We start from the raw sequence: 144179 nt of genomic DNA, 5'->3' as shown, positions 1-144179 counted from the left end.
CTCGGCGTTTGAGTCCATAGGACACTCAAAGCTGCTACGCAGGTTGAATCTGTGGTTAAGAAAGAATATGGTGCATTGGCCTTCATCAATTGTGGGATTGAATTTAGAAGCCGAGAGGTAATGTTGCAGCTTTATAGGATCTTGGTCAGATCCCACTTGGAGTACTGTGCTCAGTTCTGGTTGCCGCACTACAGGAAGGATGTGGAAACCATAGGAAGGATGCAGAGGAGACTTACAAGGATGTTGCCTGGAATGGGGAGCATGCCTTATGAGAATAGGTTGAGTGAACTCAGCCTTTTCTCCTTGAAAGTGACGGAGGATGAGAGGTGACCTGATAGAGGTGCATAAGATGATGAGAGGCATTTATCGTGTGGATAGTCAGGGGGTTTTTCCCAGTGCTGAAATGACTAGCACAAGAGGGCACAGTTTTAACGTGCTTGGAAGCAGGTACAGAGGAGATGTCAGGAGTATGTTTTTTTCACGCAGACAATGATGAGTGTGTGGAATGGGCTGCCGGTGACAGTGGTGGAGGAGGATACAATAGGATCTTTTAAGGGTCTCCTGGATAGGTACATGGAGCTTAGAAAAATAGAGGGCTATGGATAACCCTAAGTAATTTCTGAGGTAAGGATGTGTTTCGCACAGCATCGTGGGCCATAGGGCCTGTATTGTGCTGTAGGTTTTCTATGTTTCCATGTTTCTACATCTACCTTCCTTAGCATTCACTTCCTTCGTCGTACGGGCATTGTTAGTGCGCTGTGCATGTGTGTAAGAGTTAAATTAAATAAGTAGTGAGGTAGTGTTTAGGAGTTCAATGCCCGTTCAGAAATCTGATGGGAGAGGGGAAGAAGCTGTTCCTTAAATGATGCATGCTCCCTTTTTGAGGCATCACTTCTTGAAGATGTCTTGGATGGATGAATTCTAAATGACGAGAAGCTGGCACCTAAAAACACAGCAATCTAGAGAAGCCTCTCCAAATTGCTCACCGCCTTGACTACGAAATAAAACATCAGCATGAGTGAGAAGTTAACTCTGCAAAGGTTCTTCAGTGTCTAGACTCTGATGTAGCTAAATCAAGGTCTAAAATTTACCAAAATTACAACAACAGAAAAAAAAGATACCATTTTGAACAGATCAGGTACTGGAGACGTTAAGGGAAATGGTCTGTTCCAGATTACTTTATCATTAGGTGGGCATGAAGTACGTGATAACAGATCATCGCCATCGATGGCTGTGGAGGCCAAGTCAATGGGTATAAGGTGATAGGTTCTTGATTAGTAAGGTTGTCAAAGGTTCCGGGGAGAATGCAGGAGAATGTGGCTGAGAGGGATAATAATCAGCCATGATAGAACAGTAGAGCAGACTCGAGGACTCGATGGACCGAATGGCCTAATTCTGCTCCTATGTCTTACGGTCATATCACCCAGGACTGCAGATATTCAAGAAAGTAACTCACCACTTTCTCAGGGCCAATTAGGGGTGGGGAATTAAACAGCCTGAGAAGCCCCCATCGCTTGAATGAATAAGGAAAATAACAGGCACCAGGACCTGCGTTAGCAACAGACGATGCCATTCCTGAGCTGATGTATTAGATTATTCGTCAGACCTTTAAATAATTACAGTTATGCTCTGCTGCCTGATTCACTGTAAACTTCTAATCTTTGGATGATTAATGACTGTCAGGTGTCATTCTTTTCCACTCCGTCTTCATGTTCTTCTTTTGTCTAGTTCTTCTCCTGAGGCATTTCAGTCATGCAACATTAGCAATCATTCTCATGCCCGCACAGGACACCCACCTAAGCCATTCAGAAATAAGCACATAGAAAAAGACTGCATGTGACTGCTGTTAGAAAATAATACGGGAACAGGTGAAAACTCTGGATAGAAGTCACTTTTCATTCAGCGGACTCACACACACACATTCAGTTGTGGGAGTGCGTCTTCTCCGTCATCAGACTTCATGAACCCATAAGCACTACTTTATCATCTTTTTTTGCACTATTCATCCATCTTGAAATTTATAGTAATGTTATGTCTTTGCACAGTACTGTTGCCAGAAAACAAGAAACTTCTCCTCATATAGGACAGTTATAATAAAGCTGATTCTGATCCATTTCCAGTTGCACAAGTTAGTTATTTTTCAGAGGTAAACTGAGATTGTCAATGCTAAACCAAGCAAATTCTGATGGCTCAATATGCTTACAACTGGAAATAATTTACCGGACTCTCATTAACTACTGCTGATTAAACCACAAGGCCGTGTACAGTTTCCACTCCATTTTTGTGGGTTCTGAGGTGACTAATGAAGCCAATTATTATCTAAGCCACGTGCATGGAATGGTGTGGGATGAAACGAGTTACTCTTTGTGGTGCTCCGGCACTGTTCTGGGGAAAGAGGTAGCTGTTCCGAGTGGATGACGATCACACCAGACATTGTGTGCGGTTCAGGTTCAGGAAGGGCATGGAGGCTTTAAAAAGGGTACAGAGTCAAAGTCAAGTTTACTGTCATATGCACAAGCACGTGTATGCCGTACAATGGAAAACCTACCTGCAGCAAAATTACAGGCACATAGCATCATTTAAGCAGAATTCGTAAGACAAAATTCATAAATTGAGAATAAATTATACATGTTTTACAAGAACAAACATAATTTCAACAAAAAAAGTCAATTTTAGTGTAAATGATCAAGGTAATCACAGCATTGCTAAACTGTGGAGTTTTGCCTGGTGATTCAAGAACCAAATGGTTGGAGGGAAGCAACTGTTCTTGAACTTGGTGGTATGGGACTTCAGGTTTCTATATGTACTGGCCAACTCGATGGTGATTGTGAAAAGATAGCATATTCCAGATGTTCGGGATCAATGTTGGTGGTTGTTGTCTTCTCAATGTAGCGGCTCCTGTTAATACTATCATTGATGGAGAGGGATATTCCACCTGATCTATTGGGCCAAGTCCATTACTCTCTGCAGCTTCTTACATTCCTGTGCATTTAAAATGCCATACCAGACCATGATGCAACCAGTCAGGATACTTTCAACAGATTTCAACAGTAGGGTGTTAGTTAGAGTGCTCGAGGTCAGGCTAAGCACTCTTAACCTCCTCACTGGTGTGCTTTCCTTACGATTGCATCTATGTTACAGAAAGAAGCAGATGAGTAGTGTCAATCAAGTTGTGTATATAACAGAGCAATACAATAAATGTTGGCAATATTAGTTTACATATAGATCATGGAAAACATAAATGGTAATTAGTATGGGGAGGATGAATTCATAGAGGTTTAAGAAATGGTTTTCCAGATCAGTATGTTGAATAACTAATGAGGGAATGGTTTATCCTCAATATAGCTTTGTGTAATAAGAGTGAGTTAATGCGTGGTAGGGAATCTTTCAGAGGGTAGGCCTCAAAATCCCCGGCCTGGCCTGCATTTGGCGACCAAGAAGGAGGTCGAATCGTTCGGACAAAGATGGCGCTCAGTACTTGGTGTCGGAGAGCTGATCAGAGCTCGAAGTTTTCGGATGACTCAGAGTTGGATTGTGGTCGGCATGGCAGGGAAAGTTTTTCTTGCTTCTCCCATCTGCATGAGATGTGGGACATTTGAGAAACTTTGAACTTTACTGTGCTCACGGACTTCTTCATCAAGTTATGGTATCATTACACTGTTTGTAACTATGTTATAATTATGTGGTTTTGTCAGTTTTTTTAGTCTTGGTTTGTCCTGTGTTTTGTGATATCACACCAGAGGAAATAATGTATCATTTCTTAATGCATGCATTACTAAATGACAATAAAAGAGGACTACGTGTCTTCATAATCATAATTGTTTATCCAATTATTAATGAGCACTTAGGAATCAGTGATTATCATACGGTAGGATTTTAAATTAAGGTTGAAACCAACTTAATTAAATAGTATGACAGTAAAAATGCACTAATTATGGTTATTCGAGTTACTGTCACCTTCCTGTCAGCTTGAACCAGTCTGGCCATTCTCCTCTGACCTCTCTCATTAACAAGGCATTTTTGCCCACAGATCTGCCACTCACTGGATGGTGTTTTGTTTTTCTCATCATCCTCTGTAGACTGTTGTGCATGAAAACCCTAGGAGATCAGCATTTTTTGAGATATTCAAATCACGTTGGCTGGCACCAACAATCATTCCACAACCAAAGTCACTTAGATCACATTTCCGCCCCATTCTGATATATTTACTGAGGTAGCCTCCAGTGCTTCATTGAGCAGAGGTAAAATGAAACTAGTTACCACTAAGGTTAATATTGTTAGGGAACTTAGTTTAGTATCTCCAGCATTAACTTACAAGAGTAGGTAAACAAAAGTCATAAGACTGAAGGAGCTACAGGTATGTAAAAAAGAATTGACTGACCAAAATTAATGTGGGTTCCTTACAGACTGACTATAGAAATTGTATTGGGGAATAGGTTAATGCTGGAGAAATTAACCCTCTTGTTTGTTGAGTATCTATTTATCTATGCCTTAAAATATTAAATGACTCTGCGTTCAGCACTCTTTGATGGAGAGAAGGGCAAAAATTCACATCCTTCTGTGAAAAGAATATCATCACATCTCCATGTAAATTTCTATAGGTGTGTAGTGCAGAGTATATTGACTGGCTGCATCACAGCCTGGTATGGAAACACCAATGCCCTTGAATGGAAAATCCTACAAATAGTAACAGATGTAGCCCAGTCCATCACAGGTAAAGCCCTCCCCAGCATTGAGCACATCTCCACAAAGCATTGTCGCAGGAAAGCACATCCATCATCAAGGACCCCCACCACCCAAGGCATACTGTCCTCTTGCTGCTGCCATCAGGAAAGAGGTACCTTGGGATTCACACCAGCAGGTTCAGGGCTAGTTATTATCCCTCAGCTCTCAGGGTCTTGAACCCAAGGGGATACCTTCACTCAACTTCACTTGCCCCATCATTGAAAAGTTGCCACAACCTCTGGGCTCACTTTCAACGACTTTTCATCTCATGCTCTTGATACTTATTGCTTATTTGTTGATTTATTATTGATTATTTCTTTCTTTTTGTATTTGCACAGTTTGTTATCTTTTGCACACTGGTTGAACACTGAAGTTCTGCGGTCTTTCATTGATTCTGTCGTGGTTATCATACCATTATGCATTTATTGTGCATACCCGCAAGAAAGTGAATCTGTGAGTTGTATATGGTGACATATATGTACTTTGATAATAAATTTACTTTGAATTTTGAACTTTGAATAGAATAATCTCTTACTTTTAAACAGTGATCCTGATTCTAGTTCCCCCACAAAGGAAACTCATTCCTTAGTATCACCTTCAATTGTACAATGTACAAACACTTGAAATGAAGAAAACTGTAGGAGAACAGGTAAACAGTAAAAAAGTGGGGTTAATTCTTTGCTCTCTAAAGACCTGATACTACATTGTGTGACACCCTGTCCTATGAGGTTATAAGAATAACAGGCAATGACATCTCACTTATACTCCTTTGTGAGTTGACTGGGGTAAAGTCCAAACCCCATAAATGCAAAACATCATAGAGATTGAAAGCAATGTTAGAAAAGTAATAAAACAGGAAATAACTATGCTTGATGCTAGTCTTGGCAGTTACAACATTACAGATCTGGATTAACAAATAACAATGGGAAAAGTCTACGTCATAAAATCCACCCACAAAGTCCTTGAACTTTTGATTCATGACTTACTGCTGTTCTTGATCATTCTCTGCTGATTTTGCTTGGTAATCTAATGCTGCCACAGCAGTGAGAAAATACAATGGGCAACAGAGCTGGGACTGAGAGTGGGAGAAGTTTAAATCCATAATCTCCAGCATGAGAGTGTGTGTTAATGATGGGAAAGTAGATATCCATTTCTGAAAAAAAAATCAAAAACCGCGCAGCTTCTTTTTGTCAAATTGGCATGGTCCAAAACAAAAACACCCAGATCCCACTAAATTTTAAACGGTCAATTTTAAAAGTCAAGGGCAAAAAGGAAGTCAATTCCAGACACGAAACATGTCTGGTGACATTACTAGTGCTACCATTCAATTTCTTTGTAAACATGGCTCCAACCTGGCTGTCAGAGTAAGATAGAATTTATCAGTTCCCCAAGGAATTGGCCCTTTAACACTTGTCCCAAACCTTTAGCTCAAAGCACCAACTTGCCTTCTTAATTGTTCCAGTCTGGAATTTATGTTTCCTTCCCTACATCAGAATTGGCTTTCAATGCTTGTCAGCTGCAGGGTCCTGGAGCTTCTTGTTCTTCACACTATCAACTATCTTAGACCATAACACCATACGATATAGAAGCAGAATAAGCCATTCGGCCCATCGAGTCTGCTGTGCCATTCCTTCATGGCTGATTTATTATCCCTCTCAACCCCATTCTCCTGCCTTCTCCCTGTAACCTTTGACACCCTGATTATTCAAGAACCTATCAACCTCGGCTTTAAATATATCCAATGAATTCCACGGATTCACCATCCCTCAGCTAAAGAAATTCCTTCTCATCTCTGTCCTAAAGGGACATCCTTGTATCTGAGGCTGTGTCCTCTAGTCCTAGACTCTCCCACTATAGGAAACATTGTTTCATGTCCACTCTATCAAGGCCTTTCAATATTCGATAGGTTTCAATGAGATCCCCCCCTCATTCCTCTAAACTCTAGCAAGTACAGGCCCAGAGCCTTTCCTGTCTACAATTAGAACCGGCAACGCTCCACATCCCTGACCTTATTGAATTTTTTATTCTCCATTACCACATTCCCCTCACATCCTTCCTGCTTCCCTATAAATAGCACAATCATTACTTCAATGGATTTGCAGTTGGCATTCTCACTCCTTATAAAATGCTGTTGTTGGCAGCTGCTACGCTTGAATTTATTGGAGCCTATTCCCAAACCTACTGGATCTCCCGTTATATTAAACATTATTTCTATGCAATTAAGCCGATAAGAGGAAAAACAATGGTGCGCTTATTTGTCAACAGATAGATTTATAGTTGCTGTCTTAATATATAGCATTCTTAAACCCCAGAAGTATTTGGAGGTTCCCATGTTTAGCTGAAATGGAAAATATGTACAGTAATATTTCATTTTATTACAATATTCGTGCAACTGTAGCACGATAACTTAAAATAATCTACCCTGAATATGAGTGTGCTCCATTATTAATTGAATGGTTAAACAATCATTCTGCCCTATGGGAATTATCTTTCTGGTATCAGATTCCTCTGTGTAGTCAGCGCCGAGAACAAGCTAAGCTGAACTGAGCAGCATTTTAATAATCAGACATTACCCCTGCATAAGCTCAAGACATTTTTCATTTGCATTTAAAGCCTAATTAGGAAAGCCGACCTGCTGATAAGTAAAGTTAGTTCCATTTAACTGAATCCTTTATACAGTTTAATCATGAGTAATGCATAATTAGTTTGTCCCAAAGTGCTCCGCTTGAAGGGAACTTCACTGAATTACATGGTTAGACCAGGAGTGTACTCCATCAGACCATTAATTTACAAAATGTTATGTCTAATAAATAGACAAGCATGTTCTAGCTTATTATTTATTTATTCTTAATCACTTATTTAAAAATGTATGATTGATAGCAATCATTGCCGCCTATAATAAACATCAATGCTTTGATGGTGGCATCAGAGATATTAGAATACCTTTCCCTGGGTGTCACATAAATCCACTAATGAGGCACAAAATGCACTCTGCACAGTCCTGACAGCTTGCTGATGATCAGCTGATGGCAACACAGAGCCTATTCTTCATTCAAGGCATACAATGCAGTCAGCTTCTGAATATTGTATCCCTGAATCAGTCATTTTCGATGCAAGGATGGCACTCACAATTAAAATAATTGAACACAAAATCCTAACTTAAGTTTGAAAAGTCCCACGCCTTTTCCATTTCTAATGCTCTGCGTGGATTGTGTTTTCAACAATGGCACCTTTGCCAGGCATTTTACAAATCAAAGGAAATATAGGGGATAGTTTTGACTTAAGGGTTTAATAGAGGGGATAGTTTTAACTTGAGGGTTTTTGTATAGGGGATAGTTTTAACTTGAACCAGCAAGTGAGGAAAACATGATTTCAAAAGAAGTTAAACTTGGATGAGGTTGAAGATCTGCACAGAATCCAACCCAGTCAGATTGCAGAAAGGAAAGTTGGATTAAATCTGGTCGTGAAATTAATTCATTTAAAAAAAAATCACTGGTTGATACACCTTTCCCCAGGTGTACAGTGGGTCAAAAACGTGGGTAGATCCATAACATGAGTTGCCGATCCTTCTATGTTGCCACTGGATTTTGTGGGGACTTTGTGCCTGGAGTATCTAGATAACTGAAGCAGCTGAGCAACAAAAGGGTATGCTGCCTGTCTATCAGTAAGTGGTTTTCTTCTGTCCTTCAGAATTGAGGATGCTTTGGTTTTGTGGGTTCTGAGTCCAATCTGGAAACGCTTATGCAGATGGGGTAGAAGATGTCTGACAGAATGAGTGTGAGGTCATTTATGAGGTGGGGCACTGCTTCCACTGCTTGCCCGGGACTTCTGTGCCTTCACAATGCATGTTCTCAAGGTTCTCAACACCATCAAAAATGCTTCTTCACCACTTAGAGAGATCATTGACCATAAATTCCTGGGAATTTCTTCAGAGAGGCTTAGATTACATCCTTGAGCCTTTGCCTCTGTCTGCCTGTTAGTCTTGCAGCAAAGTTTGGAACAGAGTGCCTGTCTTGGGAGTCTAGTGTCAGCCTGGTAAGTAACATAGCTGCTCATTGGAGCTCATTGAGAGTCACCAGTTTCTGACAGTTTCTCAACGGTGCGATTGTTAACCCAGGAAAGAACACTGATGATAGATCACGTGTTCTTCCACCCAGTGGATTTAGAGAATTTTACATGATCAGTTTGAGTCGTATTCTTCTGTGTCCTGAGATGTCTCCTGTGGGTAGTCCTGATCTTATAAGCATATAGAGGGCAAGGATCACTGTTGCCTGACAGATCATGAGTGCTGAGGCAGTATGATTCCTCGATCTTCAAATTTCCTTTTCCTCAATGGGTAAAAGTCAGTGTCAGTGCACTGAACACAGAGAATTTCATCATTAACCTCTACCTTCACAGAGATGGCTATTGAGATATGGGAGGTAGTCTGTCCATTCCAGGAAGTCATATGGCCCTTTATTGTTGGAGACTAACAGGGGCAGGTTGGCAGAGGACTGTTGTCTAGTAGATGCTGAGCTTCTTATATACGTAGTGAACACGTCAGCAATAACTATCTTCCCTCTCCACAAAGTGATCACCTATGTCTTTGGCTCCACAGATCCTGCCTTGACCCGTTCAGATCCTCCAGCCATTTTTTTTTTAGCCACAAGTATTCTAGGTGCAGTCTGACAAATATCTTGTATAGTTGTATCATAACATCCAACTCTTGAACTCAATGCCAAAGACATGTGTGCTGTATGACTTCCTCACTGTTTTGTATACCTTTCAGAGAGTTATAGACTTCTGTACCTAGATTTGTCCACTCTAAAATACTCCCTACCATTCACAATATACTGTATGTCCTGCCCTGTTTTAACTTCCCAGGATTTATCATGGCTTGCATGCCTTCATGGAGAGATCGTGTGACGGAGGCAAATTTTTGTGGACAGAGATACTTGAGAAGAGTGTTCCACAGTTCTTCCCGATTCATGAAGTCAGAAATTTTGCTGGAGTTGAAAAAGGGCCATGCACTGTGGCGCGTGATGCTCCCTGCATCTTCCCTGAACTTATCTCATGGACAAAGTCATGTCTATCCTACTTCTGGATGGACTAAATCACTTCGAAATTCCACCACTTTGCATTTCATTGAGAAAGCAAAAACAAAAGGAGTAAATCTTGAGGCAGCCTCCTCTGGTCAGATATTCAGAAATGCCATAAATGCAGCAAAGTCATGAAGATAATATTCTCTATTTTATCTAACTTTCCCTGAGACTCTTCCATGAGAACTGTTGAATGTATCCAGAATCAGAATCACAGTCAGGTTTATTAACGCTGGCATGAGTCATGAAGTATGTTAACTTAGCAGCAGCAGTTCAATGCAGTGCATAATACAGAAGAAGAAGAAAATAATAATAATAATAAATAGGAAATCAATTTCAGTATATGCATATTGAATAGATTAAAAATCGTGCAAAAAGCAGAAATAATATATATTAAAAAAGTGAGGTAGTGTTCACGGGTTCAATGTCCATAGAACCATAGAACACTAGAACATAGAAAACAGGCCATTCGGCCCTTCTAGTCTGTGCCAAAACTTTATTCCGCTAATCCCATTGACCTGCATCCAGTCCATAACCCTCCAGACCTCAGAGATCTTGACACCTAGGAACTTGAAACTGCTCACTCTCTCCATTTCCGATCCCTCTGTGAGGATTGGTATGTGTTCCTTCGTCTTACCTTTCCTGAAGTCCACAATCAGCTCTTTCATCTTACTGACATTGAGTGCCAGGTTGTTGCTGCGACACCACTCCACTAATTGGTATATCTCACTCCCATATGCCCTCTTATCTCCATTTGAGATTCTACCAACAATGGTGACATCATCAGCAAATTTATAGATGGTATTTGAGCTATGCCTAGCCATACAGTCATGTGTATATACAGAGTAGAGCAGTGGGCTAAGCACACACCCCTGACGTGCGCCAGTGTTGATCATCAGTGAGGAGAAGATGTTATCACCAGTCTGCACAGATTGTGATCTTCTGGTTGGGAAGTCGAGGATCCAATCGCAGAGGGAGATACAGAGGCCCAGGTTCTGTAACTTCTCAATCAGGATTGTGGGAATGGTGGGAATGATGGTAATAAATGCTGAGCTATTGTCGATGAACAGCACCCTGACATAGGTGTTTGTATTGTCCAGATGGTCTAAGGTCCTGTGAAGAGCCATTAAGATTGCCTCTGCTATTGACCTGCTGCTGCTGTTGATAGGCAAATTACAGTGGGTCTAAATCCTTGCTGAGGCAGGAGTTCAGTCTAGTCATGACCAACCACCCAAAGCATTTCATCACTGTAGATGTAAATGCTACTGGACAATAGTCATTAAGGCAGCTCACGTTACTCTTCTTAAGCATTGGTATAATTGTTGCCTTTTTGAAGCAAGTGAGAACTTACACCCATAGCAGTGAGAGTTGAAAATGTCCTTGAATACTCCCGCCAGTTGGTTGGCACAAGTTTTCAGAGCCTTACCAAGTACTCCATCAGGACCTTCCACCTTGTGAGGGTTCACTCTCTTTAAAGACAGCCTAACATCGGCCTCTGAGACAGAGATCACAGGGTCACCGGGTGCAGTAGGGATCTTCACAGCTGTAGTTATATTCTCCCTTTCAAAGCAGGCCTAGAAGACGTTGAGCTCATCTGGCAGTGAAGCATCGCTGTCATTCATGCTTTTGGGTTTCACTTTGTAGGAAGTAATGTCTTGCAAACCCTACCAGAGCTGTCGTACATCCAGTGTTGCCTCCAACCTCATTTGAAATTGTGTCTTCGCCCTTGAAGTAGCTCTCCACAAACCATACCTCGTTCTGATACAGACTTGTGTCACGAGACTTGAATGCCACAGATCTAGCCTTCAGCAGACAATGTCACTCCTAGTTCATCCACAGCTTTAAGAATTAATGAACTGAATCTGTTAAGAAATTTCATAGCAACTTTGCCTGATACTCAGAACACCAAGCTGTTGTCTGCTCTGGTCTTCATTCATCATAGATCAAGGATCAGGGATCAATTTTATTTGCCATTTACATTTACATGAATTAGGAATTTGCTGTGGTATGTTGGGCATGATGTGCAGCAAAAACCAACAACATCCAACAATTATAAAGAATTATATAAAAATAAGTTAGAGGTTAAAACGTGGATATGGAGTAAAATACATAAATACCAGCATATATTTACAATTATGAGAAAATCAGCAAAGCAACACACACAAAATGCATGAGGAATTCTGCAGGTCAGACAGCATCTATGGAAAAGAGTAAACAGCCGATATTTTGGGCCGAGTCCCTTCTGCAGGACTGAGAGGGTAATGGGGGGGGGGGGGGTAGGGGAGATGCCTCAATTCAAAATGGTGGAGGGAAGGGAAAGAGGCTTGCTGGAAGGTGAGAGGAGAAGCCAGATGTGTGGGAAAGGTCAAGGGCTGGAGAAGAAAGAATTTGATAGGACAGGAGAGTGGACAATAAGAGAAAGGGAAGGATGAGTGGACCCAATGGATCTCATAGGCAGGTGAGAAGTAAAAATTCAGAGTGGGAAATAGAGGAAAGGGGGAATTTTTTTACTGGAAGGAGAAATCAATATTCATACTATCAAGTTGGAGGTACCCAGATGGAATATAAGGTGTTGCTCCACCACCCCGAGGGTGGCCTCATCTTGGCACAAAAGGAGGTCATGGACTGTCACATCAGAACGGGAATGGGATTCGGAATTATAACGTTTGGCCACAGGAAGTCCTGCTTGTGGCGGATGGTGTGGCGCCACTCAATAAGTCGGCCCCAAAATTCACAACAGGTCTCACCAATGTGGAGGAGGCCACATCGGGAGCACTGGACACAATAGACGACCCCAGCAGATCCGCAGGTGAAGTGTTGCCTCCCCATCTGGGTACCCTCCAACCTGATGGTGCGTGGGTGTGTGTGTGTGTGTGTGTCCCCTCCATTGGTCGTGGTCAACCATGGGTACTGTGCCTCTGGTAGTCACTGGGAGTGGCCTCTCCAGGGTGCAAGCCAGGGCAGAGTTGATATGGAGATCCGTCTGTTGCCCATACAGTGGAACACCCTCTCCATGCTGACGACAGGTCCAAAGGAACAACGAAAGTTGATACAGTTTGGTGCCAGCAGCATCACAGGAGCTGCCATGCCAGTGCTGGGTCCAGCAGTCATCCGCCTTCGGGACTCCGACTCCGGATTTTTCCTCGGGGTTTACTCCCAAAGCCTTTCCCGTGAGCAGGTATAGCCGCAAGGCAGCAGAGGTTTGAAATCGGAGTTTTCCCTCTCCTTGATGAGCTACCATCTGTGGTTAACGAGCTCCATCTGCCCAGAGCAACTGGCTTTAAGGCGCCAGTTGCCCGCCTTTGCCTCTTCTCCTGTCAGTGAGAACAGCTCCGCCGGGCATAAGAACTATGCCACGCGTGAAGGCCAGGAGTTGGACTTGGTTGTCAGAGGCTGCTTGAGACGCACGCCATGAAGAGCATTTGTTTAACAGTAGGAGCTCGTCCCCACTACCACCCTTCGGCTATGACTCCAATCTAATGGTATGCATATGAATTTTCCCTTCCAGTGAACAAAATATTCCTCCCACCCCCCCATTCTTCTATTCTCTACTCTGAACTTTTACTTCTTCTCCCCCTCCTATTACTTCCCCCTTGGTCCTCTCTTCCTTCCCTTTCTCCTATTGTCCAGTCTCCTCACCTATTAGATTCCCTCTTCTCCAGCCCTCAACCTTTCCTAATAACCGATCACCTTCTAGCTAGCCTTTTTTCTCTCTCCTCACCTTTTAATTCAGGCATCTCCCTCCTTTCCAGCTCAGTCCTGAAGGGCCTTGGCCCAAATCATCCACATTTTACTCTTTTCCGTAGATGCTGCCTGACCTGCTGAGTTCCTTCAGCGTTTTGTGCATGTTGCTCTGTGTTTACAATGTCATCATGATCTTCATTACGTGCCATATCAGATGACGTGGGCGATCATGGTCTTTAATCTGCGAGGGATTGTTGCCTGTGAGGAAGACCCCCTTCACGATGTTGTTTTTATTCTTATCTCTATCCATGACCATTGGATTGACAATTTTTCTACAGAAGTGGTTTGCCATTGCCTTCTTCTGGGAAGTGTCTTTACAAGATGAGTGACCCAGCTGAAATTAATACTCTTCCGAGATTGCCTGCCTGGCATCAGAGGGCACATAACCAGGACTTGTAATATGCACCAGCTGCTCGTATCACCATCCACCTCCAGCACCCATGGCTTCATGTGACCGTGATCGGGGGGCTAAGCAGGTGCTACACCTTGCCCAAGGGTGACCCACAGGCTGGTGGAGAGAAGGCATGCCTTACACCTCCTTTGGTAGACACGTATCTCCACTCCTCCAACCAAATGGTAATTTACAATGTAAACAGTATTATAAAAAGTGGTTTAAAGTGTTTCCTTTTTTGTGTTTGTGATCGTGTTTCTTTGCACGTGCATGTCACAGATAAAGGTATTTAATAGAGAATCAAACCTGAGCATATATTAATTATGTATATGTTTCATGTTTTTATTTACATATTAATTTATAAGCACTTAGTATTTTTTATTAGACAATCACTAAGTGCCTTCCTCGCAAGACTTGGATACAAGTCTAGTGCATTCCAATGGGATAAAAGTCTCAATTGCTTGATTTCTGTCAATGTGCACTGCTTTTAATAAGTTTCTATTTAATTCATAATTGGTGTAAGAAGGATGGTCAAAAATTCCAGAGACTCACAATGTCCAAATCCTGGGTGTCGGCCCGAAATGTTGACTATTTACTCTTTTCCGTAGATGCTGCCTGGCCTGCTGAGTTCCTCCAGCATTTTGTGTGTGTTGCTTTGATTTCCAACATCTGCAGATTTTCTCTTGTTGGTGATTCTCCTGCATTATACAGAGATCTATTGAGACAATGTCTGGAATATTATGTACTGTACTTGCAATGGAAAGGGTGCAACAAAGATGATCAGTTCATTCCTTGATTTTGGAGACCACTCCCATAAAGTGAGATTAAACAGATTGATTTTACATTGAGTTTAGAAGAATGAGAAATGGAAAATTTGAACTGGCCTTAACAAAATAGATACAAGGTTGATTTTCTTCCCCAGCGAACAGGTAGTGACATTTAAAAACTTTGTTTGGGGTGAGGCTTTTCTAGCTACCAGCACATGTATTGGTGTTTTGAGGGAAGAATTTTTTAAACTCACATTTCGAGACCTTGCCAGTACAGAGGCCACACTGCTAACAATATCCAAGCTAGGTAAACATAAGTGACTGAGGGGAGTGTTTGTGGGGACTATGTGAGGTTTTTACTGACTTCATTTTTGACATTTCTATGTTTTATTTAATACATTCCTGGTCCTAGACTCCGAGCTATGAGATATAATTTCTCTCTATCTTGGTGATTCCAGCGGTTGTCCAGATAAATTTTATGGGAGTAGCTGCCTCCACCATTGATCCAAACTCCAACCAATCAATTCCCCCTAACATCTTAAAACTTACATTAAAATAATTACTTAAACTGTTGAATTTCAATAGCTCTCGTTTAGCTTGTGTAATTCCTCTTATCCTGTAAAGCTGAACATCACTCTGACCAAGGCAAATATATTCTTTGGAAAAGGTGCTGTCTAGGCTGCTGACAGAAATCCTGGCACATTAAACATGAGATACTGTGTATCTGTTGCCTACTGTACACCCACTTCTGCTGTTTGATATAAAGGCCAACATCCCATCAGTTACTAAAAATAATTTAAAATTGCAGATGCTGGAAATCTGAAATGAAAACAGAAAATGTTGGAAACAGCACAACAGGTCAAATTTCCCAACAATTCTATACAATAGCACAAGAAAATATGAGCTACAGATAGATTTTTATCTGCAACTTCAACTCTATGACAGGCAAGAATGCAGAACAGCTTTAGTATCAGTCAGGAAGGCTCCCGGACATTTTCCTAACTTTACCTAACGAGAATCAAAAGGTGTTAATTTCTCTGGTTCTGTAAGATTAGAAAGGACAGCAATACCAAGCAGCTTCTCCGTGATATAGGCACAGGCCTCTTTCAAAATATCAGTTTTATGGAGACCTTCAAGAACAGATTGGTCCTCCAAACCATATAACTAGAAAGAACATCCATTTTAATTAAATTCTGTTCTTTAACAATCATTGTGCATAGCAGCTATGCTAGAACATTAACTCTGGTTAAATATACAGCAAAGATTTCAACAGGTGGTATCTTGCCGCTATCTATGCTGCCCTCATTTCCTCGGAACAAGTCACTCAGCATATCCATCTTTACAATGCACCAGCTTCCCATGCTAAGTACATAGCAAACATTTCTGTCTCATTTGCAATATTGCTTTAACTGCACAATGTAAATATTCGACAAAAATCAAATAGAGCACTTATTTTTTTTCAATACTCCTGTGAGTAACTTGGAACAGTGCCCAGGTGACAATTAATTCCTTTATGTCTGAAGGCTCTGGAATGAGCCCAGAACATTAGCAAACTGCTACTTCTCATGAGAAGTGAATTTTGAATGCATGCATCTGGCAAGTGATTGCACTAGATTATTGTCTATTTGTATCACAAATGAATTGCACTAGGTAACGTGAATTGTTGAAGTTATTGTCATATCATGATGATCACCAATGAGATGGGTTATTCTACAATGTCTTGCTTCCAACAATGATGGATTAACTCTGGTGATAAAAACTGGTGCAACAATTCTTCAGCTAATTCCAAAGGGTAAAGTATCCTGCTGGAAGTTCAGAATACAGTGATTTTTTTCTTAAGCATGCCATAAGGGATGTGGATGAAATATGGATAAATGAAGATGGAGAGAAGAATGATTTTCATATCCTAAAACCATGCCTTATGTTCAAGCAACTGTTGCAACATTAGAATTTATTGCAGAAAAGAACTTGTTTATGCTTCTCATTTCATAGTAAGAATGACACAAATCCTGCATTATATCTCTGGGCTGATGTAGATGGTAGCCTGATTGCCAATCTGATTTGTTAAGTACCTTTTTATTGCACTTTAAAAACAGAGCAGATCTATTGAAATTGAATTTTTCCATTGGAATATATTGAAATTTAAATATAACCTAGCACATTCAATGCATTTAAAAGGCATTTAACCTTATAAAGCATGTTCAAATACATAAGCTTCAATGGTTAAGAATTCTATGATTGTGATTTTGATTTCCAGATGTGAGTGAAATGTGTTTGACTTGTTTCTTGTGTTTTTGCCTGATTTAATATTATTGTGTTCTGTATTGCTTACGTCCAACTGAATCTAGAATAACAACTCCCTGTAAATGTAGATGTTGTTTTCAGAGTCAAGTTTTGTGGCTTATCTTTTGAACAAGTACATTGGGCCAAGACTTGAAGTAGCTGGGCCAAGATCTGAACTGAGAAGACAGATAATCACATCAGTGGAGGTCACATCAGATAAAGTATTGCGGTCTCAGACCGTGAGTAGGAGAAACTCAATAATGACAAGTTGTGATAGATTGTGTTTAGTCCTGGCAAAGCCAACCCATTAAGGGAGCCTTTTACTTCCATTAATTCCAGCATTTGATTTGATTTATACAATAGCACTGGAAAATGTTGGATCCTTCCAGCAAATTCAAATGGTAGATTTTCCATACAAGTAGAGATATTATAAAGACAAGATAGAAACTAATCTTATTTTTTAAATACTTTAATTAAATCAGGAGTGTAAAGACGGATTGAAGGGGCAAGAGTAAAGAAATATCTCGAAGGAGAGAAAGGCAAAGAAGATGAAGTAGGAATTCTTGAGCTGCAGGACTACTTTACAGCTGAAGACACCACTGCTGATGGCTATGAGTAAGTTCAGGGATGCCCAATATGGCAAAAATGCAAGTAACTCATAAATTGCCTGATTGGAAGAGATTACTGGGGGTAGTGAGAGGGTAAAGCCAGGGGTAAAACAAGGAAAAAGTTTAGAAATCATGACATTGTTAAAAATTGAGACAATACAAGTGAAGAAAGACAGGGATGATAGGTAAATGAGACAGAACTACTTATACATGGGTAACAAAGTTTTGGATATTTACAAATTGAGAGGAAACTAGCCAGGAGAACACAAGAATAAATGAGATTGGACATAACATAGACATAAAATAAGGCTTCAGCAGAAGTTGGCTGAGATCAAAAGTGGAAATTGATAATCTTAGTGACTGTGCAAATATAGAGTGAGAAGCTAAAATTGATAATAGAACACAACTGTATAGAAACAGTTCCTTCAGCCCATCTAGTCCATGCCAAACTATTCATCTTCTGAAACCCAACAACCTCCACTTGGACCATAGTCATCCATATAATAATAATAAGCACTTTATTGATCCCGTGGGAAATTATTTCCTTACAGCAGCAACATTTACAAACACACTTAGCAATAATAATAAATATAATAATAAATAATAATAAAGTACAGAATAATAATATACACAATAATAATTTACCAAATTATTTGATTTGATAATAATATACCGCCCATCCATGTACCTATCTAAATTTCTCTTAAATGTTGAAATCAAACGTGCACCCTCCACTTGCACTGGCAGCTTGTTCAACACTCTCACCACCCTCTGAGCGAAGAAGATCCCCCTCATATTCCCCTTAAACACTTCAACTTTCACTTTTAACCTATGACGTCTAGTTCGAATCTCACCAACTTCAGTGGAAGAAGCCTATTTGCATTTACCCTATCTATACCCCTCATAACTTTACATACTTCTATCAACTCTCCCCTCAGTCGTCTACACTCTAGGGAATGAAGTCCAAACCCAATCAGCTTTCGCTATAACTCAGGTCTCAAGCCCAAGCAACATTCTTGTGAATTTTCTATGTACTTTTTCAAACTTATTAATATCTTACTTGTAGGTGGGTGACTGAAATTGTACACAATACTCCAAATTAGGCCATACTCATGTCTTACCCAACTTCAACATAACATCCTAGCTCCCGTTCTCAATACTTTGATTTATGAAGGGCAATGTGCCCAAATCTCTCTTTACAACCCTATCTACCTGTGACACTACTTTCAGGGAATTATGGATCTGTATTCCCAGATCCCTCTGTTCTACCACACTACCCACTCCTTACCACTCACCGTGTCAGCCCTGCCCTTGTTTGTTTTCACAATGTCTAATCTAATTTACCCTCTCGTCTTGAATGCCAGGTGATTGAACCTTCTTGACCAACTTCCCATGTGGAATCTTGACAAGGGCCTTGCTAAAGTCCTTCTAGACAACATCCACTGCCTTGCCTTCATCAACTTTTCTGGTAACTTCCTTGGCCTGAAACGTCGACTGTACCTCTTCCAATAGATGTTGCCTGGCCTGCTGCGTTCCACCAGCATTTTGGGTGTGTTGTTTAAATATGATTCTAATTCTGATTCTTTGTAATCTGTAAACACGAAGAAACCTGCAGAGTCCTGACAAAGGGTCTCAGCCCGAAACGTCGACTGTGCTTCTTCCTATGGATGCTGCCTGGCCTGCTGTGTTCCGCCAGCATTTTGTGTGTGTTGCTCTGTAATCCGTATATGGTCCATAACCTCATTGCTACTTCGCCTAACTTCTAGGACTCTGTGTCCATCTCCCAAGTAAATACAGATGCAAAGACATTTATTTAAGATCTCCTCCATCTCTTTTAGCTCTACACATGGATTACCACTCTGATATCCCAGAGAACTGGTTCGGTCCCTTACTATCATTTTCCTCTTAATAAATCTGTAGAAGCCCTTGGGATTCTCTCTCTCCTTGTCTACTAGAGCAACCTCATGTCTTCTTTTAGTCCTCCTGATTTCCTTCTTAAGTGTTGTCTTGCATTTTTATTCTCGTCAGGTACCTCATTTGCTCTTGTCTGCCTGTATCTGCTACATACCTCCTGCTTTCCCTTAACAAATGCCTCAGTATCTCTCAAAAGCCAAGCATTTCTAAACCTGTTATCCTTGCCTTTTATTCTGCAGGAATAAACAGACTATGTCCTCTCAAAATTTCTCTTTTGAAGGCCTCCCATTTACCAAGTACAACTTGGCCAGAAAGCAAATTGTCCCAATCCACACTTGCCAGATTCTTTCTGATTCCATCAAAATTGGACTTTCTCCAAATTAGAATCTCAGCAGATTACCAGGCCTATCCTTCTTCATAATCATCTTGAAACTAAAGGCATTATGATCACTAGATGCAACGTGCTTCCCCACACAAATTTCTGTCACCTGCCCCGTCTCATTCCCCAAAAGGAGATATGGTCTCACATTCTCTCTAGTCAGGACCTCCGTGTGCTGATTAAAGAAACTTTCCTGAACACTTTTGACAAAATCTTTCCGATCCAGCCCTTTTACAGCGTGGGAGTTCCAGTCATAAAGTAGAAAGTTTAAATCACCTAGTATCACAATCTTGTTTCTTGCAGCAGTCTGCAAGCTCTCTACAAATTTGCTCCTCTAAACCCTGTAGTTAAGCAGTCTATAATATAATCCTATTAACATGCTCATGCCTTTCTTATTACTCTCTTCTACCTATATAACCTCAATAGACAAGGGCTTTCTAGTCTGTCCTGTCCAAGCACCTCTGTGACATTTTCCTGACTAGTAATGTCACCCCCTCCTTTTAATCCTCCCACTCTATCACATCTAAAACAATGGAACCCTGGAACATTGAGCTGCCAGTCTTGTCCCTCCTGCAACCAAGTCTCACTAGTGGCTACAATGTCATAATTCCACATGCAGATCCATGCCTAAGTTCATTCACCTTTTCTACATTTCTCCTTGCATTAAAATACACTTAACTCTGAATATTAGTCCCACCATGCTCAAACTTTCTATTCCCGATTCTGTGTCTAAGTTTAATAACATCTTTCCCCACAAGCACTCCGCCATCTGCTCTGGTGTTCTGGTTCCTATTCCCTTGCAACTCTAGTTTAACCAACCCTGTGAAGCACTGACAAACATTTCTGCAAAGATACTAGTCCCCCTCCAACTTAAGTATGAGTCAGAATCAGAATCAGGTTTATTTTCACCGGCATGTGAAGTGAAATTTGTTAACTTAGCAGCAGCAGTTCAATGCAATACATAATCTAGCAGAGAGAAAAAATAATAATAATAGAAACATAGAAAACCTACAGCACAATACAGGCCCTTCGGCCCACAAAGTTGTGCCGAACATGTCCCTACCTTAGAAATTACTAAGCTTACACATAGCCCTCTATTTTTCTAAGCTCCATGTACCTATCCAAAAGTCCCTTAAAAGATCCTATTGTATCCGCCTCCACCACCATTGCCGGCAGCCCATTCCATGCAGTCACCACTCTCTGCGTGAAAAACTTAACCTGACATCTCCTCTGTACCTACTCCCCAGCACCTTAAAACTGTGTCCTCTTGTAGCAACCGTTTCAGCCCTGGGAAAAAGCCTCTGACTATCCACACAATCAATGCCTCTCATCATCTTATACACCTCTATCAGGTAACCTCTCATCCTCCGTTGCTCCAAGGAGACAAGGCCGAGTTCGCTCAACCTGTTTTCATAAGGCATGCTCCCCAATCCAGACAATATCCTTGTAAATCTCCTCTGCACTCTTTCTATGGCTTCCACATCCTTCCTGTAGTGAGGCGACCAGAACTGGGCACAGTACTCCAAGTGGGGTCTGACCAGGGTCCTATATAGGTGCAACAATACCTCTCGGCTCCTAAATTCAATTCCACGATTGATGAAGGCCAATACACCGTATGCCTTCTTAACCACAGAGTCAATCCACGCAGCCACTTTGAGCGTCCTATGGACTCAGGCCCCAAGATCCTTCTGATCCTCCACACTGCCAAGCATCTTACCATTAATACTATATTCTGCCATCATATTTCACCTACCAAAATGAATCACTTCACACTTATCTGGGTTGAGCTCCATCTGCCACTTCTCAGCCCAGTTTCGCATCCTATCAATGTCCCGCTGTAACCTTTGACAGCCCTCCACACTATCCACGACACCTCCAACTTTTGAGTCATCAGCAAACTTACTAACCCATCCCTCCACTTCCTCATCCTCTGATTTATAAAAATCATGAAGAGTAAGGGTCCCAGAACAGATCCCTGAGGCACACCACTGGTCACCGACCTTCATGCAGAATATGACCCATTTACAACCACTCTTTGCTTTCTGTGGGCAAGCCAGTTCTGGATCCACAAAGCAAAGTCCCCTTGGACCCTGTGCCTCCTTACTTTCTCAATAAGCCTTGCATGGGGTACCTTATCAAATGATTTGCTGAAATCCATATACACTACATCTACTGCTCTCTGTTCATCAATGTGTTTAGTCACATCCTCAAAAAATTCAGTCAGGCTCGTAAGGCATGACCTGCCCCTGACAAAGCCATGCTGACTATTCCTAATCATATTATACCTCTCCAAATGTTCATAAATCCTGCCTCTCAGGATCTTCGCCATCAAATTATCAACCACTGAAGTAAGACTCACTGGTCTATAATTTCCTGGGCTATCTCTATTCCCTTTCTTGAATAAAGGAACAACATCCGCAACCCTCCAATCCTCCGGAACCTCACCCATCCCCATTGATGATTCAAAAATCATTGCCAGAGGCTCAGCAATCTCCTCCCACGCCTCCCACAGTAGCCTGGGGTACATCTCATCCGGTCCCGGCGACTTATCCAACTTGATGCTTTCCAAAAGCTCCAGCACATACTCTTTCTTAATATGCTCAAGCTTTTCAGTCTGCTGCAAGTCAGCACTACAATCACCAAGATCCTTTTCCATTGTGAATACTGAAGTAAAGTATTCATTAAGTACCTCTGCTATTTCCTGCAGTTCCATACACACTTTCCCACTGTCACACTTGATAGGTCCTATTCTTTCCTGTCTTATCCTCTTGCTCTTCACATACTTATAGAATGTCTTGGGGTTTTTCTTAATCCTGCCCACCAAGGCCTTCTCATGGCCCCTTCTGGCTCTCCTAATTTCCTTTATAAGCTCGCTCCTTCCTGTTAACGTTATAAACTTCTGGATCTCTAATATTACCTAACTCTCTGAACCTTTTGTAAGCTTTTCTTTTCTTCTTGACTAGATTTATTACAGCCTTTTTACACCACGGTTCCTGTACCCTACCATAACTTCCCTGTCTCATTGGAACGTACCTATGCAGAAATCCACGCAAATATCCCCTGAACATTTGCCACATTTCTTCAGTACTTTTCCCTGAGAACATCTGTTCCCAATTTAAGCTTCCAATTTCCTGCCTGATAGCTTCATAATTCCCTTTACTCCAATTAAACACTTTTCTAACTTGTCTATTCCTACCTCTTTCCAATGCTATTGTAAAGGAGATAGAATTATGATCACTTTCTCCAAAATGCTCTCCCACTGAGAGATCTGACACCTGACCAGGTTCATTTCCCAATACCAAATCAAGTACAGTCTCTCCTCTTGTAGACTTATCTACATATTGTGTCAAGAAACCTTCCTGAACACACCTAACAAACTCCATCCCATCTAAACTCCTTGCTGTAGGAATATGCCAATCGATATTTGGGAAATTAAAATCTCCCATCAAGACAACTCTGTTACCATTACACCTTTCCAGGATCTGTTTCCCTATCTGCTCCTCGATATCCCTGTTATTATTGGGTGGCCTATAAAAAACACCCAGTAAAGTTACTGACCCCTTCCTGTTCCTAACCTCCACCCACAGAGGCTCCGTAGACAATCCCTCCATGATGTCCACCGTGACACTATGCAGCCGTGACACTATCTCTGATCAACAGTGCCATGCCCCCATCTCTTTTGCCTCCCTCCCTGTCTTTTCTGAAACATCTAAATCCCGGCACTTGAAGTAACCTTTCCTGTCCCTGAGCTATCCAAGTCTCTGTAATGACCACCACATCATAGCTCCAAGTACTGATCTACACCCTAAGCTCATCCGCTTTGTTCATAATACTCCTTACATTTAAATAAACACATCTCAAACCGTCCATCTGAGCACGTCCCTTCTCTATCACCTGCCTATCCTCCCTCACACACTGTCTCCAAGCTTTCTCTATTTGTTAGCCGACCGCCTCTTCCTCCATCTCTTCAGTTTGGTTCCCACCCCTCCAACAATTCTAGTTTAAACTCTCCCCAGTAGCCTTAGCAAACCTCCCCACCAGGATATTTGTCCCCCTGGGATTCAAGTGTAACCCATCCTTTTTGTACAGGTCACACCTGCCCCAAAAGAGGTCCCAATGATCCAGAAATCTGAATCCCTGCCCCATGCTCCAATCCTTCAGCCACGCATTTATCCTCCTCCTCATTCTATTCCTATACTCACTGTCGCGTGGCACAGGCAGTAATCCCGAGATTACTACCTTTGTGGTCCAGCTTCTCAACTTCCTTCCCAACTCCTTGTAGTCTATTTTCAGGACCTCTTCCCTTTTCCTACCTATGTCATTGGTATTAAAATGTACCACGGCCTCTGGCTATTCTCCATCCCACTGCAGGATATCGTGGGTGGGATCTGAAACACCCCGGATACTGGCACCTGGGAGGCAAACTACCATCCAAGTTTCTTTCCTGCGTCCACAGAATCACCTGTCTGACCCCCTAACTATACAGACCCCTATCACTGCTGCCATCCTCTTCCTTTCCCTACTCTTCTGAGCCACAGGGCCAGACTCTGCGCCAGAGGCGTGACCACTGTTGCATCCCCCAAGTAGGCTGTCTCCCCCAACAGTACTCAAACAGGAGTACTTATTGTCAAGGGATACAGCCACAGGGGTGCTCTCTAGTACCTGACTCTTCCCCTTCCCTCACCTGACTGTGACCCACTTGTCTGTCTCTCGTGGCCCCAGTGTGACCACCTGCCTATAGCTCCTCTCTATCACCTCCTCACTCTCCCTGACCAGACGAAGATCATCGAGCTGCATCTCCAGTTCCCTAACGCAGTCCCTTAGGAGTTGCCGCTCGGCACACCAGGTGCAGAAATGGCCATCCAAGAGGCTGGGAGACTCCAGGACATCCCACATCTGACACCGAGCACAGAACACTGGCCTCACTGACATAGTACCTCCTTTCCGCAATTAACACAGATAAACCTACCTCGTTGCGTAACCACCTAAGCCCATTGAGCAAAAGCCCTATCACTCTGCCGCCTCTCACTCCAGTGCCCGCTCGGAACGCTGCCTGCTGGATATGGCAGTCTTCTTTTTAAACTTTTCCCACTCTACTGGCTGACATCACGCGCCTGTGCAGTCTTGCCTCTCTTTACCTTGAGTAGTAAAAATGCCCTCGCTCCCGTAACCCTTAGCCATTCACTCGCAGCTTTCTTGCTCCAATAATAATAATAAGTAAATAAACAAGTAAATCAATTACGTATATTGAACAGATTTAAATAAAAAATCTGCAATAACAGAAATGCCGTATACTAAATATAGTGAGGTAGTGTCCAAAGCTTCAATGTCCATTTAGGAATTAGATGGCAGAGGGGAAGAAACTGTTCCTGAATCGCTGAATGTGTGCCTTCAGGCTTTTGTATCTCCTACCTGATGGTAACAGTGAGAAAAGGGCATGCCCTGGGTGCTGGGGGTCCTTAATAATGGACACTGCCTTTCTGAGACACCGCGCCCTAAAGATGTCCTGGGTACTTTGTAGGCTACTGCCCAAGATGGAGCTGACTAGATTACAACCTTTTGCAGCTTCTTTCAGTTCTGTGCAGTAGTCCCTCCATACCAGACAGTAATGTAGCCTGTCAGAATGCTCTCCACGGTACAACTATAGAAGTTTTTGACTGTATTTGTTGACATGCCAAATCTCTTCAAACTCCTAGTAAAGTATAGCTGCTGTCTTGCCTTCTTTATGACCACATTCATATGCTGGGACCAGGATAGATCCTCATTAGATCCTCAGAGGTCTTGGCGCCAAGGAACTTGAGGCTGCTCGCGCTCTCCACATCTGATCCCTCTATGAGGATTGGTTTGTGTTTCTTCATATCACCCTTCCTGAAGTCCACAGTCAGCTCTTTCGTCTTACTGACTTTAAGTGCCAGGTTGTTGCTGCGGCACCACTCCACTAGTTAGTATATCTCACTCCTGTAGGCCCTCTCATCACCACCTGAGATTCTACCAACAATGGTTGTATCATCAGCAAATTTATAGATGGTATTTGAGCTATGCCTAGACACACAGTCATCTGTATAAAGAGAGTCGAGCAGTAGGCTAAGCACACACCCCTGAGGTGCGCCAGTGTTGATCGTCAGCTAGGAGGATATGTTATGACGAATCCGCACAGACTGTGGCCTTCTGGTTAGGAAGTTGAGGATCCAATCGCAGAGGGAGATACAGAGCCTATGTTCCGCAACTTCTCAATCAGGATTGTGGGAATGATGGTATTAAATGCTGAGCTATAGTCGATGAACAGCATCCTGACATAGATGTTTGTGTTGTCCAGGTGGTCTGAAGCTGTGTGGAGAGCCATTGAGATTGCGTCTGTCATTGACCCATTGTGGCGGTAGGCAAATTGCAATGGGTCCAGGTCCTTGCTGAGGCAGGAGTTCAGTCTAGTCATGACCAACATCTCAAAGCATTTCATCACTGTTGATGTGAGTGCTACTGGGTGATAGTCATTAAGGCAGCTCACATTATTCTTCTTAGGCACTGGTATAATTGTTGCCTTTTTGAAGCAAGTGGGAACTTCCGCCCATAGCAGTGAGAGGTTGAAAATGGCCTTGAATACTCCCGCTAGTTGGTTGTCACAGGTTTTCAGAGCCTTACCAGGTACTCCATTGGGACCTTCTGCCTTATGAGGGTTCACTCTCTTTAAAGACAGTCTACCATCGGCCTCTGAGACAGAGATCACAGGGTCATCAGGTGCAGCAGGGATCTTCACAGCTGTAGTTGTGTTCTCCCTTTCAAAGTGTGCATAGAAGACGTTGAGTTCATCTGGTAGTGAAGCATCACTGCCATTCATGCTATTAGGTTTCACTTTATAGGAAGTAATGCCTTGCAGTCCCTGCCAGAGTTGCCGTGCATCTGATATCGCCTCCAACCTCGTTCGAAATTGTCTCTCCACCTTTGAAGTAGCCCTCCGCAAATCATACCTGGTTCTCTGGTACAGGCCTGGGTTGCCAGACTTGAATGCTACAGATCTAGCCTTCAGCAGACGACGTACCTCCTGGTTCATCCATAGCTTTTGGCTTGGGAATGTACAGTAAGTCTTTGTAGGCACACACTCATCCACACAGGTTGAGCCCTACCTTCCTTGGAAGAGAGCCCAATGATCCAAAAATTTGAAGCTCTCCCTCCTGCGCCATCTCCTTAGTCATGTTTGATCTTCCTTTTCCTGGCTTCACCAGCACATGGCACGGATAGTAATCCTGAAATCACAACCTTGGAGGTCCTGTACTTTAACTTAGCACCTAATTCTTTGAACTCACTTGTAGGACCTTGTCACCCTTCTTACACACGTCATCAGTACTGACGTATGTGGACCACGACTTGCTCCTCACACTCCCACTTATGACGGCTGTGGAGTCAAACTGAGATGTCAGTAACCCTGGTACCTGGGAGACAACATGCCATCCAGGATTTCTAAGATTCAAAGATTCAAAGTAAATTTATAATCAAAGCATGTATGCAGGATACAACCTTGAAATTTGTCTTCCCTGCAGACAGTCATGAAACAAAGAAGAACCATGGAACCAAACCCGTTCAAAGGAAAATATCAAACATCAACCCCCCCTCCCCCATGCGCAAATGACAGCAAAAAAAAAATCAGCCAAAAACACAGAATATAAAACACAAAATCAAAAGGCATATTTCAGCACAGTTCAGCTTAGTGTTCATTATCTGCAGGCTGCCCCGACTCAAAAGACATAACAAAAAAAGAGTGACCAGAAGTAGAACACATCATAAAAACTGAATTGAAGTACAAGTCTACAATTCGCGTCAAATAAAGCTTGCTCCGGCCCCATCCACCGACAGCATTGAGGGAGAGAGAGATCACCCAAATACAAGGACCTTTCCTCAGTAGAAGCAAGCGAGAGAGAGCAAGAGACCGCCACAGGCAGACACTCTCCTACGGCAGCAGCGAGCAAGAGGCTGGTAGATGACACTAAACACTCACTCGCCCTCCACACCCACCTTGATGATTTCAATCTTCCTCGGAATTTTAGCCGCTGAGATCAGCGAGCGATGGAGTCGATCGTGAGTCCATGCCCTGACTCCAGGCTTCCCGACTTCCATGCTTTGGTTGTAGCCTCGTGTAACATTCTTGGAAACAACAAAGTGCCAGATCACTCAATCAGCCCAAAATCACACCACCAAAATGTAGATAACAGACTCTAACAGTAGCAGAACCATATCTGAAATTTTAAAAAGCTGCAAAAGAAATGAAAGGAATTGCTTCGTGAACCACGTTGAGAACGTTGCCTATGGTAGTGTTGTCCTCTGGAGCCATCATCTCATTCTCATTCACAAAACCTTCAGACTGTTCCCCTAACTAATGAATCTCCCATAACTACAGCTCATTTCTTCTCCACCCTTTCCCTTCTGAGCCACAGAGCCAGATTCGGGACCAGAGACCTGACCACTATGGCTTTCCTCTGTTAGGTCCCTCAAAGCAGTATACCTGTTGTTGCGGGGAGCAGCCACAGCGGTACTCTGCACTGGCTGCCAATCTCCTTTCCCCCTCCTGACAGTTACCCAGTTACCTGTGTCCTGCACCTTGAGTGTAACTACCTCCCTGTATGTCCTGTCTATCATCTCCTCAGCCTCCCAAATGATCCGGAGTTCACTCAGATCCAGCTCCAACTCCTTAACACGGTCTGTTAGAAGCTGCAACTGGATGCACTTCTTGCAGCTGTAACCGTCTGGGACACAGGAGGTCTCCCTGTCTTCCCACCTCCTGCAATTCCACTATCCTGCCTGGCATTCCTACTGCTCTAAATGTGCAACAAGAAAGAAAGAACAAATAACAAAAAAAAATAAACCCACAAACTACACTTCTCCTCACTGAAGCCAAATGAGCCAAATCTCTACCTCCCACTCTAATATTGACCCACTCACAAAATGGCCACTCCACTTAAACCTAACTTTATTTTATTGGATCTTGACAAATGCCTAATTATGTGCAATCCAATGTCTCCTTGAGAACTGTAGCAGAGAAAATGAGCTGGCTGCCCCATTCACTTCTTTCAAACTCTCTCTCTCTCTCTCTCTCTCGATGCAATCCGATGTCTCCCTCGGAACTGTGGTGTGCAAAGTGTCATTATAGGAGTGAACCCACAAGTTACATACAGTGACAAGTCAGATTAAAATTAGTCTGTCTAATTGTAAGCTCTAATGGCTAAGGTCAGGGTCAATATAGCTGAGCAGTATTACTCTTAGCTGTAAAGTAGAAGACTGTTGAATCATGAGAACCTATGTCGGCTATTCAGAATCCAAATCAGACACAGAATCAGGTTTATTATCACCCACATGTAACATGAAATTTGTTAAGTTAGCAGCAGCAGTTCAATGCAATACATAATCTAGCAGAGAGAGAAAATAATAATGATAATAATAAATAAAATAAAACATAATAAATAAACAAGTAAATCAATTCCGTATATGGAATAGATTATTTAAAAATGTGCAAAAACACAAATACTGTACATTAAAAAAAGTGAGGTAGTATTCATGGGTTCAATGTCCATTTAGGAATTGGATGGCAGAGGGGAAGAAGCTGTTCCTGAATCGCTGAATGTGTGCCTTCAGGCTTCTGTATCTCCTAACTGATGGTAACAGTGGGAAAAGTGCATGCCCTGGGTGCTGGAGGTCCTTAATAATGGACGCTGCCTTTCTGAGACACTGCTCCCTAAAGATGTCCTGGGTAGTTTGTAGGCTAGTACCCTAGATGGAACTGACTAGATTTACAACCTTCTGCAGCTTCTTTCGGTCCTGTGCAGTAGCCCCTCCATACCAGACAGTGATGCAGCCTGTCAGAATGCTCTCCATGGTACAACTATAGAAGTTTTTGAGTGTATTTGTTGACATGTCAAATTGCTTCAATCTCCTAATAAAGTATAGCTGCTGTCTTGCCTTCTTTATAACTACATGAATATGTCGGGACCAGGTTAGATCCTCAGAGATCTTGACACCCAGGAACTTGAAGCTGCTCACTTTCTCCACTTCTGATCCCTCTAAGCCGAAATGCCTTATTCGAAGTTATGACGCAGAATACGAATTCTCAAAGTAACTGACTTTTTAACAAAGTGATCATCGCACAACCCAGACCGTGTCAGGGTTAACAAAACATGCACGCCACATTCGGACGGTTCCAAATGTCAGTCACACCTGTAATGCGCCGAATGCCGCTGGTTAACCCCAATCCTTTTGGGGTTTGTTCGGAGCTGGGGATTCTTCACTCCCACTCTTTCTTCTTCTCCAATGGGGTAACTACCAACGGTGGACTCCCAACAAAATGAACTACGCAACAACTGCGGTTTCCCCTTATATACCAGTTGGAACATGCCATCACATGACATCACATCACCCCACTATCACAAGACAATTACATTATTCCAAGGGCACAAGACCATTACATCATTTCAATAGCATAAGACAATTACCTCATATTCATGAGATACTCACGGGACAGGTAAAACTACCAACAATGGTTGTATTGTCAGCAAATTTGTAGATGGTGTTTGAGCTATGCCTAGCCACACAGTCATGTGTATACAGAGAGTAGAGCAGTGGGCTAAGCACACACTCCTGAGGTGCGCTCTGAGAGTAGGCGAGGTGTGGTGGCATTAGTGGTGTAACTATGAAGAATATTAGTTATGATTCCGTCTGTGATGCATGTGCTGTCCAAGTTCAGGCTCCTTTGCAGGTCATGAGAACATCACTTAGGCTGGAAGTTCAGGGACAGCTTCATTGCCAGAGATATTGTCATTCAGAGAAGATATTGAACTGTAGTGCCAACTCACTAAACAACAATCTATTAGTACTGCCGTCTAGGTTATGAATTGAAAAGGGTGACATCATCATCCTGTGTTATTATTACCATGTACACAAAAGTCTGGCTGAACAACTTATACCGCCCAAGACACTCTCTGTTAACTACGATGCACGAAAACGTGCGAGACCACCTATTTAAATATGACTGGCTGGTTAAATTCATTCTCCTTAAATGAAATATAGCATGAAATAGTGTTTCTAAAAAGGGTTGTTGATACTTGCAAGATTCCTGCTCACAACAAACCTCCTGTGATTTGTTTTCAGCACATACAGGAATACTTACAATAACATAGACATGTCAGATATTAATGGTTCTAGGAAGAGGAAATTCCTACCGACATAATGACATCCTTATTTTAATCTGCATAAACACTGATAGTGCTTTATATGTCACAGCAAATCTTAAACCTGCCCAAGAATTTAACAGGCCTGTTTTTCATGTCTATAGGAAAAGTGAATTATTGAAGGTTATTCAGCTAATTTTAATTGTGACTGAGTGACGATGAAGCACAATAGAGTTCACGCTGTGGTTAATTTTGGGTTTTCAGGTCACCACAGACTGGGTAAAGAAGCAAGGCAAGAATGAAATACTTCTGAGTTTTGTTTTCATGTACGCTCATATGAATGACCTATATCAACCACAGTCCTTTTGCTTTGACATGACCATCAAAGGGAAACTTGTGAATGCACGTGTGCAGTGACATGGAATGAAGAGAGTTCTATTTTCTCTGTGTGTTATTTCATGCTCTGCCCTGTCAAATTCTCTCAGTACTTTAAAACACCATTTGAAATTGGTTAGGCATCAAACATAAAGGCCACTACATCTAGATATTTGCCTTTATCTGATATTTAAAACAAGTCATTTTATAGCCAAAAATTTTGAAGCATAAAAATAAAATTAACCACTTGTGAATAAATATTCTACATCAACATGCCTCTGCTTCCTCAGGAGGTTAAAGAAATTTGGCATGTCCCCTTTGACCCTCACCAATTTTAATAGGTGCACCAGAGAAAACATCATATCACGACTTGCTATGGTATCTGCTCTGCCTGTGACTACAAGAAACTGCAGCACATCACAAAAACAGCCTCCCCTCCATGGATTCTGTCTACAATTTCCTCTGCCTCAGAATGAAGATTAAAAAAAGCCTGAAAGCACATACCAGCAGCCTCAATGACAGCTTCTGTGCTCCAGTGTTAAGGCTATTAAAAAGGTCTGTTGTACGTTAAAGATGAACTGTTAACCTGACAATTTACTTCACCATTGTCTTATCTCATATTGTCTGCCTACACTTTTTCTGTAACTTATCATTATATTCTGCATTCTGGTATTGCTTTTCCCTTGTAAAGATGTTCTTAATTGATCTGCATGGATCGCATGCAAAATATTTTATCACTGCACCGTGGTACACATGACAGTAATATACCAATTTACCAATATAATTTACCAATCTAACACATGCATCAAATCCAAAAGGGCATTTCACAGGAAGTTATCATGGCATTGCAAAATGCAAAGAACCCTACAATTTGGCATCTGCCTCGAACCTAAAACCAGACATCCTGTGTGTCTAAACTGTACCCAATAAAAGGCCATAGAGTTCTACAGTATGAAACCAGGCCATTCATGTTCGTTTAAGCCTAATTGTTATTCAACCATACACCTGTATACAGCTAAATGAAATATCGTTCCTCTGGGGCCAAAGTGCAAAACACAGTGCACACAGATTCACACAGCACATATAGTTATGATAGCACATACAGTCATAAAATAATATTAGCACGTCCCCGAGTGGATAGCCTGTAGGTTTTTAGTACATGAGATATTCTGTTTAAGCCATGTTTCTCCAAGAACAAGTATGCAGCAATTCCTCAGCCCACCACATCTCCAGAGACCCTGAAGCACACATCTACATCAATCGTATGCAAATCACAATTTACCTTCCAACCAATACCTCCTTGATTCTACCACGAGAAGCAATTTACAATGACCAATTAACCTACCAATCTTTGTGGATGTGGCAGGAAACTAACAACATAAGGGTATGACCTACAAATTACAACGGGAGATAGAAAATGCATGCCAAAAGGGCAAAAGGCCAATGTTACAATAGTTGTTGGGGACTTCAAAATGCAGGTAGATTGGGAAAATCAAGTCGGTGCTGGATCTCGGGGGGGGGGTGCGGGAGTTCTAGAGTGCCTCTGAGATAGCATTTTAGAGCAACTCATGGTTGAGCCCACCATTCTCGATAAGGTGTTGTGCAATAAACTGGAACTGGTTAGAGAGTTTAAGGCAAAAGAACCCTTAGGGGAAAGTGATCATAACATGATTGAATTAATCCTGAAATGTGAGAAGGAGAAGCTAAGGTCAGATATATCAATATTAACGTGGAGTTAAGAGGATTACAGAGGCATCGGAAAGAAGTTGGCCTGAATTGACAGGAAAGAACACTGGCAGGGATGATGGCAGAGCAGCAATGGCTGGAATTTCTGGAAGCAATTTGGAAGACACAGGATATATACATCTCAAAGAGGATGAAATATTCTAAAGGAAAAATGATACAACCGTGTCTAACAAAAGAAGTCAAAGCCAACATAAAACCCAGAGGGCATCTAATAAAGCAAAAATTTCAGGAATGTTAGAGGATTGGGAAGCTTTTAAAAACCAACAGAAGGCAACTAAAAAGTCATTAAGAAGGTAAAGATGGAATATGAAAATAAGCTGGCCAGTAATATTAAAGAGGACACCAAAAGTTTCTTCAGATACATAGAGTATAAAAGAGCGGCAAGACTGGATATCGGACCATTGGAAACAGTGGTGGAGAGGTAGTAATGGGGGAACAGCAAAAATGGTGGATGAACTGAATAAGTATTTTGCGTCAGTCTTCACTGTGGAAGATACTAGGAGAAAGTTCCAAGTGTAATGAATTGTGTGAAGTTACCATCACTAAAGAGAAGGTTCTTGGGGAAACTGAAAGGTCTGAAGGTAGATAAGTCACTTGGATCAGATGATGTACACTCAGAGTTCTGAAAGAGGTGGCTAAGGAAATCATAAAGGCATAAGTAATGATCTTTTAAGAATCTCTAAGTTCTGTAATGGTTCCGGAAGACTAGAAAATTGCAAATGTCACTCCACTCTTCAAGAAGGAATAGAGACAGAAGAAAGGAAACCATAGGCCAGTTAGTCTGACCTCAGTGTTTGGGAAAATGTTAGAGTTGACTATTAAGGATGAGGTTCCAGGGTACTTGGAGGCACATGATAAAATAGGCCATAGTCAGCATGGTTTCCTCAAGGGAAAATACTGCCTGACAAATCTGTAGGAATTCTTTGAAGAAATAACAAGTGGGACAGACAAAGGAGAATCAGTAGATGTTGTGTACTTGGATTTTCAGAAGGCTTTTGACAAGGTGTCACATTTGAGGCTGCTTAACAAGCTACAAGCCCATAGTATTACAAGAAAGATTCTAGCATGGATAAAGCAGTGGCTGATTGGCAGGAGGCAAAGAGTGGGAATAAAGGGAGACGTTTCTGGCTGACTACTTGTGACTAGTGGAGTTCTACAAGAGTCTATGTTGGGACCAAATCTTTTTATGTTATTTGTCAAAGATTTGGAAAGTTGCAAAGTTTGCAGACGGTATGAAGTTAGGTGGAGGGGCAGGTAGTTTTGAAGAAGTATTGAGGCTATAGAAGGACTTAGACAGATTAGGAGAATGTGCAAAGAAATGGCAGATGGAATACAGTGTCAGGAAGTGCATGGTCATGCACTCGATAGAAGAAAGGGCAGACCATTTTCTAAATGGAGAGAAAATACAAAAGATGAGGTGCAAATGGACTTAGGATCCCTTGTCCAGGATTCCCTAAAGGCTAATTTGCAGGTTGAGTCTGTGGTAAGGAAGGCAAATGTGATCTTAGCATTCATTTCAAGAGGACCAGAATATGAATGCAAGGATGTGATGCCGAGACTTTATAAAGCACTGGTGAAGCCTTACTTGGAGTATTGTGAGGAGATTAGAGTCCCTTATCTGAAAAACGATGTGCTGAATCTAGAGAAGGTTCAAAGGAGGTTCACGAAAATGATTCAAGGATTGAATGGCCTGTCAGATGAGGAGTATTTGATGGGCCTGGATTCACTGGGATTCAGAAGAATAAATGGTAATCATTGAAGCCTATTGAATGGTAAAGACCTTGATAGAGTGGATGTGGAGAAGATGTCTCCAGTGGTGGGAGAGTCTAAGACCAAAGAACACAACCTCAGAATAGAGGGGCATCCTTTTAGAATGGAGATGAGGAGGAGCTTCATTAGCCAGAGAGTGGGGAGTCTAAGGAATTCTTTGCAACAGGCAGCTGTAGGGGCCAAGTCTTAATGTATATTTCAGGCAAAGGTTGATAGATTCTTGATTGGTCAGGGCATGGGGAGATGGCAGAAGACAGGGACTGAGGAAAATTCGATCAGCCTTGATGAATTGGCAGAACAGACTCAATGGGACAAATGGCCTCATTTTGCTCCTATAGATTACTGTCTTGAAGATATCTGAGCGCATTTCACTCCAGCCATGAATTCGTGCTGACACCAGGGAACTTATGATAAATAGGACTATGTTTTGTGGCATTAGATAGTATGGAGATTGGGAATATTGGGTGAGGAAAATGTCGGATGCACATATTGGGAGCAGTACTAGTATTACAGAATTAGTGACCTTAAGAAAGCTGACAAAATCTTTTGAAACTTTAACCATTTGATTGCGGATAAGATTTCCCAGCAATCAATTACACTACCTTAGGGCCTAAAAAACTTACATCCCAACTCCATCCTTTTAACTTTTTTAAATAACTGTGAAGTTAACAGATTTTCCAAAAAGAATACTAATTCAGCTGAGCCAGGTTTATATCTTTATTTATTTAACATCTAAGAAGAATAAGACCATAAGACCATAAGATTTTGGAGCAGAAGTAGGCCATTCAGCCCATCGAGTCTGCTCCACCATTCAATTATGGGCTGATCCAATTCTTCCAGTCATCCCCACTCCCCTGCTTTCATCCCGTACCCTTTGGTGCCCTGGCTAATCAAGAACATACCTATCTCTGCCTTAAATACACCCAGTGACTTGGCCTCCACAGCTGCTCATGGCAACAAATTCCACAGATTTTCCACCCTCTGACTAAAGTAACTTCTTCGCACCTCAGTTCCAAAAGGACGTCCTTCAATCCTGAAGTCCTGTCCTCTTGTCTTAGAATAGCGGATAAAGCGTCAGCCTCCAAGTTGTTTAAGGAATATGGCAATATAAAGTTAGCAGCGATTTTGTGTCACAAAGCTAGTCATCCATGTAAACATTACCTTAACATCCATAAAGGCTATATCATCATTCACCAGCTAATTAGATCTATCCTTGAATGGGAATGAGTTGTTCGATATTAGAATTAGAATCAGAAGATAGTTTTGCAGCAGAAGTACAGTGCAATACATAATAAAAAGCTATAAATTACTGTAATAAATATATATATAAATTAAACTAATAGAGCAAAAAAATTGTGAGTGTACATGGATTCATTGCGCATTCAGAAATCAGATGGCGTAGAGGAAGAAGATGTTCCTGAAATGTTCAGTGTGTTTCTTCAGGCTCCGTAGCTCCTCCTTGATGGTCGTAATGAGCAAGTACATGCCGTGGATGATGGGGGTTTTTAATGATGGAAGCTGCCTTGCTGAGGCATCGTCCTTTGAAGGTGTCGTCAGCGCTGGAGAGCTAGTGTCCATGACGGAGCTGGCTGAGTTTGCAATTTTCTGCACGCTTTCCAAACCCGTACAGTGGCCCCCCCATACTAAATGGTGATGCACCCAATTAGAATGTTCTTCGTGGTAAAACTAGAAATTTGCTAGAGAATTTGGTGATATAACTAATCTCCCCAACCTCCCAAAGAAATATAGCTGCTGTCATGCCTTCTTTGTAATGGCATCAATATATTGATCTTCAGAGATGTGACACCCAGGAACCTAAAAATGTTTGCCATTTCTACTGCTAATCCCTTGACAAGGACTGGCGTGTGTTCCCTCAACTTCACATTCCTGCATTCCACAATCAATTATTGGTTTCACTGATGCTGAGTGTAAGGTTGTACCTAGCCCCTTAATCTACTCTCTTTACACTCTCGAATGCAGAGAAAGGTTATTCTGGAACTCCATCTACAAATTTGAAGACGATGCCACCGTAGCAGGCCATGTGTCAAATAACGATGAGTCGAGTACAGGATAAAGATAAAAAGCCTGGTGTCAAGACAACAGCCACATCTGCAATGTCAGCAAACCAAACAGCTGGTCATTGACTTCAGGAAAGGGTTAATACACATGTTCCTGTCTGCATCATCACTGGTGAGGTCCAACAATGTTAACGACACAGCCAGGAAAGCTCACCAGCACCTCTGCTTCCTCAGGAGATTGAAGAAATTTGACCCTCACCAATTTTTATCAATGCACTACAGAAAGCATCCTATCTGGATGCATCATGCTTTGGTGTAGCAACTGCTGTACCCATGACTACAGGAAACTCTACAAGTTGCAGGCTAGGCACAGCTGAGCACCTCACAGAAACCAGCCTTCCCTCCATGGACCCTGTCTATACTTCTCGCTACCTTGGTAATACAACCAACATAATCAAATCTCTACATAGACCAGGCATTCTCTCTTCTCCATCAAGCAGAAGATACAAAAGCTTAAAATAATGTACCACCAGGCTCAAAGACAGCTCTTAACCCATTGACTAAAACTATTGAACAGTTCCCTAGAATGATAAGGTGGAGTCCTAACCTCACAATTTACCTCATTGTGACCTTGTCCCTTATTGTCTACCTGCACTGCACTTTCTTTGTATGTGTGACACTTTATTCTGCACTCTGTTATTGCTTTACCTTCTAATATCCCAATACACTATTGTAATGAATTGATCTGTATGAATGGTATACAAGACAAATTTGTTCCTGTGTCATGGTACATGTACAGTAACAATAATAAATCCATTTACTTATTTTACAATAATCCCATGGTTAGATTGTCAATATTATGAATCCTGGTCTTTACTTAATTAATTCAATTTAAATTCCCCAGTTGCTGAAGTGAGTTTTGAGCTCATTGAGACAATTAGGCTGGATCTCTGGATTATTGGTCCAATATCACAACCATTAAGCTACTATATCTTTCAAGATATGAGTATAAAACTGTCCTGAGTTCTTCACTGAATGAAGGAGTGAGATGGCAAGTGATAGCCTTATTGATCGAGAAAGAATTTAAACTGGAAACAGTACAGAAGCAGTGTAAAAGCTGACAATTTTTTTTTACCTTCCGAATGAAAATGGGAAGTATTGACACCCAAATGGATGCATTTTTGCTTAACAGCCTAATATGTAAACCTCACTAATTTTGGTTTTGAGTAGTTCACTGGAATGCTTCGCCCCAATGGATAACATAACCAACAGGTATCGTTAATGCAAAGTTCACCCCAGGATGAATGTGAGCCCATGAATGGAGGATTCTTGGTGAAGGGAAGTTACACAGTGGGAGTGGAAGAGGAAGAAAACATCTGCTGAGCACTCCATAATCAAATTTAAAAGAAAAACTGGAGGAGAGGCAAATGCTCCGGTACTTGGGAATTTAACTGCAGTAAAACGTTGGAAAAGAGCCAAAAAAAATCTTGTATAAATCACACTTGCATGAAAGCACTTTTAGTGAACAGAGTTTCATTTCCTATGCAATATATTTGGCACAAGTACACTCACTTTGACTATACCTATGGGATAAAGAATACAGCTTTTTCTTCCTTAAGAAAGGGAACTGTAAACATTTCTGCTCTGACAAATATGTTTAGTGGAATCTAAATTTTACTATTATCTTTCCTGTGATTTTGAGGCCACTTTTGTCTTAAATTTTTATTCTATCCCACAACAGAAAACCAATTAAATGACTGGCTGTCAACAATCTGAAAAGCATAATGGCTTGACTCCAGTTTGCCGAAGAATGGTAATTACATGTGTTATGGATTGTTGCTGAGGACTTTTGCTAGCAATTCGGAGTTAACAAGGTAATAATTTGGTTTTGGTAGCTCTATTAATACTCCCAACTGATACTTACTTTGTTAATGAGATTAATAATAATTGTCTAATTGCAGGATAATATCGGCAACCAAGTTATGTGAAGCACTTTGTTTTTAACACTGTTTCAGTAAATTACTGCACTTGATCTGAGCCAAAAGGCCGAGAAGCAGAATCGTAATTTCTCCAAAGACATTCAAATCCTTTGCTTCATATGAGAAATCCAAATCACGTTTTGGAGAAAATGTTTTCCCTTATCTTACTCGTTTGCGCAAGTTACTACTGACAGGATCTCCGAAGGACAGGTATAATTTAAAAGTGTCTCCAGTACTTTCTGTTTTTGTTTCAGATTTCCAGTATCTGCAATTTTTGATTTTCAATCTCAGTTAAACACTGGTGAATGATTACAAAATAGGTACTCCCTATCTTATAACAATGCAGAAGATCAGGGGGTGTACTCAGCCCCTTAGGTTGAGGCTACCTAGGGGCTGGCAGGGTCTGATAACTTAATCTCACTCATGCATCATATATAAATCAGACAGAAAATTAGGCAGAGCACTGGCAAATGATATGTAATCTCAGCATATGTGGTGATCTCCACAGGAGGTGCAGGAGCCTGTAATTTTTTTTCACAAAGAATGGTTAATATTGGGAACATGCTGTAAGAGGAGGTGGAGGAGTCACTACCCCCTCATAGATAAAGTAACTATGTTTAAGAGTTATTTAGACAGGCACAATAATAGGCAAGACATAGGGAGATATGATTCTAATGCACATGAGCAAAAGAGATTGTATAGAAATGGTGGTCAAGGAAGCCTGGTTTATCTGTCTCTTAACCTCTATAACTGTAGGTCCACCATTGTATCTTCGATTTTTTTTTTTACCTCATTCAAGGGACTATGACATCTGGTTGACCAGATTTCAAATTCTGAATAAATACATGCCCACTTAATAACACAAAAAGGGAGGAACCCCACAGAAATTAGGGGAACAGCAATTTCACACCTCAGCCATTTTATTTTTAATTTTGGATGACTAAACATGACACCACCACACTCTATCCTGTCATTTTTACAGTGGGTTAGTTAGGTTAAAACAGTCAGTCACCTTAAAGCGTGTTCACGTGCAGAAGCAGAGAGCAAGCAGTTGTGACAACCAAACAGGTCTGGAACACAACATTCACTGGTGCTGAAGAAGATGCCAAAGTGCTTAATACACTTGTGCAAAGAAGGAACAAGACTGGCCTGAAACAAATTTGTAAAGAGATCACAGACTGTTCCAAACAACATGAGGTTGTTACAGCAGGTGATTTTAACTTTCCACATATTGACTGACACTCCCATTTGATTAAGGGACTAGATGGGATAGAGTTTGTCAAATGAGTTCAGGAAAGCTTCCTTAATCAGAACAAAGAAGTCCCAAGAGAGTGTGCTATACTTGATCTCCTATTTGGGAATGATACGTGGCAGGTGACAGAAATTAGAGTAGGGGAATATTTTACATTTAGTGATCACAATGCCATTAGTTTCAAAGTAAGTATGGAACAAGATCGGTCTGGTCCTCAGGGTGAGATTTTAAAATGGAGAAAGGCCAGGTTTGATGGTATCAGAAAGGACTGATTCCTGGCAAAGGTGTACTTGGTAAGTGGGAGGCCGTCAAAAATGACATTTTGAGAGTACAAGGAATGCATGTGTCTGTCTGAAGGTAAAGATAACAGGTTTAGGAAACCTTGATTTTCAAGAGATACTTTGGCCCTCAACAAGGAAGTTGACAGCATTTGAGATGTGGATGTACAGACGGATCCTCAGGGTATCATACATTGAAAGGAGATCCAACAATTTCATCCTAGGAAAGGTTGGCATGAAACCAATACTACTGGAAGCCATTATCCAAAGGAAACTTCGCTATTTTGGACACATCTCAAGAATTGATGACACACTGGAACGCACTGTACTTGAAGGCAGAGTAGGAGGAAGCTGCTCCCGAGGCAGACAGAGGACAACCTGGATCGACGGCATCAAGAAGTGGACCAACCTCACTGCCAGAGATGCAAGAGGTTTGACTGCCGACAGATCGCAGTGGAAAAAAATGGTCGCCGAGGCTCTGGCAGAGTATGGCACATGATGATGATGATGACGACTTTGGCCCTGTTTAAGAAAAAAGAGGAGATGTGTAGCAGGTATAGGCAGGTGGAAACAATTAGGGTACTTATGGAGTATAAGAAATGCAAGAGAACACTTAAGAAAGGAATCAGAAGGGCTAAAAGAAGACATGAGGTTGCCCTGGAAGACAAGGTGTAGGAGAATCCTGAAGGATTCTACAGATATGTTAAGAGCCAAAGGATTGCAAAGGATAAAATTGGTCCTCTGGAAGATCAGAATGGTAATCCATGCGTGGAGCCAAAAGAGATTAGATTAGATTAGATTAGATTATGAGGACACTCTGTCCTCGTTTATGGTCATTTAGAAATGCATGAATTAAAAAATGATACAACGTTCCTCCAGAATGATATCACAAGAAAACACAGGACAAACCAAGACTAAAACTGACAAAACCACATAATTATAACATAGCTACAACAGTGCAAAGCAATACCATAATTTGATAAACAGCAGTCCATGGGCACGGTAAAAAATAATCTCAAAGTCCCAATAGACTCATCATCTCATGCAGGCGGCAGAAGGGAGGAACTCTCCCTGCCATGAACCTTCATGCGCCGCCAACTTGCCGATGCAGCACCACTGGAAGCACCCGACCACAGTGGACTCTGAGTCCGTCTGAAAACTTCGAGCCTCCGACCAGCCGCTCCGATACAGCCTCTTCGAGCACCATCCTCTGCCGAGTGCTTCGACCCCGCCCCGGCTGCCAAGCAACAAGCAAAGCCAAGGACTTGGGGCCTTCTCCTCCGGAGATTCTGGACCTCACAGTAGCAGCAGCAGCGAAGCAGGCATTTCGGAAGTTTCACCAGTGCTCTCATGTCCATTTCCATCAAATCAGGATTGTGCACGGCACCGTCCTTGACAAATAACAGACATCACCACTGGAGTGGCCGCTGTGAGCTGCGTCGCGTCACCATCTTCTCCTCCTGCCGCAAGAGATGCGGGATATCTTGAATGGATTTCTTTGCATCTGTGTTTACTCTGGACACAGAGTCTATAGAAGTGAGGCAAAGTAGCAGCGAGGTTTTGGATCCCATACAGATTACAGAGGAGGAGGTGTTTGCTGTTTTGAAACAAATTAGGGTGGATAAATCCCCAGGGCCCAACAAGCTGCTCCCTTTGACCCTGTGGGAGGCAAATGCAGAAATTGCAGGGGCCCTAGCAGAGAGATTTAAATCATCTTTAGCGACAAGTGAAGTACCGGAGGATTGGAGGATAGCTATTATTGTTCCACTGTTTAACAAAGGCTCTAAAAATAAACCAGGAAATTATAAACGGGCGAGCCTGACAGCAATGGTGGGAAAGTTATTGGAGGGTGTTCTAAGGGGCAGATATATGACTATTTATAGAGACACAGACTGATTAGTGATAGGCAGCATGGGTTTGTGCATGGTAGGTCATGTCTAACTAATCTTACAGAATTTTTTTGAGGAAGTTACCAGAAAAATTGATGAAGGCAAGGCAGTAGATGGTATCTACATGGACTTTAGCAAGGCATTTGACAAGGTGCCGCATGAGGGGTTGGTCAAGAAGGTTCAGTCACTCGACATTCAAGATGATGTAGTAAATTGGATTAGACATGGGTTTTGTGGGAGAAACCAGAGAATGGTAGTAGGTGGTGTCTCCTCTGACTGGAAGCCCGAACCTAGTGGAGTGCTGCAGGGATCAGTGCTGGGTCGTTTGATGATTGTTATCCATATCAATGATCTGGATGTTAATGTGGTTAACGGGGTCAGCAAATTTGAATCAGCAGATTGGGGGTGTTGTGAACAATGAGGAAGACTATCAGAACTTGCAGTAGGATATGGACCAGCTGAAAATATTAAAGATGGAATTTAAAACAGACAAATTTGAGGCGTTACACTTTGATAGGACCAACCAGGGTAGGTCTTAGAGTGAAGGGTAGAGCACTGAGCATGCTGTAGAACAAAGGGATTTGGGAATACAAGTCCATAATTCATTGAAAGTGGTGGCATAGGGTCATAAAAAAAGCTTTTGGTGCATGTGCCTCCATAAATCGAAGTATTGAGTACAGGAGATGGGATGTTCTATTGAAGTTGTATAAGACGTCAGAGAGGCCTAATTTGGACACTTACCTACAGATAAAAATAGAAACATAGAAACATAAAAAAACATACAGCTCAATACAGGCCCTTCGGCCCACAAAGCTATGCCTAACATATCCCTATCTTAGAACTACTTAGGCTTTACCCATAGCCCTCTATTTTTCTAAGCTCCATGTAGCCATCCAGGAGTCTCTTAAAAGACTCTATCATTTCCGTCTCCACCACCGCCGCCGGCAGCCCATTCCACACACTCACCACTCTCTACATAAAAAACTTACCCCTGACATCTCCTCTGTACCTACTTCCAAGCCCTCTCGTACTAGCCTATTCAGCCCTGGGGAAAAGCCTCAGACTATCCACACAATCAATGCCTCTCATTATCTTGTATACCTCTATCAAGTCACCTCTCATCCTCCATCGCACCGGGAAAAAGGGCCAAGTTCACTCAACCTATTCTCATGAGGCATGCTCCCCAATTCAGGCATCAACTTTGTAAATCTCTTCTGCATCCCTGCTATGGTTTCCACATCCTTCCTGTAGTGAGGTGACCAGACCTGAGCACAGTACTCCAAGTGGGGTCTGACCAGGATCCTATATAGCTGCAACATTACTTCTCAGCTCCTAAACTCAATCCCACCATTGATGAAGGCCAATGCACCGTAAACCTTCTTAACCACAGTGTCAACCTGCATAGCAGCTTTGAGTGTACTGTGGACTCGGACCCTAAGATCCTTCTGATCCTCCACACTGACAAGAGTCTTACAATTAATAGTATATTCTGCCATCATATTTGACCTACCAGAATGAACCACTTCACACTTACTTGGGTTGAACTCCATCTGCCACTCCTCAGCCCAGTTTTGCATCCTATCAATGTCCCGTTGTAATCTCTGACAGCCCTCCACACTATCCACAACACCCCAATCTTTGTATCATCAGCAAATTTACTAACCCATCCCTCCACTTCCTCATCCAGGTCATTTATAACAATCACGAAGAGTAGGGGTCCCAGAACAGATCCCTGAGGCACACCACTGGTCACCGACCTCCATGCAGAATATGACCCATCTACAACCACTCTTTGCCTTCTGTGAGCAAGGCAGTTCTGGATCCACAAAGCAATGTCCCCTTGGATCCTATGCCTCCTTAGTTTCTCAATAAGCCTTGCATGGGGTAACTTATCAAATGCCTTGCTAAAATGCATATACACTACATCTACGGCTCTACCTTCATCAATGTGCTTAGTCACATCCTCAAAAAATTCAATCAGGCTCGCAAGGCACGACCTGCCTTTGACACAGCCGTTCTGACTATACCTAATCATATTATGCCTCTCCAGATGTTCATAAATCCTGCCTCTCAGGATCTTCTCCATCAACTTACCAACCACTGAAGTAAGATATAATAGAATTCACCCTCATACAGGGCACCATCAGAGTACTTCATTACTCCATGTCCGGGGACCTCTCCCTGGTTGAACTGCCCACAATATTCATTTCCTGAGGAGTCCCAAGACTGGATACCATTCCCTTCTATTTCTCCATTCACAAACTCTCCCTCGTAGTAGCTGACATCCTTCATTAGAAACCTCCCGTGACCATGCTTTTTCCCATCTTTCCACTCTCCCTCAGTTCCAAGGTTGTCAAGCCGAGGGGTGATAGTGGGGACAAGCTCCCACTATCTAAAAGTGCTCCTAACGGCATACGCCTCAAATAGCCTCTGACAACTAAGTCCAGCTCATGGCCTTCTCATGTGGCTTAGCCTCTAAGCCTGGCAGAACCATTTCTACTGACAGGAGAAGGGGCGAAGGCAGGTCTTGGCACCTTAAAACCAGTACTTCGGGTAGATGGAAGCTTGTCATCCTGGGAAGGCAATCCATCTAAAAGAGGGAAACTCTGATTTCAAACCTCTGCTGCCTCGCGGCCATACTCACTCACGGGGAAGGCTTCGGGAGTAAACACAGAGGACAAGTCTGGAGCTGGAGTCCCTAAGGCAGTCCAATGTTGCCTTTAACCTTGTTCTGGCAACTCCTGCCATGACACTGGTGCCAAGCTGTATCGGCCCTTGCCCTTACCTTGGACAACATCGGTGTCGTGGAGAGGGGAGACTTGCAGCATGGGCAACTGCCAGTCTTCCATACAACCTTGCCCAGGCCTGCGCCCTGGAGAGGACACTCCAGCGTCGCCTCACCGCGATGGCACAACACAGAAAGCAGCAGTCTACCGGTTATAAGCCTGTGCTCGATTGGCGTAGAGCAAGGCGCCAAGGGTTGCTTTCGACGGAGGGAGAGACCGTTGCGTCTCACTGGACAGCTACTGCCCGCCTCAAGCAGGGCAGCCCCCAGACAATTAGGCGCTGTCCCACCACGGTCTGCCCGCTCCACTGCGTGCACGGGGCTCAGGGATATAGGTAGTCTGAACTGCGGACTGTAAACACTGCACCAGGCACAACAAGAAGACAAAGAAAGAAACCAGCACTCAGACTAGGGTGCTGGAATATACGGACCATGACCACTTTTTCAGATGACCTTCGGGAGATCAGCGACACACGCGGGATAGCACTGATTAACAATGAACTGTTGAGACGCCAAGTGGACATCGCAACGCTCCAAGAGACACGTCTCACAGATTCGGGAACCCTACGTGAGAGAGACTATACCTCCTTCTGGCAGGGGAAGGGCTCAGTCGTGACCAGAGAGCCGTGAAGAACTCGCTGCTGAAGATGGTAGAGCCTAACGAGAAAGGGTCGGAGCGGATTTTCTCACTTCGACTCCACACATCCGATGGGCCTGTCAACCTTGTCAGTGTCTATGCCCCAACCCTCTACTCTACACAAAACGCAAGGGACAAGTTCAACGACCAGCCGTCAATGATAATACAGGAGATGCCAAGTCAGGAACAGTTGCTGCTACTTGTGACTTCAACGACAGAGTGGGCGCTGACCACAACTCCTGGCCAAGCTGCCTGGGGCGGTATGGGATTGGCAGCATGAATGACAACGGGTGATGACTGCTCGAGCTTTGCATGCTCCACAAATTGTGTGTCACCAACACCTACTTCCAGACCAAAGCTCAGCACAAAGTGTCTTGGCGGCATCCTGCTCCAAACACTGGCACCAGCTAGACCTGATAATCACAAGACGCCGTCACCTGAGAAACGTGCTCACGACTCGCTCCTTTCAGAGTGCCAACTGCGACACGGATCACTCTCTGGTTTACTGCAAGATCAGACTTCGGCCAAAGAAGATGCACTATGCCAAGCCTCCAGGCAAGCAGCGCATCGATGCCAGTAAGACACAACACTCAGACAAAGCTGCAGAGTTCATCAAGTCACTGGAGGATGCTCTCCTTGCAGAGCCACCAGGAGGAGATGCTCAGCAGAGATGGGTCTCTCTCAGGAACACTATCCACAGCACTGCACTCAAGGCCTTCGGGAAGAAATGGGACAAGACACAGGACTGGTTTGAAGCGAGCTCAAGTAAACTCACCGCTGTCATCGAGGTGAAGTGTGTTGCACTACTAGAGCACAAACGCCACCCCACCCAGGCAACACTGCAAGCGCTAAGGACAGCAAGAAGCAAGGCCCAGGAAACAGCCAGACGCTGTGCAAATGACTACTGGCTACAACTATGTGAAAGCATTCCGTCATCATTGGACACAGGCAACATTTGTGGAGTGTACGAGGGGATCAAGAAAGCCATCGGGCCAACCCAGAGCAAGACGGCACCATTGAAAACCATAACAGGCGAGACCATCAATGACAAAGGCAAGCAGGTGAAAAGATGGGTGGAGCATTACTCTGAACTCTTCTCCAGAGAAAACAATGTCTCGGACAGCGCGCTAGACGCCGTGGAATGCCTGCCTGTCATGGAGAAACTGAATGCATTGTCGACTGCCGAAGAGCTGAGTAAAGCCATCGACAGCCTGCCCACTGGGAAGGCACCAGGATTGAATGGCATTTCACCAGAGGCCATCAAATATGTAAAGGGCATCCTGCTAAACCACCTGCACGAACTACTGTGCCAGTGCTGGATAGAGGGAGCAGTGCCACAAGACATGAGAGACTGCAACATTGTCACCATATATAAGAACAAAGGGGACAGAAGCGACTGTAACAACTGCAGGGGAATCTCCTTGCTGAGCATCTTTGGGAAGGTCTTCACCCGTGCGGTCCTGAACAGACTGCAGAAAATAGCCGAAAGGGTATATCCCAAGTCTCAGTGCGGTTTCAGTCAGAACACTCCACAATTGACATTGTCTTCTCCCTTCGACAGCTACTAGAGAAATGCAGAGAGCAAAGACAACCACTCTACATCACTTTCATTGACCTTACGAAGGCCTTCGACCTTGTGAGCAGAGACGGCCTGTTCAAAATTCTCGCCAGGATTGGTTGTCCCCCGAGGCTCCTCAGGATAGTTCAATCATTCCACACAGACATGAAGGGTGTCGTTCAGTTCGACGGCTCTTCGTCGGAGGCCTTCAACATCTGCAGCGGTGTGAAGCAGGGCTGTGTGCTTGCCCCCACCCTGTTTGGCATCTTCTTTGCAGTCATGCTGAAGCACGCCATTGGAACATCGACTGCTGGTGTCTACCTCCACACCAGATCAGACGGGAGGCTGTACAGTCTGTCCCGGCTGAGGGCAAAAACCAAAGTTCGTGAAGTACTCATCAGGGATATGTTGTTTGCAGACGACGCGGCACTGGCAACACACTCTGAAGAGCAACTGCAATGCCTCATGGACAGCTTCTCAAGAGCCTGCCAGAACTTCAGCTTGACCATCAGCCTGAGGAAGACCAACGTGTTGGACCAAGACGTTGATCATCCCCCTGCCATTACTATCAACAACTACGAGCTGGAGGTGGTTCATGAGTTTACATACCTTGGCTCCACCATCATGGACAGCCTCTCCCTAGATTGAATAGATTAGGGCATTATTCCTTGGAATGAAGAAGATTGAGGGGAGATTTGATAGAGGTATGGAGAGAGTAAATGCAAGCAGGCTTTTTCCACTGACGTTAGGTAGAACTATGACCAGATGTCATGGGTTAAGGGTGAAAGGTAAAAAGTTTAAGTGGAACACGAAGGGAAACTCAGAGGGTCGAGAGAATGTGGAATGAGCTGCCAATCCAAGTGGTGCATGGAAGCTCAAATTCAGTGTTTAAGAGAAGTTTAGATGGTTACATGGAAGGTAGGGGTACGAAGGGCTATGGTCCAGGTGCAGGTTGATTGGAGTAAGCAATTTGAATGGTTCAGCACAGACTAGGTGTGTCAAAGGGACTGTTTCTGTGCTGAATTTTTCTATGACTCTAAATTGTGAAATCAGAGCTGATGTGGCAGCATATCAAAGCATCATTGTTGTGGAAGAGGTAGCAAATGGAGTGATACTGATAGGTCACCAAAGAGAGACCAGGCTTAACTTGATGAGATTGTCAGAATAATAATTAACAACACAGGGTGTTGTAAAAACTCAGAAAAACAAATAGAGTTAGAATAACTTCAGAAAGGGATTTCACAGTGATAGAGAATGGCAGTAAAATTTGTTCCTGTCACAGCTGGTTTCCTGGCAGTGAAGCAATCAGTGAGTGCGTGTGATACGCCCGTAGCATTTTGAAGAGAGGGTCAGGGATGACTGGAGTGCATGGGGAAGACCAGTTCACAGACTTCATTGCAAAACTAGTGAAGGAGAAGCAATCAATTGTCAGACTGCAAACTAAGAAACTTCAGACACATCACCTTTCAGCTTGAAAGACTTCCATAGAAGCAGAAGACCATAAAATATAGGAGTAGAATTAGGCCATTTGGCCCATTGTTTCTACTCCGCCACTTCATCAAGGCTGATCCAATTTTCATCTCAACCCCAAATGCCTGCCTTCTCCTCATATCCCTTCATGTCCTAACCATTCAAGAATCTATCAATCTCTGCTTTAAATATACATAAAAACTTGGCCTCCATAGCTGCAAAGAATTCCACAAGTTCACCATTCTCTGGCTAAAGATATTCCTCCTCATCTCCAGACAAAAGACACTCTTTATTTTGAGGTTGTGTCCTCTGGTCTTAGATTCTCCCACCATAGGAAACATCCTCTCCACGTCCACTCTATCAAGGCCTTCCACCATTTGATAGGTTTCAATGAGGTCACCCCTCATTCTTCTGAATTTTAGTGAAAACAGACCCAGAGCCATCAAATGCTCTTCACACGACAAGCCATTCAATCCTGGAATCATTTTCATGAACCTCCTTTGAACCCTCTCCAATTTCGGCACATCCTTTCTAAGATGAGGGACTCAAACCTGTTCACAATACTCCATGTGAGGCCTCACCAATGCTTTATAAAGTTTCAACATTACGTCCTTGCCTTTATTGGCATGGCTGGAGTATAGAATGCAATCAAAGTTAAAAATATTAATGAAATTAAAATAGTTTTAACAAATTTGCTGGAGTTCTTCATGGATACAAGAAAAATTGATAGAGGGGTCCCTACAGATACGATCTATTTAGATTTGCAAAAGGCATTTGATGGAACCACATAAAAGGCTAGATGAAAGTTTGTGATATTGAGGGGAAGTAAGTCAACATGGATTTGAATCCTGCTATCACATAGAAAGCAAACAGTCCAAATAAATGGGTAATCTGCAGACTGGAAGAATATAACTAGTGGATACCACAATAATCAGTTGTTGGTCCTTGTTTATTTACAATCTACATTAGTGACTTGGAAGTGTAAAATTTCCAAGTATGCTGATGACTAAAATAGTTGGGAGAGTATGCAGTGATAAGGATATTTGACTCTGCAAGAGGGCTCAGAAAGATTGTAAGAGTAGATGGAAATCTGGCAAATAAAGTTTAAAGACAGGATGTGTTGGAGAGCACTCAGTAAACGCACACTTTACACATGCATGCTCACACCTATACGCACGTTCACATGTACACACACGCGTGCACACACACACACACACACACACAAACATTGTCTTGTCATTCTGCTGTCATTACAGTGAGTGTACACACTTAAACATCTTCCCCGGTAAATTATCATAATTAACCCAGTTTTTTCCCTGCATTGCGACATACAGTCAGAGTCAGACACCAAAGTTAACTTTGTTGGTAATTAGAAATGGTATGTCCTTGTGCCTATGAAAGGAGCTCATCACCCTTGGAATTAAGAGAGAGATCGGGGCTGCCGGGAGTTCACACTGGACAAGAATAAGCACAGAGCTATTATTGTATTTTCTTGTAGATGTCTTTTTGTAAATATTGGCATTTCTTTTTCACTACTTTCACTCATTTTCACTAATTTTGTAAGTTTGATTTTTGATACATCTAATAAACACCCTTGTACTAAGCCATAGCAACTCCAGCCATTTTTACCCTTGGTAAAATTAAAGGTCATAACCTACGTTTTTAACACAGACTATCAAGTAAATGGAAAGATACTGCAAAAAAAATGGAAACAGAGATGTTCCTGTGCATGATAGGACCGGTAACTTTAAATTCTTCAAAGTTATCATATCACCGGATCTGTTCAGGGACCAGCATGTAAGTGCCTTCACAAAGAAGCCACAACAGCACCTCTACTTTCTAAAAAGTTTGCGCAGATATCATCTAAATCTTTGACAAATCTCTATAGATACATAGTTAAGAGTATCCTGACTTGTTGCATCACAGTCTGGTGTGGAAATACTGGATCAATGCCCTTAAATGGAAAAGCCTACAAGAAGTGATGGATACAGCCCAGTCCCTCACAAGCAAAGCTCTCCCCACTACTGAGCACATGTACAAGGAGCGCTGCCACAAAAAAGCAGCATCCATCGTCCAGGCCATGCTCTCTTCCTGCTGCTGTCATCGGGAAGGAGGCTCAAGAGCCTTAGGTTTCGTGCCACCAGGTTCAGGATCAATTATTCAAAGTTCAAAGTAAGTTTTATTATCAGAGTACATACAGCTCTGGGATTCTTTTTCCTGCGGGCATACTCAACAAATCTATAGCACAGTATATGTAAACAGGATCAATGAACAACAAATAGTGCAAATGCAAATATAAATAAATAATGAGAGCATGAAATAAGAAGATAAAGAGTCCATAAAGTGAGATCATGGGTTGGGGGAACATCAGAAATAGAATGAGTGCAGTTATCTTCTTTTGTTCAAGAGCCTGATGGTTGAGGGGTAGTAACTGTTCTTGAACCTGGTGGTGCGAGTCCTGAGGCTCTTGTACCTTCTACCTGATGGCAGCAGCAAGAAAAGAGCGTGGCCTGGGTGGTGAGGATCTTTTGATGATGATGCTGCTTTTCTACGACAATGTTTCATGCAGATATACTCAATGGTTCGGAGAGTTTTACCTCTGATGTACTGGGCCGAATCCACTATCTTTGTAGGAGTTTCCTCTCAAAGGCATTGGTGTTCCCATACCAGGCCATAAAGCAGCCAGTCAGCACTCTTTCCGCCACACATCTATAGAAGCTTGTCAAAGTTTTTGATGACATGCCAAATCTCCGCAGATTCCTAAGGAAGCAGAGGCACTATTGTGCTTCCTTTGCAATTACATTTATATGATGAGTCCAGGACAGCTCCTCTGAGATAGTGACACCCAGGAATTTAAAGCAACTGACCCTCTCCACCTCAGATCCTCTGATGATTACTGGCTCATGAACCTCTGGTTTCCCTCTCCTGAAGTCTACAATCAGTTCCGCAGTCTTGCTAACATTGAGTGGGAGGTTGTTGTTATGACACCACTCAGCCAAATTCTCAATCTCCCATCTGTATGCTGATTCATCACCACCTTTGATACGGCCCACAACAGAAGTATCATCAGAAAACTTGTATATGTTGTTGGATCTGTACTTAGCCACACAGTCATAGGTGTAAAACAAGTAGAGCAGGGGGCTAAACACACATCCCTGCGGTACACCAGCGCAGATGGAGATTGTGGAGGAGATGGTTTTGCTGATCTGGGGTCTGCAAGTGAGCAAATCCAGGAACCAATTGCGCAAGAGGGTATTGAGGCCCAAGCCTTGGAGCTTACTGATTAATTTTAAGGGCGTAATGGTATTAAGTGCTGAGCTGTAATCAATAAAGAGCATCCAGATGTTTCAGGGTTGTGTGAGGAGCCAGTGAGATGGCATCTGCTGTAGACCTGTTGCTTCGGTAGGCAAATTGGAGCAGATCCAAGCCACCATTCAGACAGTGAATCAGTTACCAGAAAAAGTGTGATTAATAAAGTATTTAGTGATTTTCTTCATTTGCAACCTGCCAGTAGTCACTGAGCTTCACCAGTGCCATCTTAAACCAGACAAATGACTACAGATGCTTGAAATCTAAAATAAAACAAAAACTGCTGGAAACACACACCAATCCAGGCAGCATCAATGAGATGACAAGAAGTTTAGTTTCAATTTGATAGCATTTCACAATAAATCAAGAAAAAAAATAATGAGAGGAGCAGAGACAATATCTGCAATATTGTCGAGACTGAGAGACACAAACACAAGCTGTGGAGGAGGAGGAGGGGTGAATCATGGTAGTCATGGAAACAACCAAGAAATGGTTGTGCAGGAGCTAGCAAACCAGTCACAGAATCTGTGTTTTTCTTTGAATGGATTCCATGTTTATGTTTGTTTCGTGGCTGTCTGTGGGGAAGACAAATCTCAGGATTGTATACTGCATACATCATCATCATTCAGGTGCCTAGACATTCGGCGTGGGCAATCATGTCTCTCCATCCATCACGGTCCCTTACCCTCCGAATTGTAGTTGTTGCCTCCCCTGTTTCTAACCATGATGTTATTCCATCTGTCATTTTCATTCTCTGTCTGCCTCTGCTTCTTTTTCCTTCCAGCTTTCCAGTTGTATCTAAATGTTCTAATGTCTCTCTTTGCATGATGTGTCCAAAGACCTTTGATTGCTGTTTTCTGATTTTTTTAAGTAATGTACATTTTGTTTTCGTTCTCTGTAGAACTTCTTCATTGGTTATCCTGTCCATATATGATATGCATAGCATTCTTCTGAGGAACCACATCTCTACTGCATTGATTCTTTCTTCCATTGTATTTGTGATGGTCCATGACTCACAGCCGTACATCAATATAGGAAGAATGTAGCAGCTGAGAGTTCTAAGGCAGATGTCAATTGCTATTTTCTTGTTCGTTAAGATGTTTCTCATTTCTGTAAATACTGTTCTTGCCATTGCTATTCTTGCTTTTATGTCTGTTTTACACTTGCCATCAGATGTTACCCATGATCCAAGGTACTTGAAGTTGTGAACTTTTTTCAGGATTTCATTTCCCAATACAATCCTACAGTTTGGGATAACAGGTTTCTTTGATATTACCATTGCTTCAGTTTTCTCTTTGTTTAAGGCTAGGCCAAGTGTTTCACTCTCTGTGTTGATGGTAGATGCTAGTTTCTGTAAATTTACTTCATTATTTGCTATCAGTACTGTATCATCCGCATAGCGGAGGTTGTTGATATTGTATTCTCCTATACTTATTCCAGGTAGGTCTTGTATGGTTTTCATGATGTTTTCTCTGTACAGGGAGAACAGGTCTGGTGATAGATCACAACCCTGTCTGACTCCTCAACACAAAATACTCTGCAGATGCTGGGGTCAAAGCAACACTCACAACACGCTGGAGGAACTCAGCAGGTCAGGCAGCATCCGTGGAAACGATCAGTCAATGTTTTGGGCCGGAACCCTTCGTCAGGACTGAAGAGGGAGGGGGTAGAGGCCCTATAAAAAAGGTGGGAGGAGGGTGGGAAGGAGAAGGCTGGTAGGTTCCAGGTGAAAAACTGATAAGGGGAAAAATAAAAGGGTGGGGGAGGGGAAGCAGGGAGGGGATAGGCAGAAAAGGTGAAGAAGGAATAGGGGAAAACACAATGGGTAGTAGAAGGAGGCGGAACCATGAGGGAGGTAGTAGGCAGCTGGGGGAGGGAGCAGAGTGAAACTGGGATAGGGGAAGGGAGGGAGAGGGAATTACCGGAAGTTGGAGAATTCAATGTTCATACCAAGGGGCTGGAGACTACCTAGACAGTGTATGAGGTGTTGCTCCTCCAACCTGAGTTTAGCCTCATCATGGCAGTAGGGGAGGCCATGTAAGGGCATATCCGAATGGGAATGTGAAGCAGAGTTGAAGTGGGTGGCAACTGGGAGATCCTGTCTGTAGTGGCGGACGGAGCGGATGTGCTCAACAAAGCGGTCCCCCAATCTGCATCGGGTTTCACCTTTATCTTTCCCCTTACTGGTTTTTCACCTGGAACCCACCAGCCTTCTCCTTCCCACCCTTTTTATAGGGCCTCTGCCCCTTCTCTCTTCAGTCCTGACAAAGGGTTCCAGCCCGAAACGTTGACGGATGCTGCCCGACCTGCTGAGTTCCTCCAGCATGTTGTGAGTCCTGTCTGACTCCTCGCTTTATTGGCTGATATTCACCAATCTAGCTGTCTATCCGTATGGCTGCACTTTGTTGCCAGTAGAGATTCCTGATTATTCTTAGATCTTTTCCATCGATATTAATATCTTTAAGCATTTTCATGATAACTTGGTGTTTCACTGTGTCAATGGCTTTTGTGTAGTCAATGAAACAGAATTATGGGTCTTGTTGTACTTCTATTGACCTTATGATAATATTCCTGAGAATATAAGTGGTGTTTGATGTCTCCTTGCCTTCGACAAAGCCGTACTGTTCTTCACTGATCTCTGGTTTAATCTTGTTGCTTATTCTGAGCATGATGATTCTAAGTAGAATTCCTGTGAGGTGGCTCATTAAACTAATTGTTCTGTGTTGTCCACACTCTGTTGCACCTGGTTTCTTTAGCAGTGCAATGAATACTGTCTTTAAAAGATCTTCTGGTACTTTGCCTCTGTTGTATATTCTATTCAATAAGGTCGATGGCCAGGGTTACCAGTCCAGTATGGACACACTGCAACTGAAGAAGGCAACGGGAAACTATTTCAGTATTCCTCCCTTTTACAATTGTACGGGGTCTTTCTTTTGTTACATTTAAAATGGCGATTTTGTTATGTTAATCTGGGGAATGCGGCTTTGTTGTGTTTTAACGCTGCAGAGAGTTTGCGCTAACAGTTTGTTTTACTTTAAATGAGATAACAAGGTTCTATAGCCAATGGGTGGTTATGTATCGTTTTGTTTTCGGATGCCATGCTGTATGATATGACTGTGGACAGGGTTTTGGCGGGGAGTCGGAGGAGAGACGAGGAGGACGGCGGGCGTGCGGAGAGGCACTCAGGGTGGTCCCGAGCCGTGAGTCGACGGAATTCGGGTGGTCGTCTGACGTTGAATTGAGCTCCAACGGTAGCGCGCGAAGAACTTGGACTTTGATAAGTGTTGGCGCCTTTTTTTTCCCATTACTTTCCTCTCTGTATGAAATGCATATTAATGTCATAGAATTAGTAATATCTATAAAGTGTATTTGTTAAAATTTACTGGGTGTGCTGGCTGATGATTGATGTTTGTGATTGATTCGGGCGGTGACTGACCCTGAGGGGAGTGTTGAAGCAGGTGCTGGGCGGGATTTCCCCTAGACATACACGAGCCAATATAACGGAACGTTACACAATCATGAACTCAAATCAACTACGGTCTCAGCTCAAAGGTGTGAATGGAGCCTTCACCAAAGGAGCCTCATCCGGTAGAGGAGCTCATGTGCCACAGGTGAACCTCGACCATTATCCAGCGTCTGTCAGCAGATTAAAAGCAAAGAAAATCAGACTAGCAATCTGGAATGTAAGAACCCTTAACCAACCTGGTAAACTAGACAACATCAAACAGGAAATGGAAAGATTAAAAATCAACATCTTGGGAATGTGCGAGATGGGGTGGAAAGGAGCTGGTAAAACAGGCTCAGAGGGATATACCATCATTTCCTCAGGAGGAGAAATACATGAAAAAGGAGTTGGAATTATGTTAGATGAAGAACATGCAAAATCAATAAAAGGCAATTGGACAATATCAGATCGAATGTTACTTGTAAAACTACATGCAAAACATTTTGACCTTAACATCGTTCAAGTTTCTGCCCCAACAGCAGTCAGCAGTGAAGAAAGCATTGATTAATTTTATGACGAACTAGAAACGGCATTAAGACAACGTAAAAGCTCAGAAGATACCATTATTCAAGGTGACTTCAATGCGAAAGTTGGCAAGACCAGGGAGGAGGACAATATTGGGCATTACAGCATAGGTGAGAGAAATGAGAGAGGTGAACGACTAGCTACATGGGTCACAGAAAAAGGTTATATAATTGGTAATACCGTCTTCAAACAACACTCGAGAAAACTATGGACATGGAAGAGCCCAGGGGATAACACCAGATCCCGGACAAGTCCCTCTGAGTAATATGTTTTCTTATATATTAATGATCTGGATGATGGGGTGGTAAATTGGATTAGGAAGTATGCAGATGATACTAAGATAGGTGGAGTTGTGGATAATGAAGTAAGTTTTCAAAGCTTGCAGAGAGATTTAGGCCAGTTAGAAGAGTGAGCTAAAAGATGGCAGATGGAATTCAATGCTGATAAATGTGAGGTGCTACATTTTGGTAGGACTAATCAAAATAGGACATACATGGTAAATGGTAGGGCATTGAAGAATGCAGTAGAACAGAGGGATCTAGGAATAATGGTGCATAGTTCCCTGAAGGTGGAATCTCATGTGGATAGGGTGGTGAAGAAAGTTTTTTGTATACTGGCCTTTGTAAATCAGAGCATTGAGTATAGGAGTTGGGGGGTAATGTTGAAATTGTACAAAGCATTGGTAAGGCCAAATTTGGAGTGTTGTGTACAGTTCTAGTCACCGAATTATAGGAAAGATGTCAACAAAATAGAGAAGATTTATTAGAATGTTACCTAGATTTCATCTCCTAAGTTACAGAGGAAGGTTGAACAAGTTGGGTCTTTACTCTTTGGAGGTTGAGGGAGGGACTTGATAGAGGTACTTAAAATTATGAGCGGGATAGATAGAGTTGACGTGGATAGGCTTTTTCCATTGAGAGTGGGGGAGAGTCAAACAAGAGGACATGAATTGAGAGTTAAAGGGCAAAAGTTTAGGGGCAACATGAGGGGGAACTTCTTTACTCAGAGAGTGTAGCTGTGTGGAACGAGCTTCCAGCAGAAGTGGTTGAGGCAGGTTTGATGTTGTCATTTAAAGTTAAATTGGATAGGTATATGGACAGGAAAGGAATGGAGGGTTATGGGCTGAATGCAGGTCGGGGGATTAGGTGAGAGTAAGACTTCGGCATGGTCAAGAATGGCCGAGATGACCTGTTTCCGTGCTGTAATTGTTATATGGTTATATAAACCAGATTGATTACGTGCTTATAAGGAGAAGGTATAGAAATGCTCTGAAATCATGCAAAACATATCTGGGTGCAGACTACTACAGTGATCAGGTACCAATAATCAGCGTGATGTACCTGAGACTCAGAAAGCTTAAAAGACCAAGAGTAGAGCCAAAGCTGAATTTGAGACTTTTGAGAAAACAGTGACATCAAAAACGAATTCCAAATAACAGTGAAGAACAAATTCGAGGCTCTCCAAAACATTACTATTATAGAACAGCAATGGGAAAACCTCAGAGACAGCATAACACAAGCAGCGCAAGAGGTGATTCCCAAACAACAGGAAAAAGCTAAAAAGAAATGAATGACAGAAGAAATTCTGAATCTTATGGAACAAAGAAGAAAATGTAAAGAAAACAAAAAAGCCTACGTATCCCTGCATGCACAGATAACAACCAAGTGCAAGGAAGTGGAAGAAAGGTGCCTTAAGGACAAATGTGAGTTAATAGAACAATTGCTGAAGACCAATAACAGCAAACATATGCACGACAAGATCAAAGAGGTCACAAATTGGAAGAAAAGCGGGGCCACAACAGGATGTATAAAAGCAAAAGACGGCTCTACCGTTACGGAAAAAGGAAAAATAATGCAAAGATGGTCAGAATACATCAAAGACCTATACGATGACAAAGACCGACTTTGATATTGGCAACAACAATGAGGGCCCAGCAATACTGACAGAAGAAGTGGAACATGCTATGAAGAAAGGGGAAATCATCAGGACCAGACAACATTCCAGTTGAACTGCATACATACTTCAATAATAAATGTACCTTGAATCATCGGGTGTGCTAGTTCCTGAGCCTGGAGGAAATACCACTGCACCTCATGATTCACTGTAAGTGTATCTGGTGTTTCAGGTCCTTCAAGTCTCCATTTACATGCTGTGGTTTCCAGGCACAAGATGAATCAATCAGAATATTTTTTTAAATATTACAGAGACATAACGGCATTCTAAGGGTGATGTGGCATCAGATTCTGAAGTGGATTAGTTCCAGCTGACTCAAGTTAAGTTCACCTTTCTGTACTTAGCATGTGCCTGAACACTAGTTTTTTCAACCCACGTCAAAGGTGAACCTAAGAGACAAACACAAGAAATTCTGCAGATGCTGGAAATCCAGGGCAACACGTCCAAAATGTTGAAGAAACTCAGCAGGCAGATAGCATCTACAGAGGGGAACTGTCAACATTTTGAGTCAAAACCCTTTATTCCCCTCCTTAGATGCTGCTTGACCTGGTTTGAACCTTAAAGACAATTGGGCTGCTTCATTTCAGAGACAGTCAACATACAGAGCAATAGATACAATCAGATTTCCTTAATTAAATCTGTTATTTCCAAACAACAAGCTCATAAAGAGGTAGATTGTGAGGACTCTTGACCTTATTGCTTACCTGCACTGCACTCTCTCTGCAGCTGTTACACTTTATTATAAATTGTTATTGCTTTATCTTGGTCTGCCTTAATGGACCAAGTAATGATTTAATCTGTATGCAAGATGATCTCTTCACTGTATCTCGGCACATGCGACAATAATAAACCAATTCCAATGTAAAATAACAAAAATACTCTCTGCTTCTCCACACCCGTGGGAACTAATTATTTTCCCTCTCACTCCACAGAAAGCTCTCTCATGTGGTTTCCTGTTTGCCCTAGATTCTTCTCAAAATTTAGAAAAAGATTTTGCATTTTACATTACCTTTCCTGAGTTCAGGATATTCCATAACAATTTGCACAGATGAAATGGTTTGAAGTGCAATTATTCCTGCAGGAAAAGCTGTGTCCAGTTTGTGTTCAGGTTGAGTACAGAAACAACTGGGAAATTGACTAGGTCACCTGCTTTTAGCGATATGCTTGTGAGATAAATACTGGCTGAATGAAATTCCCCAGCCCCTCCATAGAGAGACATGAGATCTTTTGTAATTAACTGCAAAAGCTGATTTAATAGCTCATCCAAAAATTAGCTATACTCACAGTACAGGACTTGCTCAGCACTGTACAATTGATCTCAGCCTGGATATTGTGCTCAAGCTTTGAGCGGGCCTTCAGCTTTTGAAGAATTAACAAAACATCGACCTAGGACAAGTAACACCTAGCTTCAGAGCATCAACTTTTTTTCTTCTGTTCATCTTTCACAATCTTGGGACATCCAACAGCACCTTACAGCCAATGAAGTGCCGTCTCTATTTTGACAAATTGAGAAATAGGGAAGAAAAAATATATTTCCAACCATGTCGAATATACAGTACCCTGGGGTTAATCCTTCAATCCCAAATTCCCAAGTCATTCAAGAAAGGTTGCAACATTCTACACAATAACTTATGTTATCTCTGTTTAGAAGTACTTTATTTTACACAGCTACAGTAGCAGACTGGTTAAATTACAGGATTAGCAGCCAATGACACAAGAGGATAAATTCAACTCCCACAACAACAGCTGAAGAATTAGCCTTCAAGTGACTCTGGGCCCACCAATGTGATTGACACTTAACTACCTCCTCAGTTCAGGAGCAATTAGGGATGGGCATAATTGCCAGCGTCACATGAATTGCCATCAACATCCATATCTCATGAATAAATAAATTTTATAAATCATAAAATGGGAGTAATGAGTTGCAAGACTCATTTCACACTGTCAGTCAGCTGCATTGATTTGCATATGGAGCTTCTGGAAAAAGGCTCAGGTAATTTGAGAAGACAAACAAAGGTTCAAAGGTTAAAAGGTTCATAGGTTCATTTATTATCAAAGTATACAGGTGTGAAGTTCTTCAATTCTCCAAGTAGCCATAAAACCAAGAAAGAAAAGAAATGTGACCTCCCAGCAAAAAAAAGATGAACAAAAAGGGAACAGGCACATCAACCCCCAAATCCCTCACCACACAAAAAATGAACAAAATGGATCAGGTAACTTGACCCTCAAATCCCTCCCCACACAAAAAAAAACTGAGAAGATCAAGTGAAAAATCACAGAATATAAAATTTATAAGATTGAAAAAGTGAGTCTGGAGTCCTGAGTCCAAATTCAAAATGCAGGAAAATCTTTGGCACACTCTCCGGGCACAGCAGCAGGCTGTCCTTTCCCTGGTATATAGCAACCGATCAAAAGGCAAGCAGCTGGCACTCACACTCTGCACTCAATTTGATGCTTCAGTCTCCCTCGTCACTTTAATCGGTGAACAATGGGAGCTTTAACCGTCGAAATGGAGCCAAACGTCGGTTTGCACCCCATCCTGCAGCCTGCCCAGTACGAGGTTCATACACGTTGCCTCTGCCTCCCGGAATCCTCTCTGAGATGGCAGAGCTCTGGGATATCTAAACGATCTCCAAACTTCTGTGCTCACCTTGATGTTTCAATCACCATCGTCGCCTTTAATTGGCGAACAATGGAAACTGTAGTTGGTGAAATGGGGTCAATATTGGCTCACGTGCCATTCTGCAGCCTTGTCGCTACGAGGTTCACTCACGCTGCATCTGCTTCCCAGAATCCTCTTGGAGACCGCAGAGCACTGAAGCACCTGAACGATCTCCAAATAGCAAAACACAGGCTCTAACAGTTCCAGAATCACATTCAAGACTAGAAGCAAACGTAAAAGAGATAAAAGAAGTGAAAAATATGGTTTCATAATCGATCCAGAAGATGTCGACCAAAAGACCGTTGTACAGAGATGCCATCTTGACTGGAAGTACCTCACTACTCACTACCAAGAAATTTGTTGGCAGAACAGTCAATGATTTTCCTCACATGGAACATAATGAAAGGGGAGATGCTGGCTGTGTTGAGGCACAGAAAGGTGGATAAATCCCCAAGGTCTGACCACGTGTATCCTAGGACCTTGTAGGAAAAAGAAAAAGAAATCATGCTAGGAGATGGGAGTGTAGCTCATGTTGTGCGTTTCTTTAAAGAATGAAATGCAAGGACAGGTCAGTGTATTACAGTCAGGGAGCAAAACATTAGCGGTGAGAAAGATATTGGAGAGTATTATGTCAGACAAGATTTGGAAAGGCACAATACTATGCACGGGAACTGTTTCTTACAAATTTATTTGAATTCTTTGAAGGCTTGACCAAGAGAATTGACAAGAGCAGGACAGCAGATGATGTCTACATGGGCTTTAGAAAGGCTTTTGACAAGGTCCCTCATGGTTGGCTGATTTGGAAGGCTAGATCACATGACTTGGTGGAGGGAGGTAGAGGGAGGTAGAGGGAGGTGGTGGTGGGTTATTATTCAGATTGGAGGCTTGTGTGCCCCATGAATCAGTGTTGGGTCCACTATTATTTGTCATATGTCTTTGGATCAGAATGTAATATTAGTATGTTCACTGATGACACCAAAATTGGTGCCATGTTTGACAGTGAGGAAGGCTGTTTAAGATTAGAACAGGATTTAAGTCAACTGGGAAAGTGGGCGCAGGACTAGCACATGAACTGTAATTCATGGGAAATTTAAAGTGAAGCAAGTTTGGGAAGTTAAACCAGGGCAGGACATAGACATTGAATGATAGCATTGTGGAACAGAAAGACCAAGAGGACCAAGTACAGCATTCCCTGAAAGCCACAATACAGGTGGACAAGATTGTGAAGAAGACATATAGAGTGTTTGCCTCCATCAATAATATGTTGAGTACAAGAATATTGCGCACAATATTCCAGGTACTAGTATCTTGGGATATGATGTTGTAGCTGTACAGGATACTAGTACCTGGAATATTGTGTGCATTTCTGCTTGCCATACGATTGATAGGATCTGATTAAGCTACAGAGGGAGAAAAAATATTCACAAAGATGTTACCAACACAAGAAAATCTGCAGATGCTGGAAATCGAATGCAGCACACAAAAAAATGCTGGAGGAACTCAGCAGGCCAGGCAGCATCGATGAAAAAGAGTAAACAGCAGACATTTCGTGCGAAAATTCTTCATCAGGACTGGAACGAAAGAGGAGAAGTCAGAGTAGGAAGCTGGGGGAGGGGAGGAAGACCTACAAGGTGGTAGATAATAGGTGAGACTGGAAAACGGAGAGAGGCTGAAGTAAAGAGCTGGAAGGTTGATTAGGGAAAGAGATAAAAGGGTGGAGAACTGGGAGTCTGATAGAAGAGGTAGAAGATCATGGAAGAAAGGGAAGGAGGAGGAGCATCAGAGGGAGATGATGGGCAGGTAAGCAGATAAATTGAGGGAGAGAAACAGGAATAGGGAATAGTGATAAAGAGATGGGGGGTTGGAGCAATTACCAGAAGTTAGAGAAATCAATGTTCATGCCATCAGATTGATGGCTACCCAGACGGAATTCAAGGTGTTGCTCTTCCAACCTGCGTTTGGCCTCATTGCAGGAGTAGAGGAGGGAATGGACTGTCATATTAGAATGGGAATGGGAAGTAGATTGAAATGGGTGGCTACCAGGAGACCACAAACAAGAGAAAATCTGCAGATGCTGGAAACCTTCAACATCAGGCTGGAGGCTACCCAGACGGAATATAAGTGGTTGTTCCTCCAACATGACTGTGGCCTCATGATGACAGTAGCGACCATGGGTAGACATTTTGGAAAGGGAATAGGAAGTGGAATTAAATAAGTGGGCACTGGGAGATCCTGATGTTTCTGGAGGACACAGTGCAGGTGCTCGGCAAAGCAGTCTTCCCAGTGATTTCACCGATATACAGGAGGCCACACTGACAGCACCAGACACAGAAACGTCATCTCACCTGGAAGGACTGTTTGGGGCCCTGAATGTTAGTGAGGAAGGAGGTGTAGGGGCAGATGTGGCACTTGTTCTGAGGATAAGTGTCACAAGGGAGATCAGTGAGAGGGACGAATGGACAAGGGAGACACAGAGGGAGCGATCCCTACAGAAAGCAGCAAGTGGGGCGGGAGGGAAAGATGTGCTTGGTGGCGAAATCCCATTGGAGATGGAGGAAATTCCAGAGAACTACCTGCTGGATGCAGAAGCTGATAGGGTAAACCCTATCCCTGGTTAGGGTGAGAGCAGATGTGCTTGAAATGGAAGAGATGCGGTTGAGTGCAGTGTTGATGGTAGAGGAAGGGAAGCTCCTTTCTTTGTAAAAGGAGGACATCTCCTTCATCCTGGAATGAAAAGCCTCATTCTGAGAGCAGATGTGGTGGAGATGGAGGAATTGAGAGAAGAGGGTGGTGTTTTTACAAATGACAGGGTGGGAAGAGGTATAGTCCAGGTAGCTGTGAGAGTCAGTGGGTTCATAATAGACATCAGTAGATAAGTTGTCTCCAGAGATAGAGGCAGAGAGATTGAGAAAGAGAAGGGAGGTGTCAGAAATGGACCGGGTAAACTTGAGGGCAGGTTTGAAGTTGGAGGCAAAGTAGATGATGCCGTCGAGTTCCACATGGGTGCATAAAGCAGCACTAATACAGCTGTTGATGTAGCGTAGGAAAAGTGCAGGACAGATACCAGTGTAGGCTTGGAACCTAGACTGTTCCACATAGCTGACAAACAGGCAGGCAGAGCTGGGACCCATGCAAGTGCCAATGGCTACACGTTTTGTTTGAAGGAAGCGGGAGGAGCCAAAGAACAAATTATTTTATTAAGAGTGAGGACAAGTTCTGCAAGTCTGAGGAGTGTGGTGGTGGAGGGGAACTGGTTGGGTCTGGTGTCCAGAAAGAAATCGAGAACTTTGCGGCCATCCTGGTGGGGGATGGAGATGTAGAGGGACTGAAAATCCATAGTAAGAATAAGATGATATGGGCCAGGGAACCTGAAATCATTGACAAGGTCCAAACGATGTGAAGTGTCATGGACATACGTAGGAAGGGACTGAACTGGGGGGAATAAAACAGAGTCGAGGTATACAGATATGAGTTCAGTGGGGCAGGAACAAGCAGAAACAATGGGTCTACCTGGACAAGCAGGTTTGTGGATCTTGGGTAGGAGGTAGAAACCGGAGGTGTGAGGTGCAGGAACCATGAGGTTGGTGGCAGATAATGGTCCTGTTCAAGGGGTAAGTAGGAGGAGGTGTCCGAGAATTGTTGCTGGGCCTCAGCAAGGTAGAGGTCAATACATCAGACTACTACAGCACCTCCCCTTACCTGCTGGTCTGATGGTGAGGTAAAGTTAGTACAGAGAGAAAGGAGAGCAGAGCATTTGGAAGGAGTGAGATTGGAATTAGAGAGAGGAGAGTTGAAGTTGAGACAGTTGATATCCCATTGGCAGTTGGCAATGAAAAGTTCCAGAGCAGGCAGAAGACCAGGACGGGGTGTCCAGGGAGGAGGGTTAATGATGGGAGAAGGGGTCATCAGTGCAGGGTACCAGGAGATTCTGCTTTGTCTGGTGGACGGAGCATAGGTGCTCAGCAAAGCCGTGTCCCAATCTATGTCAGGTTTCACCAATGTACTGGAGGCCACATTGGGAGCACCGGACACAGTAGATGACGCCAACAGACGAGTAGGTGAAGTGTCGCTTCACCTGGAAGGACTGTTGGGGGCCCTGAATGGTAGTGAGGGAGGAGATGTATGGCCAGGTGTGGCACTTGTTCCACCTGCAAGGATAAGTGCCAGGAGGGAGATCAGTGGGGAGGGACATGTGGACAACATAGATCCTATGGAAAGCGTAAAGTGGGGAGGTGTGTGGGAAAGATGTGCTTGATGGTGGGATCCCATTGGAGATGGCAGAAGCTGCAGAGAATTATGTGCTGGACTCCCCCCCCCCCCCCAACCATTCCCCATTCCTGATTCCCTCAGTCACCTTATCTCCTTACCCGCCCATCACCTCCCTCTGGTGCTCCTCCTCCTTCCCTTTCTTCCATGGTCTCCTACCCTCTCCTAACAGATCCTCTCCTTCTCCATCTGTTTACCTCTTTCCCCAATCAACCTCCCAGCTCTTTACTTCACCTCCTCCCTCACTCCCGGACTCACCTATCACCTACCACCTTGTACTTCTTCCTCCCCTCCCCGCACCTTCTAACTCTGACTTCGCACACGTTTTTCCAGTCCTGAAGAAGTGTCTCAGCCTGAAACATTGACTGTTTACACTTTTCCATAGATGCTGTCTGGCCTGCCAAGTTCCTCCAGCATTTTGTGTGTATTCCTCACAAAGATGTTAGCTAGGACTAGTTGGTTCAAGTTATAAAGAGAGTTATAGGCGGGGGCTGTTTTCCCAGCAGCAAAGGGGGCTTGGAGTTGCGGAGGGGTGGGGTGGGGCTGGTGACCTTACAAAGATTGATGAAAGGCATCAATAAAATGAATTTCCCCAGTCATTTTTTCAGGGTAGTGAATCTAAAACTAGAGGTCATAGGTCTAGGGTGAGAGGGGAAAATTTAAAGGGAACGGGAGAGGCATTTTTGTTTACACAGGGGTTATGTTATATGGAAAAGCTGCCAGAGGAAGTGATAGATGAAGGTACAATCATAACATTTGAAAGGAATTTGGCTGGATAGATGGGCAGGAAGGGTTTTGAGGGATGTGGGCCAAATGCAAACAAATGGGACAAGCTCAAGACACCTCGGTTGGCATGAATGAGTTGGGTCAAAGGGCACGTTTCTATGCTGCATTCACTTTACGACTCTGTGACTACTGTCTGCCCTCACCGCAACTCTACTCAAAACCATGTATGCAACGCTGGAACAACTAGTAAATTAGCAAGCTTTCCTTTCAGTTTTGTCTCAGTAATTGAAAGCAAATGCAGCATGTACTATGTGCTTGGCATTGAAGTTGTTATTTATTTGGGCATAAAGGTAATGCAAAGGGCTGAGTTTAAAATGAGAAATATATTTTGTCTGCTTCAAGATGGAATATTTCTTGGTTCTGACAAACAAGCAGCAAAAACATGGCATGATAGAGACATGTTGCCTCACTGACAACTCATTCTAGTGGCCTTTGTTGCTGTCATAGATATGGTCATCAGTGCTGTTCAGTCATTAAAAATTACATAGGCATTGAGAAGCAACAAAAGAACATGTCCTCTTAAATATCATGGCTAACAGTGAAGTCTTAGCTCACAACGAAAGCAGACATTAGGTGGCCTTGAGAAGTCACTTTGGACGCCAGGAGGCAAGCATTCCTAATTACCAACGTGGCTGTTGAGTGGCAGTGCAGCTGAGCAACGCACCAGTCCAGTACTTTGTGCTTACGTTAGAAGATGTTTATCAGCGCTCATTGTACGGGCAGAACAAAAGGCAGTTCGGCAGCCAGTAGAAGCTGGTGCTATGAGCTGGATGGCAGTGAGAAATAGCTCTCCCGTGCCACATGCACCTAGCCAGTTCCTTACTCTGGAGTATCTCCTCTTCTTCATCATGGTTTGGATGGCATGTCACCCACTGAGGATGTGAGACACCTTCAGGTGGATTTTTACTGTCTTTTATTACAGAAGATGGAGTCCACCCATCTGCAAAATGCCAGGCTTTCATTTGGGGAGTCCAGAGGAATGGAGTGGAACATAGGAATCACTTGATTTCATCTGTCCTTCACGACTGCTTTTCTTCCAGTATGAGTATGTTTCCCCAATGGCAAACAAGCAGCCTTCACACAGGAAAAATCATGTTATAGAAGGCAGGTAGATGCTTGCCACATTAATTTGTGAAGCATTTACGCATATTGTGGGAGTAGATTTTTTTTCACTGTCTTCATCAGTGGAACAAGCTAGCAGTTTAAGTAATAATCCGAGCAGGCAATGAAGGCCAATGAAGACAACTCTTTAGATTGTCTGAAAAAAGCATCTAGTACTGGGTGAAAAGAAATCCCCTCCAACCAAGTACGACAGTGACCAAAACTTGAATAGTTCAAAGGCACAAATTAAGTGCCAGATAAAACCTTCTTAAGTCCTGATGAAGGGTCTCGATCCAAAATGTCAACTGTTCATTTCCCTCCCTAGATGCTACCAGCATCCAGCATTTTGTGTGCATCTTCTCTCCATAGATGCCGCCTGACCTGTTGAGTTCCTTCAGCTTTGTGTGTGTGTTGTTGACAGAGGTGTGAAAATGATTTGTTATTTCTTTAGTATCATGCTACTTTCAACATCACAACGCTTTAGCAAAATTTTCCTTCATGCTTCCCACCCACAATCACGCTCAGGGTTTCCTGAACCCAAATTTGCCCCCTCACTTCCCTTCTTTTCCACCAGTTTCTTCCCCACTTTCTCATTAGGAATTGTCTTGAAGTTCAGTTAATGTTGCTATGTGGACAAGTACAGGAGATATTTTTCATTAGGCAACTATCAATGAATTTACTAGGCAGGTTTTGGTATTACCTCTGCCCCTTGTCCATGACTAGGACCTTGGTTCACCCTACTTGTTGCGAATCTTGTTAGCCCAGATTCTATTGGCCAGGCCTAAGCAGAGTCTGGGACTGGAGAAGCCTCATCCTTACTGCCCAAGCTGTGCTGGCTTTCAAAACCATACTTTTAAATGTCTCTAATAACAGCCATTTAAAATGATAATTTTTTTTCAAAAATTGAAAATTAATAGTAATATCTTAAATATAGAAGAATAAAAATAGTTTAAATCACTTAAGAATGCATGAATAATTGACAAATCCTAGAAATTAATCAAACCTTCCTTTTAGCTTTCATCTCTGCAGCCTAGAATTTAATGGGATTTTGTATCCTGCAAACGTCCTGGCCAGCAGAGGATGTAAGAGTAGTTTGCCTTGACAGAGCCCAGTGATACTGCTCTGCGAGTGTGAGCAGCAGCAGTAGATTTCATCAGTAGGTTTAGGACTTTACGCACACTTGCAGGTCCTGCACCAACTGACATTTAAATGTGTAAAACCAATGGTTCCATTCAAAGCCAGCAAAATCTGGGACAGTTACAGCATTTTTAATGTTATTGGTGTGTAATAGAACCTTGGCTGTGATTGATGCCACAGGCCCCATCTAAGCTGCTAGAACAGGTAAATCAGAACCTAATCTAGTGATTCATTCGAATGAAATCCTTTTACAGTCCCATTAGAGCTATCAGTTTAGATTATGAAATGTAAATTATTTGTGCACCAGAGGGAAATACTGTAAGTATTTTCTAAGTACTTCTTATGCAATAATTATTTAAATTACACACACAGCCAGCACTCCGTATCCTAATTTAGGGTATTTTCTGATGATGGTCATTGTCTTCTTCACCTTTTAATGTCTTCATATCTAACCTCACGCACTGAAGCAAAACAGTGCCTTGAAGGCCATTGAACCCAGTGAATGCTGGGCCTTTATTTAAAGGTAACAAAGATAAACCTGGGAGTTATCGACCAGTAAGTCCATCATCTGTGGCAAGTAAATTACTCGAGAGGATTCTGAGGGATAAGGTATGCATGCATCTGGATAGACAGGGGTTAATTAGGGATAGTCAACATGGCTTTGTGCATGGGAGATCTTGTCTTATTAACTTGATTAGGGTTTTTTGATGATATGAACAAGAAGGTCGTTGGGGGCAGAGCAGAAGAAGGCCTTTGACTAAGTTTCGATGCAGTAGGCTGACCTGGAAGGTTAGATTGCATGGACTCCAGGAAGAGCTGATCAACTGGATGCACAATTGGCTCAATGGTAGGAAGCAAAGGATGACATGAGCGAAGAAATTTTTTCAGACAGAGAGTGGTGAATCTATGGAATTTGTTGCCACGGGCAGCAGTGGAAGCCAAGTCATTGGGTGTATTTAAGGCAGAGATTGATAGGTATCTGAGTAGCCAGGGCATCAAAGATTATGGTGAGAAGGCGGGGGAGTGGGACTAAATGGGAGAATAGATCAGCTCATGATAAAATGGTGGAGCAGACTCAATGGCCAAATGGCCAACTTCTGCTCCTTTGTCTTATGGTCTTATGATCTTATGACATTATAAGGTTGTTTCTCAGATTGGAGACCTGTGACAAGTGATGTGTCTCAGGGGTCAGCACTGGGCTGAATTTTGTTCGTCACTACATCAAAAATTTGGATAAATATGTACAAGGCATGGTTCAGCAATGCCACTAAAATAGATGACATAGTGGGCAATGAAGGAGGTTATCAAAACTTCTCGAAAGTGCACCAAAGAATGGAAAATGGTGATTGATTTGGTTAAGTGTAAAGTAGTGCAATCTGTGAAGTCAAATTAAGGTAGGATGATCACAGTGAATAGCAAGGCCCTGGAGAGAGTTGTAGAACAGAGGGATCTTGGAGTTCAAGGGCATGGTTTCCTGAAAGTGGAGTCACAGGTAGACAAGCTGTTGAAGAAGGATTTTGGTATGCTGGACTTCATCATCGAGGGCATTGGGTATAAGAGTTGGGCGGTCGTGGTGCAGTGTAGAACACAATGGTAAGGCTGCACTTAGAAGATTGTGTTTTGTTCTCATCATCCTACTGCATGAAGTAAGATATTAAACTGGAAAAGGTGCAGAAAAGCTTTACAAGGACATTGCCAGGATTTGAAGGACAGATTTAGAAGCTAAGACTTTACTCCTTGGAGCATGGGAGACTGAAAGGTGGTTTTATTGAAGGGTACAGCATCATGAGGATGAATAAAGTCACCCTTTTTGCCAGGGCCAGGGAATCAAGTATTGGAAGGCATAGATTTAAGGTGAGAGGGGAGAATTTTGATAGGAACTTAAGGGGCAACCTTTTTACACAAGGAGCGGTAAATACTGCATGTACTTTGAGCTACAGTGTACATTGAAGTACATTGAGGTACAACAAGCCTTAAAAGTCAGTTGGAAAAGTTTTGTGCCAAATACTGACAAAGGGACTAGCTTAGATAAGCATCTTGGTCAGCAGGGATCAATTGAGCTGAAGGTCTGTTTTCATACTTTATGACTCCGTAAGTCTGTGTAACTGACCGACAGGCAGTGCACAAATATCATCAGAAATGATTCGCTTTTTTGTCCTCCTGTTCCCAGTCCTTGATGTCTACTTTGACTTCAGGCAATTATAAATACAAGGGGTTATGCAGATGCTGGAAACCTCGGGCATCTTTTCATTGAACAGCTTGGAAATAGACAATAGGTGCAGGAGTAGGCCATTCACTGTGATCATGGCTGATCACCCACTATCAGTATCCAGTTCCTGCCTTATCCCCATAACCTTTGATTCCGCTATCTTTAAGAGCTCTATCCATCTCTTTCTTGAAAGCATCCAGAGACTTGGCCTCCACAGCCTTCTGGGGCAGAGCATTCCATATATCCACCACTCTCTGGGTGAAAAAGTTTTTCCTCAACTCCGTTCTAAATGGCCTACCCCTTATTCTTAAACTGTGGCCTCTGGTTCTGGACTCACCCATCAGCAGGAACATGCTTCCTGCCTCCAGCGTGTCCAATCCCTTAATATATGTTTCAATAAGATCCCCTCTCAGCCTTCTAAATTCCAGAGCATACAAGCCCAGTCGCTCCAATCTTTCGACATATGACAGTCCCGCCATCCTGGGAATTAACTGGGAAATCTGGACATCTCAGGCCTGATGAAGGGTCTCAGTCCAAAACATCGATTGTTTATTCCTGTCCATAGATGCTGCCTGATTTGCCGAGCACCTCCAGCATCTTCAAGCCGGTTGGCACTTTGGCACTGCTGTGTGTCACAAACATTTTGTAAATGGTATTTCCTAAGTCAATAGAGTTTCTATTAGAGTGCTTGGCAACATATTAGCAGGTTAGATCCTGATGTACTCATCACTACTCACCCTTGCTCTTTGAATTATCTGGTGCTCAGGGGAATATCACTTTCAAAAGCTCCTGATGATGAATTACACAACCTAAAGGTCTATTTCGAGCTGAGAACATCTCCAAATACACAGAGGTGGTCACAAGCTCTATTTGGAAGTGTATTGAAGACATTGTTCCCGAAAATCGGTCTGGGTCTACCCAAACCAGAAGCCTTGGATAAATAGTTCAGTGTGTGTTGCTCTCAGTGCAAGAGATAAATCCTTCTCCCCCAGAGACTAACAGGAGCTCAGGAGATGACACTATGATTTATGTAGAGACATCAAAGTGGCAAAATGACAACACAGGGACAAAATCCAGTCACAACTCTTGCAACAATGACACACGCAGTGCATGGCAAGGACTGCACACCATCTCGGACGTCAAGAGGAAACACAGCAGTACAGCCAACATTGCTGCCTCACTTCCGGTCGAGCTAAATGTTTTTTTACGCTCGATTCAAGGTCGATAAGACTGAACCCCCAAGGAGCGCTGCCAACGAGACCAGCACTTTGGTCATCTCCAAGGCTGAGGTACGTAGAACATTCCAGCATGCCAACAGCCACAAGGTAGTGGGGCCGGAAGGCATCCCAGGGTGCATCCTCATAGTGTGTGCTGAACAGCTGGCTGGTGTGTTTACAGACATTTTTAATCTCTCCCCTTCTCCCTGTGTGTAGTGCCCTCCTGTTTCAGATCATCCATCATTGTCCCTGTATCTAAGAAAACCAAGGTAGCATTCCTGAACTATTGGCGCCCTGTCACACTCACCTCAATTATAAGCAAATCCTTCGAGAGACTGGTTAAAGACTACATCTGCAGCATGCTGCCACCCACACTGCACCCCCTACAATTTGCCTACTGAGATGACCAGTCTACCAATGACGCCATAGCCACAGCACTACATACTGTCTTCACTCACCTGGAGAAGAAGGACGTGTACGTTAGAGCTCTGTTCCTAAACTGAAGTTCAGCATTCAACACAATAATTCCTTCCAGACTTGACAGGAAGCTCAGAGACCTTGGCCTGCACCCCACCTTGTGCAGCTGGATCCTAGACTTCCTATCGGATTGCCAACAGGTGATAAGGATGGGCTCCCTCACCTCTGCCCCTCTGACCCTCCACAGGTGTCCCCAGGGTTGTATCCTGAGTCCCCTTCTCTACTCCCTTTACACCCACGACTGTGCTGCCACACACAGCTCCAATCCACTGAGCTAATTTACAGGTATCACGACTTTGATCAGCCTTATTTCTAGTGGTAATGATACAGCCTACAAAGGAGAGGTTGACACCCTGACACAGTGGTGCCAAGGTGTCCTTCAGTGTCCAAAGAACAAAAGGGCTGATTGTGGATTACAGGAGGAATGGAGACAGGCTCAGCCCGATCAACTGCAATTGACAGGGTGAGTAGTTTCAAGTTCCTCAGTATACACATCACCGGTGATCTCACCTGCGCTGTACACGCTGACTTTGTGGCAAAAAAGAACAATAATGTCTCTTCCACCTCAGGCGACTGAAAAAGTTCAGCATGTGCCTCCAAATCCTCAAGACCTTCTCCAGGGGTACCAGTGAGAGAATCCTGTCTGGTTGTATCACTGCCTGGTACGGGAACTGCACCAACCTTGAGCACTGGGCACTGCAGAGAGTGGTACATAGTCATAGTCATACTTTACGGACAGCTCAACGCATCTGTGGATATGAAATTCCCTCCATTGCAGACATTTACAGCACCAAGTGCACAAAGGCCTGGAAGATCATCAGGGACACCAGTCACCCCAACCATAAACTGTTTCAGCTGCTTCCACCTGGCAAACGCTACCGCACCATTAAAACCAGGACCAACAGGCTACAGGACAGCTTCTTTCTACAAGCCATTAGACTTATAAATTCACATGTCTGTACATTGCGACACGGTCATAACGCAAAGCTTTTTACTCCTTCACGTTGTGGGATGGATGTAAGATCTAAATAAGCTGTAGTTGTAATTCTAATTCTAAATCTATGCATTTCTTCCATTGACTGTGATTGTATACCAACTTTTATTAATATTGAATAAAAGCAGAGAGGTCGGGAAATCGTCAGCAGATCAGGCAGCATCCGAAGAAACAGGAGCAGAGATAATGTTTTTGGTCAATGATCTTTCATCCGAAACTTGACTTATATTAGGATGGGTGAGTAAAGGGAACAAAGATCAACAAGTTAAACTCACATCTGTTGAAGTTTAGAAGGGTGAGAGGGGACTTGCGCGAAATGCATAAAATTCTGAAGGGTCTTGGGTAGCTGAGAGTGGAGATGCTATTTTCCCTTTTGTGGGAATCTAGAACTAGTTTGCACAATTAAGATTGAGATTGAGCAATCTTTTTCTCTCTCACAGGAACTCAAAGCAATGGGTGGTGGAACAGAGTACTTGAATATTTTATAAATAAATTCCTGATAAACCAGGGAGTGAAACGTTACCAGGGTTGGTGGAAACATGGATTTGAGATTACTATCAGATCAGTCAGGATCTTATTAAATGGTAGGACAGACTCAATTAGCCAAATATCCTGCATTTACTGTTAATTCATAGTAAAACATCACTAGGTGTTTATTTTGCATTATTAAAACAAATTTGATCACAAACTGAAGAGACAATATTAGTGCATAACCTAACCACCTTTCCTTGATAATCAAAAGCTTACCATTGCCAACTCCCTGCCATCTACATGCTGGCTACCAACATTGACCAGAACCTCATTTGGGCCAGCCATCTACTGTAAATACCATTATCTAGAATGGTGAGTGACCCACTTCCTAAGACCCCTAAAGGTTTTTCGCATCCTCTAGGCACATGTCAGGACCTGAGGGCACAGCCTCAGCATATTAACGTGACATCTTCGTATCTGTTTATTCCCCTCCATGGATGCTGCCTGACCTGCTGAGTTCTTCCAGCATCTTGTGTGTGTTGCTCAAGATTTCCAGCATCTGCAGATCCTTTTGGTTTCATATCTGAGGACTAGGTGGTCATTAGGTGTTCCATAATTGATTCCTAAGTCATTGATTCCTAATGACTGCCATCACACAATGGAGATGATATTTTTCACTTGTGCACCATGTGCCCACAGTTTCCATTGCCTGTGATGGTTGTATGTCAGAGTTCCCCAAAACTTATGTGGTATATCAGAGGCCAGTAGCCTGCATTGGACATACTGTGGCCCACTATCTTTTGAGAGAGAGATCAGAACAAACCCCAATAGTTGAATGACCGAACATCAACCAATAATCTGCCAGTCCTCAGCACAAGTCCACAGGTCAAAACACCAGCAGCTCCAGACCTAACAGTGTGGCAGTAGGAAAAGAAGCCATTGCTCTAAGTTTCTCTGTCAAAGGTTGGCCAGATAAGAGTAGAAACAGGCAAGATTAAAACCACTCAAATTGGCATTGGAGGTGGGTTATGTTTTCAACCATAGTTCTCAGAGAAAGATGGTGAATGTTTATTTACAATAGCAGTTAAATGAAGTGTCATTTAATTAGCTGATCTTAAGAATTAATTATAAACTAAAATGAAGAGTACGGAAATTAAATATTAAACATGCTGGAATTGTACTGTGAATATTCCACAATAGCAAACAGGCACAGTTGAATGGAAATTCGAGAGCACTATATTCTTATGTGCACTGTCTGAAAATTCCCAATGAGATGACAACACTAAGCAGTTGATGTTGTCTAGAAACAGCTCTCAGCAAGCAGAGCTGTTTCCAAAGGCAACAACAGCTAAAGGTCATTGTAGACTTCGTGCAGGATGCACAGGGCTTGATGAAGTGTCGCTCACTGATGATGTCACTCCATCAGACTGATGGCTGTTGTATCGTGAGCAAAAATAAAAGCATTAAATGTATGAAAATCGCTGTGAGAGACTTCACAGTTTTCTCTGTGGCTTAATTTATTAACCTTTCACTGTACTTTTGCGAGATCAAAGGAAGACAAGAATGACTGAATAGGATGCAATATTATCCCTTTCAACACTTTGCACAAGGCATGAGTGACCTGGCAGGGCTAAACCCTGAACCACGTAGCTCTGTATTCTGCCAGCAGTCTGAAGCGGTAACTTTCTGTAATTAGCTGATAGGTTTAGGAAATTCTCATAAAATATGAAGAGGGTTAATTATGAACTCAACCTTTTCGAGCTTAAGTCTGTTGGTAGCAAAAGTGTGTAACTACCAGTGCAATCACAACTCACTGTTCTTTGGGAAATGAAACGAGGCTTATTTACATTTAGAGTGATTCTTGCTTGAGAATGAGAGTAACAGAACCATCACTGTTAATCACATCAAAGCATTTAAAAATTAACTTATAACAGCAGCTGAAGAGACTTATTAAATCCTAGGAGGGAAAATTCCTCCAATTTTCTGGTTTAGATATCAATTATTCCGCAATCCCATTTAAAATTTTATTTGACAGACTCCCAATGTTTTGTCTCCCACTAAAGCTTTTCTAAGAGACAGCAAAGTTATAATTGGTGAACCATGTTATGTATAGATAGCAAATCTGGATCCATAAAGCAATTTGGGAAAACTTGTGATCTCATCAAACAGTAGAAAACAATACCATCCACTTGGCTTGATTAATCTACCACATGTGCCTCTGTCAGTATGCTATTCATATTGGGCTTTGGTCAGGGACTGCTTCTGCCACTGTGAAATTTTTAATATTAGCCCTGTTTAGACTGAGACTGTCTATTTAGACTGAACCCTCGCTATGTTTTCAGACAAAAGGATTTGGACAACTTGGCATAAAACTAAATTGAGTTATATTAAAATCTAGAGGTCTCAATAACATGCATAGCTTTAAAAATGTATACACATAAAATCAGTACCTGAGAAGCTGGCTCTCAAGTAGTAATTAGCACTTCATGTCTATACCACTGCAACACACCTTATATATGCACCAGTATTTCTAGGTAGTAATATATAGATAGTTTCCAAAGTTAACAACTTTATTTATGGTGAGTTAATGTTCTCACAGACAAGCTAATAACGGAGATTTTATAATTTACCTCAATGCATTTTGAGAAGAGTATTAGGCCTACTGGAATAATGTATTGACATACGTTTGTCAGAAGTATAATTGTCTAATAATCAGAGTCCTGGACAATTGATCTGGGGTTCAAATCCCACAGGTCAGCCTTGGAATTTAAATTTAAGTTATTCATATATCTGTACGAAATGTTCCTTGAAAAACATAATGAATACTAAGTTATTAGGGTGTCTAATGTCCTTCAAAGAAAGTAATCTGCCATCTTTATCTGGTCTGACCTGTACATAAACCTCGCAATATGCTTAACTTCCACCCACCCTCTGTCATTCAGTGCAGGGAATTCAAGACAGACATTAAGTGTTATGTTGGCCAGTGTTGAAAATAACGTTGTCTGAAGGAACTGGTATTTCATTGAGGAGCAATTTGCTCAAATAGTTTCTGAGAAAGGGATTCCACCTTGTACTGGGTTCTCAGTTTGGTTCTAGATAGAAATTTACAGCAGCAGGCTAAATAGCTAAAATTGGGCCGTTTGTCCAGTATACCATTGTCCAGAATTCTCAATGAAGTTAGCACAGGGGATGATCAAAAATGGGGCATTGCATTCAAGAGCCACAAGGTAATGTTGCAATTATATAAAACCCTGGTAAGACCACTCTTGGAATATTGTGTTCATTTCTGGTTGCCTCAACGTAGGAAGGATGTGGAAGCTTTAGAGAGGGTGCAGAGGAGATTTACCAAAATGCTGCCTGGATTAGAGAGCATGAGTTTTATAAGAAATTGGGTGAGCTGGGTTTTTTCTTTCTTGAGCAAAGGAAGATGGGAGGTAACTCGATAGAGGTGTACAAGATGATAAGAGGCAAAGATGGAATGGATAACTAGAGATTTTCTCCCAGAGTGGAAATGGCTAATATGTGGGTGCATAATTTTAAGGTGATTGGAGGTGAGTATAGAGGGGACGTCATAGGTAGATTTTTACACAGAGAGTGGTGGGTGCTTGCAACCTGCTGCTTGGGGTGATGGTAGGGGCATTTAAGAAACTCTTAGATAGGCACAACGATGGTAGAAAAATGGAGGGCTACGTACTGTAGGATGAAAGAGTTAGATTAATCTTAGAACAGGTTAAAAGGTCACCACCACATCGTAAGCCGAGGGGCCTGTACTGCGCTGTAATTTCATATGTGTGACGGGGTCCTGAATTACCTCTATGAACTGTGCTTTTGAAAAGAGAAAAAGAGAATTATTTAACACCAACATCTTGATTTTAAGAGAGAGAGAGATGAAGATAGCTTTGGGTGATATTATGGGTTTTCTGCAGCAAGTTTACATTTTTACAAGGACACTGGTTTCAGATTCTGTATTCTTGCAGAGAGAGGGGAAGAGCTGTTTGATGGACAGCTAGTATGCGGCACGGTGAGATAAATAGAAGGTCAGATGATAAACAGAGAGACACATGATTTTGGACACTAAATGAGCTGTGTTGTGCCCACAGAAAAAGTGGGTTTTGGAGGATCGATTAGGCGAATCGATCAGTCGCTCTTGCAGTGTGAACAGGGCGTGATGGTGGGGAGTTATTTGTGTGTCCAACCCTCGCATGGGTTGATGGCTTCACCACAGAAGAACGGTCCCCTTTGTTGTGGTCACAGTCAGTGACTTCTAAAGGATTTCGGAGGACAACGGGAAGATCGACAGCGACAGCTCACCTGAAGTCTCAAGTCTCTCCCTCAATCTCTCTCCATCACTACTCAACTCAATACCACGAACTGAACTGAACTTTACTCGTCATTGTAAGACTATCTATTTACCCCTAGACTTGAAGAAGCTTGGTTTTCATATACTCCCACACTTACTGATATACTTATTTATATATAATCATTGCTAACCTGTTTGATTTATCTGTATTTATATTACTGTATTGCGTAGTTACTAATAAATACCATTAGTTAATAGCAATACTGGTCTCCAAAGTGTTATCCATTTCTGCTGGTTCTTTAAACCCGTCACAGGGTACGTGACAGTATGTTATACTGTGTGTTCAATGCTCTCAGTGAAACTCAAAGGCATAAAATCTTATTCTAGTAATTTTTTAAATTTCCAAACTACTATTTGGTCTGTCGGGACAGTATGCATTTCCATGATGACTCAGTTACTGAAAAGTATCCAAAGTCAGTGTTGGTCAGACAAAAATCTTTGAAGACATGCCAAAGACCCAAATATTAATGGGGAGTAAAAATAGGGATGGTTCTCAGGAATAGGTGGTGCTGGAGAGAGCGAAGACCCATGGATCAGAGATGGGTTTTATGAAAGTTAAGAAAGGAAAGAGAGAAATGATAAGGTTTAGGTCAGTCAGGGATTGATTAGAATAGGTAGATAAGTACAGAGAGCAAAGGGTTGGATTAAGAGAGGGAATTATGTAACATGAGGCTGAGATGGTTGAATACATGTTCAGTGAAGTTCATGTGAAGGATAATCCAAAGAGCTTCTGCAGGTATATTAAGAGCAAAAGGACAGTAAGGGATAAAATTGGTCCTCTTGAAGATCAGAATAGTCGGCTATGTATGGAACCAAAAGAAACAGGGGAGATCTTAAATGGAGTTTTTTGCATCTGTATTTACTAAGGAAACTGGCATGGAGTCAATGGAAATAAAGCAAACAAGTAGTGAGGTCATGGAATCTACACAGATTGAAGAGGAGGAGGTGCTTGCTATCTGGAGGCAAATTAGAGTAGATAAATCCCAGGACCTGACAGGGTATTCCCTCAGACCTTGAAGGAGACTAGTGTTGAAATTGCAGGGGCCCTGGCAGATATATTTAAAATGTCAATATCTATGGGTGAGGTGCCGGAGGATTGGAGGATAGCTCATGTTGTTCCATTGTTTTAAAAAGGCTCTAAAGGTAACCTGGGAAATTATAGGCTGGTAAGTTTGACATTGGTAGTAGGTAAATTATTGGAAGGAGTACTAAGAGATAGGATATACAAGTATTTGGATAGACAGGAACTTATTCGGGAGAGTCAACATGGCTTTGTGCTTGGTAGGTCATGTTTGACCAATCTATTGGAGTTTTTCGAGGAGGTTACCAGGAAAGTGGGTGAAGGGAAGGCAGTGGATGTTGTCTAAATGGACTTCAGTAAGGCCTTTGATAAGGTCCCACATGGGAGGTTAGTTAGGAAGATCCGGTCACTAGGTATACATGGAGAGGTAGTAAATTGGATAAAAGCAACACACATAAAAGTTGCTGGTGAACGCAGCAGGCCAGGCAGCATCTCTAGGAAGAGGTGCAGTCGACGTTTCAGGCCGAGACCACCTCTTCCTAGAGATGCTGCCTGGCCTGCTGCGTTCACCAGCAACTTTTATGTGTGTTGCTTGAATTTCCAGCATCTGCAGAATTCCTGTTGTTTGCGTTTAAATTGGATTAAACATTGGCTCAATGGAAGAAGCCAGACAGTGGTAGTGGAGGATTGCTTCTCTGAGTGGAGGCCTGTGACTAGTGGTGTGCCACAGGGATCAGTGCTGGGTCCATTGTTATTTGTCATCTATATCAATGATCTGGATGATAATGTGGTAAATTGGATCAGAAAATTTGCTGACGATACAAAGATTGGAGGTGTAGTGGACAGTGAGGAAGATTTTCAAAGCTTGCAGAGGGATTTGGACCAGCGGGAAAAATGGGTTGAAAAGTGGTAGGTGGAGTTTAAAACAGACAAGTATGAGGTATTGCACTTTGGAAGGACAAACCAAGGTAGAACATAGAAGGTAAAGGGTAGGGCACTGAGGAGTGCAGTAGAATAGAGGGATCTGGGAATACAGATGCAAGATTCCCTAAAAGTGGCATCACAGGTAGATAGAATCGTAAAGAGAGCTATTGGTACATTGGCCTTTATAAATCAAAGTATTGAGCATGAGAGTTGGAATGTTATGGTGAGGTTGTATAAGGCATTGGTGAGGCCCAATTTGGAGTTTTGTCTATGGTTTTGGTCACCAAATTACAGGAAGGATATAAATAAGGTTGAAAGAGTGCAGAGAAGGTTTACAAGGATGTTGCCAGGATTTGAGAAACTGAGTTACAGAGAAAGGTTGAATAGGTTAGGACTTTATTCCCTGGAGCATAGAAGAATGAGGGGAGATTTGATAGAGGTATATAAAATTATGATGGGTATAGATAGAGTGAATGCAAGCAGGCTTTTTCCACTGAGACTAGGGGAGAAAAAAACCAGAGGACATGGGTTAAGGGTGAAGGGGGAAAAGATTAAAGTGAACATTGGGGGGGGGGCTTCTTCACACAGAGATAGGTGGGAGTGTGGACTGAGCTGCCAGATGAAGTGGTAAATGCGGGCTCACTTTTAACATTTAAGAAAAACTTGGACAGGTACATGGGTGAGAAGTGTATGGAGGGATATGGTCCAGGTGCAGGTCAGTGGGACTAGTCAAAAAAATGGTTTGGCACAGCCAAGAAGGGCCAAAAGGCCTGCTTCTGTGCTGTAATGTTCTATGGTTCGATGTTTCTAAACTTAATGGGTGGAGAGATGGACTGAAGAGACGGGAAATTTCATATGAATAGGGGAGTAGGTATTATAACAGTACATAGTAGGACTGAAGAAGGTCAGAGGAATAATATGGCCAAAATATAATCAACAAATGTAGCAACAGGAATGAATTCAACTACTGCAGGGCCTGATGAAGCAATATTGAGTTATGGCTGTTTAATCAAATGCCAGAAATACGTGGTCATTGAGAACACAAATACTTTCACTCAGTCAGCATTAATATTGTGAAAAGTGGTCCATGCATCACTTAAGCCAGAATGGCAAAGATTGATCAATATGAACGGGGAAGCTCTGGGACAACAACAACACTCATATTCAGGCAATCCCTTGGGTTAGAGGATGACTTGTTTTCACTCCAGTCCTCTGATGTCTGCGGTAGAGGAAGGGACCAATGTGGGATCCACTGACTCTGCTACAGAATGTGCATGGTGGGGATAGGGGGTAGTCTTGGAGGTGGTGCACCCCCTTCTGCCAATTTTATTGGGGTGGGTTTCTGCATGTTGCTAGTATAAAAAGTCAACTTTCTAAATACATTCCTTGATGCTCTTATCCACTTCGAGTGGTCATTATGTAGGGATTCCTGTAAGTCTCTGCAGATGCCATGAGGCTTTGAAAATATCCTGATTGTGTCTCCACTGTCCTGGTAATCTTATTTGTGATTGTCAAGTCATGCATGCAATGTGAACATTGTAGTCTGTCTGTCAAAGTGTAATCAGAGCCTCAATGGTAAGATACTTTTATACTTTATACTTTATTGTCGCCAAACAATTGGTACTAGAACGTACAATCATCGCAGCGATATTTGATTCTGTGCTTCCCACTCCCTGGATTACAAATATTAAATATTAAAAATATTAAAAATAGTTAAATTTGGTAAATATTAAAAAATTAAATTAGAAATCATAAATAGAAAATAGAAAAATGGAAAGTAAGGTAGTGCAAAAAAACCGGGAGGCAGGTCCGGATATTTGGAGGGTACAGCCCAGATCCGGGTCAAGATCCGTTCAGCAGTCTTATCACAGTTGGAAAGAAGCTGTTCCAAAATCTGGCCATACGAGTCTTCAGCTCCTGAGCCTTGCTCCTGGGGGGAAGAGGGATGAAAAGTGTGGGCTGGGTGGGTCGTGTCCTTGGTTATCTTGGCAGCACTGCTCCAACAGCGTGCGGTGTGAAGTGAGTCCACGGACGGAAGATTGGTTTGTGTGATGTGCTGCGCCATGTTCCTGATCTTCTGCAGCTTCTTTCAGTCTTGGACAGGACAACTTCTATACCAGGTTGTGATGCATCCTAGAAGAATGCTTTCTACGGTGCATTTATAAAAATTAGTGAGGGTTTTAGGGGACAGGCCAAATTTCTTTAGTTTTCTCAGGAAGCTGGTGGGCCTTCTTGGCAGTGAACTCTGCTTGGTTGGACCAAGTCAGGTCATTTGTGATATTGACCCCGAGGAACTTAAAGCCTTTGACCTGTTCCACTTGCGCACCACCGGGTCATGCGGTCCCCTACTCATTCTGAGGTCAACAACCAGTTCCTTTGTCTTGCTGACGTTGAGGGATAGGTTAACAACAGGAATTCTGCAGATGAATTTAAAAACGCAAACAACATGAATTCTGCAGATGTCACACTCAGGTTGGAGGAACAACACCTTATATTCCGTCTGGGTAGCCTCCAACCTGATGGCATGAACATTGACTTCTCTAACTTCCGCTAATGCCCCACCTCCCCCTTGTACCCCATCTGTTACTTATTTTTATACACACATTTTTTCTCTCACTCTCCTTTTTCTCCCTCTGTCCCTCTGAATATACCCCTTGCCCATCTTCTGGGTCCCCCCCACCCTTGTCTTTCTTCCCGGACCTCCTGTCCCATGATCCTCTCGTATCCCTTTTGCCTATCACCTGTCCAGCTCTTGGCTCCATCCCTCCCCCTCCTGTCTTCTCCTATCATTTTGGATCTCCCCCTTCCCCTCCAACTTTCAAATCCCTTACTCACTCTTCCTTCAGTTAGTCTTGACGAAAGGTCTCGGCCTGAAACGTCGACTGCACCTCTTCCTAGAGATGCTGCCTGGCCTGCTGCGTTCACCAGCAACTTTTATGTGTGTTGCTTGAGGGATAGGTTATTGTCTTCGCACCATGTCACTAGGTTCTTAATTTCCTCTCTGTACTCAAATTCATCATTACCCGAGATACGGCCTACAATTGTGGATGAGATGCTGATGTTGATTTGCTTATACTGCCAATAGATTTGCAAGGTTTGGCAGAGACAGCTATCAAGATACTTCATCCAAAGCTTTGAGATGTCAGCTGTAGATAATCAACACTGAGGGAGGGGTGGGCAGAATTCACTACTGACCAGGAAACCATGACCTCAGTGGCAAGTTTAAGTCTTAATCTTTGAATATCCCTTTCGTCAAATGGCTAAAGTCATGCAGGTGCATCAAAGGTGACGATGAGCTTGATTATCATTGAGAATAGGCTCCCAGGGTATGGAAATTGATCCACATTTTCCTGGATCTCATCATGGACCTTTATTGTTGTACAGCAAAAGCAAGTTGGTAGAGGACTTCAGCTTTACATTTGTTTCACGCAAGGTCCATCTTCTCATATACCTTAGTGAACCAGTTAGTGGTGACTTAGATATCAGCCCCCATCCCACCATTGTGCACGTATACAGCATCATCAGGTCAATATACTGGTTCTAGGAATATATAGTATAGGAATGTTGAAAGGACTAGATGGGGTGGATGTGGAGAGGATGTTTCCAATGGTAGGATATCCAGAACTAGAGGGCACAGCCTCAAAACTGAGGGGCAACCCTTTAGAATAGAGGTAAGAAGGAATTTTTTTAGCCAAAGAGTAGTAAATCTGTGGAATGCTCTTCCACAGACTGTGGTAGGGGCCAAGTCCGTGCATATATTTAAAGCAGGAGTTGATTGTTTCCTGGTCGGTCAGTGTATCAAAGGATATGGCGAGAAGGCAGGTGTATGGGGTTGAGTGGGATCCGGAATCAGCCATGATAGCATGGTCTAATTCTGCCCGTATGTCTTATGGTCTTATGAGAGCGCTGGATAGGAGCAGGAAAAGAAACTTCGATAGACATGATAAACACAAAGTGGAGGAGGTTCCTGATAAGGAAAACAGAAACCATATCAGAAGCTTCCGGATGGAAGGTGGAATCATTAGAATAGATGGAGGCAAATGAACTGAGAGAACGGAAACGAGTGTTTATAAGAACTAGAGATTTATAAACTGCACGTACAACTGGCGAAGTCTGGTGGTCAACTTATCCTCAGAAATGGAGATAGAGAAGTCAAGAGAAGTATCAGATAGAGGCCATGTAAAGACAAGTAATGTTACTGAGTGGAAGCAAAGTTGATGAGTAATTTTACTGTTTTTCAGTTTTAATACTTTTGAGTTTAATTGTAAACAAAATCACATTATCTAAAATTGATTCCTGGTCCAATCTTTTGAGTTTTTCATGATGGTTAGATTTCTCACTTTAAATTCAATCTGTGCTCAAGGATGAGACTAAGTAATGGAGAATGGAGATCAAAATTAATCCACTATGTTTTGAATCAGTACTGGGAGGTTTACTCTGCAATTGCTTGAGTGATACTGGACCTGACTGGATTTTCTCTCTTAAGATATGCTGGTCATGAGAAACATTCTGCTGCCTGGCTGCAAAGTCTCTTCACCTTTAATATCTTGCAAACATACAACAGAAAATATATTGTACAGCAAACATATCTCCAAGAAAATTAATAAGGAAAATCCTCTTGAAGCTTCTAATTATGTTACTGCATTTACTGTCTGTGAACCATCTCAATTATTATCGGATATCGCACAAAGACAGCATTCTCACCCCTCTGGGAATACTTCATTGCTTAAGACTGCATAAGCAAAATTGAAAAGCTTACCAAATATATTCAGCACCAGCTGTCGAGCAGACAGAATACAATAAGTGTAGCTTGGGTTTCTTCCTTTAGTTTTGTAATGTTATCCATCTAGCCTAATTTTAATCATTGGTGTATAAACTTACAGAGATTTTGCAACACTTAGTTTCTCTGGGTATCCTCAGACAGTGACTAGCCATTGCTGAAACTTACAATGACTATGTTCACCACACACTAGTCATTATTCTCTGAAACACGGAATCATATTAAATAGTATAAACTGCTTTGAATGGATCTTATCACCCAGTTTTAATACAAAATGGGATCAAGTCACAAGACAGAGTCTCCACCCTTAAGCTATGACAGCACTTTTTTCTGGTTAATCTGAGTCCATCCTATCAAATTTTACACAGCCAAGTTCTGTAATTGTTCCAATCTGGGAGGCTAAAGTTTCCTATTCAGCTGCTTACTGCTGGTTATTGTTGAAAGACAGTAGCTGAGACTCATTCTATGACCCAGCGAAACACCATGGGAACAGACACACCGGCATGCAAGGACCAACAGAGCAAATGGGTGAGAGGAGGGTTGGTCAGCACCAGCGATCTGTAAACACAAAGCTTCTCTGGGAAGGGATAGGTGTGTTGGAGCATGCCCTGCTTCCTGCCACTAAGTATGAAAACAACGCAGACGGTTGACCGCAAGAACTCAAGCATTGCCCACCGCTATAAGAGCACGGATTATAGGGGAAACTAGGGATACAATGTCAAGCATGTTGGAGTCTCTAATCTAGCTTTCCTTGCCAGCATTTATTCTGTATTTACTTTTCCAATGCTTTACTAATTAACATTGTTCTGTAGCATTCTTGCCCCCATCGTCCTTGCCCAGAATCATGGATCATAGTTCCCTGTACATCTGAAGAGCCGCAGAGCCCATTTCAGTAATGTGGTTTCCATGGTAACTGACATGGATGCCACTGAACAAAACTCTCATCCTTTCAAAATGCCCCTAATAAGACAAAGTTCGGGAAGAGCTTTTTCTTCTATTAAAGCCATGTTATCTATTTTAAAGCATATTAAAATTAAAGTAAATCATTCTAACTTCATGTGAAGAAATTGGTGCATTCAAAACCATTGGGCACAGCTGGCATAGCTGGTCTATAAAAATTTACCACAGATGTTAGATAGTGACTCAAGTGATTTAACTTGAATCGTTGCACTCTAAAGACAATTTGGCTTGTTATCTGATATATTTAAGTCATAATTTATGCTGTTGTGACCAAAAATCTTAGCCACATTTAAGACTTTGCTCCAACTTAGCATTCAGTCAAATCAAAATTAAAAATTGTAACAAGAGGCCAGTATTTCATTCATTTTTGTTTTGATTTCTGTGCATGTTGGAGAAACTACGGTTGAAATTTATATAGTGAAATGGAGTATATAAAGAATGAATATACTTTGAGAAATATTCATTGAAAAATAAAAAAAAACTTTTAGCTCAAATTATAATTGTATAGCCAAGTTTGCAAATACCAGCAGCTTAGGGAAAGTGGAAAGTTGTCTGCATTGGAAGAGAAAGTTACAGCTGTGTACGTACATCTATTGATGCTTCTGGACACATCTTCAGTGATGTTCCTGGAATCATCACGTGTTTCGGGTCTTTCAACATCATACAACCTCCTCCAGGTGACCCAGCCGGGGCTGATCAGACCCCAGATGGCTAGCTACTTATGACTCCATGGTTCCCCGTCTTTTGAGTCACAGCCGTCTTGAGGCCCTCTCTGCTGCATCAGTGGTACTGCGGATGGCTCTCCTCTTCCTCTCTCCCTCGATGCCCAAAATGTTGAAGGCTCTAACTAAAGAATGGGCAGCTTCCTATCAACCCCTCCCTTCGCCGTTGCCTCCAGAATTTGGTTAACACCTTCATCAAACTGCTTCCACAGTGAAGTCATGTTAGCTGCAGGCCATTTGATCCGCCTCCTGTTAGACTTCATGTTAGAGGGATTAGTTTGCAACACCTGGAGGTTCCGGGCACTATGGGGTGACTCCAGGCCTGGCCCCTCCTTTGTCTCACCAGGTTGGACACCTGCGCGTTGTGCTGCTCCTGCTCCCGCCAAACACTTCATCCTCGCTTGGTGGATCTTCAAGACACAATCGCTCTTGCAGATTTTGCCACATGCACACCGCTTCCTCAAATCGTTTGTTCATTGCCTGGGTCTGATGTCGTTGTGTCCATCCAACTGAGGTGCTCATCCTCCTCGCCTCTCGGGCACCCCTGGGGTATCTTTTCCTTAGATTCTTTGTAGCTTTTGTGGGGGTCCTCCTCTCAGAGGACACAGATTGGGTTGCCAGCCCGTTCTGCCCTGGTTGCCGTCTCTCCGGGCTGTCACAATATTGACAAAAATAAGCAACAAGAAATCTGCTGAAGGAACTCTTCGGGTCAAGCAGCATCTGTGGGGGAGGAAAGGAAGTATTGACTTTTCAGGTCAAAACCTTGCAATAGGACTGGGTGGAGAGGAAATATCAATGTTTCAAGTTGAACTCTTGCATCAGGACTGAGTTTCTCCCGCAAGTTGTCTGTTGCTCCAGATTTCAACATCTGTAGTCTCTTGTGCCTCTAATGACAAAATGACATGCGTCAGATTCTAGTGGATGGAAATTAATATGTGACGTCATCCACAGTACTCTGGACAAGACTAACCAGTAAATTTTCCCATGATGAGTTTTTAGGATTATGTCCATAAAAACAAATGACTAAAGTCTGGTGTTGAAACACACAGTTTTTAAGTTTAATCAAAGGGGCCAATATAGTTGTGAGTAGGTCTCCTGCCAAAACTGTGCAAGCCATCTGAAACCCAAAACTTTGATGGGTCTCTTGACAATTCAGTCAGTAATCCTATGACTGCAAGTTGCAGGGATCATATTTATTGGGGAACTTGTCATCTGAAGACCATGGGCGCCCTCCCACGACTATGGTCAACACACTCCTGGAAGACAGCAGCGCGGCTGATGTAGATGAAATGAACATACTGATGAGGGAGAGGGAAAAGTGGAGAGTCCGTCATCGTGCCCGACGCCTGCCCCCTAGGCCTGAGTCAATGTAGCAGTAATAGAAGTAGAAGATAGAGAAGCATTTCTTGGAGGTCTTAAAAATATCTCTGGAATTGGGAGTGGAATTGGAATTGGTTTATTATTGTCACATTCACCAAGCTACACTGAAAAGCTTGTCTTGCATACAGTTCATACAGATTAGATCATTATACAGTGTACTGAGGTAGAACAGGTAAAATAATAACAATGCAGATTAAAGTGAATAACAGCTACAGAGAAAGTGCAGTGCAGTTAGGAAGATTTAAAGGAATGTTATCAGCAATTCTTAGAGGCAGAGAATTTAGATTTAGAAGTGTAGAACGAGTATAATACAAGCAATGAGCTGCCATGCTCTAGTGCATTCCATATGTGAGCCGTGTCCCTCAATCCTGCTGGAAGGTGTGGGAAAATGCAATTACCATCCAGGACACTGCTTTTCAGAATCAGTCCACCTATCTATGCGTGCAGACGAAATCTTCAAATCCTGGAGGTATTGTAAATAACCACTGTAAAAATTGTGCACAGCAATGAGTTCTTCCCATTTAGAGTAGTTAGAAAGTGAATGGCAATACAGATTATTGAATGAGAACAGTTTTTAGGCAATAACATTTCAACCACACAAGGTCCTAATTTTTTAACCCAAAGCTTTTGACTTGTAAGTAGGCTTTATGAGAACCCTGTGCAGCCTGAAGTATATATTTGTTTTCAGTGCACTTAGAGGAATGTCTGCAAAACCTATCTTGATTATTATGACTTCCCATCTTTTTTTCCAGTCCTTATGAAGGGTCTCAGCCTGAAACATCAACAGTTTACTTTTTTCCATAGATGCTGTCTGGCCTGCTGAGCTCCTCCAGCATTTGGGGTTTCAGCATCTGAAGATTTTCTCATCTTTGATTTTTGATGTCCTCCAGAGACCTTGATTTGCTGTCATTACACAGACTGGACTGTCTGTGACTTCAAACCAAACAATGAAGCTGAGCCTTAACTACAGTCTGAAATGGTGAGGCTATAATTAGGAATAAACAATGAATGCCAGCCTCACTATCAACGTTCATATCCTGTGAAAAGGTATAAAGAAATAAATTCTACAGACACAAAGAAACAATAATATTTAACCAACTTTTTAGGCCTATTTTGATTGCTGGTATGTTTCACTCTCTTGTCTGCTCTGTCCATACTGGAGCTATTGAGATTGGGAGTGAAAATTACAGGAGCTCCATTATGCAGTTCAAAATGGTAGTCTGTAGTAAATTGGGAAAGAAGAGGGAAGTAAGCCAGCTTCTTGACTGTCCATTCCCATTGGATGGGGTGGAATAGACTCAAGCCTTTAGGTTGTTCAGAAAAACTCTGGTAGGTTAATTCTGAATTTGTGCAGTGAAGATGGGGATTTGTCATACTGGGAGAGCACTTCCCAAAATGGCAAACTGTAGACACTGAAATCCTTCAACAACTCCTCCCAATGAAGTCCCTTCAGTTTCAGAGAGTACTGAGTTGGAACCTGTTGTTCTATAGGTCCATGAAACCTTGCTAATTGGAATTCCACTTAATAGTGAGTGAGAGATAGGTGAATTAATGTTTGGCATATTCTAACAAGCAGCCATTGCATTGCCGAGACAACAGTACAATAAAAAATGTAAACTGCAATAATCTTGAACAGTCGTACTAAAACTGGTCAAACCTAAAACTGCACTGTAATTCTGTTAAACAGGAACTGTCAGCACTGAACAGAATTGTGAAGTAAACCCCAAATTCTGCATAGCTTTTTGAAAAGATATAGGTAAAAGTGTTAGAGATATTTTGACTTCATTAACATTGAAACTGATTTAATAGCAAAGCTTCACGAGGAAATCTGCAGATGCTGGATATTCAAGCAACACACACAAAATGCTGGTGGAACGCAGCAGGCCAGGCAGCATCTATAGGAAGAAGTACAGTTGATGTTTCGGGACACAGCCCTGACGAAGGGTCTCGGCCCGAAACGCTGACTGTACTTCTTCCTATAGATGCTGTCTGGCCTGCTGCGTTCCACTAGCATTCTATGTGTGTTGCTTTAATAGCAAAGCTTATGGTTTTGAATTTGTATTTATACCCAAAGTAGTAAATGAGAAACATGGGGGTGGAAGAGAGTGTCTTGTGACACTATGAATATATTCATAGACATTTCAATATTTATAGAGAAATCAAGAATGTATTTTTAAAGAACAGGTTAATTATGACAGGTTAAGAATAGGTAATAAGAACTGGTTAATAATGATGATGGTTAAATACTAACTGCAAGAAATCTTCAGAAACACATGTTACTGCAGACAATAGCCACTGTGTTCTACACAGTAGCTTAAAATATAACAACTAGGCAACTTATAAAACATTAAACATGGGAAGTAAAGGATTGTAAATGCTAATATGCTGCTTGCTATTTCAATGAAAAAAAATGTTTTTTATTTCTAATTTTCTCAACGAGCTTCTGTCCTGAAGGGGATGACTCACAGAGAGATATAGTTACACAGTTCCTGGCAGTTCTCCAGCTGCTCACCCAAGTGGCTCTCCCTTACGTGTGAACTTTCGCACTGGCAGGCATCGCAGCAGCCCAATCTTGTCTCTAACCATGGGCAGCACAGGAGAAATTTTCCACTGTACTCATAAGATAGAGGTCAAGAGTTGGAGCCCCAGCCCTCAGAAACTGGGACAAATTGTAGCCCTCTCAATTTTCTCCTGTGTTAGAGTTACCCTGAGTGAGAGCATCCAGTTCAGTGCAAATTGAGTCTCAACCAATTCTCAAGCTGTTAGCTACAGTACAAAATATGGCTCATCTTTAAAGCTTTTCGTCTGCCACCATAGGAGATATTTAATGCTAAATTCTTGCAAACAATACATGGGAATTCTTTATAATGTGCCTACACAGGAGAGATTTAGTGTGAAATTCTTGCAAACAAAGATGCTTTTATGTTGTTATCAGAGTGGACTAGTGTAGTGCTAATTTTAGGATGCTCTGCTGAGGAAGAATAGATGTGTTGAGCACAGGTCAGTTTACAAGTTTCTGAGGTAATGGATATCTGAAGTGATAATACAGCAACAATCATAACAAGGGATTTAAGCCACTAGAACAAAACTCAGAGAGTTTTTAAACCAACATCTGGACCCTAAGGTAAGAATACATCTTTCAGAGTCAATTGCAAAGGTTCTATTATTTATATAATACTAGTGGGGTTAGAATTTCAGGGTGGGTGGTGAGCTGGGCACTTTTATCCCTTACCATGACAAAAGATCAGTAGTCACTCCAGAGAAACGTTCTGAATGGCTATTATAGGCCTTTCTCTTCTGTTTCCATTAGTTATAGATATCTGGAGATTCCCTATAGTAATACCAGCCAAATATACTTGCAGCTAAATAGAATGTACGAAGTCCCGGTGGGTATGTCACAAATTCATTTGCAAATGCAATGGACAATACGCACTCTCGACAAGCATGTATTACTTACTTACTGCCCACTGGCGTTTCGGGCAGCAATGAAGGTCCTCCAACTCTGGCGGTGTTCAGGGCTTCCTTTATCGTGTCAGTACCTTCCTCTTGATCTTTACTACTGTCAGTCATGCAAGTCCCAGGTGGAGACTCAGGAATACTTTTGCACTCAGAGTGGAAGGATTCTTCATTGTTGTTTCCATAATAATTTTCTTTTACCAGTCAGGGTTGTTAGCCCTAAGCTGAACCCCTGAACCAGGGGGATCGGTTGACCACTCTAAGTCTGTTTACTACTATTTGCCGTGTTTGGCATGGGTGGCCCTACCAAGAGTCAATGCGTAAAGCCCTGACTCCAGCCAACATTGCTCTCTGGGTCATTGAAGCACACAAACCTCCAAACCACAACAAGGGCATGGTCGTCTTGAAGGAATCATATATTAATCTTATAAACTCTTCTCGGGCTTCCAGCTGAGTACAGGTATCGATTTTAACCAATGCTTTGATGAGAGGCTCTGCCATTTTCATCAGGGACATTGTCTGGTCATGTCTAGTCTGGCAATATTTATACCCTTGTCATCCATCCCTCCTCATTGGTTAGTCCTCATCCACAGGTTTCCGCTGTCCCACCTTGCTTATAATCGAATGCCAGTTCTTACTAGAGCGAGATCTTCGTCTTTGTTAAAATTCTTTTCATCTAGTTTTATTTCAATGGCTTCCTTTACCAGACAGTCCCAAAAGCCCCTGGCATGGTACAGTAGTTTTGTGCCACCACAATCAATCCTATGGCCATTACGAACACGATATTCAGCTACCGCCAATTTCCCAAATGGATACTCTTCCTGTGCTCCTTGGTGCGGGTTTCCACCGTGCATCCCACTGCTCCACATTCACAGAGAATTCGATAAACGCCAGCCGTCCTGAGTCCCAAGTCATCTTTGACTTGCATAAGCTATGATTTGAGCTTCCTTATGAGTTTGTGGATCCAGTATTTCTTCAGGATCCTGCTGGTTCTTCCAGAAGCCATGGAAATGTAGGAAAGACAGGCAGTAGCAACAGATTCCTCCTCATTGTCAGATTCCCTGGGTTTTCCGCCAGCCCTTTTAAGGGGGCAAAACTACTGTGCCACGCCGATGGCTTTTAGGACCACTTGGTGAAGGAAACCATTGAAATAAAACTAGAGGAATAAAATTTAACAAAGACGAAGGTCTCAGTCTAAGAACCAGAATTCGATTGTAAGCGAGGTGGGACTGCAAAAAATTGATTGGATGAGGACTAACAAATCAGAAGAGATGGACAATGGGGGTACAAATACCACTGGACTAGACATGGCCAGGCATCATCCCTGATGAAGTTGGCAGAATCAGTCATTGAAACATCTGTTAAAATCGATACTTGTACCTGGCTGGAAGCCCAAGAAGAGTTTATTCGTCATATACACCAGCAAAGCACAAGATCCTTTTTTATATATTAATCTTGCTGTTATTTCTGTAATGTGGACTATGAGAATTTATTTTTGGGGATTTTTTTTTAGTTGTCAACACTCATAGAGTCACAGAGTTACACAGCACAGAAACAGAATTTCAGCCCCCTATTTCCATGGTTGTCATCAAGTGCACATCTATATTGATCCCATTTATTAGCATTTAGGTATTACATAGCCACTAATGCCTTGATAATTCAAATGCTCATCCATATACACCTTAGATGTTGCGTGAGTACCTACACCCCTTCAGATAGATTACTACTTCACTAGGATGAAAGAAAAATTCTCACTTGCATCACCTTTAAACCTTTTAGCCCTTACCGTAAACCTGTATATTCCAACTTCAGACACCTCTGCCATGGAGCTAGTCTACGCTATCTATGCACCACATAATTTTGCAAACATCTATCAAGCTATTCTTCAGACTCATCCACCCCAAAGAAAACTAGACCAGCCTTTTCAATCTTCCCTCATAACTAAATTGTCCTTCACAGGTAATATCCTTTTGATCAGTGTAATCATATCCTTCTATGGTGGATTGACTGTGGCCCAATTACTTTTCATAACGTTCTATCAAAGCCTTACTAAGCTTATCCCTGCTAATGAAGATAAGCATTCTAGATGCCTTGTTCACACCTTATTGCTTATTTGCCTTGTTCTCTTAGGAGATCCTTAGGCTTGTACACCAATGTCCCACTATTTCTTAATATTCCCATGGCCCTACATTTCATTGTGTATATCTTACACAATTAGTCCTCCCAAAGTGCATCACTTCTTACTTATCAAATTCCATTTGTCATCTTATCAATTGATCAATATGCCTAAAGACTATCATCCTCACCATGACAACACCATCAATATGGATTATTGCCTGAAAACTTAACTTCTTCATTCACATCTGAATGCAGAATGTCTTGTGCCTCCACTATCACCTGTTGCTTCCAATTACAAATCTAACTTTAGATCCAATTTCCCATATTACCTTGGATAACCTGCGTTCTAACCTTTTGGATCAGTTTCCCAAGTTGGATCTTGCCAAAAGCCTATAGAAATCCATGAAGGTTACATCACTATCCTCATCAATGCATCTTTAAACCTCTTCAAAAGATTTACATTGGTTGAATGAACTTAAAGTTGATATCCATCTTAGTGTCCATGGTTAAATGAAAATCGAAAATTATAAAAGTTGAACATTAGAAATAAAAACAGAAAATTCTAGACATATTCATTAGGTCAGACAGCATCTATCAAAAAAGAAACATAGTTAACAGAGTTTGCATCGTCTATAAATTCACCAATGACACAACTGTTGTCAATGAAATATCAAATGGCAAAGAGGAGGGGAATTGAGATAGATTGACCAGTTGAGTGGTGTTGCAAAAAATAATATTGCACTCAATGTCAGTAAGACCAAGGAGTTATTTGTAAACTTCAGGAAGGGGAAGTCGAGTGAACACACACCTGTACTTATTGAAGGGTCAACAGTGGAAAAAATGAGCGGTTTCAAGGTCTTGGGTGTCAACATCTCCGAAAATCTCTCTTGGGCCCGACATATTGATACAGTTATGAAGAAGGCATGCCAGCCTTTATATTTCATTAGGAGTTTGAGAAGATTTGATATATCACCAAAGACTGTAGGAAATTTCCACAGAGGTACTGTAGAGAGTATTCTAACTGGTTGCATCAGCATGTGGTATGGAGGGGCCAATGCCTAGGACTGGAAAAAGCTGCAGAGCGTCAGTCAGCTCCATCATGGGCATTAGCCTCCCCAGCATCAAGGACACCTTCAAAAGCAGGTGCTTCAAAAAGGTAGTGTAAGGCATTAAGGACCCTTGTCACCCAGGACATGCCCTGTTCTTTTTATCACCATCAGACAAGAGCCTGAAGACACACAGTCAACATTTTAGGAGCAGCTTCTTCCTCTCTGCCATCAGACTTCTGAATGGACAATGAACCCATGGACACTGCCTGCCTATTTTTGCTGTCTTTTTTCACTATGTACTTTTTTATACATATATTTCTTATTGCAATTTCTAGTATGTTTTATGTTTTGCACTGTACTACAGCAGCAAAACCAAAGAATTCACCTGATTCTGATTCTGATTGAGTGTGAAGATCCTTCATCAGAGTGTCCATGGAAGCTCACAGCAACAAACCACAGCTGTGGATAAAGCTAGATGAGCACACTGTTCTTTCTTATGAAGTCAGGGGTTATCAAATCACTTTAAAAGCAAGAAGGCTAATGCTTCCTTTCAAACAGCAGAGGAATGGCACGAGAATGCATTAGCTGTTATCAACAAAAGCTATTTCAAGCCTTAAGCCAATGCAACAGTTTCAACTGAGGGAGCAACAGCTATCAGAAATGTCAATCTATTATATGAAACACAAGTAGGCTTTATCAAACAGAATGCCCAATTCACAAAGTAACTGTCAGGATGGGATAGGAACCTGCAGGAAATTCGGTTACTGATGCTTATACATCATGCCAGAGGCAAATTAAAATTCCTGTTCACCCTATGGTTCATCTAACGACCGGGATATTAACTTTATTTCTAATGGACTTGGCTCAACAGTAGTTAAGGTGATACTTTCTTGTTAGCTTATGCTGTTCAACTGTTATCAATATTAAAATCATGATAAAGTTTAAATTGTCAAATAAGTTGAAACATGATGCATTCATTTTCCAAAGGATCCCAAAGCACGGCTGACACTGATACTCCCATTAGTTAAGGTGAATTATTCTGAATAAATCAATTAAATATATTATTTTAAAGCTTTTTAGTCTCACTTATAAACTTAAAGAATACAGCTGTTTTGACAATTTATAGTTGATATAGTTTCCTCAACTTCCCAGTCACCCTGTGTCAATATCACAACTTGAATGAAAAGCAACGTGCCTGTAGGATGTACAGGACACAGATGTTCTCTCTCTCTCTCTCTCTTTCACACACACACACACACACACACACACACACACACAGATTTTGTCACTTTGCTAAGTAAAACCAAGAGCGTCAGCAAATTGCATCACAAACTTTATTTTCAGAGGTAAAAGCAAGCCACTAAAATGACCTGCTTTCTGCTGCAATCGCACTCCTATCAGCAACTGAAGACCACTGGAAGAAACAATCAATCACAAGTTAAATGGATGACAGAGGAAAGGTAAATCAGCTAAACATGCTGAGTGCAGCAAGGGGTCATCGAGGTCTGTAGATCTAATGACATTACGGTGGGAACCAACTTCCTTTGCTGATGTTATCTGAGACGTTCTGTTTACTGGACTGCACGGACAGCTAAATAGATGGATGACTTCAGTGGTTCTCCATCACCTGATGAGGACAGAAGGTATTTGGTAAAAACCTGCACCTTGTTATCATGAGCCTGTGGTGAAAGGGTAGAGGTTATTTGTACTGTCAGTCTACTGTCTGCTCTGCTTGGGGCTTTTTCAACATGCCTGAGAAAAGAGAGAAAAGGAATTTTACCTTTCCTGTGGGAGGCAGCTTTGTCAGTTGTTCAGGTTCAGTGACGCTGTGAAGCATGTACCTTGAGCAAGGCTGCCTGCAGAAGCAACTTCCCAATAACCTTCACCTCTTGTTCCCCTCAGATTCGAAAAATAAGCAAACATGCATGGGAAACTCCCAAGGTGTGCTGATACCCATCATAATAAAGAGGTATGAAAATGTACAGTATTGATGTGGAGAGTTAGGTCGATGTATTCAGTAAGCTTCTGATAAATGGGGCGTTTCTCTTTTAACCTTTGAGTATCGCGGATGCGCTGCATTGTCGGAGTGTTGCCTGCTGAGATGGAAATCTGTACACCCTCTTCAAAGGTTCAAAGGTCAAATTTGATATCAGGGAAATGTACACAATATACATCCTGAAATGCTTTTTCTTTGCAAACATCCACAAAAACAGAGACGTACGCCAAGGAATGAACGACAGTCAAACGTGAGAACCCCAAAGTCCCCCCCTCCCAGCTCCCCCTCCTGTGCGTAAGTGGCAGCGAGAAAGGATCCCCTCTCCCCCCACCAGCAAAAAAGACGTGCATCGGTACCATCACTGAGCCCAAGCGTATGCTAAGCAATAGCAAAGACACAGACCAAAGTTACCCCAAAAGCTTTGCATTTCATCCGACATTCGACAAATCAAAGGTTCTCACTCCCCCGGCAAGGGAGAGGGAGGTGTCCCCCATTTTCACAGCGAGCAGGAGACATAACAACAAACCACTGGTTTACGATGTTAAAAGTCTGTTTCGTCACTGTTTTCAAGCTCTGTGTTCGAAGATCGCAAAGACCTCGGGTCTTCAGGCCCATGGTGAAAGATTTTCCAGCCTCCCCGGCAACACACGAGTCTTTTGCCATGACACCGACCCTCAATCCACCTGTCTCCAGAGTCCCGAGATCTTAGGCTTCCAAACACAATCGAGACTCTTAGGCCAAACCCTTGGCAAGTCGAATAATGGCCAGTTGTGGAACCCGGAGAATGGGTCCCATTCCTGCAAAGAACCGAAGCCTGCGTGTAACCCCAGCTGAGGGTCTTCAAAAGAACCCTGAAAGGGAAGAATAAAGATATTAAAGGTAGAAATAGAGCTGTTTCCAAAGATGCAAGCAAAGAAGTTGCTGTTAGGTGCCATCAACCCTCCTAAGCTCCGCCTTCTTTCTTAGGAGATTAACGATTACAATGCATTCCTTGGTTAATGAAAGGGTGTTTCTGGAAATATTTGATCCAGTGATATACTGTCAAATGAAAAGACTAGACATAATGCATCAGACATATCTGGGTACTGTGTGGCCCCCTACCACAGAGTGACAGGGAAGTGACACAATAATGAAAAAATAATTTCAGAAGTTGCAGCATGTAGGGAAGCGTATGGTCGTGCACTTCGGTAGAAGAAATGAAAGGGTTGACTATTTTCTAAATGGAGAGAAACTACGAAAATCTCAGGCACAAAGAGAATTGGGAGTCCTTGTGCAAGGCTCCCTCAAGGTTAATTTGCAGGTTGAGTCTGTGGTGCGGAAAACAAATGCGATGTTAGCATTCATTTCAAGAGGACTAGAATATAAAAACAAGGATGTAATGTTGAGACTTTATAAAGCACCGGTGAGTATTGTGAGCAGGACTGGGCCCTTTATCTTAGAAAGGATGCATTGAAACTGGAGAGGGTTCAAAGGAGGTTCACAGAAATGATTTCAGGATTGGACAACTTGTCATATGAAGAGCGTTTGATGCTTCTGGGCCAGTATTCACTAGGATTCAGAAGGGTGAGGGGTGATCTGGTTGAAGGCTATTGAATGGTGAAAAGCCTCGGTAGAGTGGATATGGGGAGAATGTTTCCTATGGCAGGAGAGTCTAAGACTAGAGTACATAGCCTCAGAATAGAGGGATGTCCTTTTAGAACAGAGATGAAGAGGAATTTCATTCGTCAGAGAATGGTGAAACTGCAGAATTCCTTGCCACCGGTATCTGTGGAGGCCAAGTCTTTATGTATATTTAAGGCAGAGGTTGATAGAATCTTGATTGGTCAGGGCATGAATGGATACAGGGAGAAGGTAGGAGACCGGGGCTGAGAGGGAAAATGGATCAGCCGTGACAAAATGCAGGAGCAGATTCAAGGAGCCAAATGGCCTAATTCTGCTCCTTTATCTCATGGTCTTATAGTCTTTATGTCTCCTACCAGTCAGTAGTGGGTTATGGCAAAAAAAATCATAAATTGAAGAATCTCTGCATTTTGAAGAAGAGTTCTTCCCAAAGTTCTTGTCAATATTTATCCTTCAAACAATATTGCTAAAGCCAATCACCAAGATGTTGTTAATGTAAATACAGTGAACAAACAGACAGCTGTATTTCCTATACAGATTCTATTCTGAGCTTTGTCATGGGAAGAGGTTGCTAGGCAGAAGAAAGGATTCAAGAATATGCTCAAAGCCTCCTTGAGAAAATGCAGCTTCTCCTTTGACTCTTGGGAATGCCTGCAGCCTGAACATTCAGATAGCACTGAGAGTTTCATTCCATGTTCTGAGACCACATAATCCTGCCTGCTTGATGAAGGAGTGCGCTATCTCATAGACCACCCATCCACCTGTCCCATCAGGCTCCTCGTGTCCCATCTGTGGAAAAAATAGGGTTCCATTGTTGGTGTCATCTGTCACCTCAGAACCCACAAAACCGCAAGAACCAGCCAGCACCATCATAGGCACAACCCTCCCCACCATTGAGGAAATCTTCAAGACATGGTGCCTCGAAGCGCCATCACCCCTTACCATCTGGGACATGCCCTCTTCATGTTAATGCTATTGGGGAGGGGGTACAGAAGCCTGAAGACTCAAGTTTAATTTTTAGGAGCAGTTTCTTCCCCTCCACCATCAGATTTCTGAACCGCCAATGTACCCAAGAACACTACTTCATTATTCTTCCTTTGAAAGATTTATTTATTTTTGTTGTTCTTTTCCGTGCCTTGTGGCGCAACGGTCAGCAAACTTGCCATTTCTTTAGCATTTTTCTGTTTTTTACAAGGCTGGGTTGCTAGCTTAACCCAGCATGGATGGAAAGTGTGCAAAGAGCCAGCTAGATTCAAACCCAGGACAACTCCCCTCGAAGACCGGTGCGGATGCCTCTACACTACCTGCTGGCATTTACTTTTGTAACTTATAATAATTTCTATGTATTGAACTGTGCTAATGCTGCAGCACAACAAATTTCATGACATATGTCAGTGATAATAAACCTGATTCTAAATCACAGTCGAAGCAAGTCATTTCAAAGAACTGAGAAAGGTTCAGTTTAAGGCAAGGAGTAAGAGGGTTTGAGGAATAGTTTTCCACCCAGAGGGATGAAATGTGAAATAAACTACCTTAACAGGTGATGGAGTCAGGTATCCTTACAACTTTTAAAAAGTATCTGAATAAACACTTGATGTGATCAAGCATTGAAGGTCAGGGGCCAATCTCTGGTAAAGAGGATAATTTTGGAAGGATACTTGATAGTCATCTTGGGCATCCTGGGTATAAAGTCGTTTGTGTGTGAGTTTGTGAACATTTTACAATACCTTAAAAATGTTTTGCTGGCTTGAAAGCATCTCAGGCTGTCCAGGGATTATAAAATAATTTATTTTTCTTTCCCTTAGGTAAAATCTATTTGAATCAGTGTGGTGCAGTCTCATATGGGTCTTCCTACAATAGCGCCACACTAAGAAAATGCTGAATTGTCAAAAGAGCCATCTTCAGAAGAAATGTTGAAGTGCCTCGTCTGCTTACTCCATGAGAATGTTAAAGCAATTGCAATAGAAAGTTGCTGTGATTGATATTGTGGCGTGTAGGGTGAAAAATGTGCTTCTTCAGCAAACCTATCATCTGTGCTTTCACCAAGACATTGAAAAGGGGTGATAATTCTTGTCAGATGAACTGTATCCTCTTTCTTTTCTCATTTTGCAATTCCTGCGGAATGCTCATTCAATTTGTTATTTAAATATTATCAAGATATTATAACTGCATATTCTGATATCAGTTTCTACTGTCTAAACTCAGAACAGAATTAAACAATACTTAAAATATATTCTCATTCCATGGGATTGAGGGACAGTATGTTTAGAAGCAAATTTAGACTCTATTTCTTTTCAATCACTAATTCTTTTCAATTACTGGAACCTTAACTCTTTTTTCTTTCTCCCACAGATTTTGCTTGATTATTTTCAAATTTTTCTTCACTGAACCAACTATGACACTTAACTCTCTGTCATGGCTAATTGTACAGCAACTTTTCCTCTGAATGATCATGTTATGGGTTTGGACATTATGCCAAACACTTGAGCACGAAATGTGGAGGCTGACACATCCAGTATAAAAAATGAAAATCAACCTTAGAATGAGACGTTAAACTTCCCTAGGGTAAAAGATTCTTTGCCATAATTTGAAGAAATTTTGGGAAAATATAGCTGGTTGTCTGGCCAGTTTTTATAAATCAACAAGTATTGCTTACACAGATTATCAAGCTATTACCCAGAGGAGTGAGAGTTTTGGAAAAAAAAATCAGGCTAACAGATTGAAACAAGGAAAGACAGGAAACAGCTCATGTGGAGCATGGGTTAGTTGGGCCAGGTAGTTGGACTTCACTACTATATACCTTTCATAATCCTATGTAATTAACACGTTTCCCTTTGCAAGAGGTTGCTTGACACAAATTGGCTACCACATATCCTATATTAGTGAAGCAACCACACTCCAAAAGTATTTTATGACAATGAGATGCTTCAGGATTTTACTGATCCTTTAAGTGGTAAAATATAAATCCAAATCTTTCTACCACCCTCTCCTCAGTAAAATGATTACATGATATTCACTTTCTCTAATCACTACCCAAATGTTATTCTCAAATTCCTCCCTATGACATTTGACATAATGGAGAATCCTTGTCTCCCAAACCTACTTTTTTAACCTACTTTTTTCTACCCTACTCAAGGATAATCCTTAAGTGTCTTGGACAAGAAGCCTAATGAAATTCTCTAGTGTATTATGCCTTTAGAGCTATTTGTGTTAGTCAACCCTCAATGTCCTTTATTGACCCTGTGGGACCACCCTTGAATAATCGGAATGCAGCCAATGCCACTAAACTCACCTTCTCCATCCCAACCAGTCAAATTCCAGAGACACCAGCCTTGGTCACTCCGTTTCCTCATTAGCATACAACTGCTCAGTGACATGTGCACACTGACTGATGTTGACTCCCAGCTATGAAGGTGCAAAGCTATGATGGTGTTCCACTGTGACATAACTAAAGTTGAAGACACTAATTTTATTTACTCACACACACGCTCACACTCACACTCACACACATCAAGTACCTCCCTTACAAGTCTATCTATCAGGCATGTGACAAAGCAGACGAATATATTGCCCCTTTAATAAACAGCAGTCTTCTCTGAGAGGCAGAGCAGCAAATGTAATTGTAGTCAGTCTGCAGAAACAGATGGTATCTTTGACAGGCCCAGCGGAAAATCCTAAATATTTGGCGCAATAAGGATAAATAATCCAGGAACTAATAGTTGGTGTGTCAGTCGTTTTCTCGCCCAATTATTATTAAGCAGAAAATTGCGATCTCTAGGGTTACTTTATTTCAGCAGCTAATTACTGCCATGCATTTTTTAACATGTTTAACACTTTGATTTCTATAGAGTGGTAGAGAGAAAAGCTTCGCTCTGCTTTTGAGGAGTTTATTTCTATTCATTACAGTTGGCTCAACATTAATGCATGACCCCTTTACATGAAATTTCAATCACTTAAATCAAATTAGCAGTCACTTTTATTGCCATTGCCAATGCTTTTCAATGTGCTTTATTTAACTGGTATCTGCAATATCAGCCAAGTGCCTAGACTTTAAAGATTACTGCATTGTTTGTTATTTTCAAATATTCTACTTACATTGACCCAGCTGGTGGTGTAGTGGCATCACTGTCAGACTTCGGGACGAAAGGTCTTTCCACGCTTTCCATCCGTGATGGGTTACGAGCTGGTGATCTCTTTGGAAACTCACCCAGCAGAAGACAATGGCAAACCACTGCTGCAACTTGCCCCTTACGCGGTTCCCCACTACGTCAGAGAGGCATGGAGGGGAATCATCCGCTAACCGAAGAAACTCCGGATGCGACGTACCTTTCGTTTCCTACTTACGTTGCATTGGGTTGCGGTGAAAGAGGTCATAGAGTCTTCCTGCACCATGATTCTTACAAGGAAACTCTCAGAGTTTAAGTCTAAGCAGAGGAAAGGGTTGAGTTTACCCCCAGTGGGAATTCAGCATCAGAGAGTTCAACTTTGACCATGTTAAGGTGAGGGCAAGGTAGAAAATAGCACCAAAAAATAATAGAATTTTCAAGCTCTACGGGAAGGAGGACCTATGCAGTCTCTGAGAGAGCGGATCTGAATAAGACTAAATTAAACTGTTGCACATATCCCACAAAAATGACTGTATCACTTGGCCCTATGCAGGTGCCCATACCTGCAACTTTTGATCTAAAGAAAATTAGAGAGTTGAAGGAAAAATAACGTGCTGCTGGAGGAACGACTCAACAGGTGCCGGTCAGGCAGCATCTGTGGAGGAAGTGTGTGGAATCAAAAACTATTTGCTCAGAATAAGTAGAAGTTCACAGGGGTTCCCAATCCTTTTTTATGCTATGGACCAATATCACTAACCCAGGAATCCATGGATGCCAGGCTGGGAACCCCTAGGTGTAAATAGAGAGGAACTGTTTAGATCTATCTTCAAGAAAGAAACAAAGAGCCCCAACTTCTTAAAATAGAATTGTACAGGGGTTGTATGTCCATGGTAAACATGAAACGGTGGAGGCCATGCAAGGTGGCCTAGATGTATACCGAAGGAGTGAAAGGGAGTATTCTGACTGGTTATATGACTACCTGGTATGGAAACACCAATGCCCTTAAATAGATAGGCCATAGTCCATCACAGGTAATGCCCTCCTCACCATTGAACACATCCACAAGGAGCATTGTTGCAGGAAAGCAGCATCCATCATCAAGGACACCCACCATCCAGGCCATAATTTCTTCTTGCTCCTGTCATTGGAAGGAGGTGCAGAAATTTAGGTTCCATACCACCAGGCTCAGGAACAGTTATAGCCCCTTAACCATCAGGCTCCTGAACCAGAGTGGATAACTTCACTCACCCCAACACTGAGTTGATTCCACAACCTATGGACTCAATTTCAAGGACTCTGTTACTCATGTTCTCAATATTATTTATTTATTTATTACTATTTTGATTTTCTTTTTGTATTTGCACAATTTGTTGTTTTTTTGCTCCTTGGTTATTTCTCCATCTTTGTTTGTGTATAGTTTTTCATTGATTTGAAAATGTTTCTTTGTACTTACTGTGAATACCCACAAGAAAATGGGTCTCGGGGAAATATATGGTGACATATATGTTGTTTTACTTTTAACTTTGAACTTTATTCAATGTGTGAATAAATTCAGGCAAGTTGAGGGAAACTGCTTGGGCCTCAATTCAACGAAGAAGCCAAGTCCTCTCACGTTATCCAACTTCAGAATGGATTATAGATGCATAGTAAAGGATGAAACAATGAAGACCAGGAAATGTCAGTCATGTAAGTGAGAAGGGATTGGACCATGGGAGAAAAGTTAGGAAGGAAATGGCTCTTTAGGACAAGAGTTGGTTAAAACAATGTGTCAGCTGTACCCGTGGATCATAGGGAGCAGATTAAAGTAACTGTGCAGTGCTGGGAGATTACAAGGATGGAAACCATGGATAGAAGATCGTCCAAGATGGAGACAATGGCCTGATGTTCAGTGATGGGGTCATAGTTCAGAGGGTTGACAAGTTGACATTTGCCCTCCAAAAAGCAGACAAACCCTTTCTGATAGGTTTAATGAAGATATTAAGCTGAATCTTTTATACAGGCTGATAATCAAACCAGGGACTCTGCAGGCTTTCTGATTTGACCACATACTAGATGACAGGTTCCTGACCACAGCTCACCTCTAGTTGTAGGCTGGAGAGATTGCCCTTTCAGAGAATCATTCTGTCCCAGTTGCTCTCAAGCATCCTGACTATTGTACTAAAGTACCTTTCCAGGTGAATGATGAAAGTTGGTGGTGTTGTGGGTAGTGTAGAAGGTTGTCATTGGATACAAATGGACATTAAAATAATGCAGAGCTGGGCTGAGGTGTGGCAGATGTTGTGTTCTTTATACATACCGTGGGTTACTAAGAACAAACCATATTCTGGAAGAATTAAAACTAGAACTTTTATTTACAACAGCAAACATCAACCATGTTGTCACCATAAAAGTTTCTAGATCATTCTCTTATTTCTGCGCATGCTCCAAACTCTGTCCAATCACGTTCTTACACATGACACGTGATATCACCATATCTTCCTTTCCTTAAAAAGAAAAACAATTAGCAACATTGATCAGAACAAATACATAATTTACCATGTCTCTATCAGTCTCTCTGGGGGTTTACGAACACGAGTAGACTTTCTAAGTGGTTCACACAGTTCTTGTGTTTCTTTGTTATTTTCATGTTTCGTCTGGTCTGCATCAGTTAACTGAAACTCTGAAGTTGGCGCTTTCTTGAGGTCTTTGCGATTTCTTCTTAACACTGCTCCTTCTTCTGTTTGGACCATGTATGATCTGGGTTGTTCTTCTTCAAGTACTGTAGCTTTCTTAATTCCTTCCACTTCCATTTGTAATAAAATACAAATCTTCTTTTCTTCATCTAATTCATACATTAACTGTGTAATCTCTTTTTTATGCTGAGACTTCATCACTTCAATAAAACTTCTCAATTCCTTCACTTGTGTTTTCACTTCTCTAATTGAATCCTGATTCTTGTTACTCTTTGGCTTCAGATCAGTATTGTACTGTACCAGCAATACCTTGTCAGATGCTGGTAACAAAGGGATGGGTCTGGGATCTTTCTTTATGACTTCTTTTACTTTTGTCGCATTGGAATAAAATTCTGTTCTCTCTTGCTCTTTTATCAAGTCATTGTATTCTGACTCTGTGTCACTGTCCAGGACTAACAGTCTTTTCACCAAATTCAGTCTCTCACAGGCAGATAAACCAAGTATTGGCTGTACATTTTTTGGCACGAGCGCAAATGAAAGCATGTGCACACTATTTTTCTGTGATACTTTTGCCACACATGTTCCTTTAACTGGAATGTCTGCACCTGAATACCCAGTCACTTTTATATTTGTCTTATGTAACCTTGGTCTTGGCTTTAATGCATTAAACTCAGATTCTGCAAGAACGTTTACTTGTGCTCCAGTATCAAGTTTAAACAAAATATTGTTTTCATTCACTTGCAATAGAATAGTCCAGTCATTCTTACTTTGTTTGTTTTCACAAAGCACATCTATATAAAACTCTGCATGTTCATTTTCAAGCACTGCATTTACTTGTTTTATTTTCTTTCTACTCCTGCAACAGTGTGAAAAATGATTACTCTTACAGCAGTCGCTGCACATTTTCCGATATGCTGGACACTTTTTTAGATGATGTTGCCGCCCACAGCGATCACAAAGTTTTTTTCTTTCAGATGACGTCTTGCTGTCTGTTGGTTTCATTGTCACTGCATTATTTTTTCTAATATGTTCGCGCTTCACGAAGTCTACGCAGCTGTTCTCGATAAAAAGCTCTTTAGCCTGCAACATCACGGTCTCAGAAACTTTGCAGAGTGCCACAGCTTCTTCGAAATTCAAATCTTGTTCTAACGGTCTTTCTCGCAGACCATTATCCAGAATGCCGCAAACAATTCTGTCTTTAATGAGAGAATCTGTAAGCTCTGCAAACTCGCATTTTTTACTGTGGTTTCTCAACTCCATAACAAATTGATCAATCATTTGACCAGGGCTCTGCTGACATTTGAAAAATTTATAGCACTCATACGTCACATTTCGCTTCGGTATACAAAATGCATCAAATTTGTTGATTATCACTTTTAGATTCAAATTATCTCCATTTTCAAAAGTAAAATGGTTATATACCTCAATTGCATCATCCCCTATTAAGTGGAGTAGAATTGTAGCTTTCGTTTTTTTCTGTTTTATTATCTGCTCTGATTGCCCATAAATAAATGTCAAAACGCTGTTTAAATCTTTTCCAGGTATCAGCTAAGTTCCCAGTCAGCTGAAGCGTCGATGGGGTTTGCAAAACTTCCATTTTTAAAGCTGTTAGCAAACAACGAAAAAGTTCAAGCTCTTTTTTTTCGATTATCTTCACTTCTCCTGTGTTAGCGAAACATATTATCCTTCCAGACCGACTTCTGACACCATGTTGTGTTCTTTATACCTACCGTGGGTTACTAAGAACAAACCATATTCTGGAAGAATTAAAACTAGAACTTTTATTTACAACAGCAAACAGCAACCACGTTTTCACCATACAAGTTTCTAAATCATTCTCTCAGTTCTGTGCATGCTCCGAACTCTGTCCAATCACATTCTTACTCATGATACGTGATATCACCACAGCAGATAGAGTTCAATCTGGAAAAGTGTGAAGTGATACACTTTAGAAGGTCAAACAAAGGCAGAGTGCAGGTTTAAGACAGGATTCCAGCAGCGTGGAGGAACAGAGGAATTGTGGGGTCCATGTCCCAGAGATCCCTCAAAGTTACCATGCAAGTTGATAGGATAGTCAAGAATGCACTTGGTGCGTAAGCCTTCACTAGCCAAGAGATTGAGTTCAAGAACCACAATGTTGCAGCTCTATAAATCTCTGGTTAGACCTACATAAAATATTGTGTCCAGTTCTGGTCGCCTCATTATAGGAATGATGTGGAAACTTTAGAGCAGCTGAAAAGAAGATTTGCCAGTAATCTGCCAGGACAAGAGAACATGTCTTATGAAGAACGGTTGAGTGAGCCAAGGTTTTTCTCTTCAGAGCTAAGGAGGATGAAAAGTAACTTGATAGAGGTAAATAAGATAACAGGATATATTGATAGAGTGGACAGCCATCACCTTTTACACAGAGTGGCAATGGTTAATACAAGGTAGCATAATTTTAAGGTGACTGGAGAAAAGCATAAGGACGATTTCAGAGGTAAGATTTTTCACAGAAGGTGGGAGGTGCATGGAATGTGCTTCCCTGGTGGTGTTAGAGGCAGATACATTAGCAACATTTAAGAGACTCTTAGATAAGCACATGGAAGGTAGAAAAATGGAGAGCAGTTAGAACTGTGAAGAGAAAAATGCCTGCCATGCAACAACAAACATCCAGCTAAAAAAGTAGTTAAACCACATTTTACTTTGTTTTTAATGATATGTTTTTAAATTCAGACAAATAGTTCTTATCACACATTTAACAGTCATGGATGATTTCAGAATTATAAAATATTTCCAAATTACAAAAGACTTATAAACTACATAGGATTTCCAAACCCAGGTGTTATTCTTACGAACTAAAAGAATATACCCATGAGTTACAGACAAATGAATCATCCATTGCAGAAACCAAAGGTTGAGCAATGAATTCTAGTTCTTCTTTCTGTCATTTTCCTTGTCATTCCTACCAATCCCCAATGCTTTATAACATTTATACTGTTTTGCCAGTGGTTGACATTATCTGCATGTGATGTTTTTCAGATACCTTTACAGGAACAAAGTAATTCAGACAGATGGTCTAAAAGCTTCGGTAGACAGAGGTCTCTGATGCCCATAATTAATGCTGTGAGATCAGACTTTCTAAATCAGAATCAGGTTTATTATCACTGGCATGTGACGTGAAATTTGTTAACTTAGCAGGAGCAGATCAATGCAATGCATAAGATAGAAGAGAAAAAAATAAAAATAATAATAATAATTCAATCAATTACAGTATATGTATATTAAATAGATTTTTAAAAGTACAAAGAACAGAAATACTGTATATTTAAAAAAAATGAAATAGTGTCCAAGAGTTCAATGTCCATTTAGGAATCGGATGGCGGAGGGGAAGAAGCTGTTCCTGAATTGCTGAGTGTGTGCCTTCAGGTTTCTGTACCTCCTACCTGATTGTAACAGTGAGAAAAGGGACCTGGGTGCTGGAGGTCCTTAACAATGGACACCGCCTTTCTGAGACACCGTCCCTGAAGATGTCTTGGGTACTTTGTAGGCCAGTACCCTAGATGGAGCTGACTAGATTTACAACCCTCTGCAGCTTCTTTCCATCCTGTGCAGTAACCACCCCACCACCACCGCCCTCCCCCATACCAGACAGTGATGCAGCCTGTCAGAATGCTCTCCACGGTACAACTATAGAAGTTTTTGACTGTGTTTGTTGACATGCCAAATCTCTTCAAACTCTGAATGAGGTATAGCCATTGTCTTGCCTTCTTTACAACTACATCGATATGTTGGGACCAGGTTAGATTCCCAGAGATCTTGACACCCAGGAACTTGAAACTGCTCACTCTCCCCGCTTCTGATCCCTCTATCAGGATTGGTATGTGTTCCTTCATCTTACCCTTCCGGAAGTCCACAATCGGCTCTTTCATCTTACTGACGTTGAGTGCCAGGTTGTTGCTGTGGCACCACTCCACTAGTTGGCATATCTAACTCCTATACACCGTCTCGTCACCACCTGAGATTCTACCAACAATGATTGCATCATCAGCAAATTTATAGATTGCATTTGAGCTATGCCTAGCCACACAGTCATGGGTATATAGAGAGTAGAGCAGTGGGCTAAGCACACACCCCTGAGGTGCACCGGTGTTGATCATCAGCGAGGAGGAGATGTTATCATCAATCCACACAGATTGTGGTCTTCTGGTTAGGAAGTCAAGGATCCAATTGCAGAGGGAGGTACAGAGGCCCAGGTTCTGCAACTTCTCAATCAGGATTGTGGGAATGATGGTATTAAATGCTGAGCTATAGTCTATGAACAGCATCCTGACATAGGTGTTTGTGTTGTCCAGGTGGTATGAAACCATGTGGAGAGCCATGGGGATTGCATCTGCCATTGACTCATTGTGGCGGTAGGCAAATTACATTTGGTTCAGGTCCTTGCTGAGACAGGACTTCAGTCTAGTCATGACCAACCTCTCAAAGCATTTCATCACTGTCAGTGTGAGTGCTACTGGGAAATAGTCATTAAGGCAGCTCACATTATTCTTCTTCTTAGGCACTGGTATAATTGTTGCCTTTTTGAAGCAAGTGGGAACTTCCACCTGTGGCAATGAGAGGTTGAAAATGTCCTTGAAGACTCCCGTTAATTGGTTGGCACAGGTCTTCAGAGCCCTACCAGGTACTCCATTGGGACCTTCTGCCTTGCGATGGTTCACTCTTTTTAAGGACAGCCTAACATCGACCTCTGAGACAGAGATCACAGGGTCATCAGGTGCAGCAGGGATCTTCACAGCTGTAGTTGTGTTCTCCCTTTCAAAGCGGACATAGAAGGCGTTGAGTTCATCTGGTAGTGAAACATTGCTGCCATTCATGCTGTTGAATATCCCAGCTATTAATTAATCAACCATACCTGTGTGTTAAAGTCAGTCAGTGTTAAGGTCCTTTAACATCTGCCGGACGATGCTGAGGATGTTCTACGAGTCTGTGGTGGCCAGTGCTATCATGTTTGCTGTTGTGTGCTGGGGCAGCAGGCTGAGGGTAGCAGACACCAGCAGAATCAACAAACTCATTCGTAAGGCCAGTGATGTTGTGGGGATGGAACTGGACTCTCTGACGGTGGTGTCTGAAAAGAGGATGCTGTCCAAGTTGCATGCCATCTTGGACAATGTCTCCCATCCACTACATAATGTACTGGGTGGGCACAGGAGTACATTCAGCCAGAGACTCATCCACCGAGATGCAACACAGAGCGTCATAGGAAGTCATTCCTGCCTGTGGCCATCAAACTTTACAACTCTTCCCCTGGAGGGTCAGACACCCTGAGCCAATAGGCTGGTCCTGGACTTATTTCCTGGCATAATTTACATATTACTATCTAACTATTTATGGTGTTATTACTATTTATTATTTATGGTGCAACTGTAACGAAAACCAATTTCCCCCGGGATCAATAAAGTATGACTATGACTATCTGCAAGCTTCATTGAACTCAATGGTGCAAATAACTTAGACAGTGTTGTCTGGTTTGATGCAGGCCAATTAACACAACCCCTCTGTTTAGGTTGATTAAACATGGGCTTACAAGACCTTGCTGTTTACTTGCTTACAACAAGAAGCTGAGCAAAGATTGTTGGTTAGAAGTTTAACTTTGTCAATAACAACTCTGACCCTTTGGAAAAGTCATGCTGGAGTGTTAGAAAGATGAGGTTAGCAATAAGCCTCCGTCCTAGAAAGTGAATATCCATCTCAGGAATAGATTAAAAAGGTTGGCACATTGTGTGCTGAAGGGCATACACTGTTCTATGTTCCAAAGCATAATTTTATAATTATAATTTTTACATCTAGCATTTACCCATGACTCAGATATTGGGCCTTCAAAGTAAAGCCACTAGGCCTTCCTTTTGTGTTTTAAACTGGAGCCTTGTTACACTGAAGGGGAACAAGCAATTTAGATTATTAAATCTGCCCCATGATTTTCTTAACTGTGCCATCATTTTAGTCCCAGTTTTCAAATGTCCCCACAAGACCATTGTCAGCTATTACCTAACTGTCTATTGATATCTTAAATGATTTTGCATGTGTATCCTTCTTTGGCAGTACATTCCACATTCTCACGGCCTTTGGTGGGAAGAAATATTCCTGGATGCAACTTGGTCTTTAAGTAAGTAAACATATCAGCTGCTGGGCTCTGCAGACCAAGAAGGTCCCAGGGTCTGTGCTGAACTAGCTGATCCCAGTCAATCGCTGTTCAGTAACAGTCTCTGGGATTTAGATATAAAGTGAGAACAGAGCTGAGGTTGACTGCAAGGTTTTTGCAAAGAGAATATTCAATAAAGGTGATTAAAATGGGCGCCACAACAACGTAGTAATTATAGCTCAGAGTATCAGAATTCAAAGTTCAACCGCAATGTCTATATGTCCTCCCCATGGAATGCGTGAGTTTTCCCCAGATGCTCTGGTTTCTCCCGCGGTCCAAGGACAAATGTAAGTTACTTGGTCATTGCAAATCGTTCCGTGATTAGGTTAGAGTTAAATTGGAGTTGTTGGGGATGCTGGGGCAGCGCTGCTCAAAGGGCTGGAAGTGCCCGCTTCGAGCTGTATCGCTAAATAAATAAAACCATGAACTGCCTGAGTTGAGTAAGCAGGGAGAGATTGCTTGAAGAGGCAGAAACCCATTTGTAAAAACCAAATAGATGTAATGTGATTAGCATAAGAATCAGTGGAAAAGTAAACAATTTTGAACAGGGTTGTTGTGTCCTGAGGACAATTAGGACTTTACATAGCATAAGAGATTGGGCGCACAGCCACCTCACAGCTCTAGAGACCATGGTTTGATTCCGTTACCTTCTTCCTGTGGTCATGTGGGTTTTCTCTGGGTGCTCCATTCTGCTCCCACACCTCAAAGATGTGTGGATTGCAGGGTAATAGTCGCAATATATATTGCCGCCAAGAGTCGAGATGAGTGGTAGAACCTGGAGAGAATAAAGTGGAGAATAGGTGTGGGAGGGTGCCTGATGGTCAGCATGAACTCAATGGGCTGAAATTCCTGTTTCCTGGCTGTATGAATCTGTGACTCTCTAATCAAGACAAAGAGGGTCAGATTCATACCCATCCAGGTTCCAGAGTCAATCATGGAATTGCGGTCTTATGGTCTTATTATTGGAGTTATTAGTGCAGCCAATATAGCATAGTGGTTAGTGTAATGCTTTCCAGTGCCAGCAATCACTGATCAGGGTTCAACTCCAGCCACTGGCTGTAAGGATTTGTGTGTTCTACCGTGACCACATGAGTTTCCTCCGGGTGTTCTGGTTTCCTCCCACATTTGAAAGACATACAGTAAGCTGTTGGCATGCTATGTTATCACTTGAAGCATAGCAACGTTTGCAGGCTTCCCCCAATGCAGTCCTTGCAGTGTGCTTGTCATTGACACAAACACCAACGTATTTCACTGTGCGTTTCAATGTACATGTGACTATAATCTATAATCTTTTATTTCTTCACTTCACTGTGATTTTTTTCAGCGTTGGTGAATAAGAGAACTAACTACTCAAGGGATGAATCACCTACCAGTGTCTATAAGGTAGATGTAGATTGAAATCAGGTCAGTTCAGCTTCGTCTTAATTAATTCTCCAATCAACAATTTATTATTTTCATGGAATAGTTAAAAAGTTTAAACTCAAAAACATTTTGTATAACAGTGTTTTTGAAATCACGTCACTTATGAATTTGGATTGGGCACTTCCAGTTGCAAACCACAGCATGTTAAACTTTTTCCCAATACAGTGGTACTTTCATGAAGGACCTCTGACCTGAAATGTTAACTCAATTTCTCTTTCTGGTGTTGCTGCCTGAATTACTCATTGCTTTCAATATTTTCTACATTTATTTCAGATTTCTACCATCTACATTTCTTAATTTTCACAACTATTAATATCACTATTTATTCAACATTTATTTGAGCAACAAAGATATAATTTAGAGCTCAGGGCTCCATGATATGGCTGGCACTAGGTCCATTTGAACATGGAGCTCATGCTTGACTGCTCCAGACACACTAAAATAGTGCACAAATATTCATCCTGGAGAGCCTAGATAATGCATAAAATCTTCTCCTATCATGCTGTCCACCTCCACCATGCTGACTATAAAGACATTAATGAATGATTCCTTCATCTTACCCTGCTGCAAGTTCTCTGTATTCCCTCAGCAGAGTAGACAGGAACACTGACTGATCATTTCATTGCCTTATATTTTCGAGGCCTGACCACTGTATGAGGGCAAAGAGAGTGGAATATCAGTGAGGCATTGAAGGAAATGGCAGTGAGTGAGTGTGCAGAGTATGGATGAGTAACATTTGTATAAATCTGTTCATATGAGCTTTTGTATCTGGATAACGGTGCCCATCTTAGAGAGCAATATATGTATGTGGTAGTGTGGAGCTCACATTGACATATTATTGGATCATGTGATTTCCATTGACTTTGTGCCATGGAGTGGGGTTATCACTCCTGAAAGAAACTTCTCGCCACACTTCCAGATCTCTGATGGGTCTCCTCCAGTTCCCTAATTCACTGGGTCTCCTTCCCTGCATCTATTTCATGTGCCAGGAATTTTAAATCCTTTTTGAGTCATAGAGCACTACAATGCAGAAACAGGCCCTTCAGTCCATCTAATTCATGCCAAATTGTTCTTCTACCTATTCCCATAAACTCACACCTAGATCCTAGCCCAACAAACGCATCCTCCATGTATTATTCAAACTTTCCTTAAATATTGAAATTGAATCCAAATTCACCACTTCCTCTGGCAGCTCCTTCCACACTCACACCACCCTCTGAGTGAAGCAGTTCTCCTGCAGGTTCCCCTAAAATATTCCACCTTTCACTTTTAACCTATGACCTCTAGTTCAAGTCTCACCCAACATCAATGGAAAATAATACAGACAAAATGCTGGAAGAATTCAGTAGGCCAGGCAGCATCTGTGGAAAAGATTAAACAGTTGACGTTTCGGGCCAAGACCCTTCATCAGGACTCAAGCCTGCTTGCATTAACCCTATCTGTACCCCTCATAATTTTGTATACCTCTATCAAATCTCCCTTCATTCTCTTATGCTCCAGGAATAAAGTCACAACCTAGTCAACCTTTGATAGTAACTCAGGTCCTCGGTTCCAAGCAACATCCTTGTGAATTTTCCTCTTTACTCTTTCAAACATGTTGCTATCTTTTCTGTTGTTAGATGACCAGAACTGTGCACAATACTCCAAATTTAATCCTGACAATGTCTTCAGCAAGTTCACAGATTCTAGATTTGTGCAAATCTGGGGTTCCCTCTTTTTCTTCCCTGCAGCCTTCCCTCAACAGCAGCCAAAATTGTGTGTAGCTTCTGCTTAGCTGTCATGGGAAGTGTGTATTTGAGGCAGAAGGGTTTCTACAAATACTGTGGAGCAATCGCAAGTCAATGGGACTAGGCAGAATAATAGTTTGGCATGGACCAGATGGGCTGAAGAGCCTGCTTCTGTACTGTAGTTCTATATATGCTGTAGTGCTCTATGACTATGTCTACCAGTGTTCAACTGAGTGCATTCACTTCAACTACAAAGGCCCTGTTTTAACAGTTATTTCTGTTTTTTTTAATTATTATTTGTTTTTGCACTATCTTAACTCAATTATTTAATGTACATTTACTGTTATCGACTTATTTATTTTTTCTATATTTATCAAGTATTGCATTGTACCACTGCTGCTAAGTTAACAAATTTCACAACCTATACCGGCATAGATATTAAACCTGATTCTGATTAAAACCATCTAAATGTATTTCAAACAACTTTTTTTGACCAACGGCACCATTTTTGAAGCGGGGACAGATCTGGTGCAAGCACTAAGCATTAAAATTAAACACTTTTTTGCCTTAGTTCTACAATCCTGCCAACTTTCAATACACATCTTACAAACAAATAGGATTGGATTGAGGGTTACGTGACCTATTTGAGAGACCTAAGCAATGTTCTGAAAGCAAAGTAATTGAAAGCATAACTTCTGCATGGTTGACACCTACGACTGGCACTAAGTTTTAGTGGTTACAAAACAAAAGAAAACTCATTAGATGTTTTTTTTGTGTGACTGGTTAATATTAAAAATTCAAACCCTGCTCAGCTCTAAGTTCTGCCACTTTATTGTCTGAAAGTCATATTGTTATAAACTTTGAAAAAAGTGAGAAGGGGACCAATTGCCCAGCCAGCTAACATTATCAACTCTGGTGAAGCAAATCCCGGCATACAGTAACACAAGAGGAAAACACTTGGGTTCATATTGGAACAAGTTCTGCAAAACTCCTCCTTCCAGACTGATAATTGAGTGATCTCCAGAATGTCAGAGGTAGCTGTCATAGAATAACAAAATCTTTCAATTTATAGATGGTCCATTCAGTCCACTAAACCATTCCAGCTCCCTGAAACCGCTCTCCATTTCACTCCATTACCTTAAATTTAGTATAATTTCCTTCTAACTTTACTTACGAATTTTGTCATTGAACAATGTTTTAACCTAGAAATTTGCAATAAAGTAAACAGAGCTGCGTAGTTGAAAATTGAGTTATCCCAGAAAAGATCAAATGCATATCCAGTTCTGGGAGTCCTAGCAGCCTTTGAGATATTCTGCTCCTGATTCTTCAGGGAGACTTTTGTTTCCAACCACCACCACCACCACCCCCCCCCCCCAACTACATAGAAAACCTACAGCACAATACAGGCCCTTCAGCCCACAAAGCTGTACTGAACATGTCCCCACCTCAGAACTACCTAGGTTTTACCGATAGCCCTCTATTTTTCTAAGCTCCATGTAGCCATCCAGGAGTCTCTTAAATGACCCTATCGTTTCCGCCTCCACTACCGCCACTGGCAGCCCATTCCACGCACTCACCACTCTCTGCGTAAAAAACCAACCCCTGACATCTCCTCTGTAACTACTTCCAAGCACCTTAAAACTGTGCCCTTTTGTGCTAGCCATTTCAGCCTTGGGAAAAAGCCTCTGACTATCCACACGATCAATGCCTCTCAACGTCTTATACACCTCTATCAGGTCACCTCTCATCCTCCGTCGCTCCAAGGAGAAAAGGCCAAGTTCACTCAACCTATTCTCATAAGGCATGCTCCCCATTCCAGGCAACATCCTTGTAAATCTTCTCTGCATCCTTTCTATGGTTTCCACATCCTTCCTGTAGCGAGGCGACCAGAACTGAGCACAGTACACCAAGTGGAGTCTGACCAGGGTCCTATATAGTTGCAACATTACCTCTCGGCTTCTAAATTCAATCCCATGATTGATGAAGGACAATGCACCGTATGCCTTCGTAACCACAGTGTCAAGTTGCTTAGCAGCTTTGAGTAACCTATGGACTCGGACACCAAGATTCCTCTGATTCTCCACGCTGCCAAGAGTCTTACCATTAATGCTATATTCTGCCACCATATTTGACCTACCTAAATGAACCACCTCACACTTACCTGGGTTGAACTCCATCTGCCACTTCTCAGCCCAGTTTTGCATCCTATTTTACTCTCCATAAATCTCTGCAAATTGACAGCAACAGTAGTACAACACTCAAAGTACAATTAGAGTGAGACTTTCATTTACAGTCATCTGAAAAATGACTTATATTTTATTCATAGAACAATAAGGTCTTCCCCAGCCATTTCCCCTGACTTGTGCTGTCTAAAGGCCCATCATTAAAACAGAAAATTGTATTCTTTGCTTCACTCAACTTCGAATACAGCCTCACAAGTGTGTCTAAACATCTTTGCCCATTAAGCTTGAGCAAACTAGGGCTTTTCTCTTTGGAGTGAAGGAGGATGAGGGGTGATTTAAGAGAGGTGTGCAAGATTACAAGAGGCATGGATAGAGTAGACAGCCAACACCTTTTCCCAAGGGCGGCAATGACTAATATCAGAGGATGTCCTTTTAAGGTGAGTGGGGGAAAGTTTAGGGGATATGTCAGAGTTTAGGAGATATTAGACATTTTATACACAGAATGGTAAGCACCTGTAAGGTGCTGCCAGTGCCGGTGGAAAAAGTTGATAAATTAGGAACACTTAAGGGGACCTTAAATCAGCACATGCATGAACAAAAAATGAAACATTATGGACTCTGTAGGAGGGAAGGAGTAGATTGAAAGGTTAGTACAATATCATACACTGAAGGTACTGATCTGTGTTTCATGTTCTATGTTCTATTAAGATCAGGGTCATGGTTGGCCATTGGCTCATCTCATTGTTTGCTGCCCACTAGTACATTAGGGAGAAGAGCCAAACTTCGTACTCAGTGAGGGAAGACATTTATTTTTCCTTCAGTTCAATATAGTTGTCTATATATAAATTTGTCTATATTACAGGCTTTCCTATTTCTTACAGAGAGTTGCCTGGCAACTGTGCCTGGCTGTTGTCCTGGAGAATATGGAACATAGAACTTTGGAGCACTGCACAGGCCCTTTAGCCCACAATGTTGTGCCAACTATTTAATCTACTCCAAGATCAATGTAACCCTTCCCTCCTACATAGCCCTCTGTTTCTGTATTGTCCATGTTCTTAAGAGTCTCTTAAATGTCCCTTATGTATGTGGACCCCTTGAGCAATTACATGACGTTCATAGGCACTATTCTACATCTGCATGTTCAGGGCCCCTTGGAGGCACTCTCTCACCCTGCTACATTATTGTAGCATCTATTCATTCGGCTGTAATATCCCCAGTAGCAAGAAGGAGGTTGCTTGCATCACACCGTCTTCTGTATAAGGCTTGACGGTAAAGATCATGCCTGCAGGACTAATTACCAATAGCTGAGAGAGCTAATAGCAGGCAGCAGTGAAACTCAAACTTACTGTTCTGTGAACTTTGCACCAGAAGTTTTCACTCTTAACACAATTGTTGGGAACAATAATAGGGTGACCTACAGTATGGTGAGTATAGCACATAAGAAAATAAGAACTGTCATAGACCATTTCACTTCTCAAGATTGTCCAGCCATTCAATAGAATGAAGGTTAATCTGAACAGGCCTCATCGCTTCTTCTGTGTCAGTAGCCCATAGCCCCAAATTCCTCAGTATTTCAGAAATATACCCACCTCTTCCTTATGCAACTCCAGTGAAATAACCCCTACAACACTCCAGGGTAGACAATTCCTCTGGAAGAAGAAGTTCCTATGCACCTCAGTTTTAAATAATCACTCCCTTATCTCAAAGTTCAAGGTTCAAAGTTCAAAGTAAATTTATTATCAAAGTATATATATGTCACCATATACAAACCTGAGATTTATTTATTGCAGGCATGTGCAGTAAATCCAAGAAACACAATAGAATCAATGAAAGACCACATCCAAAAGGACAGATAAACAACAAATGTGCAAAGGATAATGAACTGTGTAAATACAAAAGAGAAAATAATAATAATAAATAAATAAGCAATATGTATCAAGAACATGAGATGAGGGGGAGCGTTGAATCAGACCATGAGAGGCCTGCATCGGGCATTTTCATGCCTCACAAGGCGCAGATTGGAAATCTGTGTGGGGCGCCACTCCTCGCACAGACTAGAGCGATGTGTGATTAAGTGCCTTGTTCAAGGGCACAAACACGCTGCCACAGCTGAGGCTCAAACTAGTGACCTTGAGGTAACTAGATGAATGCCTTAGCCACTTGGCCACATGCCCAACATGAGATGAAGTGTCCTTGAAAGTGAATCCATGGGCTGTGGAAACAGTTCAGTGATGGGGCAAGTGAAGTTGAGTGAAGTTATACCCTCCGGTTCAAGAGCCTGATGGTTGAGTGGTAATAACTGTTCGTGAACCTGATGGTATGAGTCCTGAGGCTCCTGTTGGCAGCAGCAAGAGGGCAGCATAGGCTGGGTGGTGTGGGTCCTTGAGGATGAATGCTGCTTTCCTGCAACAACACTCCATGTACAAAGAAATGGTAGATGAACTTAATGGGCACTTTGCATCTGTCTTCACTGTGGAAGGCACAAACAGTGTGCCCAAGGTATGCAAGTGTCAGGGAGCAGGAGTGAATGCCATTGCTATTACAAAGGAAAAAATGCGACGCAAACTCGAAGATCTTAATGTGAATAAGTCACATGGGCCAGATGAACTACATTCCAGAGTTCTGAGAAGGGTTGCTAAAAAGATAACAGATGCATTGGTCATGACCTTGTAAGAATCACTTGATTCTGGCATAGTCCTGGTGGACTGGAAGATTGCAGATGGCACTCCACTCTTCAAGAAGGGAGGAAGGCAAAAGAAAGGAAATTATCGGCTAGTTAGCCTAACTTCAGTGGCTGGGGAGTGTTGGAATCTATTACTAAGGATGAGGTTCCGAGGTACTTGGAGACTAACGATAAAATAAGTCAAAGTCAGCATAGTTTCTGTTTACAGGACATCTTGCCTGAGAAGTCTGTTAGTTCTTTGAGGAAGTAACAAGTAGGGTGGACAAAGGAAAGGCAGTGGAGTCAGATCGCATTTAATAAGGAGCCACATATGAGGCTACTTAACAAGATAAAATCCTATGGCATTCCAGGAAAGATACAGGCATGGATATCGGAATGGCTGATAAGCAGGAGGCAGCAAGTGGAAATAAAAGTGGTCTTTGCTGGTTGGCTGGCAGTGACTAGTGGTGTTCCTCAGGAGTCGGTATTGGGACCACTACTTTTCACATTGTTTATCAATGATTTAGATAATGAAATTGATGACTTTGTGGCAAAGTTTCCAGATGATACAAAGATAGATGAAGTAGGTAGTGCTGAGGAAGCAATTTGATTGCAGCAGGACTTATAACAAATTGGAAGAATGAGCAAAAAAAGTGGCAGTTGGAATACAGTGTTGGAAAATGTATGATCATGCATTTTGATAAAAGGAACAATAGTGCAGACTATTATCTAAATGGGGAGAAGGTTCAAACATCAGAGGTGCAAGGCTCCCAGAAGGTTAATGTACAGGTTGGGTCTGTAGTAAAGAAGGCAAATGCAACAATGGTATTTAGTTCAAGGGGAATAGAATATAAAAGCAAGGGGATAATGCTGAGCCTTTATAAGACACTAATCAGGCTGCACTTGGAGTATTGTCAACAGTTTTGCAACCCATATTTCAGAAAAGATGTATTATCATTGGAGAGAATCCAGAGGAGGTTCACCAGGATGATTCCAACAATGAAGGGGTTAACATACGATGAGCATTTGGCAGCTTCGGGCCTGTACTCACTGGAATTCAGAAGAATGTGCGGAGATCTCATTGAAACCTACCGAATGTTGAACGGACTAGATAGGGTGAATGTGGAGAGGATGTTTCCTGTGGTAGGGGTATCCAGGACTAGAGGGCACAGCCTCACAACTGAGGGGTGACCCTTTAGAACAGAATTAAGGAGGAATTTTTTTAGCCTGGGAGTAGTAAATCTGTGAAATGCTCTGCCACAGACTGTGGTGGAGGCCAAGTCTGTGTGTATATTTAAGGCGGAAGTTGATCATTTCCTAATTGGTCAGGCCATCAAAGAATATCGCAAGAAGGGAGGTATATGGGGTTGAGTGGGATCCAGGATCAGAAGTGATGCAAGGGCAGAGCAGACTTGATGGGCTAAATGGGCTAATTATGCTCCCATGTCTTATGGTCTTTTGGCTAATTTGTGCTCTATGATGGGGAGGGCTTTACCCCTTATCTTGGAACTACATTCCCTTTCCCATCTGTCTTGCCATGCCACATTAAAGATTACTACAGGAATTTCTTGACTATTTAAATACTCCTTCCACTCCTCCCCTTCTTCATTTAGTTATTTTCAATTCTAGAGTAATTAATTCACCAATCAGTTCAAATTGATTTTCACATCTTTATCAAACCCCCATAGAACTTCAAACACATGCAATCTTAACTAGTAGCCACAAATATCCTTTATTTGTATGCTTCTTCTCTCAAAGAGCAATCAAATTTCATTTGAAAGATTAGTGCTTACTGTATGATGTATAGGTTTATAACATAACATGTTGTTTAATATTGAAACTCAACTAAATCAGTGGATTCTGTATAATTTTTAAGCTGAGAAAATAAAAGGAAGGCGTTATGTTTTGTAACTTAAAAACACTAAACGAATTCAAAGGAAAACACAGAAGTCTGAAATGTGAGTCTAACATCGTGTTTATTTTAAGTGAGGCGTGCACTTATCACATGGTTGCGTGATGACGTATCCGATTTACTTATTTTTACATATAACCTGTAATGAATTACTTACACCTCTGGACACCTTTCCTCTTCTTCTTTTTCCCTTTTCTTTTTCTAGTTTGGGCATCTTGATCTTGGGAAGATGATTTACAGCACTGAAATATTCTCTTATTAATCCTTCTATTGCTTCTTTTACAATCTGATCTCTTCTCTTGGTTTCCTCATCCATATTATCCTCTGACGTATCTTCTGTTTTCGTATCTTTTATGTTTCACCTTCCATTCAACCAGCTGGGCTTTAGTCTTGCACCTACTTTTACAAGCAACTTTTTGTCTCCCATTTGAACTTCATGCAATACCCTAAATGCACACAGAGTAGGTTCTGGATCTTCATATTCACAAAAGGTGCGATCTTGCAACTTTCCTGAAGCTCCTCAAACTTTCTTCCAGCTTAAAACGTGCCACATTTTGCAAGTAACTGCCTGGATAACATATCAGAAACTTTCTCAGAAATGTTGCCTACAAAACATGTTCAGATGGACCATTGCTTTTGTCACTTTCACAATTCTTTGAAGCCACATGGTCCTTCCTTGGTCTTATTTGCTTTCCAACCAAAGCCACAGAGACTGGCACCAGCTGTTTGTCCTCTGTTGGGCAATGGTTCATGGTACACAGCATGGAGACAGATGTGGCATCATGCAGTACCTTTCTTATCTCACTTTCACTTGGCTTAATTGCAGGAGATGTGGCATGTAATTGGTGGATAGATCTCCAATCAAGTTGTAGTTGTCTCAGCCAATCACGACCCCACAATACTCATCCTCCTGTTTTTACCACATACAAGCTCAATGTCGCTTGTCGGTTGCTGTATTTCATTGTCATGAATGTCATTCCCACAGGAGTTATATTTTCTCCAGTACGTTGGATATCTGTAGACTTCAGTTTCCTTTGAAATGCCATTCAATCTAATTTTATGGAATAACTGAAACAGCTGAACCAGTATCAATTCCTTTTCAATTAATTTGCCATTCACTTCCGCTATAAGCCCTATTGCTTGTCTTTCACTAGGCAAATCTCAAGGCTACCAGTCCTGTGTGACTCTTATTATCATATTTTTCTTCAACAGCATGTAAATTAGTGCTCATTTTGAAACTGCAATTTGAATTTTTACCTTTTTCTCTTCCCAATGCAGATCATTTAATTTTGTCTGCCTGACATGCTCTTTGCATGTGGCATACTTCATTGCATTTTCTGTAAGTTTCACCTTTAAACCTGCATTGGTTTTGTGTATGTGAGCTCCTGCCACAGTGGTACCATTTGTTCAGCCAGGCAGGTTTCTGTTTAGACATTGCAATTTTTTCACACTCACTTTCATTCCTGATTGCAAATCAATTGCTTCTCTCTCTGTAGTTTCCATTGATACAGCAATTTCAACTGCTCTTTTCAATGTAGGTTGTGCAACAAGGGATGGGCAATAATTGCTGGTTTAGCTGGCAACACCCACATCCCGTAAATGAATTTTTTAAACTTTAGGAGTCATTTTTGAAAGCTTTCGTGTAAGATTCCACAAACTGAATGATCTCTTAGTTCATCTTTAAACCTATGTGAGCTGAGAATGCTCAGATAATCTCTTCATTTCAACTACATATGCTGAAATGGACTCCCCTTCCTTTTGATTCCGCTTATGAAACATCAGGTGTTCAGCAATCAACAATGATTTCGGTTCTAAGAGTTCCTGCATTACTTTCACAAAAGCAGCAAGGCTTAAGTTCTGCTGGTTTGGTTAGAGCAGTTAAACTCTGAAGGAAATTGTATGCCTTTAAACACAAAGCACTCAGAAAAATTGGCACTCACTTCTCATTGGCTATTTCATTTGCTTCAAAATGTTGTTCCATTAGCTCAGAATACATAAGCCAATTATCCATTGTGTAATCAAACTCGTCAATCTTTCCAATGTATCAGGCCATTTCTGAAGTTTTTATGATTATTATCAATGGGTACTCACTCTTTATGAACCCATGAATTCTTCCATTTTCTGACTTTTTAAAAAACTCGATTGTGTCTTTACTTCCAAAGAACACTTGCTGCATTGTTGCACTGTTTTTAACTTGACTGCCTCTGCATGTGTTGCACTGTTTTCTTACTCGTTGTCCCTTGCTGCATTATTCTTTGTTCGAATATCTCACTGCACCTCAACAGGTTGATAGTCATCTCAGGTTCATTTTAAAAATATCTTGTTCTCAATGTTATATTTTCTAACTTTGAAACATTAAACTAATTCAAAGAAAGACATGGAAGTCCAAAATATAAGTCTAATTCATGTTTGCTTTAAGCAAGGTGCACACATACCACGTGGTGGCATGATGATATATGCAATTCGCGTATTTTTTGCATATAACCCGTGAAGAATTCAATGAACAAGAAAGCTTAATTAACCTACACACACAAGATTACTCAAATATTACTGAAATATTAAAAACACAACAGATGGGTATTAGACGTTCCCATGGATGTAAAAAACCAATGTTTTAAGAAGGAAAGCCCAGGGAACAAGCATTTGTTAATGACTGATGTATAAATATTACACTGAGCTCACTATTGTTGATGCATTTTATGACTGAACAGGGTGCATAATTTACAATACACAAGTTATCGTGGGCTATGGAACACAGTTGACTGTTTCCAGCAACATAGGCAGAAGGAACCATTTGTACAGAGTGTTAAATAGGGAGATATTTAGTTTAATGTTAAGTAAAATTTTGGATGTAGAACTGTAATCCTAGATATCACCTAAACACAGAACATTTTTTTTGAAAAAGCTTATTGCAAATATATGAGCTATTGTTAATTAATATTTAGACAGGCAAATATTGAACAAAAAATTTCTACCAAGCTGCATGATATTTAAAAGGGAATTTTAAGGGTTGTTAAGAGTGACATATTTTGTTCTCAGACTTCTGTCTTCTCTAAAGGGCAATAATATATTGGGATTGGACCCCAAAGATGTTGGCAACATTCAGTACCTGACACTCACACTATAGTTCACCCCAAGGAACAGTAAGTTATCACCATGTACTGTTATTAACAACATAGATGAAATATCCTACAGTTTAGCAGAGGTGTATGAATAAGGACCTGATCAGAATCAGGTTACTATCACTGAAACTTGTTGTGAAATTTGTGAAGAATTAAGAGCCAAGAGCATTTTTTCCCTTGTAAACTTAAGGCTCGTCTGAACCCAGATATCCATGAAACAGTTTGACTGCACAGAGCTAGTCAAGGTAATATGAGAAGCTATAAAGTGGTAGAGTTAGGTGCTTTCAGTATTCTGATAAAAGGAAAATACCTGCAAGGGACCTCATGCATGTAGGAAGATGTGGCTCTAGATTCAGCCTTGAAAATTTCCAAGCAGAATGATCGGAAATGGACTTAGAATTTCCTGGTAGAGATCCTCCAGCTCTGAATGAATAGAAATAAATGGATCCAATCTGGATCAATGCCATGAATCAAATAACAAAAAGGAATTTGCACTTGAATTAACATCAAGGTTGTCACTACCTGCTACCAGTACTCACTAAACCTGGCAAAAATATTCCACATTTGTGCATGCGGAAATCTAGAAATTGTTTTCAGTGTTACCCCATTTCCCTTCAGGGTGATTTATCGCAGTATTTTCCAATGTAATTAACACAAAACGATTTGACATGAAATTCTAATTTTCACGCTCGATTCCAGCTGTAAAAACCTTTGAAAATATTACGTCTTGTTGAATGAGATGAAATAGAGATTACAACACCTCTCTACTTCAAGGTCTGGAACATCTAATATTATCAATTGTTGATCCCCCATAATAGAATTTTAAAATTATACATCTTTTAAAATAAAATTATTTTTCTGTAGTAGATTAAGATCTTTCATTGAAAACCTATGCGAATCCAAATCTTAATTTTGCTTTCTGCAAAATGCTGAAAAGATATGAAAACTGTTACTTTCCTTTTTTTTGTCGTGAGGGTTCTTCAATGAGATTAGTCAAAGTTGAGGCGATCACTACCCCTAGAGCCTACAGGTCCCCTAGAGAAAGTGCCAGAATACATCAAAGAAGGAGAGCTCTGTTCCACAGAATATTTTTGATCCTCATGCAGTAGCTTCTTCAATCCAGTGTTGAGTGTCCCCTCTCAGCTGCTGACTTCAAGTTCCAAACCATTGGCTGAATCTCTAAGCCAGGGGAGGGGCTTCCAACATTGACAACATCTTCAGCAACTGAAAGAAAACAGATTGCAGAGCAGTTAAACAAATTCCACATTTCAGTTTGATTCCATACGTTTCCTATAAAACGTTGCCTTAGATTATCTCTGCCCGCTCGGTGTTATTTGAAATCACCTGAGCTTTGCTGCTGAAATACACAAAGAAAATGCCCCCATAGGACTACATCTGGCAATTTGTGTTCGTGATTTTTTTCCCCTAACCCTCGGCCTTTCAAGGAATTCAGAGGAACAGGGCATGTCACTTAAAATAAATATTGCCAATTCCCTTAAAGAGACTGTATTGTATCTTTTTTTATGAATTCCACATGTTTTGTGCTTAAGCAATCAGAAAGCAGATCAGTTTCACATTCTTCTTTCTAAATGCTCTGGTATTTTCAACTTATTCAGAATATTTTTACTTCTCATTCTAGGCTGAGATAGATGAGCTCAGATGGATTGGCCATGGGATATCGGTATTCCTGAGCTGCAGAAGGGAGAAAAGCAAACTCATGACTATTAGCCATTCCTAATGTCTAAGTGTGTGGACGTCAAGCGAAGTCTGCTGCATGCCCAGTACTCATTGCGGTTGTTGTGCAGGCCATTATATTAAGGTTGGACTCATGGGAGAGGTAGTGGAAGGTTGCTGTGCAACCAGACTTCTGCATGAGTCATACCTACAGCAGACAAGAGAAGAAAATGGGCAGCAAAAAGTATTCAAAGTGCTTGCCGTCTAGGTTTCCCCTTTCATACACATTACCCTTGGAAGAAAAGGAATGCTCAAGCTTTTTGAAAATGGCATTTTGCTGAAGAGCCTCTGTCATCTTGCTTAACAGTCTCATATATCTCTGTCAGATCCCCATTTACCTTAGTAAAAAATTTAAGTTTAATCAGAACATCATTAATTTGCTGTTCGATAGGGCATGTTTTTAAAGAAATTCTACATTAAGAAAATCTTGGAGTAAATATTTTATTCTTTTTTAAATTGACAGTTGCATTTAGAACAGCAGTGCGAATAATTGAAGTAGTCACAGTCCCACAGATCATGGGAGCAGGCCCTGCATTTAACCAGCGCTGAACTGACCATTTTATTCTCTCCACATTCCCCTCAACTCTTCCCGGATTTTACCACTCATCTCAAGAGGAAAATTAGACTTGCTAATTAACTTATAAATTACACATCTTTGGAATGTGGGAGGAAATCGGAGAACACATGGAGTTGCAGGGAGAACGTACAAAACACACACACACAGCACATTCCGGTCAAGATGGCGCCTGCGTACAACACCTCTTTGATGGACTTCTTCTGGATAGATCATGAAACCATCTTTTTTCACTTCTTTTATGTCTTTTACGTTTGCTTCTCGTCTTGAATGCGATTCTGGAACTGGTGGAGCCTGTGTTTTCCTACTTGGAGATTGTTTGGGTGCTTTGGCACTCTGCAGCCTCTGAGAGGATTCTGGGAGACAGAGGCAATGTGAGTGAACCTTGTGGCAAGACTGCTGCAGGATGGCGCGCGAGCCAACGTTTGACCCCATTTCACCGATTGTAGCTTCCATTGTTCGCCGAATTAAGCGACGAAGTTGGTGGAAACATCAAGGCGAGTGTGGAAGTTTGGAGATTGTTTGGCTGTTCCAGAGTTCTGCAGTCTCCGAGAGGATTCCGGGAGGCAGAGTCAGCGTGCACGAACCTGATGCCGGGCACGCTGCAGGATGGTGTACAAGGTGATATTTGGCTCCATTTCACCAATTAAAACTCCCATTGTTCACTGATTAAAGCGACGAGGGAGATTGAAGCATTGAAGTGAGTGGAGAAGGTGAGAACCAGCTGCTTGCCTTTTGATCGGTTGTTTTGTACCAGGGAGGGGAAAGCCTGCCGCTGCGCCCGGAGAGTGTTGTCCATGTTGTTTTCTGCGATTTGGACTTTGGACTACAGACTCTTTTTTCACTCATATAGTTTTTATATTCTGTGTTGTCTCATCCAATCTTCTCGTTTTTTTTTGATGCAGGGAGGTGGTTTTGGGGGTCCATGTGCCTGATCCCCTTTGTTAGTTTTTTGTGTGGGAAGACAGATTTGGGGGGGGGGGGGCTATGTGCCTGATCTGTTTTGTTCGATCTTTTGTGTGTGAGGAGGGATTTGGGGGTTGGTGGCCCTGATCCATTTTGCATGTTTTTTGTGCGTGAGGAGGGATTTGGGGGTTGACGTGCCTGTTCCATTATTGTTCTGATTTATGCGGGGGAGGTGGGGTTTGGGGGCTGATGTTTGTGCTGCCTTTCTTTTCTTTCTTCATTTCGTGTCTACCCAGAGAACTGAAGAATTTCAGAGTTGTATAGTTTGATAATAAATGAACCTTTGAACCTTCCTATCTCAAGTCACTATACATCTTTTTTTTTCACCTCCAACCATTTCCATTTCGCCCAAGCTGTCAACCCATAACATTATCTCTACTTCTTTCTCCACAGACATGCTGAACACTAACAGCATTTTCTACTTCACTTTAGCTTGCATTGATCAGTTGAATCAAAGAAACTCACACAAATTAGAAAGAAGTAACTTTCCCAAGTACAGTAGAAGTCTGGAGATCTTTCATGTCATGTTGCACAGAAAAGCCACCTTCCAAAGGCAAGCCCATGGTTGATGAAGGCTGAATTGCACAAAAAGTAACCAGAGTGAGTGTTTGTATGCTGACAGTCCACTGCAAGCACCAACACCTTTGAAGATCATAACTATATGAGTAATGACGATAAAACAGACACATTCATAACAGGTGTGAGTGAATCATTAACAAAACCAATCGCAGTGCAACTGACGGAGAATCTCTTGAGTCCGGTTGTAAAAGCAGTCAACAGACTGAATTAGGTGGCTTCCCTTGTTTTCCTTTCTTGACAGAACTGTGTGAAAGAGCATATTTAGTTCCAGAAAAGGAATGAGTTGCTCAGGGTCTTTCTCAGTCAGGGTCCTATGGACCTTGTTACATAGTCCACAAGTCACATCTAATATGACTCTGAGAGTTCCTTTCTTATCCGGCACCTTCCAAGCTGAAGGGTCCAAATTTTCCAGTGAAGAGAAAGCTCACTGCCTGGCAGATGATGCATCATCAATAGTCCACAAGCTTTCTCTATCTCCATCAGCGAGATTGCCTAGTGGCAAACAAGAGAAAATCTGCAGATGCTGGAAATCAAAGTAACACACACAAAATGCTGGAGGAACTCTGCAGGCCAGGCCGCATCTATGGAAAAGAGTAAATACTCGACTTGGCCCAAAACATCAAGTGTTTACTCTTTTCCATATGAGAGCCTAGTGACATCAATAAACCACTGAGTTCTCATGTAGTTGGGGGAAAGTTTGAGTGAGGCCTGTGGTTCAATGGATCAAGGAGAGGTATAGCTTTTGAAGTGGTTCTGCTAAAACTGTGTTTCCAGTACATCTGAAGCACTGCCTCTGGGCTCAAACTCATAAAAGCATGGAGCCCTCTGCCTGTAACCTAAACCACAATATTTCTCAGGAATAATTCCACTGTTGGTTATAATTCTGAATGCCTCCACCATTCCCCCAGCGGTGCAATCTAGAGACACAAGAGACATCAGCTGGTGGAATCTGGAGCAACAAATAATCTGCCGGAGGAACTCAGCAGGTCTTGCATTCTGATACAACAATTCCTTTCCTCCCACAGATGCTGCTTGACCTGCTGAGTTCCTCCAGCAGAAGGTTGCTCTAGATTCTAACCATTTGCTCTGTAAAAATAATCTTCTCTCCTGTTATATTTTACTCTTTTGCCTATCATTTTTATGTCCACTGATTCTGTCATGACCCTTTGCAGGATTAACTACTTTCATCAGAACTTTTGAAATATCTTCTGTTTCAAGGACAGTAGTCCCAGTTTCTCCAGCCTACCTATGGAAATTTACTACAACCTTCTTCACAATTCACTATACTTCCAAGTTTTACATTATCTATTAATTTGTACCAGTCATTAATATAGATTAAGAAAAGCAGTGGTACTTGTGCTGATCCCTGGGAAGCACAACACTGCACTCATTTCTGGTGTAAATGTGTATCTTCAGTGCTACTCACTGTTCACTGTCACTGGGGCTGTTTTCTATCCATACTGACTCTACCCCTCTTACTTCATGGCTTCAGTCTTGATGACACTTATTATTCAGTGCTTTATCAAACAGTTTTTGAAACTCCATCAATCAACTGTATTTCTTTCACTGATCCTTTCTGTTACCTCATCAAAAAACACTATCGAGTCAATTAAACATAATTTAACAGATCCATGTCCACTTTCCTAATCAATCTACAGATGTCTAACTGACAGATAGTTCTGCCTTTGAATATTATTTAGAGTCATTTGTACTGACAAAGTTGTCAAACTGAGCTCACCTCTGTAATTAAATAGATTGGCCTATAGTTGCAATATTTATTCCTATACCTTTTCCTGATCAATATATAGCAGTTACAGTGCATTTCTGCAGTTCTTAGAAAATCATTCTCATATATACTCATATTTGGTTCCCTTTTATGCTTGTAAACAATCTTCTTTTGCTGTTCTTTCTTTGCCCACCTAGCTTCCCTCCGATCATTCTGTAACTCGCCTGGCATTCTACCATCAACCTGGCATCTGTCTTGTATTCTTTTTTTACTCCACTGTTTTATTCCCTGCTACTTTCTTGATCTGGGGAGTCTTGGTCTTAATTGTTCTACTTACTTCCCTCAAAGAGTCATAAACACAGGAGATCCTGCAGATGCTGGAAATCTGGAGCAACACACACAAAATACTGGCAGAACTCAGGAGGTCAGGCAGCATCTATGGAAATGAGTAAACAGTCGACATTTCAAGCTGAGACCCATCATCAGGAATGTCCACTGCTTATTCATTTTCACTGAAGCTCCCTTACCTGCTGAGTTCTGCCAGCACTTTGCTTGAGTCATAGAGTCATACGGCATGGAAACAAGCTCTTTAGCCAATTCATCCTTCCTGGCTGCATTGCCCAATGAGCTAGTCCCATTTGCTCACATTTGGGCAACAGTGCTCTAAACCTCTCTTCTCCATGTGCTTAGCTAGATATCTTTTAAATGTTGTTAAAGTGCCCTGCTCAGCCTCTATTTTTGGTAGCTCATTCTAAAAATGCACCACCCTTTGCGTGAAGAAACTGCCCCCGATGTTTCTTTTCACTCTCTCACTCTGACCTTTAATCTGTGCCCTCTTGCTTTTAGCACTCTCTCCCTGGGAAAAAGACCATGGGCCTGTTCACCTTGTCTATGACTCTCATGGTCTTATATACTTCTGTCAGGTCACCCCTCAATCTCCTATATTCCAGGAATGAAGTTCTAAAAGAATGTGTCCTAAAATCCTGTAGGAAAGCCCTCATAGGAATGTGTGGTCAAAACATCCCTGCATATTGAGAAAGTGACCAGAAGTTCACAACTCTTTCTCTTTCTAACAAGGAATTGTTTAACTTAATTGCTGGTCCTCTTTATCCTTCAACTAGATCAAGGATCAAATGCAAAACCGTCTTTGTTGGTTCATATAGTTTTTTTATATCTATCCCTGAGCAGCACAATTTTTTCAATTTAATATCCTGATGTAAGAAGCATGGCTGTAGTCCCTGCAATGGCATCGGCAACCTAACTCCTGTACCCGATAAAGTGCTGGCGGAGTGTACGTTCGTTGTCTTCTGCTGCTGTAGCTCATTCACTTCAAGGTTCAACTTGTTGTGCATTCAGAGATGCTCTTCTGCACATCACTGTGGTAACATGTGGTTCTTTGAGTTACTGTCGCCTTCCTGTCAGTTTGAAACAGTCTGCCCATTCTCCTCTGACCTCTCTCATTAACAAGGCATTTTTCCCCACAGAACTGCCGCTCATTGGATTTTTTTTTTGCTTTTTACACCATTGTTTGTAAACTCTAGACACTGTTGTGTGTGAAAATCCCAGGAAATGAGCAATTTCTGAGATATTCAAACCATCCTGTCTGGCACCAAGAATCATTCCATGGTCAAAGTGACTTAGGTCACATTTCTTCTCCATACTGATGTTTGGTCTGAACAACTACTGAACCTCTTGACCATACTCATTGAGTTGCTGCCACATGATTGGCTGATTAACAAGTAGATGTGCAGTTGTACCTAATAAATATAGCCACTGAGTGTAAATTGACTTTGCACTATCAAATATGTACCTAGTAAAGTAGCCACTAAATGTAGATAATTCATTAGTGAAATATTAATTTTTAATTCAAATTTCCTGATCTATTTTAACCCACAACCTACAGCTACCTCTTTAAAGTAAGGGCTTTTATTTCACGTCTTCTGGAGGCATTGAAAAACACTTTGTGCAGATTGAATTGTTTTGTGAGCACTGTCTTTTACGTGTGCAAATTCCGATTAATGGGACACCTTCGGGCACCAAGACATGTTTTGTTCATTTACAAGAAAAAAAACGTCACATTTCACTGGTGCCAATAATACGCATAAGCAATGGATCATTTGCAGTTATGTGAAAAAAGATACAAGAGAAATTCTGAGTCCCCTCTGCAGCACAATGTGTAAGCATTTTAAAACTACTATTCATTGCAGCAAAAATATCTAAAATATTCAGAAATGAGCAGCTATCACAACATTTTAATGTCAGTGCCTGTCGTGCAAATAGTCCTGATGGATGATTAATGCATGGATGTCAAACTTCTTCAACAAGAATGTATTGCATTAATATACTAATGCACTCAAGAAGAGACAGTTATCATTTCTCCCGCAGATAATTTAGCTCAGAGACTGCCCCAGCTGCAAGAACTTATACAAGGTATACTAACAAAACTTTTCTCTCTTAAATACCTAACTCATTCCTGCAGTGAAATAGCTTGGCAATTTTGCCTCCTGTTTGTCCTTTCAGAGAAGACTCAAGGAAGGAATATGTGATCAAGTCCTCATGATAAAGGTGGATTTTATTTGAGGATTAGTATACTATTAGACAGCTACAGTACATCCAGGATACTTTTAATATCCAAAGCACTTCATGCCATTTTGCCACTAGGCCATGACTTAAAAGCAATTTTATTCAATCTGTTCACTAATGATTCTGCAATGATGTCAATGGGCCAGAAATTTTTTCACATATGCCTGAAAAATATGGAGTTTTGCTGCTGAAAATCAACTTGACCCAGATTAGAATAATATTAACCACATTTCTAAGTCATAAAGTCATACAATCATACAGTATAGAATCAGGCCCTTTGGTGCAAATGCAACATGGCAACCAAGACATGCATGGTGAAAGGCCTTGATAGAGTGGATGTGGAGAGGATGTTTCCTATGGTGAGAGAGTCTAAGACTACAGGACACAGCCTTAGAATAGAGGAGTTTCTTTTTAGAATGGAGATGAGGAGGAATTTCTTTAGCCAGAATTCTTTCCACAACTGTGGAGGCCAACACTTTATATATACTTAAGGCAGAAGTGCATGAAGGGATTCGGGGAGAAGGAAGAAGATTGGGGCTACGAAAAAAATTGGATCAGCTATGATGAAATGGCGGAGCAGACTCAATGGGCCAAATGACCTAATTCTCCTCCTATATCTTATGGTCTAATGGGCTTAAACAAGCCCCATTTGCCCACATTTAGTCCGTATCCCTATAAACATTTCCTATCCATGTACCTGTCTAAACATCTTTAAAATATTGTTAATATATGTGCTTCAACCACTTCCTCTGTCGGCTCACTCTCTAAGAAGCACACACAAAATGCTGGAGCAACTCAGCAGGTCAGGCAGCATCTATGGAAATGAATAAACAATCAAGGTTTCTGGCATGTTGGGCTGAGACCCTTCTTCAGAACTGGAAAAGAAGGGGGAAGATGACAGAACAAAAAGTTGGGGAGGGGAAGGGGGATAGCTGGAAGGTGATAGATGAAGCCAGGTGGGTAGAAAAGGTAAAGGGCTGGAGAGGAAGGAATCTGTTAGGACAAGAGAGTGGACCATAGGAGAAAGGGAAGGAGGAGAGAGGCTAGGGTGAGGTGATAGGCAAGTGAGTAGAGATAAAGGGTCAGAATGGGGAAATAGAAGAAGAGGGGAGTGGGAGGGAAAGTAAGTTTTACTGGAAGGAGAAATCGATATTCATGCCATCAGGTTGGAAGCTACCCAGAGGGAATATGAGGTGCTATTCCCTTACTCTGTGGGTGGCCTCATCATGGCACAAGAGGAGACCATGAGTGTCCCTACGTCCATTAGAAAACTTGATTCCTCATTTTTCAGCTGAATTTACATTTTCCTGGAGCATCTTTTCCAATGTAGGAACTCCCCCAAGTGATGTCATCAGTATTCATCATGTAAAATTCCTTCTGCTTTGGGATTTTTAAATTCACTGATCTGAAAATTGAAGAGCTCATGCAGGACATGCAGGATTTAGTCATAATATTTTGTGGAAACCATTCCAACACTGAAATTAGATTATTCGCCTTCATTAGGATCCATGTTCTCATTGAAGTCCATGATCTTTTATGATCATAGTTGCAATATCGTGTGTGGGTGGGTGTGTGGGGGGGGGTGTGTGTGTGTGTGTGTCTGTTGTTTGTGTACGCTTATGCTTCTATGTTTATGTGTGTAGGTTTGTGTGTTGGTGGCCAGACTGTTTTTTGCCTGTGGAGATCTGTGGAGATCAATGTCATGTCCTCTCTCAATTTCCAAACCTGGATGTCAAACCAAACTGTTACTGCTGTTACTGCAAATTCTCGTTGTTACTGTTGCGGCTCATTGCTACATTCGTGAGATAACTAAATCTCATATTCAAGGAGAGACTTACTCGACGTTTCCTTCAACCCACAAAGCAGGAGAACAGGCACAAACAATTGCCCTTACTGCAGGCAAAGACTGCACATATGTCCCTGCAGAGACTTCCTTGGCAACCTCTTGACAGGAACACCTCAAGGGGCCTTTGGTGCTCTCTTGCCTTCTATGGGCACTAATCCTTGCCCACCCATCAGATCCACCTGTCCCCTGGAAGCCCACTCTCACAAACCTCACCCCCCCTCCCCCCACCATCACTGCATCATCCTTTTTTAATGCTCCCTGTGTTGGAAGAGAGACACTTGTACTATGGTGCACCCCTTGAAGAGCTGACTGCAAATTCCAAAGTTCAAAGTAAATTTTATTATCAAAGTAGATATATGTCACCATACACAACCCTGAGATTAATTTCCTTGAGGCCATCCTCAACAAATCTATAGAATATTAAAATATAGCAGAATCAATGAATGACTGTCAAACTAGGGTTTTCAACTGAAGTACAGAAGATAAACTGTGCAAATGCAAAAAGAAAAAAAACCATATTAGAAATAAATAAGCAATAAATATCAAGAGCATGAACTGAAGGGTCCTTGAAAGTGCAATAAGGTTGTAGGCACATTTCAATGACAGAGCAAATGAAGTTGTGTGAAGTTATTGTGCCACGCTGAAAATTGCAATGACTTGTAGTACTTAATAGAGAACGTCACAGTGAAGCAAGCAATGTCAGAAATGCAGCATTACATATTCATTATGCACCACAGAAATGAATTTCTTCTTCTTTATGCAACTTTCTCAACTATCATTGGAGTTGAACTCCTTCAGTGCTCTAATGAGTAAGGTAGACATCTTCCCGTGGTCAGTATGATGTTCTTGTTAGTGATAGGGTTCAAGAACCAACAGCAGCCACTCTAGATTTGACTAAACATATGGCCACATCACCAGTGTCCTAGGTTTTAATGTAATCCAAAATTTCTTCAGCACTATTATTTACATCCCCTGAGAAACTCTAAGACTATCCAACAGTGTTGCTTTCACATTTTAAATAATTGCTCAGTCGATTCTGTGGCAGGGGATCTTCGATTCCAGGCGTGGAATGGAATTGATGACTTGTGGAAAGCTGATTGTTTTGACTACATACATTGCTGATAGAAAAATGAGGTACGGTAACTGTGTCCTACCTCCTAATAAAGTATAGTGTTACTCATCAGAATTAGAACAGAATGCAACAATTACTAAGTCTGTGCTTTTTAAGCTTTTTATATTCTGATTAGCACTGTCCCAGCCTTGTCTGTGTTCTTACCATCAACGTGCCCACAGAAATCATCCTTCGTGTATGCTTTTTCTTGTCTGAGGGCCCGTCTACTTCATCACTTTTGCTTGCCTGTTATGTTTAGCACTTTCACGCCATAAGTGATACAGCAGCTTGATAATTTAATGTCATTTCGGCCAAGCCAGGAAAATGACAAAAGCCCTCTTACCAATTCCTCAGGCATGCACAACACTGACCCTTGTCCACCATTCACTGTAACATGTGCTCCTTTCAGATACTGGCCAACTCGCAACCTGCTCTCTCTTGACTCCCTACTTGTGTTTCTTCCTCCGTGCATGAGCTGAAAATAGGTTTGGAGATTCAAGCTTCTTCCTCTAGTGTTTCTTTCCCCCATTTAACTAATTTTAGACTTCCATACTTAGTGAACTTTTTCATTTTCTAATGAAACATTTGCCTCACAGTTCCAGATTCAGCCCTGACCAAGGCTGCTGGCAAAGAGGAGTTTGGGTTCTCCCATTTCCCTCATTCTCCCTCATTCCAGAGACATGCTAGTAGGAGGAGTGGTTCCTATAAATTACCCCTAGAATAGGTAAGTGGCAAAAGATATAAAGTGAAGCGGATGAGCACGTGAGAGAAAATAAGGGGCACAGACACCATGAACAGAAGAGGAATTTGGCTGCGAGTTTCATTCTCCTGGAAGGCAGCAGGAATTCAATTGTATGAAAAGCCTCTTTCAGTGCTCTCATAAGTAAGTAAGACATCTTCCTGTGCTCAGTCTGATGTTCTTGATAGGGTTCAAGAACCAGCAACAGCCACTCTGGATTTGACCACACCACTGGTGTCCCAGGTTTTAATGTAATCTAAAAATTCTTCAGCATTATTATCTACATCCCCTGAGAAGCTCTAAGACTATCCATCAGTGTTGCTTTCACATTTTAAGTAATTGCTTGGTAGCTTCTGTGGTAGGGGATCTTAGATTCCATACATGGAATAGAATTGATGATTTGCAGAAAGCTGATTGTGTTGCTCTTTTGGCTACATATATTGCTGATAGAAAAATGAGGTACACTAACTGAATCAGGTGTGTCCTACCTCCTAATAAAGTACAGTATCACTCGTCAGGATAGATAGAGCAAAGTTAATGGTCAACTCTGACTAGCTTACATAAGTATTTCCTTATTGCTTATAAACAGAGAATGAAGGAAGCCTAGAATCCCACCTCCCTCAACCTGCAGCCTCAACCCAATACTAGGCTCAGTAGACCACTCACCAATAAGAAGCTAATTACTTTCAAAGTGCAGTAATTGCTTTGAGACCTATTGATTCAAAGCTGTAAAAGGTTCTAGTATATTTAGGTGTTTCCTATTAGATAATAAATACTCATCTGTTAGTATTTGGAAGAGCAGGGCCATGTCTGGGGTCTATACCCGCGCATTCCCTTGTGTGTATCCAACATCCAACAACTGCAGCAGGCAAGTTGTTCCAAAGACCAATATGCTTTCTGTCCTAACTTGCTAGATTTATGTGTGACCTTGGAAGCATATTTGCATGCCAATGACAAATAATGTCCTGGAGCGAGGTGGGCAGGTTTGTGCATGTCTCAGTGTGCTAAAGATTTACTCAAGTGTTCTGCCGATTGCATAATTTTAGAAGAATCTATGCAAGAGTGATTTGTCATGAGCCCACGTCAAAAGGTCGTAAGCTAAAAGTATGACCTCTGAAACATTGGGCAACCTCATAACTTTCATCAGTTCAATACACTTGCACGCATGATCTGTGCATTGACAGCACTAGTACTTCACTAGTGTGGTGTGTTCTCAATCAGAGATGGAATGACTTCAAAGAAAATAAGCTTCTATACAGTAACTTCTTCAATCTCAGGCACATAGTACACTGTCCTACCTACAAAATGATAGAGACATATGCAGCTGCCAATCCTTCAGTTCAGGATTAAGCCTTTGCTTCAGGACCTGATGAGGCTCTAATGCAGGGTCTCAACCTGAAATTATTGAACATCCTTTGCCTCGATAGATGCTGCATGGCCCACTGAGATCTTGCAGAAGTTTATTTTTGCCCACAATAATGGGATTACTTTATGGACCTCCATCAATAAAAAAAAATGCTTTGAGAAGTCTTCATTTTTCAATTCAGTCTTATGATTATTTTTCCAAGATAGGTAGATCAGCTAACAAATTGATAGCAAAAGAGTAAAAGGACAGCAAGTTACACAAAGGGATAGCAAGTGACAAAATTGGACCTCTTGAAGATCAGAGTGGTCATCTATGCATGGAGCCAAAAGAGATGGGCGAGATCATAAATAGATTTTTTGTATGTGTATTTACTTGGGAGACACACACAGGTTCTATAGAAGTGAGGCGAAACAGCAGCGAGTTCATGGGCCCTATGCAGATTACAGAGGAGGAGGTGTTGGCTGTCTAGAGGCAAATCAGGGTGGATAAATCCCCAGGGCCTAACAAGGTCTTCCCTCAAAACTTGTGGAAGGCTAGTGCAGAAATAGCAGAGGCCCCAGCAGAGATATTTAAAACATCCTTTGCAAGGCAGTGGAAGTTGTCTGCATTTGCTTTAGCATGGGCTTTGACGAGGTCCCACATAGGAAGTTGGTCAAGAAGGTTCAGTCGCATGGCATTCAAAATGAGGTACTAAATTAGATTAGATATTGGCTTTGTGGGAGAATGATGGTCAATGGTTGTCTCCCATTCCGACATGTCAGTCCATAGCCTCCTCTACTGCCTGATGAGGCCACACTCAGGTTGGAGGACTAACACCTTATATTTCATCTGGGTAGCCTCCAACCTTATGGCGTGAACTTCAATTTCTCAAACTTCCAGGAATTCCCCCCCCCCACCCCCACCATTCTCATTCCCTTTTCCCTCTCTCACCTTATCTCCTTACCTGGCCATTGCCTCCCTCTGTTGCTCCTCCAGCTTCCATGGTCTTCGACCCTTTCCTATCATATTCACCCTTCTCGGCCATTTATCTCTTTCACCTATCAACTTCTCAGCTCTTTAGTTCACCCTGCCCTCTCTCCAAGTTTCACCTATCACCTGCCACCTTGTACTTCTTCCTCCCTTCCCCCCACCTTCTTGCTGTAACCTCATTTTTTTTTCCAGTCCTGATGAAGGGTCTTGGCCCAAAACGTCAACCCTTTACTCTTTTCCATAGATGCTGCCTGGCCTGCTAAGTTCCTCCAACATTTCGTGTGTGTTGGTTGGATTTCCAGCATCTGCAGATTTTCTTGTCTTGGTCACCTGTCTATAGGAAAGATGTAAATAGGATGGAAAGAGTGCAGAGAAAATTTACAAGGATGTTGTCAGACTTGAGATCGTGAGTTATAGGGAACATTTAAATAGGTTAGGTCTTTATTCCCTAGAATTTAGAAGATTGAGGGGAGATTTGATAGACACACACAAAATTATGAGGGATATTGATAGGGTAAATGCAAGCAGGCTTTTTCCACTGAGGTTGGGTAAGACCAGAACTGGAGGTCATAGAGTGAAAGGTAAATTGTTCAAGGGGAACATGATGAGGAACTCCTCCACTCGGATGGTGGTGCGAGTGTGAAACGGGCTGCCCGTGCAAGTCGTACATGTGGGGTTGATTTCAATATTTAAGAGAAATTCGGATGGCTACATGGAGGGGAGGGGTATAGTAGGCTGTGGCTCAGGTGCAGTTCAGTGGAACTAGGCTGATCAATGGTGCGGCACTGACAAGATGGGCTGAAGGGCCTGTTTCTGTATTGTTGTGTTCTCTGGCTCAATGAGCCAAGAAATCAAAGTATTGAGTACAGGAGCTGGAATGTTATGTTGAAGTTGTATAAGATGTTGATGAGGTCTGATTTAGAGTATTATGTGCATTTCTGATCACCTGCCTATTGGAAAGGTATCAGTAAGATTGAAAAAGTGCAGAGAGAATGTTCAAGGACTTAAGGACCTGAGTTATAGGGAAAGGTTGAATAGATTAGGAATTTATTCTCTAAAGCATAGGAGAATGAGGGGTAATTTGATAGAGGTATACAAAATTATGAGGGGTACAAATAGGGTAAATGTAAACAGGCCTTCTCCACTGAAGTTGGGTGAGACTACAACTAGATGTCATGGGTTAAGGGTTAAGGGTGAAAGGTGAACTTCTTAAGAGGAATATGAGGGGGGACTTCTTCATTCAGAAGATGGTGAGAGTACAGAGTCAACTGCCAGGGCAAGTGTTGAGTGCACGATCGATTTCAATATTTAAGAGGAGTTTTGATAGGTGTGTGGATGGGAGGGATATGGTCCGGATACAGGTTGATTAGACTAGGCAGATTAAAAGTTCAGCATGGACTAGATAGGCCAAAAGGCCTATTTCTGTACTGTAGTGTTCGAAGACGCAGATTCTAAATTAACTGCAGATGATGATAGAACTGCCGTTTTACCTCTTTCTTTTAATTCAGCCATGCAAAGATTAAAATCGACTGAAAATTTATTTGATAAAGTGTCTAACTACACAAAAATAAAATTTTGAGTGTTTTGGTTTGAGTGACTTCTGAAAGGAATTCATACTTCAAAATCTGTCTATCAGACAAAAATAAAAAATTTTCTGAGAATTAATGCAGGAGATACATTTGATGGAATGAATTTCGTCTCCCATTTTGCAAAGATTCAAGGGTTGTTTTAGAAAACTGAAAATAATTTTTCAAACAACTTACTACTTACTGGTTGCTTTTAATTCGAAACTGCCTCAGCAATGTTGTGGTTGGCAGAAGATGGGAGGATGCACTCAGAACAGAAAGCACACCCAGTGTACTATTCTTTGACTGGACCCGATGAGTGCATAGTGGGCAGAAGAAGCTAACTCACAGAGAATCCTCCTACTGACAAACCACTTGGAATACAGTTTTTTTTTATAAACAATACCCTGATTCATTAGGGAGATGACTGTAACACTTCATTGCCAAATCCCCCATCCAAGCACTGTTCCAGGTTAGATTATATCATTGTCTAAGCAAGACACGGCAAGGATATCTCATCAATCCAAGCCATGAGAAGTTTTGGACAGACCACCGTCTAATCTGTTCTGTTACGTCCATCAGCCTGGTCCCAAAATAACACCAGCAACAGAAAAGCTGTCACCGTGAAATCATTGTTGCGCGCCTAAAAGAATGCTCAAAGTTTGATCCCCTTGGAGAGTGCAGCACAGACAACTTGTTGGCTCCCGACCAAAAGGAGCTGAATTCTACCATACTAAGCACTTGTGAATGCATTCTCATCTTCTCCACCAGAAAGCACTGGTTAGATGAGAATGTTCAGGGGATGCAGGAGCTAAGTAAATGCAAATTCAGCATGCTGTAGGATTTGAAATTCCAATTTACCTCAAGGAAAAGGAATCAGATTTACAGGCAATTGAAAGCCAAAGAAACCCCATAACCTGAAGGGGAGATGATGGAAGGAAAAACTCCAGGAGATTCAGCAAGTCACTAGTAACCACAACACATGTCCTTTCTCCACATCTGTCAAGGTCATCCTCGGTCCAATCACCCCAAGACCCCATCTTGCTGAGGGAAAGTAAATGGGGAAGAGCTCATTAACAATGGACAGTCAATACTTGCTGGAAGGAACTTTCTCAATTCAGCTGTGATATCGTCCTTGACATGAGTACCCCAGACTCCATCCCTCAAGATATTCAGTCAAGCCACAATGGCACTCTCTAATGGACAGGAAGTCCAAAAGGCCATATGTTAACAGAAAAGCAACAAGGGTTCACAAGTAGATAATATCCCTGCTGACATTATAGAATTCAACTGCAGTCACTGCAGAAGAATCTTCCAGCTCTCTGCCACAGGAAAGGTTACAGTGACTGTCTGAACCACAGCAAGGATTATACTTCATACTTTATACTTTGTACTTATTGTTGCCAAACAATTGATACCAGAGTGTACAATCATCACAGCGATATTTGATTCTGCGTTTCATGCTCCCTGGAGTAAAAATCGATAGTAAATATTAAAAATTTAAATTATAAATCATAAATAGAAAATAGAAAAGGGAAAGTAAGGTAGTGCAAAAAAAACAAGAGGCAGGTCCGGATATTTGGAGAGTATGGTCCAGATCTGGGTCAGGATCCATTCAGCAGTCTTATCACAGTTGGAAAGAAGCTGTTCCCAAATCCGGCCGTACAAGTCTTCAAGCTGTTGAGCCTTTTCCCGGAGGGAAGAGGGACGAAAAGTGTGTTGGCTGGGTGGATCGTGTCCTTGATTATCCTGGCAGTACTGCTCCGACAACGTGCGGTGTAAAGTGAGTCCGAGGATGGAAGATTGGTTTGTTCAAGATTCAAGATTGTTTATTGTCATTCTTCAGTCCACGAATGTAAAGAGAACAAAATGATTGTTACTCCAGATGCGGTTCAGCATAAAAATCACAATAAACATGAAAGAAAGCAAAAAATATAAATATAAAAGCAATCCTGTAAAACACGATGTTGTAACTGCTGTGTGTGGCCTTCTCATTCATTTTTAAATCTTTTTATTACTATAATCTTCCACAGCTATAAAGTACAGAGATTCAGCAAATTAGTATATATATAATTAATAAAGCTGAAAAAAAACCATATATATGCTAATGAAAAAGAAATTTTTTTAAAGAAAAAGAAAGAAAAAAAGAGAACCCCAGCTAACAAAAAAAACCCACTAACAATAAAACAAAAAAAAAAGAGAAAAAACTATTAAGAACCAACTCCCGGAGCGATACATCTTACAATTATATATATATATAACGAAAAAGAAAACAACAACCACCAACTCACATTTATATAATATAAAATTGGAAGGAAACCATGTAATGTGTGTGGCCTTCTATACATATAATTAGCTTATATACATAGACTGAATATAGGTACATAAAGTGACGTTAAGTGCAAGGCTATCTGGGTATAAGGTGACTGACAAGAAATGATAAAAGCAGCAGTAGGGCAGTGACTGTGTCAGTGTGGGTGTGAGATGTGGAGTGTTAGCATGATGTGGCAGCACATGAGAGGGTGAAGAGTATTAAGCAACTCTGTAGAGGAGTCCTGCTGAAGGGTCTCGGCCCGAAACGTCGACTGTACTTTTTTCCATAGATGCTGCCTGACCTGCTGAGTTCCTCCAGCATTTTGGGTGTGTTGCTCGGATTTCCAGCATCTGCAGATTTTCTCTTGTTTCTGGAGAGGAGTGGCTGATCTGTGCGTAGTGGCGGTGGGAAATGATGGGGTGGGTTAATGGGTGACGGTCTAGATCAGCCTGATGGCTTGGAGGAAGCAACTGCTTTTGACTCGAGTGGTCCTGGCATGGGTGCCGCGCAGCCTCTTCCCTGATGGAGGGTGGGACTTTTCGTGATATCTATTTGGAGGCACAATGTGGGGAATAGAAAAAGAGGGAAGGGGAAGAGAAAAGAAGAAATAAAAATACCAGGAGAAATTGATGTTCCCGATATTTCCTCATCCTTGCTGAAATCCTGCACCTAATAAATCTCCCTCTGGAGAGGAGCTACATGGCAAATGGGAAACTATTCAACCACCATCACTTCCTACCCAGAACCAAGGGCAGTTCATTTTCTGTCAATGAACTGTGTGGTACAAAAAAACGTGCAGGTTTGAATACCAGTCTCTAAGTCAATGTAACTCATTCAAAGACTGAGTCATAAGCTCTTACAGCACCAAAATAGGCCCTTCATCCCATCACATGCATACTGACCAATGCATCCATTCATACTAATCCCATTTATTCACATTAGGTACATAGCCTTTTATGCCTTAGCACAAAAGCATAGTCTAAGCAATTATAAAGGACAGGTCTTCTTCTAACCTGCACCTTATTGAGTGAATCTTAATACCCCAAAGTTAAAGTCCACCACAGAACTTAGTGAAATGTGGATCATTTGCATATCTCCAGAACCATGACTGAGCAAGGTGTTAATGAAGGGATTCACCATCACCTTAAAAGCATCAGTACATCTTGATTTGGACACAAAGCTTGCTGGGCAGTGGTGATCAACCTGTCCTCCTGTTATTTATAAATCATGAGTTACCTACAGCAGGCTACACAAAGTACTGGTGAGGTATCATCTGTGTTGTCTCCTGAAGACCTTGAACCTACAGTTAGGATTAGTGAACAATACCAGCAATCCCTCCCAAACCAGCATCTCTTGCACTGGAACCCTAATTGCCATTTCCATTGGATAAGTTCATTGATTCACAAAACCAGCACTCCATTCTTGAATTTTGTCATGGAATGGCATTCCCAGAGGATCGAGGGAACAATTCAATGCATTCCAATATGTATCCATTTGGAATCCCTGTTCCATGACAGCTCAAAATAGAAAGAGCAGGTTATGGAATATCACTGAGAACCTCAAGGCCCATTGTCTAGACAAACTGAAGACCCACGTTAGTAGCAAAAAGAGATAGTAACTCCTAAACTACTCATGTTTCCACTCTGTCAACTATTTCCTAGCCCCTCTGTGGATGAGTCTGTGGGTCTCACATTTGTTTCATCAGCCTCCTCAGAATTTATAAATCCAGACAGGTAGCAAGTCGTCCTCGATTCCAACAGACTGTCAAAGATAAAGACAATAAGTTTAAATCTTTATTATAATGCAAATGCTGAAAAAAATAATGTCATCTGGACAAGCCTGCTAATAGGATTAACTGAATCACACAAGGTACCATAGAAAATTTATAGCATTCACATAGAAATGAGCTTTCTTAATTGAATTTACTGAGCACGTGAATGATGACAGGAAAATAGCATCTTGACCTCGGCAGGTGACTTCAAATAGTTCTTATTCTTAATACAAGGAATAGGAAACGGTTGATCAACGACATTAACATCAATTTCAAGAGACTAAGAGCTGGCTGCGATGGAATCTGTTACTTGATTATCTGTACATCAAGCTACCATTTAGCTGTAACCAAGGGTGAGTCTGTTCTTATTATTTTTGAGATGAAAATAAGTTAACCATTCCTTTTGTTAGTGTCTATAAAGAAGACCTTGGCTCAGGAATTCAACTGTGCAATACTGAAAAAAAGCTGCATTGTGAAGTTAAAAAAATGCATTAAGCAATTTTCTGCACGTTTCTTGTGTCTTAGAGCATTAACCCCAGATGTCCATTTTTAGGT

Source organism: Mobula birostris, chromosome 3 (genome assembly GCF_030028105.1).
Source record: "Mobula birostris isolate sMobBir1 chromosome 3, sMobBir1.hap1, whole genome shotgun sequence".
Classification (NCBI taxonomy): domain Eukaryota; kingdom Metazoa; phylum Chordata; class Chondrichthyes; order Myliobatiformes; family Myliobatidae; genus Mobula; species Mobula birostris.
The sequence above is the reverse complement of the archived record's forward strand: the minus strand, read 5'-3'. Positions refer to the sequence as shown.